This window comes from Pinus tabuliformis, chromosome 3_2 (assembly GCF_031772625.1).
Source record: "Pinus tabuliformis cultivar Carrire ecotype Pingquan chromosome 3_2, CPIR1, whole genome shotgun sequence".
In the NCBI taxonomy this organism is placed as follows: domain Eukaryota; kingdom Viridiplantae; phylum Streptophyta; class Pinopsida; order Pinales; family Pinaceae; genus Pinus; species Pinus tabuliformis.
In genome coordinates, this window is record NC_142302.1 from 769,404,455 (window position 1) to 769,548,633 (window position 144,179).

The following is a 144,179-nucleotide window of genomic DNA, read 5'->3' on the forward strand; positions in this document are numbered from 1 at the left end:
GGTTTATCGCAAATTATGCAAATTCCACCAAAGGTTTTATGTGCTTGTTGAAAAAGGGAGTACATTTCATATGGGATGACCAAGCACAGGGATCTTTTGACACTTTTAAATAGGATTTGTTATCTTCCCTGTTACTCAGTCCTCCTGATTTTAACCACAACGTTTTGTTATACATGGCAGCCTTTGAATCCATGATTGGTATGGTTCTTGTCCAAGAAGACAATATGCACAATAAACACCCTATTTATCATCTTAGAAAAGTCCTTCTTGGTCCCAAGCTTCGTTACTCCCATGTTGAGAAGTTAGATTTGGAATTCATCATTGTTATCCAATGTTTAATGTTGAGATTTGTAGCAAGAAAGTCTCAATTTGACTTTGCCTTGGTCAAATTGAGAGAAAATGAATTTCCATGTCAGTAGACAACTTGGATGTAGTTATCTTGTGTGACATGGCTCTTGTCACTTAGTTAGCTCAATAAATTCGACTTAGAGGGCTTAAAGTTTAGTTAAACATGTGTGATTGATAAATTTTAGTAATCTGGGTTAGTTATATCTAGTTGTGTTTAGTTAAACTAGTTCTAACAGTTGGAGGAACTATTGGAAGGTCAGTCGTGAAATGGGATAGTAGTATAACTCAGTGATCATCTAATTAACTAATTAATCAGCCTAAAGTAACTAGTGCATGCAGATAATTTGTGTTCCAAGATATGGTGGAGATTCCAAGGCAATGTAACAAGAAGTTTTAAATTAGTTTGAGTGTATAGGTGTCGCATGTAGTCAAATAATCAAACCTTGGGAATTGTGCAATCAATTGGAGGAAAATTCCTAAAAAATAGGGACTAATTATCTAGGATTACGTAAGGAAATAGGGGCTCAAGAAGAGGCATAGATTGACTACTTTTGGGTCAGAGCTTCTCATTGAGCAGAGAGATAGGTTATTCACTTGCTAGTTTTGCTCAGTGCGGGAAAGAAATTGTAATACATCTCAATTCATCTAATTAATGTAAGAGGCTTGAGGTGTTTTTCCCAGTTGGGTTACCCTAGAAAAAATATTATAAATGTTTGTTATTTCTTATTGCGTGTTTGAGATTTTTGTTCTAAATTTTGAATTTAATTCTATAGATAAGTAGAGTAGAATTGTGTCGCTTGATTTAGATTAAAATTTCTTGAGCATTTGTGATTCTATCACCATATTTTCTAAATTTATGACATTATATACTCTTGCAAAATACCACTATGATTGTCAACTCCAACCCCATGAAACACAATATTAGCTAACAAATAATTGGGGGTAAACGCTCTGAGTGGTTTGGTATCCTTTAGGAGTTTGATTTGGAGTTTGTGGCTTATAATTCCAAGAAATCATTAGCATTCATTAAGTTTGTACAATTTAACCAAGTTGGTGAAGAAATTGTGGTTGAGGAATCATTCCTAGATGAATCCTTATTCCTCGTTAGCTCTTTTGATCCATGGTATGGAGATATTCTACGATATCTCCAAACTCAACATTTTCAATCCAAACTATCTCATGATGAGTGTCGTCGTATACGCCACAAATATAGGCATTATTTCATTATCACTTATACCCTTTATCGTCATGGAGTTGATGTGGTATTACATAGATGTATTGCTCATGATGAGGCCAAATGAGTTCTAAATCATTGTCATGTTGAAGCCTGTGGCATTCATTTGTTTAGGCACGCCAATGCTCAAAATCTTGGGCGTTAGTTATTTTTGGCCATTGATCTTAAATATTTTATTATTGTTGTCCACAAGCGCCATTCATGTTAAATAATTTCTAGGAAGATGCATGGTCACCTTTCTCCACTTCACCCTTTGGTTGTCGTCGGACCTTTTTCCAAATGGTGCATTGACTTCATGCAATGTAGCCCACCTCAACTTGATGATACCATTACATCATCATGGTTGTAGATCAATTCACTAAGTGGGTTGAGGCTATGCCAACCATCTCAAAGGATAGTGCCATCGCGACATTGATTATGTTCAACCACATCATCACTAGGTTTAGAGTTCCTAAAGTGAATTTCATTGATCATGGTGCACATTTTAAAAATAATTTGATGTAGGATTTAGTAGCCAAGTTGGGTTTTTTTCCATGAAAATTCAACCCCCTATTATCCCCAAGATAACAAAAAATTAGAGGTCGTAAATCGAATCTTGGAAACTTTGCTACGTAGGATGGTTGGGAATCACAAGTCAAATTGGAACTTTATGCTTTTCTCCACACTTGAGGTCTAAAACGGGACTCCTAAGGAAAATTTAAAATAACTATGGAAATAATAAAATAAGATTACAATACATCATCAAATTTTTTATGGAAAAAGGGAAAATTATTTTTCAACTCGTATTTTCAACTTATCTCCTTATGGGTTAACTCAAATTTCGAGCAGCAACACTCATTGGATGAAAAATTTGATTCCTCATCCAAGGAGTACCCATGTTACATACTTTCAATGGACCCTGCTACTCAAAAAATGTGAAATACATGAAAAACATGATTTCAATCACGTTTTTTCATGTATTTCTCATTTTTCGTGTAGAAGGGTCCATCAAAAGTATGCAACATGCATACTCCTTGGATGATGAACTAAATTTTGCATCCAATGAGTATTCTAACTTGAAATTTGAGTAAAATCTTAGGGAGATAAGTTGAAAATTTGAGTTGAAAAAGTAGTTTTATTATTTTATTATTTTTTAATCCTTTTACTTTTTTACTCCAAAACTGGTGAATAATCCCCCATGGTTGACATCATCATCTTGAATCATATTGGTTCTTATAAAGTTCATTTGTGTTGTACATTTTTCTTAGGAGGCCCATTTTAGACCTCAAAATTCCCTTAATGCCTCATTTAAAATCTCGACAGGTTTCTAGTTGGTTTATGGATTGGAGGTTATTCTTCATGTTGAATGCGAAATTGCATCGTTAAAACTAGTTTTTGAATTGTTACTTGACACTTCTACCGAAGAAGAAAGTTTGTTTCACTTAGCCCATCTTGATGAAAAATGTCTTTACATTGCAATGGCTAAAAAAACTCATAAGAATTGGGTCAAGGCTCAATATGATAACTCTATTCAACCTCATGGTTTTGTGGAAGGTGATCTAGTTTTGATCTATGATCAGGATCACAATAACTCAGGGTAGGAAAACTAAAAACTCTTTGTCATGGGCCTTATGTTTTTAAATTATTTCTCAAGAAAGGGTCCTATGAGCGGTTTGATTTTGATGGGAATCCATTGTCAAAGCAACATGATGGGCTCTACCTGAAGTGCAGTCTCTTGTACATAATGTACATAGGATTGGGATATCTTTGTATCCTTTTGTTTTTGGTGTTTTTATGGTTTCCTCTTGTAACTATGTTTGTGTGGTTCTTGATTTGCAGATGTCAATAACCTCTCTCATTTACGTAGGGTTTGCAAATAGTGCTAGCCATAAAACGTAGAACATAACTTCCATCGCTTGGGTCTGTTTTTCATGCATTGATGGGATGGTGAGTTCAGGGGGCATTTGTATTTTCTCATTCACTAATAATATGGTAGAGTATAGTGTCATCATTGAGATCTTGACTAAGGCCATTTCCCTTGGGATCTACCACCTAGTTGTCCAACCTGACTCGCAACTTGTGGTGTCTTAGTTGAACTGTGTTTACTCTATGAATAACACTGCATTAATTCCTCTCTACTTGAGGGTACGTCTCTTGGAATGACATTTTGATTATATCATTTATTCACATATTCCCAGAGATTATAATATACTTGTTGATTCTTTGGCTAACTATGTGTTGAATTGGCATTTGACACATTGAGTGTTAAACCATGCACATAAAAATAAAATCATTGAACACATCATTAAAACAACAACATCGAAACTGCAATATATATATATATATATAGATACCGTCAAACATAGATTTTTAAATCATAAAATATCATGAGAACATACGTCAAAACAAGGCATTTAAGGGCATAGGCTATCAATCCAATACATATGCCGAAAAAAATCTATCCTAGGATTACTACTCTATGGAGATAATCTCTCTTGTGATGATGGTAACGCAACACATCACATACAATCCACCGCGAGAGGCCTCGAAAACAATAACAGTGAATCCCAATGGTGTGCCTTTAGAGGTGAGAAGGTATCTCATTCAAGGGCACCAGCTGAACCCCAAGTGTTAATCCTTCCATGTTGTAGGTGAGCTCCAACAACTCATCATGCTCCTCTCCGTCCTCCTCCTTCGACGCTTCAATGGATTACATGTGAAACTACTCCTCTGTGATGGAGTGGTGATTCGATTAGGGTTTAGGCTAGTCCCACCTCTTCATATCACACATATTCACCATTATTCATCATGTACTCATTAAAAAATAGTGTGTGTTTGTGTGTGTAAGACTCCAAAATACAAAAACATTAAAAAAATTCTAGAAAACAAAAAAAATACTTACCAAGCCCACTCCAATGTGCATCAGGGGAAAGACTAGGTCTAGATCATTTATGAAGTCCACTCCATCATATGCATGGTCACCTATCACAAGGATGGAATTCTTTATCCATTTGAAGAATGTGGAGTTGAACCACTACTCAGGGTGTCCACCCTTTAATATTTCCATTAACTCTATCCAATAATCCAACCAAGGCTATAAGGGCCCTAGCTCATATAGTCAACCCTAGGCCTCATATTAGGAACCCAGTCCAAGAAGAGAGACTAGCATATTACCATACCCAAATTTCTCAGTCATCCTCTTTTGCACTAGGTTAACTATTTTTTCATGTTAGCCAATTCACACTTGCACTAGTTTAAAAGAGTGGGTTCTAAGCATCTTATTTCTAGGTCCATCTAAGCTTTGATAGCTAAATGTGTTGATGTTAACCCAATAACAGAGTTGATTGTGAGGAAAATTTTATTAAAGGCCAAGTTTCTTATATCATGAATAAGAAATTTGCTACGTACCTTTCGAACAATTGGCCAATAGTACTTGGCCACATATTCATCTAGAATTCCCTCTATAGCGCTCCTCACACATACCAATATTGCTAGGGCACCACACCTAGACAACATAATTATAAAGTAGGTATCTTCCACCTCCAACTACAATATTTATTGTTTAACTTGTTGAAGGTGTTGGATGCTACTAAAATTATAAGGGTATCTCGCCAATGTGAAGTCCCAATTAGACTTCACTCTATTTGATGTAGGAGTCCCATCCAGTCATATGGTCCAGCCACTATTGGAAACAGTTCAAAGATATTCCTTGGCTACGATTACGCACAAGAGAATGTAACACCTCTTTGTGGAAGCAAGTATGTGATCTTAGTGAGACACCCAATGTAAGGTGCATAGGGGAACATCCACAGCTAGTAGAGGAAAACAAGCCTCTAGTTAGAAAATTAATAGTACTACCCTAAAAGGAGACCTAGGAAGGAAGAGAAAGACTTGTTGAGTACTTGCAAATTAGTCCACATAATAAACAGCAATCATGAAAGCAAAAAAATACTTATTCAATAATAACCATAGCTAAGAAATGAATTAGTTCATTCACTTAGTATGTAATTAAAGCAACATATACCATAAACATAACAAGAATATTCCTACTATATCTACGATACATGAATGAAGAAATGTCGTCTCATAGAGCTTTTGATTAAGAGTAAAATATCCCAAGTACACTATTACGTAGATGAAACACTATATCCAATAATGGAACATGAAGCCGCAAATTGCTTCTCCAAAGAATGATTGATATCCTATGCACTATAAGAGAAGCCAAGGGAAGACTCCAAGAATCCAAGCCCTTTGCTTGAGTTATGAGGAGCTATTTATAACAAATAACAATAACCTTTGAGCCTCCTCGTGACTCTTCAACTCCTATGACTGTTCATATTCTATCCATGATTTATCACCTTCCATATGTGCCTATTCACATTCTGCATGTGTCCCTTGGACTTCATTACATACCATTTATTAAATAAGACAAATTACATATGATACTATGGCTATATAAGACAAAATTGATAATGGTACAAAGTCTCATCAAATTGATATATAATTGGCTTCCTGATGGAGCTCATTTATAATGTAAGTGTTCCATGCCCTGAACTTTGTTTAGATGGATTTGACATGAACTGGCAAGTCCCATACATATTGCATCTTCACCTCTAGTGCCTCAGTTAATATAGTCTTGGAGCTTGATTGTACATTATTCCATAGCCATGAAAGTTTCAAATGATATTTGACTGGTGCGATGGTGTACTATAGAATAATTCCTTGGTGAACTCCAAGCCTTCATGTATTGTTTCTTTCTTGATATGTTTAATGTATTGCCTAATCTCATAGAAGATTATCTCTCTACCTCTAATTTATTCAAGTGTTCCAATTACGGGCATCCCATGTTTCTGTGTTAGAGACTCGAAACCATTATGCAGTTGATTATAGGCAGCAATAGTACTAATCTACTATTCTCCAAGATGCATGTAGTTATGATGAGGGAGTCTCAATTGATATTTGTATATATATGTAGAAATTCTGTATTTCTTTTCCAAACGTTGCAGAGCATCTGGATACTTGGTAGCCCACTCCTAAAGGTGGTCAACCACTCTATTTGCTACTTTTAGGATTTTTACTACTTCCTGTGCTTTCTTATGAATGGTAATGAGAGGAGTCACCACCTATCATATAAATATCATCTCATCATATAGTCGTGCCATGGTTTCCTCCACTGGCCCCAGTTCCTCCTGCACAGATGATTGTCATTCTATAGTGTTGAAACTTTGTGATGCCAATCATCGATACTCCTCCACAAGATGTTTCTCCTATTGCTTCATTCGAGCAAGTTCTTTCTTCAATATAGCATTATAATTCAGTATATATTTAGAGTTATCTTTTGTTTTTGTGGAAAAATCATCTTTTCTCGCCATGATCACCCTAGGATTCCTTCTGTTTTTCACATTTATCGCCTTCTTTGTAGAAACTGAGACTCGATTTTGACAATCCTTCTGGAAGCATCTTGTCTCTGCCACACGATCCTCTTCTTAAGTTGATCAAATGTGGCACTGCTTACATCCATGACTCTGTCTTTTAGTGCAGGTGTGATTCCCATTTCTCTAAATGGAAGATGACCACTTGTGAGAGGAGGCTCCTCTAGAGAACTTAGTTCCTCATCCATGGGTTGGATGGTATCTTCTTCCTTCGACTCTTCCTCTTATATCTTCCAATTCAATTGTTCTTCTTCCAGCCTCTGTGCTACTTCTTCCTCCTAGGACTTCCTTTATTGTTCTTATTCTATTCTTCTCCTCTCTTCTTCTGCCTATTGCTTCTCCAACAAATCATCTTTGTGTTTTTTGTAGCATCAGATGTGTTCTAGTTAAAAAAAAAATGGTGGAAATGCTAGAATACATGAGATCTCCAAAACGTAAAAATCATTTCTGGAAGTTCCACCTAGAAGTATCTCAATTAGATTATTAGCCATTTTTGAAATATTTCCTAAGTCTAAACTTAGGGAATATGGTTAATTAATTAGTATTAATTGAGATAAGGTGAGAATCATCTAGAAACTCAAACAGATCGATCTAGAAATGATCTGAGCTAGTGATTAGGATTTAATCTTGGTCATTAGAGTCCCGATAGGAAGATATAAGAAAGGATCAATGTGGTGATGGAGAATAAACTAGTGTAGATACTTAATTACCTAGGCAGTTCGATTTTCTCAATCGCAGAGATTCAACACAAAAGATAGAGCCAGAGGGTGAGTATCAAGTGGTAGAGGATTATAACAGCATTCTAGGAGGAAATATTCTAGTCTTGAGCAGAGGAATAAGAGGAAGCCTGAAATCCCTAGAGAATCTGCGCAAGCACTGTGTAAAGGGTGACACAAAAGGTTCAGCGTGTGGCTAGGGAGGAAATTTTGGTTGAAAAAAATAGCTATGGGGAGACAGAAAATTCTCACAATAATTTTTCCAGTAATTTCCTCAGATTAGATTTCCAATAGAGCATCTAAATTATTGTACTCGGAATTTTTGTTGAAGAATACTAATAAAAACCTCATATGTTGCACCAATTTTCCCACATTGGGTTTCTTCGTGGACAATTGTCCAAAAATAATTGTGTCAAAATTATTATGTGTGCTAAAATTTCTCAGTTTCCAGTGTTTTATTTTTCGCGGTATTTTTTATCGTGAAAATTGTAGTTGTGATTTTATTCATTGTTTTTCATAGCAAATAAAATGCATAATTTAATTTATAGCAGAAATTTTGTTGTTCAGAGGGAGCAACAGTAGAAAATTCACATAGGTTGCACAGATTACCTAGCCAGTCAGTACGAATTTCTTTGTAAATTCATATTTTAGCTACAGGAGGTAGAAAAAGATCAATTTCTAGAGATTAGTAATTCCAGCAAGCATAGGGAGAAAAAACAAGGTTATTTTTTAGAGAAAATTATTGATCTGTGGCACAAAGGGATTTGAAATAGTTTACAGTTCATAATCAATGATGAGGGGAAGAGGAATAGCACACAGTATGGCCACGTATTGATTGATATTTAGGGAGCTTTAAATTTGTCTTCCAAATTGGAGGATGAATTTTCTTTCTTATCGGGCTCAGCTTCATAGGGTGTCTGGTATATAGACAGTGGAGCACCAGCTCATATCACAAGGGTTGGAGAATATTTCTCTAGATAATAGGAGGATAAAATGGACTTATAGATTACAATGGGAAACAAAACAAAGTGTACTCTAGTAGGATAGGTACCATCTATTTTTAGAGGGAGTCAAGAGCAAGCACCGGTGCTACAGATGTACTACATGTGCCAGGATTGGATATGAATCTGATTTCAGTATCCCAATTATAGGATAAGGGATATGATATCCACTTCATAGGGAAAAGAGTGTTTATTAATCACTCAAGCTAAAAGAAGGTAAGACATAGTGGATTCTGAAGCAACATATTATATAGGTTGCAACTCGACTTTCCAATGGCCCTGACAGGTAGTAACAATAGCGGTGGGAATGATCTGAATGAGTTATGGCATAGGAGAATGGAGCATCAACACTATGGAGCACTCAAGATACTCAAGGAAATAGTAACATGGGTTCTAAAACTTGGCACGAAACATGATGATGTGTGGAGAGGATGTGTACTTTAGAAGTATGCTAAGGCATCATTCCTAAGAAGTGAAAGCAGAGAAAATGGTGTGTTAGGACTTATACAAATTCAGATATTTGTGGCCCAATGTCAACTAGAGATCTCAATGGTGTCAGATACTTCATCACCATTTTTTATGACCATTCCAGGAAAGCCTGGGTCTACTTCTAGAAGACCAAGGATGAGGTCTTCAATCATTTTAAATAGTTTAAGGCTCTCATGGAGAATGTGACAGGGAATAATATCAAGGTGCTTCGCTCAGATAATGGTGGAGAATATATTGATAAGGACTTCGCATATTTTTGTGCCAAGGCATCAGAAGAGAATGGATAACCCCACATAATCCATTGTAGAATGGGGTAGCAGAGAATAAAAATAGAACCATGGTTGGGGCTGCAAAGGTTGTTATGTGACTAGGATTTTCCCAGGTTTCTATGGGCAGAGGCATGTAACACGACAATGCATATTCAAAATAGGATTCCTCATAGAGAATTGGGGAAGAAAATGCCAGAAGGGGTATTCAAAGGGAAGAAGCTAGAAGTTAGTCACTTTAGGATCTTTAGAGTCGTTGCTTATTGCCACGTTCCAAATGAAAATCATACCAAATTGGATGAGACTACAGAGAATGGGTTTCTCGTTGGGTATAGAAAAACCTCAAAGGCATGCAGGATCTACATTCCTAGTAGTAGGAATATTGTGGTAAGACAAGACATGAAGTTCGTGAGGGACCAAGCTTTCAGGAGATACCTTGAGATGTTTGCAAGTGGCTAAAATCAATCAGTGAAAGCTCCTTTGGTCCAGTAGCAGGGGTAGCCACAGAGGCAATCAGTGGGATCGATAAGAGGACAGTCACATGGATCGAGTATAGTGACTAGTACCAATATTTCCTCAAGTGTGGGAGATCCTAGGAATTCTTAGTAGGTGGAGCAAAAGAGGCAGGATGAGGAGGAGCTGGTTGAACCTCACAGCACTAGTGGTTGAGCCAGTAGATAGGTTTGTCAGATAATGAGAGATGCAAAGGAGTTTATTGGAACTCCTACGATGAACAAAAGGCAGCACAGACAGCCGCATAGGTACCAAGCATTGGTGGTTCAGGTTTCATAACCTTCCATCTTTCAAGAGGCCGCATAGCATCAGGTGTGGGTAAACACCATGGTAGAAGAGTATAGCTCTATCAGGACAAATGTTGTTTGGGAGGTGGTGGAAAGGTTGGCCAGTTGTATGTTCTATAAGGATCTACAAGATAAAATATGTTGTATATGGTAGTGTGGAAGAGTACAAGGCTAGGTTCATTGAAAAGGGGTATGCACATAAATAAGGGATAGATTATGAGGAGACCTTCACCCCAGTTGCTAGATAAACTTGTATCTAGTCAGTTGTATCCATAACATCTCAGATGGGATAGAAGATTCACCAGATGGACTTCAATTAAACATTTTTGAATAGGGTGATAGAGGAAGTGGTATACATAGAACAACCATACAGCTTCAAGACTCATGAGAGGTGCACTCATGTGCGCAAACTAAAGAAATCTCTATACATACTCAAGCAGGCTCCCAAGGCATGGTATGGTTAGATTGACAGCTACTTGCAGTAGATGGGATTCATCAAGAGTGATGTAGATCCAAACCTTTACTATTTGATGGTAGAAGGTGAGCCACTCATCCTAGTTTTGTATGTGGATGATCTCTTCTTGACAAGATCATTAGGGCTCAAAGAGGACTGCAAGAGGAACTTGGCAGCAAAGTTCTATATGAAGGATTTGGGGTTGATGCACTATTTCATAGGATTGTAAGTGTGGCATAAGGATGGGGAGATATTCCTTGGGCAAGGAAGATATGCTACATAGGTTTTGAATGCAATATTGTAGACCCATGTCTATGCCCATGATCACCAACTGAAAGGAGATAGATTCATCAGATGACAAGGATGTTGATCCCACCTTGTATAGACAGCTTATTAGGTCTCTCATGTATCTAGTCAACACTAAGCCATATATATTCTTAACAGTCAATACTCTCAGCAAGATCATGGTAGAGTCAAATAGGGTCCATTGGGAATCAGCAAGGCATGTTCTGGGGTACGTGTGAGGCATAGTCAAGTATGGGTTGAGATATGCCCAAGGGGAGGATTTCAAACTAGGTGGCTTCATATATGTAGACTGGGTAGGTAGTTCAGTAGAAAGTAGAAGTACCTCTGGGTGCTTCTTCAGCATTGGATCAGGGATGGTTCATGGTGCCACATGAATCATAATTCGGTAGCTCTGACCTCTACAGAAGTAGATTATATGGCAGTAAGCATAGCTACGTGCGAATTTATATGGCTCGGAAGCTGTTAATACACTGATTCATGCAGAGAATGGAGGAGACCAGAGTCTACTGTGATAATGAAAGTTGCATCAAGCTCTCTAAGAATATATTTTTTCATGATAGGTCAAAACACATAGATATTCGGTTTCATTTCATCAGAGATTGTGTACAGTGTGGGGCAGTCTAGCTATGGTATGTTCCCATAGAAGAGAATATTGTAGACATACTCACAAAATATCTAAGGAGAGCTAAGTTTGTTTATTTCAAAGAACATGTGAATATGGTGGAGAACTCGTTCTAGTAGCAAGGACAGATTTTTAGTTGAAAATTTTGCAGTTGTACTAGCAATAGACGAGAGGTAGTTGCAATTCATATGCAGAGGTTGCAGTAATATGGCAGTGTCAGTAGCAGCATAGATGCAACATCAGATTTGCACAGTAGTCGGTGGGTAGCAGCAGCTAGACATCAGCAGTGTGACAAGAGATGATACACAGACAGTGTTGTGGCAGAGTATGTATCACTAAAACACATACCTCGCTAAGAAGGAGTGTTAATTTTTGTAGTATCAGATGTGTTCTAGCCACGAAATTTGGTGGAAACGCTAGAATACATGAGATCTCTAAAACCAAAAAATTGTTTTTGTAAATTCCACCTAGAAGTGTCTCAATTAGATTAATAGTCATTTTTTAAATATTTCCTAAGTCTAAACTTAGGGACTATGGTTAATTAATCATTATTAATTGAGATAAGGTGAGAATCATCTAGAAACTCACACGGATCGACCCAGAAATGATTTGAGCCATTAATTAAGATTTAATCGTGGTTGTTAGAGTCCCAACAGGAAGATATAATAAGGGATCGATGTGGTGATGGATAATACACTAGTGCAGATACTCAGTTTCCCATGCAATTCAATTTTCTCAATGGAAGAGAATAAACAGAGAAGATAGAGTTAGAGGGTGAGTAGCATGTTGAGTGTGTGTTATATTCTTTCCATGATTATCCCCATGCACTATTAGGTGGGTGGATCTACCTATAGTTTTTTGCATGGGTTTCACACATCGTTTTGGGCATGATGGTTTTATGCCCACGTTATTTTGTAGATCCAGACAAGGGAAATATGGTTATGTTCTAATCAAGGGTTAACGAATTTGAGTTTATGAATGCTTCATCCTGTATATATATGTGTTGTGAAATTGAAAGGAATATAATGAAAAATCAATCTGGTAGTCACGATTTTGGATCCTGGGGAAAATATTTGTGTATTTGTTTTGTGTTTGTCGCCATTGTATATTTTATGTTTCTAAGAATTCGTTTGGACGTAATTTTTCTATAGGGTTAAAACCTACATTTCATATCGGAACCAAGTTTCAACTTCAAAGGGATGCATTTTCTGGTGAGGGATTTTTCTCGGGCCTATGGTAGATCTTGTTCAATGGGAGATCAATGGGGTCGATTCTTGCGACGAAAGAAGATGACAAGTAGTGGAAAGATAGAGATCAAGAAATTTAATGGTCACAATTTTGAGTTGTGGAAACTTAAGATGGAGGGTATGCTAGTGGATAAAGATCATTGGATTGCAATAGATCTAGGCACGAATTTGGCAAGTTGGATCAGAAAGAAAAGAGCACAATATGGTTGTGTATCTTAGATTCAATATTGTTGAATGTATCAGAGGAAGCTACGATGAAGGATTTGTGGGACAAGTTAGGGACTTTGTACCAATCTATATCTCTAGTGAACAAATAGTTCCTATAGAAAAAGTTGTATAACCTGAGGATGAAGGATGGAGACTTGGTGACAGAGCATCTAAATTCCTTTAATATTATGGTAATTTAGTTTTAATCTATTGATATTAAAAATTTAGATGAATATAAGTGTGTCAGTTTTTTGTAATCTCTACCAAATTTGTGGGATATTCTAGTTATTGCAATAGATAGCAATACAACTACCTTGAAGTTTGATGAAATAGTCTCATCCTTGATTTCAGAGGAGATGAGACGGAAAAATATGGAAGGGTAGAATGGAGATGCCTTGTCTATACGAGGACAGTCCCAGAAAAGAAACAAAAATAAGTCCTCGAGTGGGAGATCTAAATCTCCAAGAAAACCTGTAAAGGTGTAATGGAAATGCGGAAAGGAAGGGAACTTCAAAAAGGACTGTAGATCTAAATCTCCTGAGAAAGTAAAGGGATCTGATGATTCTCCTTCTGTAGAAACGAAAACCACCTCAGATGAAGGGGGTATGTCTACTTGGCATCTTATTTAAGTACACATGTAGATCATGAGGCATAGTTGATTGACTCAGGTGTATCCTTTCACTTCACTCCCCATAAGGAGTGGTTCATGAGTATGATAGATATGATGGTGGTGATGTCTTCTTAGGGGATTACAAGAAGGCTAGAATCTTCAGACACAGAAAAGTCAAGTTGAAGTTGTAAGGTGGAAGGATTAGAACACTTCTAGGTGTTTTGTATATTCTTACATTGGCCAGAAATCTTATTTTGGTAAGCAATATGGATGATTAAGGTGTAAAAACAGTATTTGGGAAAGATAACTACAAGATGGTTTGGGGAGCACTGGTATTGATGTGGGGAGTTCGGACTGGAACTTTGTACAAGCTTCGAGGTAGCACTGCTATTGATGGGTGCAACACTTTTGTGGTTCATGAAAGTGGAGTAGAAAACCTTCTGGTCTCTAGAGAAAAGACCATGTTATGGCATCAAAGGCTTGGACATATTGGAGAGAAGGGCCTTTGAATACTTCATGGTAATGGTATGGTAGAAGGTATGTCTAATTGCTCTTTGGATTTCGATTTCTGTGAACATTGTGTATATGGGAAGTAGAATCGAGTAAGTTTCCCCTCTGGTGCTAAGAGGGAAAAAGGGATATTAGAGCTTGTGCACAGTGATGTGTTTGGACCTGTGTTGGTTCCATCACTGGGTAATTCTGTTATGAAACCAGCTCAAAAAAAGATAGAAAAGATAGATAAACGCCTTAGAAATAAGCCTCTTTGAGGGGGCAACCTCCTTTACATTACAGAAATGAACAATTCTTGGATGATACAAATTACAAGACCTCCTTTCTATATATAGGAGTCTAAGGGTTCATAATATAATCAAAGCCGACATAACAATAATAATGTAAGGGCACAATAATAACAATAGTGGACTTCTAAGGGGCACATTAATAACAATATGGGGACTACATGGGCACAAAAATATAATAAGGGGGTTGTACTATTAACAATAAGGGGTTACACTAGTAGTATAGGGACCTAACAAAGTCTATGTACTATGTATCATTTATAGATGACTTCTCAAGGAATACATGGATATGTTTCCTCAGGAAGAGATAAAGTCTTTGATAGGTTTAAAGAATTTAAGGCTCTGGTGGAAAACCAGACAGAGAAGAAGATAAAGGTGTTGAGGACAGATAATGGTGGAGAGTTATGTAAGAAGGAATTTAAATATTTTTGTAAGAAGTGTGGTATAGCACGATAGGATACTACTCCATACACACCTCAGTAAAATGGAGTTGTAGAAATAATGAACAGGACATTGATGGAAAAGGCAAGAAGCATGCTCAATGGTGTCGGTTTTGGACAGGAATTCTGGGCAAAGGTGGTGCAGAATACATGTTACCTGGTTAATAGATCACCTTCATTAGGGTTGAAGGATAAGTCTCCACATGAGGTATGGAGTGGTAATAAACCCACTCTTTTATATCTGAACCCATTTGGATAGTAAATCTGAAAGGTTCATCTTTATTGGGTATAAGAATGGTTTAAAAGGTTATAAGCTTTGGAACCCGAAAATAAGGAAGGTTGTGTACAGCTGAGATGTGGTATTTCGAGAGGTGAAATATGTTATTAAACATGAATTCCTACCAATCGAAACTGAGAAGATATAGTTTGAGCTAGAGGAAGAATCAGACTCTACATCAAAACATGAATCATAAGATGAAGAGCCACAAAATACAACTGTGAGAAGATTAGTTCGAGAAGAAGGCAGCCAAAAGGGTATAGTCCATCTGTTTTTTATTCAAATTTTGCATTATCTATTATTGATGATGATCCTAGAACTATCAGGGTGGCAGTAGATTCAGTGGATGGTAAACTCTCAAAAGAGGCCATGATTGATGAAATGGCATCTTTGGACAAAAATGAGGCTTGGGATTTGGTGGATTTATCGACTGGAAGGAAACCCATTGGAAGAAAATGGATGTTTTAGAAGAATATGAATGCAGAAAGCAAGGTGGAGAAGTACAAAGCTCGGTTGGTAGAAAAATGCTATTCCCAAGTGCTGAGAATTGATTTTGGTGATATTTTTTCTCCTGTTTCCATGGTAGCTTCAATTATATTAATTTTATATGTTGTTGTTGCTGTTGATTTTGAGGTAGAACAAATGGATGTGAAGACAACATTTCCTCATAAGGATCTCGAAGAAGATATCTACATGAAGCAACCTGAAGGATTTGTTGTGAAGGGTAAGAAAGAACTAGTATGCAAGTTAAACAAATATTTGTATGGGTCAAAAAAGTCACCAATGATGTGATAACAGAAATTTGATACATATATACAGGGACTTGGCTTCACCAGAAGCAAAGTAGATCGTTGTGTGTATTTTAAATTAATTGGTGACCATGTTATTTATTTGGTGTTGTATGTGGATGATATGTTGTTGATTGGCTTATAACAAATAAATTATCCAGGATTTGAAGACCCAATTGTCCTCCAAATTTGACATGAAATAGCTTGGTGTTGCAAAATATATTTTGGGCATGGAAATTAAACAAGATCAGGAAAACAGGAAGCTCTAGTTAAACTAGAGGAAGTATGTCAAGACAATACTACAGAATTTTAATATGCAGGATAGTAAGCCAATGAAGGTTCCTATTCTTGTAGGTGTAAATTTATATGTTGAACAATGTCTAAAGACATAAGAAGAGAAAGGGGACATTTTAGGTGTTCCATATGCAAGTGAAGTCAGTAGCCTGATGTATGCAATGGTTTGTTCTAGACCATACATTGCACATGCAGTGGGAGTATTGAGCAAGTTTACATGAAAACCAAGGAAGGAGCATTGGACAACAGTGAAGCGGGTTCTGACGTATTTGCGTGGCACTATTTATTATGGTCTGTGCTACCAAAGAAGACTTAGATTGAACAAAAAATTTTACATTTTGTGGCTTTCTTGATGTTGACTGGATTGGAGATCTAGATTAGATAAGATCTACAAGTGGGTATCTATTTAATCTATTTGGAGGTGCAGTTAGATGGATGAGCAAGAGATAGTCTATAGTGGAACTTTCAACTACGGAGGAAAAATACATGGCAGCCACTCATGCAAGCAAGGAATAATTTTGGTTGCAGATATTGTGTTCAAGTATGGGGTTATGTTGTGGCCGGAAACAACCCCCCCCTTTTGTTCATTTAAGTGTTGACCAAAATACTAAATGAATGGGGACCCTTAGTTAATTTTTTAGGAAAAACAAGAGTTTCCTTTCCTCAAAATAAGGTTACCATCATAGGCTTAGGTAAGTCTTTTGAATATTTTAAACCTAAGTCTATGATAAGGAGAAAATCTTTAAAGTCGCGTTAAAAAAAGATAGGAAATACCTCCATTTCTCTTTAAATATCGGTATGCGCAAGATCCTCGTGTTAAGAATAACATCGCGTCGCAACAAAGTAATACTCATAAGAAAAAACTTAAAGATTCACCGATCTGCGATAACGCCGATCGCAAGATCGCATATCGCAGAAATAAGCCGACAAGATTTGGCAAGCATCAAACTTCTGCGATCTGCGATGTTGCGATCGCTGCGATATCACATCCTCGTGATCTGCGATGGTGCGATTTGCGATGGCGCGATATGCGAGGTTACGTAAGCAAATCATAAATCACTTCATTACGAATCCTTCGGGCACGCCATTCAAAGAAAAGCCACTTACCATAATCTGACTCGAAATCATGCGCTTTTAATGATAGTAAATGAATTAGTTGCCAGTTATTAAATGAATTAAAGACGCATGCCCTTGTAGAGATTTACTTCACGTAAGGTGGCATATTTGATACATCTGTTGCATTTAAAACTCTCCCATCACCTTTCTGGATCAGTCATTTCCATTTCACTCGTAATCTGCAGGAACGAAGAGCTAAGACAATTCAAACACAAACGCAGGAAGAAATGGGAAAGAAAAATAAAGCTCAAAAGCTCCGAAGCGAAGGAAAAGACGAAGGAGATGGCGCCTTTGTATACAGACACATCCTTTAACAGAGACGCAGGGATATCAACATGGGAAAGCATGTACAGGCTGCTAGAAGAGGAAAATCCTAGAATAATGAAGGTTGTTGCTGTCGCGGGCTCACAACGCTCATTTCTTCACAGGATAGCGGCAAGACCCAAAATTCTACCATATACGGATATGATCAAGTGGATGCTTGATAATGCAGACATGAACAATAGACAATTCAAGGTTCAAGGGCACGGGCTCATCATATCGTTTTCTGCGCAAGGTTTGAAGCTTATGTATCATCTTCCTGAACCGCAGGTGACTTATAACGCACAATTCATTAAGAAATTCGTGGCAGAGAACCCAGACCTATCAGAGACCACCAGAGATTGGTCTAGAAAAGAGGAGCCGCTCAAAAAGGACAAAAACGGTATGTACAGCACTGGTTCCCTCACCTCTCCATATTGTTTTGCTGCGGCCATGCTTTGTAGGTTATTTGGGATGTTGGATATCAATAAGTTTTCATCTGAATGGCTACCATTAATTGATGCTGCCACAAACGCCGATATTATAGATTGGGCCAAGATCCTTTCCGATAATCTATACACGGTTGTTATCAATTACCGGTCTAAAAGATCCTTGTCTCAAAGGATCTATCCTCCTTTTTATATGTCTGCATATGTTATGGATTCTATTTGTTATGTGTCTAAATTTCCCATTATGGGTTGGAAATAGACTACCCAGGACCCATTTCCTATCCATGTTTATCATAAGGTGTTATGGGATTCTCAGTTCATCCCTCACTTCTACCAGATTTTCCACGGGCTTATTTTTCCCTTGTATAGAATAATGTATGATGAAGACCCCCCGAGGTGCTCACCCGAGGCACAAATAGACATCATCCCCATCGCAAGGTTTTTCAAGGAAGAATGGTTTACTTATATTATAGTTTTTGGCAGCACTGTACCTCCACATGTCCTACTTCTATATATCCCTGATAAACTTTTGGCTCGGGAAATTGCTTACCAAACCTGTTCAGAAGGCGGCCTTACCAAAGACCTAAAGGACAAGAAGAAGGCCATATGGCCTCAATTTCCTATAGCTTGTGGGGCCTTCTCATTGTTCGATGTAGGACACGCTTTTGCCGAAGTGGAGAATGTGACGTGTCTTCAATTATTTAAATTCCCAGCTAGGCCATTTGACCCAAATGATGTTGCCCAATATTTCACAACGAACGTCAAAATAAAAGTATTCGTTGGAAAGAAAGATTTGTTTGATGATTTGTTTCAGAGTAGAAGTTCACTCCAAGAAATTTTGCGAGAAGCTCGGTCGAGGTTGTCTCCAGATGACCTCCAAAGGTTCATGTTATACAGGGAGAGAAGGCTGGCCAGTATTCCTCTAGAGAAGCTGCGACTGCCTGCTAGAGAACCAACTCCAAGCATTAGCCTCAGCGAAAACTCTAGCACTTCCAGATCTAAATCCAACGCTGTGCAAGGAGTGCCCGAGCATCCTAAAGAGTCTGGATACGACCAAGGAAAAAATGAAGAAACAACTAAAGATACAGCTCAGTCAAGTGCAATGTCTCAACAGCAAGTTATCGCCTCCCCGCCAAGAGATGTCCCCCTTCCTGTCATCGAAACACCACTCGTCACAACAGAACTCGACAAAGAATGGGAAACCTTCAATGAATTGATCAATCTTGAAGGCCAAACTCCAAAAACACCTGTGAACAATACACAGGTAGTGCAAGAAGTGGTTTCGACCATAGTCAGCAGTGTCACAGAAGCAGAACATGTTTCTATCGCTCCACCTTCTGAGCTTCTACTTAATGTAGAAGAAATTCCCCCATTGGATGTATTCTATAGTCCCCAACACAAAGAAGTTGTAAGGAGACAGAGGAAGAAAAGAAAACTAGAAAATACACTGTCACAAGATGCTGAACATTTGGACGTCTTATGGAAAGACCCCAACAATAACCCGACTGAAAATCTCACTAAGCTATCTCAGATCGCAGGAGCATATGCTTCTGCAACTATTGACAAGGCATCGGAAGTTCAACAATTATTGAAAGAAAAAGAAGATCAGATACAGCTGCTACAACAACAGTTGCAACAAGCCAATGCTAATATTGAAGCTTCCAAACAGCTCGAGAAGCTGCAGGAAGACTTTCAGCAGATGCAGATAAGCTATCAAAGAAGTCTAGACGAGAAAGGAAAACAATTGCAGACTTTACAGGAAATGCATAAAGATGAGCCTAAGCTAGCAGAATTTATTTCAGAATCTATTGGCTTAAATGAGCAACTACTGCAGCAACAGGAAGAGTTGGGACGTAAAATATCACAGTGGAATCACTATTGCGAGCTGAGCGATAAAATCACCAATCAAGTGGTAGACTTGCGGAGTGACTATGATCAAAGTGACAGAAGGGTGACAGAATACTTAACTTGGCAGGATGATGATGAAGGGAAAAGAGCAGGTGCACCCAGGATAAACGAAAATCATAAAGAATTGCTCTTTAATAAATGGGACGATCAAATCAGGTAGGCGGAGCGAGCAGCGGAGACAGCGGCTACACAGGCAAGCATTCTTATCGACTGTGTAAATGAGAATTTACACAGGGCCAATTTAATCGCAGAGACCACCCCGGGGTACCTACCAAATAAGTTACAACTGGAAGCAGAATGGAAGCAGAAAGCGCAGGCAAAGGGGAGAGCAATCCAAGCATTAGACAGGTTGAATTGGGAATGTTACTGGACATACTTGGTCAAGCCGCACAGCCAATGGATGACGGTGAAATGCATCACAAACACGGCCGAAAAAGTAGTGCCAGCTCTCATAGATGTTGTTTTCACAGCCCAGCTCAGCGCAGAAATCAATCAGCCGACTCTCCTCAAGCCCATGATGAACACTTGCAACTTTAAGGACCAAGTTCAGAAGTAGCCTTATTTAGAATGTTGTTTTTCTTTTAACTAGATTAGAAAAAGGATGGTCATTTGAAAACCACATCCTAAATTTTGTAAAAATACTATTATTAGGATTAGGAAGTAGTATTTTAACCCTTCTCATTGCATTTGGAGAAGGTTCCAGAAATTTGTCAAAAACTTGTCCTCGGAACATGCACTTCTGCACCCTTAGAGGAGGTTTTGATGAATGGATGGATCGAGATTTATTAATGTTTGCATTTTAATGTCTGCTACTGATGTTGCACTTTTGTACTCTTAGTAGATGTTAGAACAAGTAGAGATAAGTCGTTTTTGCTTGAAGTTTATGGGTAGGATTAGTCATAAATGGTACTTTTATCTCTTGACCATTTCTGCTCATATTCTTAAAGTGGTATGCAGTTTTCAGTTGTTTATATGTTAATGCATGAATGTGTGGGTTACCACTTGGCACTTCTGTACAGTGGAATCATTTATTTATGTTTGATATATGAATAACTTATTATGTGATATGTTGTTCACAACTGTTTTGCTTAACTTTTTATGCAGAGTGGTTTATCTTAATTGATTTCTATTCTTATGATAGTTGAATGATCTTTATTACCAGTTATTGTTTGAAATCTCTTTAGATCGCATAATAGAAGAAATACACCCTGGGTTAGCGTAGATTAGATGTGTTGTTTCTCATTAGATTACAATAGCATAGAGTTAGTTTAGAAGTTTGAATTAAATCAGCTTTAAATACTCCTAGATCAGCATCATCCAACTCTACACACACACACATTGGGAAACTGGTCCCATTATCCCCAGTCGGACCCGCTATACCAAACGGATAAGGAGCTGCCAACCAAGGTCCAGACCGGGTGGGTATCCCCCTTGTTGTCGACCCGATTTTTGGGGCTTCAACAGGTTAGTACAGTGAGCTATAAGGATAGACTGTGACAGCTAAAGTGCAATTTTCTTGGAAAAGAACCCTGCTTATCATCAAAGACAAAGCACATTGATGTTTAGTATCACTTTGTGAGGGATATGGTTGAGGGAAAAAATATGTTGATGGTAAAGGTGGACACTTTGAAGAATTCTACAGATGTATTGGCGAAGTCTGTGAGAACTGAGAATTTTTCTTGGTGTAGAGAAATAATGGGCATTGCAGGGTTAGACTAATGACTAAGCTCTCTTGTGACCCCCTATGTGGAAAAGAAAACAAAAAGTCGGAGAATGTTGGGTGTGTGTTATATTCTTTCCATGACTAGCCCCATGCACTATTAGGTGGGCGGACCTACCTATGGTTTTGTGCATGGGTTTCGCACATGGTTGGTTTTTTGCCCATGGTTTTTTATAGATATGATCAAGGGAACTATAGTTATGCTCTAATCCAAGGTTAATAGATTGGGGTTTATGAATGCTTTGCCATTTATATATATATATGTGTGTGTGTGTGTGTGTGTGTGTGTGTGTGTGTGTGTGTTGTGTAACATTGAAAGGAATATAATGAAAAATCAATCTGGTAGTCTGGGTTTTTGGATCCAATGCAAAATATTTGTGTATTTTTTGTGTTTCTCGCCATTGTATATTTTCTATTTTTAGGAATTCGTTTGCAGGTAATTTTTGTACATGATTAAACCTAGAAAGAAAGTAGTAGAGGACAGGGAAAATTTTAAGAACCCCCCCCAAATTTATAAATATAATAAATGGGTGAATCTCCATGGTATATAGGAAAAATGGAAGGCGATTTTATCAATAATATAATATGTATATATAATTTTTTGGCGAATCTCTCACTAGGCATGGCAAATATTTTACTCAATTATAAAATCTTGTAAGATCTTGGCGAGTCTTTCACTAAATAATAAGACTTTGTAAAGTCCTAGTGAATCTTAGCATAGGCTACATGCTGGTTTAATTCCCCCATTTAAATAGTTTACATTCGAGGTGAATACCATGGGTCAATACCATGTGCCATTTTGGTGAATACCATGGGTCAATACCATGTGCCATTTTTATTTTTATTAATTCTAATATTAGGGTTAATAATGGTTTTTTGCATGGTATTAATAACAATCTAGTCCATGGTATTTGTCCCATAGTATTTTGGCCATAGGTTTCACCTAAATATAACCCATTTTTTGAGTGTTCGTAAATATAAGGTGACTTATGGAGTAAATATAAAAAAATATTTTATTTGTTTACCATACCTCTCGTTTATTTATATTTTTATTAATTTACCATACCTCTTTTACAAATATGGTATTTGGCCCATAGGATTCACTTAAATAAAACCTCCTTCTTGAGCCTTCATAAATAGAACGAGGGTTATGGACTAAATATAAAAAGAGGTTTTATTTATTTATGATACGTCTAGTTTATTTATATTTTTATTTATTTACCATACCTTTTGAGTAAGTATAAAAAGACTTTTATTTATTTACCATACCTCAAATTTACTTATATTTTTATTTGTTTACACCCTTACATGTATATAAGGTGACTTATGGAGTAAATATAAAAAATGTTTTATTTATTTACCATACCTCTCATTTATTTATATTTTTATTAAGTTACCATACCTCTTTTATAAATATGGTATTTGGCCCATAGGATTCACTTAAATAAAACCTATTCTTGAAAATGGGCGAATGGATTCACTTAAATAAAACCTATTCTTGAAAATGGGCGAATGGAAGGTTGTAAGTCCTAATTTCAAGGGCTAAATTTACCTTTTTTACCCTCTCCCTTAAAATAAGGTGGGCTATTTGAGGTGATTTGTAAAAATGTACTATGATACAAAATATTCGTCCACTAAAAATTTAAAACCCCTTAATTTACATTCGCCCCTAAAATTATCCTTGGTAGAGGAGGTTGACATCATTCTAGGAGGAAATATTCCAACCTTGGGAAGAGGCAGTAAGAGGAAAGTCGAAATCCCCATAGGTTTTGTGCAAGCACTACATAGAGGGTGATGCAAAAGGTTCAGTGTGTGGCTCGAGAGGTAATTTTGGTGGCAGAAATTAGTTGTGGGGTGAGAGAAAATTCTCACAATAATTTTTCCAGTGATTTCCTCATATTAGATTGCTAGTAGAGCATCTAAATTGTTGTACTTAGAATTCTTACTCAAGAATAATAATAAAACCCTCATCTGTTGCATCAGTTTTACCACATTAGGCTTTTCCAAGGATTTGTTGTAGTGGCTACAACCACCCTCCAAAATTTTTCTTTAGCTTCGTTTTGGAGCCTCCCTATCAAAAATCCTCATCACCATGTCTTGCACTATCAAGTACACAAGCTTCCTTTTTAGCAACTTGCCATCCTATGTGTGATAGCTTGCTTCACCCCCCTCACAATTTGTCACTCTAGAGTTGGGCCAGCTGTTGGCTGAGCATATTCCTCAACAAATTGTGTAATTATGGAAGGGAACCAACCTTCCCTCCAAAAATTGTGAAAATCTAACTGGTAGTCTATTGGGCTCATAAATTGCGCAATCCTGTCAAATAGCCTTTCCAGTGAAAATTGCACAATTTGGTCCAGCCGGACAGCTTAGCCTAGAAATTGTGCAATTTTGGGCAACATTCAGCTACTCCTCCCAGAAATTGTGCAATCCCTCTAGACAGCCAGCCCAGCTTTGTCCCATAAATTGCGCAAAATTTCCCCTCAATCAAGTAGGTTGTTACATGTGCCTTCAGGTTGATCAATTCCCTCCGGGACCGGGAAAACTTGACTTGCATACATGGGCTACTTCTTCACAAAATAGGAAAAAGAAACATGCAAAAACCATCCCTCGATTTTAGGGAGATATTTTTAGTAGCTAGAGGTTACATGCAAAGATCATCTTAGAAACCTTCCTCCAAGTGTCGTTTTTTTCTCGATTTGCGACATGCGTGTCATGAACCTAAAAATTATTTATTCGAAACTTCATAAATCATTCTTCACATCGATATTGGAGCTCTAACATCCCACAAAACATCCAAGAGTCCTCAACACATCCGGCTCAGTTATTTTCGGGTAAGTCTGCTTAACTTATCTTTTCCAGCATTTCTGTCACTTTTTGAGTTTTGGCTTGTGTGAGTGTTATCTGCTTGATTTATGTGAACACTTTTTGTCGTTTTCATGCATATTAGCTTGTACAAGCACTATTTCAATTTTCATTAGCATCTCACTGTTGTCGACTGCATGACATTGCTTTGATCGAGCGGTTGTTGATTCAGCGACTTGTTTTACACACATGCATGTTGTTCCATTTTCTGAATCTTACATTCATTGTTTGCATGATCAAACATCCACTCCTTCTTACACTCAGTATCATCATGTATTCACTTCTTCATTTTCTTTCACTTGCCCGTGGGTGGGTTTGGGGAACCTTGGCCTGGACTCTGCCTCACCAAGACAGCATTGTGCAATTCTAAGAAGGAAGGCTCTACCTTCCTCCCAGAAAACGTGCAATTATAGCCGGTGACTTCTCTCTAGTCTTTCCTTGCACAATTCTAAGAGGCAGTGACTACTGGCCCAGGAAATTGTGCAATGCAATCCCAAGGCCTGCATCACTTGCCAATTGAAATTTTTCATTGTGCAATCTCAGCACCCAGAAAGCCAGTCTGGAATGCACATTGTGTAATTCAAGAAATCAGCAAGCCTCCCGAGAGTTTGGACTTCCTTTTGCGCAGTTCTAGTAATCAATCTCCCAACCTCCTGGTGAAAATTACACAATCCTTGCCAGTCAGTCCCCAGGTATGTTGCTTGTCATCCCTCAAGTGTGCTTTGTTTTTAACTGACATATTTCTTGCCATGCATGTCGTCATGTCTCAAGATATAGCAGGCATTCGTCCGTCTCTTAGCAGTTCAAGATTAATGGCCTCTAAGAGAGCAGGATCAAAGGACACCAACGGAAGCACAATTGGAGCAGCAGTTGAGCGAGTGTCTACGAGTTTGCCAATCTATGAAGACACCAAGCTGATCGTAGACAAAGACATCAAGCTAAAATAACAAGAGGTTAATGATGCATTCTCAAGCAAATTTGGGGAAGATCTCGAAGACTGCCAAGTCTATCTGAACATTCACAAGTCTGGCTTGTACCGAATTTCACGCAGGTACCCCGCATTCCCATGTGCGGACATGATACATTAGATCATCTTGCACAATTATCCCAAGTGTACGAGACAATGACATTGAGCAGTGTCATCAGGGAAGAGATTGCTACCTTTAGCTTATAGGATTATTATCATATGTACCATTTGTTGAAGCCAGTGATCACCATGGAGACACCCTTCAGCATACCCAGCAGCAATGCCAACTCAGAGGATATCTTGAAGAACTAGGTAAAGCATCAGGCCAAATTCAAGATGAAACCCAACCAGATTTACAAGATGAAGATATTGTAGAAGTTGAATCAATACTTGGGCATATTTTCATGTCACTTTTATGGCTGAGAGAGCATCGAGAACTTCCCGCAGAGTTGGGTGATTGCGTTGGACAAGCTGGCCAGTGAAGGAAAAGCATGCATTTGGTCCAACAAGTTGGCTCACAGGCTGAAGGAACAAGTAGCAGGAGCTCGATAGCTGCCTAGAGGTTAGCAAGAAGAAATCTACATGTCCACTTACATCTTGGATGCAATCTGTGCCGTCAGTATTTCTTGGGCTTGAAGTGGGCACGGACATCAGCAGAAACCTTTGTGAATACTTAATGTAAAATGTTTTCTGAATGCAGCTTCAGAGGAGTCATCACATAACTGTCAGATCATCTTTTCACCCTAGTGTACAAGATGATATTTGAGAAGGATCCACCTTGCATGTCAAAGGTAGCAATGGAAGCACTGATCGACATAGTGGATTGGTATGCCTCAATGTCTAGCACCTTCATATGGATGTACAACGCGGAGAAGCCTCCGTGGGTTTTGCTGAAGTTTCCCATGGAAAACATCTTCATGCAAGAAGTATAATACCACATCTTGAAAGGACTGTCAGCTAGGTTGCACCGGAAGAAGAAGGCACCTTGGCCCACCATTTCGTTGGAGATCAAGTTGTATGAGATACGAAATATCAAGCATGCGGATGCTGAAACAGAGGAGATCAAGAAATATCCTTTCAACACCCGAAGCTATAATCCGTATGACCCATATTGTTTGGTGAATGATCACTACGTGAGAGTATATTTTATGTGGATCCACAGTGCATGTCATTGGGTGGAGGAAGGCCCATGGAAATATTGTTATAGCTTCTCCATGTCCAACGAACTGGTCAACATTGTTGTGGAATGGTTAGCAAAGCAACATGAAGCAGCATCCAGGAGAGCACCAGTGGCAACAGAGATAAACATATCGGCTTGCAACAAAGGCAAGAAAAATATTGTCAACAGTGTGGAGGTAGAACAAAGCTGCAAGTTTAGAGATGACCCACTTGTGTAGAAATTAGCTTTGGAAATAAAGGCGAAGAGGCAACATCACGACAAGAGGAAAGCATAAAGGCAGAGATAAAAACAAAGGATGAAGGAAATAGTGAAGGAGTTGCATGAGTTAAAGGAGCAACTCTGGAAGGAACGGGAGCTGCGTAGATAGGAGAAGGAAGCACAACAAGGAGAGGAACAGCAAGGGGCACAACATGTACAGACAGACGAAACTGCACCTGTACAGGTAGTAGACTCATTTGAACAACTGGCACAAAGCAAATAGGGTGAGCATTCGCAAGAGCAGGACTTCGCTCAAGATATTGAAAAAGCACTTGAGCAGATGGATACGGATATGGAGTAGCAAGAGTTGGAGTAGGACATCGACCTCATGCCTTACCATCAAGAGGTCAACCCACTAGCTTCACCAGATCCAAAAGCAAAGCAAGTCCCAAGCGACCAAGGAGATACTGAGATCCTTAGAGACAATCTAGAAGGAGAGATGCACAACATATCATTCGATGAGTCGTAGCATAGAGTTGTGCAATCACACAGAGTGTCTACTTTAGATGACCACACAACTCCTGTACAGTTTGAGGAATGAGTGATTGTGTCTGATGTGCGCAAGCATCTGGTAGCATTGTTCGATGCTACCAGAGCATATTCTGAAGCCACTAGCTCGAGTGTTCGCTTCTTGAAAGCAGAGAACGATTGAATGGATAAGTGTTCCAAGCGGCTGAGAAAGGAGGAGAACTGGTTACAACATCCACCTGAGAAGAGTTGAAGAAGGCGATACTTCATGAAGTATTGTCCTGTTATCTGAAAATCAGACCCTGGAAGGCTGCTGATCAGGAAGACTTTGAGTAACTATTTCAAACTAGGTTTTGGCTAAGGCTTAGCCTCCTCAACTTGAGAGGGCTCTCTCAAAGGGTTAATGATATTGATTTAAGATATGGATAGATGGCTAACTCTATGGTTTGGGATTTTGTATGTTTATAGGTTGAAAGATGGAGACTTGCTACCATTGGGCTATGGAGTTAGTGACAAAGATAAGGATAACAAATAGCTCTTCTTATAAAACTGAGGCTTGTATATACTTCAATGAAAGAGTGACACATTCAGGAAAGTCTCAATAACTTGAAGTTCATAGGAGTCAGAGCATGTGGCCATGATTTTTGAGTAATGATATATCAAGGTATTCAAAAGAAAGAACTTAAAGTGATTGATCAGAGTTTAATACCTAAAGGAAGTCAGAGCATGAGTAACCATGAATTCTGAGTAATAAGTATTAAAACATTGAAGAAAAACATCCAAAGATAGGACTCAAGAACTCAATTCACCATAGTTTAACACTTAAAGGAAGTCAGAGCATGTTCCTCCATGAAGTCTGAGTAATAAGCATTACGACTATGGAAGTAAAACATATCAAAGATAAAAGATAAATCTCACTGAAGTACACTAAGAATCTCAGCTTCAGAAAATTCCAACTGCTTCTGTATATATCAGTCCCTGCACAGCATTTATAAAAGTAGTCTTTTTCTATAACATTTTCCAACCCTTTGTACATTAGATCTTCTTCTATATATAGAGCTCTTTACATAACTGACATTCCTCCTCTAGCATGATGGGAATTCGAATTCATCCTATTATGACACCTATTGATACTTAAAACTAACTATTAAATGCAAATGACACCTAACTAGCAGTCCTAGAGACCTAATACAACTAGGAGTGTAACTCATTATCATGATTACAACAACATTATCTAAGAATTTAAATAATTCTTGACAACTTGCAACCTCAATAAGTCAAATTTGATGAAGCCTCCCACGTGGTCATCTGACTGCTGAAGACAAACCCTAGAAATTAGGGAACATGTTTCCCTGTTTTTAGGTTTAGGATCCCTGAAAATGGCACGTGGGACAGAGCCTCTATCTCCTCATCCATGACACATTTCTTGGAACTGAAGGAGGTTTTTGTATTCCATGCTGTCTAGAACAAAAACCTCTCTTGGTTTTTTAAAACACTTCTCCATCTATCCAGAATCTGTCCTTGAAACACACATGTCAAACAAGAAAAATCCGTTCTCTGAATTTTGGGTTTCAAAGAAAGCTTATTATCTCCCAAGTGAAAACATTTATGAAGAAATTGAGATAGATTATTGTATCTGCAGAGTTTATGAAGAGAAACCTCCTTCAGAATTCCAAAATATCTTTTCATGTGACCATAAACGGATCTTGAAAAAGACTGCTAAAACCAGAAGACCAAGCTTGACTTTCAGCAGTTTCGTAACGCAAGTTTAACCATAAATTCCTCCAACCTCAGAACGAATTTGAAGAAACTGAAAGAGGTTTCTGTATTTTGTTATTTTAGGAAGAAAATACTCTTTCAATTTTCAAAATTGAGTTCACAGCTGCTCAGGACCGCTTCTGGAAGTTGACTAGTAAACGCAGAAAGCAAAGTTTTTTATGTTGAAACAGGCTTTTTCAGGGATTTCGTAGTGCACTACAAAAACTCCTAGTTCAATGATTTCGTAGCTAGTTTTCAACATTTCTCCAAAATTATGTGAGATATGACTTCTAAACACCTGGTAACGCTTCTAGAACATGGAATGAGACTGTCAAACATTATTTGGAGAAGAGATATGACCTTAAAATACTTCTAACCTTATGACCTAACCCTTAAAGCATGAAATGACCTAGAGACCCTTTAACACCATGACTAGAAGAAGGGTTTGTAAATGAGAATGACACTAATTTTGATGAGATGACTCAAAACTTATAAGACTAGGACTAGAAACAAGGAAACTTTCCAAAGCTTAGAGACAAAGATTTTAGGGTGATAACAGTGGCTCCACTAGGGATAGTGTGCCCTTGTGGTATACTAAGAACCTGTAGCTCCAGTGCCGCTATCCATCCTCTAGAATAAAACTATAAACCTCTGCCCAATTTTCTCCTCAAGCCTTTAATGATTTCTAAATGAAGAATTCAAACTGCACCTACTGAAACAAATGCTCAGTCAACCTTGAGCTTATTTGCATTTTCCTACCTATCTACTAGCTGCAATTTCCACTTTAGGTCAAGCAACATGATATTTCCAATAAAGCCAATCAATTTTCCTTTCTGATATTGGAGGCTCTTGACTGCATTCAACCTCAAAATAACCATGATAGTGAGATGACCAAATCAACTTATAATGTATATGATCTTCATAATGCAAATGAAAATGAAATATTGATGTGCAAAACTTTGCCATGTATTCATTTATAGGGTCAAAGAAAACATGGTTATTTTGATAATCATCATAACATTCTATCTCTTCAGACAACTGATCCTTAGCCACACAAAATTCCTTTGATGTGTTATCCAACTGCCTTTCTGCATAATTCCCATAGACAACGTAATTTTCTTCATTATAAAGATCATTCTTTGATGCAAGCTGATGCAAGGAATTACAAAAATGAACAACCTTTTCCTCTGCCTAAGGGTTATAAAATCTATCTTCCAGTACTTTTCCTTCGTGTTTGCAATCAATTTCATACTCATTGTGATCAAAATCTTGGCAAGTTTGCTTCATCTTCTCATTTATATCAAAGGATGAAACATGGTTTTCATAAGTAAACCCCTACTAATCTTCATGCTGCATTTCATGAGATTTTATACTTTCTTCTTGGTGTTGAAATGCATTGTTATGAAGAGCCTCTAAAATTTCTTCATCCACAAATTCATCATCATCATAACAATCCTCCAAGTACTGAATAAGACTTAAATAATGTCTACAGCAATCTTTGAGCAACAATAAGGAAGGATGACATTCTTTATACATCTCATAAAATTCATCATGAAAATTAGCAAGCGAATATATTGAACCATTTTCCAAACCTTTATACCAAGACCATGATTTTCCTTCTAAAGTGGTCATAAACATCCTCATGAGACAATCTTCAGGGAACTGAACCTTAAGACTGCATACATGCATATGGAACCTAACCAAATGAAGAGCCACATTGTCTTTCTTTTCATCTTCGAATATTGGTTAGATGATCTTCAAATATTGATTGGTTAGATCATCAATATAGTAGCATCAATAACAATAAAACATCAAGAGCATTCACACATTAACACAGTATGTAACCCGGGGAAAGCATCTCGCTAAAAACCCCAACTATATGTATATTAATGATTGAGACCATGTAACATTACAAAGTACAATGCTTATCACAAGAAATCCAGTACTAGCTCCACCTGTTACACACAATATAGCTAAGATCTGAACTCCAAATCTATTCCACTGCTTGCCTACCTTCACTGCTCAATACCTGCTCAAGAATGAATGAGAATGGTTTATCAAACTCGTATTTCACCTCCAAAGAATCACTCACACTGTGTAATATGTGATAAAAGGCTATAATACTTGTCAAATACATGAGCAAACTCATTGGCATACTCAATCCCTTGATTGTGCAAATCCTCATGCACAATTATAGTCACAACTGATAGCAATCTGATCCTCTAACACCTGCCCCTGTTGAATTGAACATGCATTGACATGCAACTGAGTTAACTGATGTATTCTATAGTTGTATTATGAGTTAATAATTAGTTTAACAACTCATCATTAGTCTATTTGCAGTTAGACTAACTACAACTAGTTTAACCAAGTCAAACTGAACACAACTCCATCAACTCTACAATCAACTCCACCAAACTCAACTGATTGAGTTCTAACTGAAGTCATGCATGCAACAACTCAACTGACTCATAAGAAAAGTGTACTTCCTTCTGACAGCTGCATGTGCCACATCTGTAGCTCAAACTGAAGTGCTCCAAGAGAATAAGATCAAGTTTATAGTCCAAATATTATTATGAGACAATAATATTTGACTTTTCTATTTTGGACAGCCAATCTAAAAATAGACTTTGATCACTCCTGTTGTGATCACTTCTGCTATGGTCACTCCTACTGTGGTCACTCCTACTGTGATCACTCCTGTTGTGGTCACTCCTGCTGTGATCATCCCTGTTGTGGTCACTCCTGCTGTGATCATCCCTGCTGGGATCCAAAAATAGAACTTGCGCCATAATTTGCCTGCAGGCCCACTTAGTGAAGGCGACTCTTTTCACTAAGCTCCATCATCTTGTTGCAATCTCAACACTCCCTCTCGACAAGATATGGATTATCAGCAACCCTTATCCTGCCTCGGTGGTACTCGAATTTACTCCTGGTGAGAGCCTTCATCAGAATATCAGCATCCTGATCCTCCGTTGGAATGTATGAAAGCAACATGATCCTCCGCTGCACACAATCTCTAATATGATGGTACCTGATGTCCTTGCTGCCATATGCGCGGCCTCTTGAGCTCCCTGCCCAATCTGCATCCTCCTGTATGTACCAAGATCCATATCCCGATGTGCCTCTCAAGTAATGCAATACATGCTTGCCCGCCTTCCAAAAGAGCTTGGTAGGCTTAACCATAGCTTGTGAAAGTTGGTTAACTGCATAGCATATATCGGGTTATGTATTAACCAAATACATCAGTGACCCCACCAACTGTCGATAAACAGTGGCATCCACTTCTTCTCCCAAAGTGGCATCCTCCTTCCTCCAACCTCCAGGAAGAGGAGTATCAACAGGCTTGCAGCCATGCATGTTGAACTTCTCCAGTATCTCCCGAGCATACTTGCCCTGAGAAACAAATAGTCCACCACTGCACTGCCATATTTCCAATCCTAGGAAATAGTGAAGGAGGCCCAAGTCCTTCATCTCAAACTCTGTAGCAATATCCTTCTTGCATGACAGTATCAACAGCTCATCACCCGTTAGAATCAAATCATCAACATACAGTACAATGATAAGCAACTTAACCTCCACCACAATCTGGTATAGGTTACGATCCGCCTCGCTCTTGGAGAATCCAAGTCTTGTGAAATAGCTATCTATCCATGTGTACCAAGCACGTGGTGCTTGCTTCAACCCATACAGCGCTCTCTTGAGCCTACACACATGCGACTCGCTGCTGAAGACCTCAATGTACACATCCTCCTCAATGACTCCGTTGAGGAACGCAGTCTTCACATCCATCTAATGAATGTGCCATCCCATCTGCGCTGAGAGAGCAAGAATCGTCCGTATGGAAGAATACCTTGCGACAGGTGCAAAGGTCTCCTCATAATCGATCCCCTCTATCTGTGAAAAGCCTCGGGCAACAAATCTTGCCTTGTACTTCTCTACACCCCTGTCAACTGCCTGCTTAACTTTGTAGATCCATCTCGAACCCACCACTGATTTCCCTTCCAGTCTAGGAACAATCTCCCATGCACTGTTTCTGACAATAGAATCATACTCTTCCACCATGGCGTCTACCCATGCGGGGTCCTCCACAGCTTCCTCGAAAGAGGATGGCTCAGTCACAACGCACTTGCTCATAAGAGCCATGTATCCAATGTACCGATCAGGTGACTGTCTCTGCCTGCATTGGGATGTATGTGGTCCTACAACTTTCTCTGCATCTTGAGCCAGTCACTCAGCTTCTGTCAAGCGCTTTCACCCTCTGATGGTTGGCGCTGCATGAGTGGTCCCTTTCACTCCATGAACCTCGTCCTGCGGCTGATCCACGTCCTGAAGCTCATCCTTGGGAACTAATAGCTCCTCATCTGCATGCAAGTGTAGCTCCCTCTCACGCGAACACTTCATGGCTTTCTCCTCCTGAAATTTTATATCCCGTCGCACAACTGTTTTACCACTGTCTGGAAAATACACACGATAGTTGTGGGGCATATCAGTGTACCCCACAAATATCCCAACCTCTGCGGACGGCTCCAACTTCTTCCTAGAATCCTTCGTCACATGCATGTAAACGTTAGCACCAAAAATCCTCAAATGAGAAAGATCAGGCTTCTTACCAGAATAAGCCTCCTCGGGTGTACTCATGCCAAGTATCCTATGATGACAACGGTTCTGCACATAAACTGTTGTATTGCATGCTTCCGCACACAATTGAAGGGGTAGGCCCTGATCATGCAACATTGCCCGTGCAGCACCCACAATCGTTCTGTTCTTCCGCTCAGCTACCCCGTTCTGTTGTGGGTTATGGGGAGCTATGAGCTATCTATGAATCCCTTCTACCTTGCAGAAATCCTTGAACTCGTCCGAGATGTATTCACCACCATTATCGCTCCTAAGAGCCTTGACCTTCTTCCCCGACTCCTTCTCGACCAGTGCTTTGAATTCACAAAACTTTGAATATGTCTCGCTCTTCTTCTGCATGAAGAAGATCCAACACTTACGAGAAAAATCATCAACAAAAATCACATAATACTTGTGTTTTGTTGTCGAAGCAACTGAGAAAGGTCCACACACGTCTGTGTGAATTCTCTCAAGGATCGTCGTGGCGCGACTATCCTTCTCGTGAAAGGTGGCTTTCACAAACTTCCCTAAAGTACACCCCTTGCACTGATCTGACTGCGCAAGTGTGCCTTTAGGAAACCCTGTAGTTATCTGCTGCAGTATCTTCAATACTCCATGGTGAAGGTGACCCAATCTCCTGTGCCACAACTCGCCATCATCTCGGCTCACCAATCCTTCTGCCTTGCCTACCATTGCTGCACATCCATCTACATGCAACTGATAAAGGTTCCTCACTCAAACCCCTATCTTCGAGGTCTCACCAGTTGTCTTGCTGCGCAAGAAGGCCTTTCCCTCACTGAAAACAACATCATACCCCTTGTCTTCTAACATCGCCACTGAGATAAGATTCTTCTTCAATCCTGGAACATGCATGACTTCCTTCAATACGAAGGGTTTACCAAACTCCCTCTCAAAGGAAATGGTACTGATACCGGTCGCACTGTATCTACCATCATCGCCCATCTCGATGTGCACTCCAAGATCTTTGTCCTCCAGATCAGAGAACAAATCTCTATCTCCTGTCATGTGAAAAGACACACCATTGTCCAAGAACCACACCGATCCCATCACACTTGAAACCAAGCATGCGATCAATGAAAAATCAAGCTCAAATTGTGAGGCTAGAGCCTCTCCTGCTGAAGATCCAGCAACCTGCTTGTTCTTCTTCTTCTACGGACAATTAGTGGCATAATGTCCGTGTTGGTGACAGTGAAAACACTTCACCTTGGACATATCCTGCTTCTTGCCTTTCGCACCAGACTAAGAAGCTTTCTTTCTCTTCCCTTTCTTTGCTTTGGCAGCCAAAGTGCAATTCTCTTCATCGGCTCCCTTTGACAAATATTCGTCCCTGGTACTCCGCCTGATCTCCTCCTGCACAAGATCTTATCATAGTCTTTCCCATCCTGGCAATTTCTCCCAACCATTGATAGAGTCCTGATAGGAATGTCAACTCTTCGGAAGACCAAGGAGAGCCAAGCTCACCAAGTCCTCATCATCGACAGTAACCCCCACACTTCCCAGCTCATCTCGACACTGAGTGAACTTCATGATATACTTGGGCATACTGTCACCCTTCTCGCATTTGATGTTTCTGAGTTTATCTTTGAGCGCCAGCTTCCTCTGATCGCTCTTGCTTTGGAATAATTATGTTAATGATTTCCACATCAAATATGGAGTAGCCTTTCCATGGAGGTTGGACACAATGTGATCCTTCATGCCCTCCAACAGAATCCTTCGACATTTTGCAGTCTTCTTTTGCCAAGCATCAGCTTGAGTAGCATCAGTAGGCTTTGGGACATCCGTATCTATGAACTCCTTCAGCCTGTTATCATCCAATACTCCCTCCATCCTGTCCTTCCATGCAATATAGTTTGAGCTGCCCTCAAGAGCATACTCCAATCGCAATCCGTTGAAAGAAATTGTTGCATTTCCACCAAGAAAACACTGCTGCAAATTCGAATTCCACCAGCAACCAACTCAACCGCCTCAGATATAAGATTCGTGAGAACACAATATTTCTCGTACATAGATTGACTGTATGGGCATTCACTGGATATCTCACCTTCCAAAGGAAGGATGAATCCAGAGGCTACCTGGCCCGATTACAGACTCTGCTTGAAGAAATAGAATGTAAACACTTCCTGAATAGTAGATCTGATGATCAATCCTCGCTTGATATCCTGTAAAATTCTCTTCTACAAATCAAGCAGCTCTGATACCATGTAGAAATTTTGAATAATTTAACACATATTCAACAGAGATTATCCTGATCATGTACTATTGCAGAATACATACACAATACATAAGCTCCTCTACGTTGATCATCAATATAGTAGCATCAATAACAATAAAACATCAATAGCATTCACACATTAACACAGTATGTAACCCGGGGAAAGCATCTCACTAAAAACCACAACTATCTGTATATTAATGATTGAGACCATGTAACATTACAAAGTACAATGCTTATCACAAGCAATCCAGTACCAGCTCCACCTGCTACACACAATATAGCTAAGATCTGATCTCCAAATCTATTCCATTGCTTTCCTGCCTCCACTGCTCAATACCTGCTCAAGAATGAATGACATTCGTTTACCAAACTCGTATTTCACCTCCAAAGAATCACTCACACTGTGTAAGATGTGAGAAAAGGCTATAATAATGGGCAAATACATGAGCAAACTCATTGGCATACTCAATCCCTTGATTGTGCAAATCCTCATGCACAACTATAGTCACAACTGATAGCAATCTGATCCTCTAACACCTGTCCCTGTTGAACTGAACATGCACTGACATGCAACTGAGTTAACTGATGTATTCTATAGTTGTATTATGAGTTAATAATTAGTTTATCAACTCATCATTAGTCTATTTGCAGTTAGACTAACTACAACTAGTTTAACCAAGTCAAACTGAACACAACTCCATCAACTCTACAATCAACTCCACCAAACTCAACTGATTGAGTTCTAACTGAAGTCATGCATGCAACAACTCAACTGACTCATAAGAAAAGTGCACTTCCTTCTGACAGCTACATGTGCCACATCTGTAGCTCAAACTGAAGTGCTCCAAGAGAATAAGATCAAGTTTATAGTCCAAATATTATTATGAGACAATAATATTTGACTTTTCTATTTTGGACAGCCAGTCTAAAAATAGACTTTGATCACTCCTACTGTGATCACTCTTGCTGTGTTCACTCCTACTGTGATCACTCCTGTTGTGGTCACTCCTGCTGTGGTCACTCCTACTGTGATCATCCCTGCTGTGGTCACTCCTGTTGTGATCATCCCTGCTGGGATCCAAAAATAGAACTTGCGCCATAATTTTCCTGCGGGCCCACTTAGTGAAGGCAACTCTTTTCACTAATCTCCATCATCTTGTTGCAATCTCAACAATAAGTATTAAAACATTGAAGAAAAACATCCAAAGATAGGACCCAAGAACTCAATTCACCATAGTTTAACACTTAAAGGAAGTTAGAGCATGTTCCTCCATGAAGTCTGAGTAATAAGCATTAATACTATGGAAGTAAAACATATCAAAGATAAAAGATAAAGCTCACTAAAGTACACTAATAATCTCAGCTTCAGAAAAGTCCAACTGCTTCTGTATATATCAGTCCCTGCACAGTATTTACAAAATTAGTCTTTTTCTATAACATTTTCCAACCCTTTGTACATTAGATATTCTTCTATATATAGAGCTCTTTACATAACTGAGATTCCTCCTCCAGCATGAGGGGAATTCAAATTCATCCTACTATGACACCTACTGATACTTAAAACTAACTATTAAATGCAAATGACACCTAACTAGCAGTCCTAGAGACCTAATACAACTAGGAGTATAACTCCTTATCATGATTACAACAACATTATATAAGCATTTAAAGCATTCTTGACAACTTAAAACCTCAAGAAGTCGAATTTTATGAAGCCTCCCACGTGGTCATCTGACTGCTGAAGACAAACCCTAGAAATTAGGGAACATGTTTCCCGGTTTTTAGGTTTAGGATCCCTGAAAATGGCACATGGGACAGAGCCTCTATCTCCTCATCCATGACACATTTTTTGAAACTGAAGGAGGTTTTTGTATTCCATGTTGTCTAGAACAAAAATTTATCTTGTTTTCTTAAAACACTTCTCCAGCTACCCAGAAATCTGTCCTTGAAACACACGTGTCAAACAGGAAAAATCCGTTCTCTGAATTTTGGGTTTCAAAGAAAGCCTATTATCTCCAAACGGAAAACACTTATGAAGAAATTGAGATAGGTTATTGTAGATGTATAGTTTATGAAGATAAACCTCCTTCAGAATTCAAAAATACCTTTTCATGTGACCATAAACAGATCTTGAAAAATACTGCTAAAACCAGAAGACCATGCTTGAATTTCAGCAGTTTTGTAGCGCAAGTTTAACCATAAATTCCTCCAACCTCAGAGCGAATTTGAAGAAACTGAAAGAGGTTTTTGTATTTTTTTATTTTAGAAAGAAAATTGTGTTTCAGTTTTCAAAATTGAGTTCACAGCTGCTCAGGAACCCTTCTAGAAGTTGACTAGTAAACGGAGAAAGCAGAGTTTTTTATGCTGAAACAGGATTTTTCAGGGATTTCGTAGCGCGCTACGAAAACTCCTACTTCAGTGATTTTGTAGCTAGTTTTCAACATTTCTCCAAAATGATGTGAGATATGACTTCTAAACACCTGGTAAGGCTTCTAGAACATGGAATGAGGCTGTCAAACATTATTTGGAAAAGAGATATGACCTTAAAATACTTCTAACCTTATGACCTAACCCTTAAAGCATGAAATGACCTAGAGACCCTTTAACACCATGACTAGAAGAAGGGTTTGTAAATGAGAATGACACTAATTGTGATGAGATGACTCAAAACTTATAAGACTAGGACTAGAAACAAGGCAACTTTCCAAAGCTTAGAGACAAAGATTTTAGGGTGATAACATGTCCCTTGAGAGATTCATGTGGGTGTTGTATTCCAAGTTTGGTACCGTGCATAAGGCAGTTGTCCATCTCAACTATTGGCAGCAGTGATGTGCTAGGAGAGAATGTATCTTGTCAAACGTGCATACTGTTGTTGAATACATGCAAATATGGACAATGAGATACAAGGGAGCCCCATTACACTTGCCCAAGGTGATGAAGCCCAAATCGGTCGAGCTGAAGGCACGCATCTGAAGTCAGATCCGAAACTATGAAGATCTCCCACAGCTCATCACTAGTCTACAGGCTTCCCATGCATGATTATTCAGGAGTATGGATGTTATTTTACACACACATGCGATCCCAGCTATTGGGACACTCACCGAGGCAAAGACAAAGGAACAAATTTGACTTGAGTTTGACTCATACTTTGATGAATTGATGCGCATAGCCACCAGTGTAAAATTGGTGATCAGTGGAGACACCATGCATCAATATGTTGTTGGTCTAGCCACACTCAATACAATGATGTGCATGTTATCAGATGAGTTGGACAGAGGATCCCGAACAGTGTACCCAGATGCAATAGAGGAAAGAGTTCACTTCCTGAAAGATGTCACCACAGAGTACATGGACACCATCGCAGACTACCAAGCTTAGAATTAGTTTGCCACCATCAACCATCGTGAGGATGTCGAAGAGCTAGTCTTCCCAGATTTGTCCAAGTCATAGTGATGCCTTGCATGGCTTCATCAAGCCTATTTTGTCTCACATGGTACATGTGCAGATTTTATGTAACGTCTTGTCAAGTGGAAGTTCAAGTGTTGATAGTTGGATGTAAAAGTCATAGAGTAGATGAACAGTCATGAGGGTAGATGAACAGTCACAAAGGGGATGTCAAGGGCCACCCCACCCTTTGCTATATATAGTCCCTCATAACTCATTGTTGAGGCTTTTTTGTCAGCCAAGCTTCCAATAGGAGTACCTTAGAGAAACCTTGGAGAGTATTGTAACAAGCCTTGGCTTCTCCACTATGCAGAGCTAGTATATCTCTTTGGAGGAGCAAGCAGAAATGCTTGTAAAATTCTGCTGTCAAACCTAGTGGTTGATCATGGTTGTATTATATGATCGGAACTTTCACTTTTTAATACAACAGAGCCAACATGTTTCATGCATATGTCATATTGTATTTCAGCTATCTAAATGATGTATGTATATGTTTTCTTACGCATGTGTGTATAGACACTTTTTGTATATGTATGTATGAATCTTACTGAAATGTGTTGTTTGTTTAACCATCACTTTGGATTGCTAGCTTACTTTCCTTCGAGTTTGTGATGCATCTTTGCTTGTGTATTCCCATCTTAACTCCGTGCTTTCACAGGTTTTCGAGGGGCGCACTCACCTCACCCTCCATGTATTAGAACCGTTCATGCACCTTCCTTGACTTGCCGCATATGTCACACCCTTGCTACCAGCAAGGACATCTTACTTGCCTCTATGCAAAACTGTGGTCAAGACAATATCATACGACCCATTGTTGGGACTCCTACACCAAACGCACTGAGGTCTAGTTGGGGGTTCTTACCAGGGAGATCCCCTGACATGTTGGTAGGTCCAGCACCGTCAACATTTCTATCTCTAGAAGGAGGGCCATATGACAAGATGTGTCCTCTCATCCTGTTTTGAACCTATTTACATCTATCATGGATTCCATTACACTCATCCCTCCACGATGTCTTTCACATGCTGAGCATCTCAACATCGCAAGGGATTTTTTTGATCTCTTGTTCAAATTCATGTATGATGGTGAAGGTGAAGTAGCCTGGCCTTGGTACTTAGAATACTTCAATGTATTCCTTGAGAATGCAAATAAGTTCTAAGCAGAAGAGGTCAATCTGCTGCTATCGTACACACTTCATGAATCCCCACAATGGTGGTGCTGTAGCCTACCTCTTGGTATCATGCACTCACTTGACCAGTTATGTGATCTCATTGAATCTACTTTCCATCATTTTGATCCAGAACCTCTTGACCAAAAATTGTTACAACAATGGAAGGCCCCGCATGAATCACCTATGGAATTTTGGGAACACTTCCGTGTGTTGCAGTTTCAAGCTCCGAAAAGTCAAATGAAATTTCCATATCTTTGGGACAGATTTGAATATTGTCTTAACAAATCAGTCGATCCCAAGAAGAAGTCCAAGCCCAAGCCCCGCTCAGCATACTTCGGTGATGGAGCTACATAATCACAAACAAACACGGTCACTTTCACAAGTGACTGTCCACTGTCCCCTCATCAAATACCTCCACCACTGCAGAATGATGTGGGAAAATAGACACATACATCCATTCAACTGTGACATCCTCCAAACATCACTTCTCTCAATTTTCGTACAGATTTGGTTGTGAAGCCCATGGGTTGTCACATGACTATTTTACCTCAACCTCTGTCTTCATGTTCCATTGATCCTCCAAATTGGACTATCTTGATTTCTTCCATTCAAGACTCTACACTTATTGTGAACAAGGATCAAGTTATCGATGGAGTTGGTGTTCCACCGCAAACCTACGTTGTCATTCATGAAGAGTATGACTGGGAGCTTGAGCATCAACCCTCGGAGAAGGGTGACTTCCTTCTGTCTGAGCCTCCTCCGTGTTTTCCTGACATCTTTGGTGAGTCTGTCATCCATGATTTCGTATGTGTATCTCCATCTATGGATGCACCCATTGTTGATCATTCACAGAACACATTGGATGTCAATCCATCATCCGACAATAGAGAGGATAAATTATTCATTGAAAATCCACTTGATTTTTCATCTTCCTTTTCCATAAACACAGAGGGTGAATTTTTCCACTTCTCATCTACCCCTCTATTTGATTCATCAGATCATGAGGATGCCAATGAAATCATTGATTTTTTTTATCATAGCTGTCATGATCTATTTACTCCCGTGTTCGACCACAATGATGGTTCTATCGTATTTGATTTTTCGTAGCCACCTGTTTATGATGATCTATATGTCAACAAAGTCGAATCCCCCCAGACTGTCGAGGCACTTCAGCCTGAGATGAGAGTTATTTCAGGCCCTCACTGTCCTGAGGTTGGTTTCAATTCCAATCGGGAAATTTTTGAAACACCCAAGGCTCCTCATCACTCATCTATATGCATTTAAGATCAATTTCACACACTAGAAACGCTTCCTCCACTTATACTACACGATCCCTTCGCTCATGCATTTGAGGAATATTACATAGCAAGCACATGTACACAATGCAAGCTGTCTTTGTTTCTTTCATTTACTTGCATGTCATAGTCAAGAGTATGTGTATGTGTAACAACTGCACGCAGTGTCACACAGCACCGTGATAAGTCCACGGATTGCATGTCATGTACTTTAACTCACTTTTGTTCTATGGACACATTTAAACTTGGAGTGTTATTATCTTCATTGTTATACCTTTCTTGTTTGCTGGTTTGCACAGCTGTGTTGTCTTCGAACCATGCTTTCACCAACATGGGTCAACCAATGCGTCAGTGGCTGCTTTGGAACCATCACTTCACGTGATCAGGCCCATGCACCATTAGCTTAAGAGTAGAAGTAGTGTTTTCTTTTGGTTTTTTTGCTTGCATGTATGTTTGCTTCTTACCTTGCATGCATGTTTTCTTACTTGCTTTGCATGTTTGTTTTCTTGCCTGCTTGTTCGCTTACTCATTTTGCTTTCACATTTACTTCTGCTTTTTCTTTGTTTTGTGTTTGTTTGCTTGTTTACGTTCGTAGGTTTGTTTCACATGAACTGTGTGCGACTCTTGAAACAAGTTGGGTAAAGTACAAGAGGACTTGTACAATTATCAATACTTGGTTATCTATCATCCATTATCTATATGAAGAACTTGTTATCTTCAGTCTATGATACATCAATGGAAAATACGTACTGTTTGAAGTGAACCTTGTTGAAAACACAACATTTGCGCACTAACTAGTGTCACCCACTCTAGTTGATTTTTTTGGGTTAACCCTTCGCAGCTCAGTCAAGTAGAGTAAGGTGAGGGGGAAAACCTCAACAAGAACGCTAGAGGTATATATAAACTACTTCTCTGAAGGAAAAACCTCTTCTACTCTCAATAAGTCGAGATCCCTCTTCCACCTCTGAAATGAATAAGTGTTATGTGCAGTTATGAAAATGAAAAATGAATAAGGCAAAAGAAGAGAAAGGCCTCCTACATAGAGATGTGACACACGTAACTCCACAGGGGTACTGACCAGGCTCGCTGGCAGTGGAGCGATGCTTGTGTTCCTACGTGACTCTGTCAGGGTACTGTCCAAGTCTGCTGGCAGCGGAGCAACACCAAAGATGAAACTAAGACTCTAACGACTATATTGCATGTGCATCAATATACCCCTCATCCCCAATTGAAACAACTTTGTTGGCTTGGCTTGGAATGTGTGTCAACCATCCAAGGGCTTGGCAAATGTTACATCTTACAATCAACAAGTGTGGAAACCAAGATGAATAGATAAATGAAAACTACTTCCGGAGGTGTTAGACTTTCTTTTCCCGAACAAGGTCTATTCAGAGAGCTGGAGTTCTACCAGTGTGTTGCCAAGTGTTGTAGCAGCCACAACCACCCTCCAAAATTTTTCTTTAGCTTTGTTTTGGAGCCTCCCTACTAACCATCCTCAACACCATGTCTTTCACTGTCAAGTACATAAGCTTCATTGGTTTTTCAACATCTTTTCAGCCTATGTGTGATAGCTTGCTTCACTCCCCTCATAGATTTCCACTCCGAACTTGGGCCAGCTGCTAGTTGAGCAACTCCCTCAAGAAATTACGTAATTCTGGAAGGGAACCAGCCTTCCCTCCAAAAATTGTGCAAATCTAACTGGCAGTCTGTTGGGCTCAGAAATTGCGCAATCCTGTCAAACAGTCTTCCTAGTGAAAATTACACAAAATGGCCCAGCAGGACAACTCAGCCCAAAAATTGCTCAATTCTCGGTAGCAGTCAGCTACTCCTCCCAAAAATTGTGCAATCCCTCTGGACAGCCAGCCCAGCGTCCTCCCAGAAATTCCACAAAATTCACCCTCAGCCAAGCAGGTTGTTGCATGTGCCTTCAGGTTGACTGGTTCCCTCTGGGATCAAGAAAGCTTAACTTGCATGCATTGGTTGCTTCTTCCCAAAATATCAAAAAGAAACATGCAAAAAGAATCCCTAAATTTTAGGGAGCTATTTTTAGCAACTGGAGGTCACATGCAAAGATCGTTTTAGAAACCTTCCTCCAAGTGTCCCTTTTTCCTCGATTTCTGGCATGTGTTTCATGAACCTAAAAATTATTTATTCGACGCTTCAAAGCTCATTCTTCACGTCAATCTTGGAGCTCTGACATCCCATAGCGCATCGAGGAGTCTTTGACACATCGAGCTCATCTATTTCCAGGTAAGTCCACTTAACTTGTCTTTTGCAGCATTTATGTCGCTTTTGTGTTTTGGCTTGTGTGATTGTTGTCTGCTTGATTTATGTGAACACTTTCTATTATTTTCATGCATGTTAGCTTGTACAAGCACAGTTTCAGTTTTCATTAGCATCTCACTACTGTCACATGCATGACATTGTTTTGCATGAGCGGTCGCCGATTCAGCGACTCATTTCACACACATGCATGTTGTTCCATTTTATCAATCTTGCATTCACTACTTGCATGCACGATCGTCCATTCTTGCTTACACTCAGTATTTCCATGCATTCACTTCTTCATTTGCTTTCACTTGACCATCGGCAAGTCTAGGAAACCTTGGTCTAGACTCTTCCTCGCCAAGATAGCATTGAAAAATTCTAAGAGGGAAGGCTTTTCCTTCCTCCCAAGAAATGAAGAATTATGGCTAGTGACTGCCCTCCAATCTTACCTTGCAAAATTCTAAGAGGCAGTCACTGTTGGCCCATAAAATTGGACAATGCAGTCCCTAGGCCTGCATCACTTGCCAGCTGAAATTCTACATTATGCAATCTCAGAACCTAACAAGAAAGTCTGGATTACGCATTGCGCAATTCCAATAGTTAACCAGCCTCTTGATAGTATGTGTTGCCTTTTGCATAGTTCTGGCAATTAGTCTCCCGGCCTTCTAGTGAAAATTATGCAATCCTTGCCAGTCAGTCCCCAGGTATGTTGCATGTCATCCCTCAAGTTTTCTTTGGTTTTAACTTATATATTTCTTGCAATGCAAGTTGCCATGTCTCAATATGTAGCAGGTGGTCATCCGTCTCTCAGTAGTTCAGGATCAATGGCCTCCAAGAGAGCAGGATCAAAGGACACCAATGGAAGCACAATTGGAGCAGCAGTTGAGTGAGTGTCTACGAGTTTTCTGATCTATGAAGACACTAAGTTAATCGTAGACAAAAACATCAAGCTAAAATGGAAAGAGGTCATTGATGCATTCTCGGGCACATTTGGAGAAGATCTCGAAGACCGCCAAGTCTATGTGAACATTCACAAGTCTGGATTGTATCGAATTCAATGCAGGTATCCTGCATTCCCATGCGCAGACATGATACATTGGATCACCTCACACATTGATCCCGAGATGATGACATTAAGCAGTTTAAGCGGGGCAAAGATTGCTACCTTCAGGGTATAGGATTATCAGCAGATGTACCATTTGTCAAATCCATTGATCACCATGGAGACACCCTTTAGCATATCCAACAACAATGCCAACTCCAGGGATATCTTGAAGAACTGGGTAAAGGATTCGACCAAATTCAGGATGACACCCTACTAGTTTTACAAGATTAAAATACTACGGAAGGTGTATCAATACTTGGTCATCTTTTCATGTTGCTTGTATGTCCAAGAGAGCACCGAGACCTTCCCACAAAGTTGGGTGATTGCATTGGACCAGATAGCCAGTGAAGGAAAATCATGAAACTGGTCCGGCATGTTGGCTCATAGGCTAAAGGAACAAGTAACAGGAGCTCGACAACCACCCAAAGGTCAGCAAGTAGAAATCTACATGTCCACTTACATCTTGGATGTAATTTGTGCCCGTCAGCATTTCTTGGGCTTGAAGTGGGCATGGACATCAGTGGAAACCTTTTTAAATACTTATTGTAAAATGTTGTTCGAATGGAGCTTCAGAGGAATCATCACACAGTTGTCAGATCATTTTTTCACCCCGGTGTACAAGATGATATTTGAGAAGGATCCACCTTGCATGTAAAAGGCAGTAATGGAAGCACTGATCGACATAGCGTATTGGTATGCCTCACCATTCAACACCTTCATACGGATGTACAGTGCAAAGAAGCCTCTGCATGTTTTATCGAAGTTTCCCATGGATAAGATATTCATGCAAGAAGTATAATACCACATCTTAGAAGGAATGTCAGCTAGACTACACCGAAAGAAGAAGGCATCGTGGCCCACCCTTCCATTGTGGATCAGGTTGTACAAGATACAAAATAACAAGCATGCGGATGCTGAAATAGAGGAGATCAAGAAATATCCTTTTGACACCCGAAGTTATAATCTATATGACCCACACTGTTTTGTGAAGGATCACTGCACAAGAGTACAGTTTCTATGGATCCACGGGGCATGTCATTGGATGGAGGAAGACCCATGGAGATATCTTTACAGCTTCTTTAGGCCCAACAAACTAGTCGGCATCAATGTGGAATGGTTAGCAAAGCAGCGTGAAGTAGCATCCAAGAGAGCACCAGCAGCAACAGAGGTAAACATATCCACTTGTGACAAAGACAAGAGAAAGATTGTCGAAAGCATGGAGGAAGAAAAAAGTTGCAAGTTTAGAGCAGACCCACTTGTGCAGAAAGTAACTTTGGCAATAGAGGCGAAGAGACAACAACGCAATAGGAGGAACGCGAAAAGGCAGAGAGAAAAATAGAGGATAGAGGAAATAGTGAAGGAGTTGCATGAGTTGAAAGAGCAACTCGGGAAGAAACAAGATCCGCACAGACAGGAGAGGAAGCACAACAAGGACAGGAACAGTAGGGGGTGCAACATGTACAGACCGATGAAACTACACTCGTACAGGTAGTAGACTTATTCAAACAGCTAGCACAAAGCAGACAAGGTGAGCAGTCGTAGGAGCAGAAATTCGCTCAACAGATTGAACAAGCACTTGAGCAGATGGATATGGATATCGAGCAGCAAGAGTTAGAGTAGGACATCAAACTCATGCCTTACCATCAATACATTGACTCACCATATTCACTGGATCTGGAAGTAAAGCAAGTCCCAAGTGACCAAGGAGATACTGATATCCTTGGAGACAATTCAGAAGTATAGATACACAACATATCATTCGATGAGTCAGAACATAGAGTTGTGCAATCGCACAAAGTGTCTACTCTAGATGACCACACATCTCCTGAATAGTTTGAGGAACGAGTGATCATGTCTGACGTGTGTCGAAGCCACTAGCTCGAGTGTTCACTTCTGATAGCAGAGAATGATCGAATATCTAAGGAGTTACAGGCAGCCAACCAAGGAGGAGAACTAGTTACAGCATCCGCCTGAGCAGAGTAGAAGAAGGTGATATTGGATAAAGTATTTTCCCTTGAGACAGTCATGCTGGCATTGTATTCCAATTTTTGTACCGTGCATAAGGCAGTTGTCCATCTCAATGGTTGGCAGCAGCGATGTGCTAGGAGAGCACGTATCTTGTCAAATGTGCATACTATTGTTGACTACATGCAAACATGGACAATGAGATACAAGGGAGCCCCATTACATTTGCCCAAGATGATGAAGCCCAAAGTGGTTGCACTGAAGACACACATCCAGAGTCAAATCCAGAACTATGAAGATCTCCTGCAGCTCATCACTAGTTTGTAGGCTTCCCATGCATGGGTATTCAAGAGTATGGATGTTATTGTGCGTGCACATGTGATCCCATCTATTCGGACACTCATCGAGGCAAAGACAAAGGCACAAGTCCGACTTGAGCTTGACTCATCCTTTGATGAGTTGATGTGCATAGCCACCAACACAGACTTGGTGATCAATGCAGACACCATGCATCAGTGTGTTGTTGGTTCGGCCTCACTTAATATAATGATGTGCATGTTATCGGACAACTTGGACAGAGGAGCCCGAGCAATGTACTTGGGTGCAACGGAGGCAAGAGTTCACTTCCAGAAAGATGTCACCACAGAGTACATGGTCACCCTCATAGATTACCAAGATTGGCATCAGTTTGCCACTGTCAACCATTGTGAGGATTTAGAAGAGCTAGTCTTCCCACAGTTGTCTGAGTCATAGTGATGTCTTGAATGGCTTGCTCAAGCCTATTTTGTCTCGCATGGTACATGCACAGATTTTATGTAACATCCTATCAAGTGGAAGTTCAAGTGTCAATAGTTGGATGTAAAAGTCATAGAGTAGATGAACAGTCATGAGGGTAGATGAACGGACACAAAGGGGATATCAAGTGCCACCCCACCCTTTGCTATATATAGTCCCTCATAACTCATTGTTGAGGCTTTTGGTCAACCAGGCTTCCGATAGGAGTATCTTAGAGAAATATTGGAGAGTATTGTAACAAGCCTTGGCTTCTCCACTCTGTAGAGCTAGTAAATCTCTTTGGAGGAGAAGGCAGCAGTGTCTGTAACTCTTCGATGTTAGAACTAGTGATTGGTCATGGTTGTATTGTATGATCAGAACTTTCACTTCTTAAAATAACAAAGCCAGCACATCTCATGCATATGTCGCATTTTATTTCAGCTATCTTGTTTACTCTAAATGATATATGTATATGTTTTCTTACATATGTGTGCATAGAATCTTTTTGTATATGTATGTATGAATATTAAGTAAATATGTTATTGGTTTAACCATCACTTTGGATTGCTAGCTTACTTGCCTTCTAGTTTGTGATGCATCTTTTCTCGTGTGTTCCCTTCTTCACTCTGTGCTTTCACAAGTTTCCAAAGGGCGCACTAACCTTGCCCTCCATGTGTTAGAACCATTCATGCACCTTCCTTGACTTTCCACATATGTCACACCCTTGCTACCAATAGGGACATCTTACTTGCCTATGTGCATAACCACGATCAAGGTGATAATGTATGACCCACTACTGGGACTCCTATAGCAAACGGTCTAAGGTCTAGTTGAGACTTCTTACCAGGGAGATCCCCTGACATGTTGGGAGGTCCAACAACATCAACATGTCCAAAAATAACTATGTCAAAATTCTTATGTGTGTGCTAGAATTTCTCAGTTTCCAATATTTTATTTTTTGTAGTATTTTTCATGGTGAAAATTGCAATTGTGATTTTATTCATTGTTTGTTGTAGCAAATAAACTACTAATTGAATTTAAAATTAGAATAATAATTTCCAGTTGTTGCAATAGATGAAATTTTCATAATCTTGCTTCCTCTTCTCTTCTCTTCTTCTTCTGACCCTCTCTTCTCTTATTCTACATGAATAGCACCTACATTCAAAGAATCGGCATTCCACTTCCTACTTCTCTCGTTTGTCAAGTCATACCTGATCCTCTTCTTAGGAGCTACTTTCCTTGCTTGTTGGGTTATTATTTCTTCCTCCTAGACCTACAAATATTGAGTTGGTGGATGAATGGGTGACCTGGTCTCCATTGTTGGGTGTGTCTTTCTAACTGCATTATATCAGTTCTTCATTTTTTCATCTTTTGTTGTGGACATCGATGAATACCTTGTATTGAAACCGTTCCTTTCACAATGTTTCTTTCACACTCTCCCGGTATCATATCCATGAAATTATTAGTGGCTAAGTGCAAGTGATATATCTCTTGTATTTTTGTTTTTGTCGCCTTGTGGATTTTCAACTCATACAATCTTATCTTCAACAAGAAGGTGGGCCAAGGGGCTTTCTTCCTCCTGTGAAGAAGTCCTGACAATCCCTTGTCAACTGATTTGCTACTTCCTGCATTACCACTTTATTGGTCACATACTATGGCATGAGATGATGGGATATCTGACAACCAAAACATCTAATGTATGTACCCTCAGGAGCTGCAAACTAGTTCACAATATCCCTTAGTGACTCCTTCACCCAATTAATCATGCAAGGAGGATCAATCTCTAATATCATGTGGAATATAAATGAAAAGAAATGCTCAACCAATCTATCATATGTGCCTCTGAATATTGATTCTAATAACACTTTGCAATGAAAGTAAAAAGGGAAATTTTCGTAAGGGGTCTAGTTCTAGTACATTCCTGGGAACGAATATTGTGCATGGATTCCATCTAAAAGAAATGCAGACATGTAGAATTTTGGTGCCTGGTTTTCCCTCAAATATTGTTTTGTCTGTCTCGCATGATGTTGTAACTCAAATGAAAATATATTTTCCCAATTGAATACTTTTCCATGGTTTACCACCATATTGAACATATATATCCAGTTCTCCTCAAACACCTCAGCGTTCTTGCACCCATGCAGCTGATGACACATGGCTATCAGATATTGATATACATCTCTGAGAATATTATTCAAATAAACTGCGAATGGGAAATGGTGAAACATAGTAGGATCTCAACACTATGATTTGATAATTTCACTTGTATCGAGTATAATGCATCTAATGTAGAAGTCATCATTTGCATATTTTGTGGGCCTAAGAATCGTGTAGTACGTCTGCATGTCTTCTCCATAATAAGTGGTAAGTTGATTGCCATTTTCATTATGAAGCACAAGATGGAAATCATTCATATGTGTAATGATCCACTCGATCACTTCTGCATAGGGGATGACTGGTAATATTCATGTGATCCTATCCATCCTAGACTTTTTAATATTAATGTATACTTGCAAGTCCTCCAAGTTCTCAAGAAAAAATTTATGGATGAATGTGTTATTCATATTGCTCCATGTGACCTCAGTGGGATTATAAATGAAGCATTATGTGTCTGCATAAATGGGAATGGTTGGCTTAGTAAATTAATCAGGTTCCTTAGTGCTTGCTTTTGAGACTTCTTTAGAGGTCACTTTAGGGGGAGGCATGGCTCCAACAAATGATGAAAGGGTGACAATACTTGTAGCTCGAACACCTATTTGTGGCAACACACTCATTGATTTGGATTGAATCATTGTATTTTTTTTCATCCATCTCGATGCATTCAAAGTGGAAAAATTGGAGGAATCACCTCATGGGACCATTTCTACCAACATGGCCCAGTTTGGAAAAATAGGGTATGAAACCTTCCGTGAGCATATTGAGGCATCAAATCATGTTTTTTAGGGGTAAAATGTTGTCACTTTATAACAGAACCATTTCATGTTGTTCTTCACATAGAGATATTTCTAACAATGCAAGAAGTGCATCAATCAGAATCCGTATGCAAAATTTATGTCACTCAGAATTTGACCTTCCTATTTTTACACCTATAGTTTGGGAGGATGTCGCACCAACCCCAATTATTCATGGAAAAGAGGATATCCACGTGATTATGATGTAAAATACTCTAGAAAATTATATATTGTAACTCTATTTGTGCATTGTAGCAACCCACAACTCACAAGCATAACTTCTTTGTGCTTGCAGCCATATTTCCAAACAGAGAAAGAGACTGAAGCGACCTCACCTTTTAGTTGGGTTTTCTCTTGGAAGGGTTTACCATAGAGAATATCTTGTGTCTTATGTGTGTGTGAGCTTATTTTTTCATTCTCTAATTTTCTACATAATTTCCATTCGCATGCCTGCATTAATTACAGTTAAATCTATAGATCTTAAAGTTTAATAAAACTGTAATAGTGTAAAATTTTATTAATTTAATATACTATTTTCATATCTGTTGTGACAAGATGTCTAGTGGAATATCCACGATAGTTTATGGATCAATCATGATGAAAACATTAGCTTAATGCAACCTAACTATGCAGCAATATCTCATAAATCGTGTACAAAGAGTCATCAAAGGTAACTAAACATGTAAATCTATCAACGGCAACACAAAATCACTTTCATGCATAAGAGTATAGGCATGCAAACTATGATGGTGCAATTTCAAAGCATGAAGGAATGGGGTCATTTGGGGATTTGCAATGCACTCATGTGCTCAAAAAAGTGAAGGAAAGAATCAAGGGTGCACTACTACACTTTGAAAGGTCAAAGGGGTGATTTGTTGGGCCTTTAGACATTCACAGTGTGCTCATGTGCTCAAGCAGACAAAGAGGGCGCACTCATGCACTCCAAAGGGATGAGGGAACATGTCCTTAAGCCTTCATCCCTTCTAGGTGCACTCATACACTCAAAGGCAATGAGGGCACACTAACGTATGCCAAAAGGAAGAATGAAAATCATTCAAGTCTTCGAGGTGTACTCATGTTCTCAAGGGAAGGCATGGTTCTTCGTGAAGAAGTAGTGCACTCAAGAGGGAAACTTGGTCATTCTGGGTGTAGTTTCAAGTTTTATCAAGCTTCAAGTTGCAGGAGTGGACTTTGCCTAAGGAAAGCTCAAGAACAAATTTGACAGCAAGATTTCATGACAAGAATGAGAAGAAGGATTTGTAGCCTTGTGTGGATCCTGTTGCAATCATGGAATGTGCAGAGTCTTTGCATGTGACAACAAATTAACACTTGTAGAATCAAGATTTAATAGAAACGCCAATAAATAAACTGAGAAAAACAAAACAAAACAAAACAAAAACAAAAACAAACAAACAAACAAAAACAAAAACAAAAAACATAAAACGAAAACAAAAACAAAACAAAAACAAAACAAAAACAAAAAACAAAAACAAAAAACAAAAACAAAAAACAAAAAACAAAAAACAAAAAACAAAAAACAAAAAACAAAAACAAAAACAAAAAAACAAAAAACAAAAAAAAAAAAAACAAAAAACAAAAAACAAAAAGCAAAAACAAAAAACAAAAAACAAAAAACAAAAAAACAAAATACAAAAAACAAAAAACAAAAAAAAAAAAAAAACAAAAACAAAAAAACAAAACAAAAAACAAAAACAAAACAAAACAAAATGCCAGCAAGAAAAACAAGATCGATAGTGAAATAATGAAAGGAAATGAATAGATTCGACATGCAAAACTTACTTGTAATTGTGGGTTGATGAAGAGTTTCTTGATCCACAGTTGTGTGCCCAAACAAGATGAGAAGGATTATGCAAATAGATGATTAATTGGGTTACTTTGAAAGATTTTATATGCAAAATTGTTTCATGTATGATCGTCGCTTGTCGACAAGTGAAAGGATTACTTAAGAAAAGTTAAGTGTGCTCCTATTTTCTAGGAGTGCGCCTAAAAGAAACAAGGAGGCACATGCATGCATCAAGAAAGAGTGCATGTCTTTAGCATGAAGAAGTGTGTTCAAGGAGGGTGCACTTGCTCAACATGAAGGAGTACACCCAAGGAGGACTCACTTCTTCAGCACTAGGGAGTGTGCTCAACTGAAGTGGATGTCTTCGTCAACTGTGAGTGCACTTTTCCCTTAAAGAGTGTGTTTTTTACTTTGTTTTATTTTTTGTGATTTTTTAAGTCTGTGCATGGAGTAAAGGATAGTTTCTAAGTCAATATAAGTCGTGATTTCACCTAACCAAGGACTAAATAACCTAAGTGCTTCTAAGGATTAGGTGATGACACTTAGGAAACAACGACTTAGGAGGACACGACACTAGGAGAAAACAAACAAATAACAAATCAAACAACATGATGACACTAGGGGGCTTGAAAACACGGTTCATGTAGGCTCTAAATTTTACTCAGGAAAGAATTTTGGAGGGTCGTTGTTGCAATGACAACAACACCAAAAAGTGTTCATTCTAGGGATCCCACCAAAGTTGCAGAAACTCTACTTGGCTCTTCATACTTTCTACTTAGAAAAATTTCAACAAGCCATAATCTCTAAGGGCCTTGAGGATTGGAGGATGGGCCATGGATTAGATATCATTTCCTTGGTGTTATCTTTCTCTCCAGTCTATAATAGTGGATTATTGCACAAGATCATAAATCAATAAGTAAAGAAACATTAATGGAAAAAACCTAGGTGAATTTTTTATATATCCTTCAAAAAACAAATCAAACAACGAATACGTGACTTTTGTATGCGGGTGTCATGACCTACCTAGTGAAGACATCTCAGAAAATGATTATATATAGCTCCTAAAATCTCGGTTTAATGTTGAAGGGTAACTTGGTGAATTTATCCTCTTCTCCTATTTCTCACTATGCCAAGGTAGAAAATAGTTATGGGGAGAGTAATTTTCATTTATAACATTGGATTTGTTGGGGTGGGGGGAGAGATTTCACCTTTTTATACCATTTTCTAAAAATTGAGATTATTTTTATTATATCATTATTCTAATCATCATATCTACAAGAGTTTGACACTTTTTTCATTTTTTAACTGGAGTATTTTCATCATTTCATTATTACAATCGATATGAGGATTATTTTCTTTCCCAAGTATATAGGGATAGGTTTCGTATTACAATCATAGGTGCATTATAGCTCGCATGTTGTTATGAAAACGACCCTCTAAAAATTTTTCCTATGCCAATTTTGGAACCTACTATAATTGTTGTTTCAAGCCCCCTTGAGTCATCATGTTGTTTGATTTGTTATTTATGTGTTTTCTCCTACTGTTACATCCTCCTAAGTCAATGTTTCTTAAGCATCATCACTTAATCATTAGAAACATTTGAGTTAGTTATTTTTTGTTTAGGTGAACTCATTCTCTTTCTCGACTTAGAAACTTTCCTTATCGCCATGCACACACCTGAAAAGAAAACAAAAAGAAATAAAAACACTTAGAAAAGAAAAGGCACACTCAAAGTTGATGAAGACGTGCTCAACTCAAGCACACTCCTTTGACCCAAAGGAGTGCGCCCTCATTGAGAACACTCCTTCATGTTGAAAAAATGATCCCTCCACAAGTGTACTTTGTATCAAAGACATGCACCCTATCTGGATGCATGCATGAGCCAACCTTGTTGCATGTGCGTGCACTCCTAGAAAATAGGAGCCCACTTAACTTCTTTAACTAACCCATTCACTCAACAACAATTGGTTCTCATGAATGAATCAATTTTGCATGTTAAATTCTTTAAACCAACTCAGTTAATCATTCTTCTTTTATAAGCATTCCACTTGAGTTGGGCGCATAGCTCGGAATCAAGAATCTCTTCATCAACTAGTGCAGCAAGTAATTTTTTCATGTCAATTTTTTCTATTGCATTTCATGATTTTACTTCCAATTATTCCTTTTCTTGTTGTTGGTCCTTTGTTTTTCAATTTGTTTGTTGGTGCTTATGCTAAATATTCATTTTGCAAGTGTTAATCTATTGTCGCATGCAGAAACTATTCATATTCTTTAAACCTTTCATCTTCCACCATGCATGTGACAAAAACTATAAAGACTTATAGATCTTTCTCTTCTTCATATTAGCGTAAGATATGCTGTTCAAAAAAAATTCTAAGCTTTCAACGGGCAGAGGACACTTCTTTATCCCAAAGATGGGTCAACCCTGAGAATTGTGCCCTGTTTGATCATGTTTTCCTCAAGAGCGCACTTCTTCACCATGAAGGAATGTGCCCTCTCTTGATCACATGAGAAAATCATGAAGGCACAAATCATCTTCATTCATCCCTTCAGCATGCAACAATGTGCCCTCCTTTTCCTTGAGTGCATGGATGCATTTTGAAGGCTAGAAGCTTGTTAACCACCTCCTTTGTTTTCCTTCAGAGTGTAATAGTGCACCCCCCTTGTCTCCTTAAGAGCATGGGATCATAGGGAAGACCTGAAGGTCACTTATTCTATTCCTTCAACCCTTTAAGGTGTGACAATGCGCCCTAGATAATATTTACCCTTGCTTGAGCACATGAACGCACTGTAGAGCCCCAAATGACCATGTATGTCCCCTTCATGCTTTGAAAATGTGCCCTCCTAGTTTGTATGCCTATTTTCTCATGCATGCAAGTTATTTTATGTTTTCATTCATAGTTTTTCATGATCTATCATCTGTGATAGCTCTTTTCACGTGATTTACAAGTATTGTTGCATAGTTAGGTTGTTGTAAGCTAATATTATCACTATGAGTTTGTTGCCCCAAACAAGTGTTCATGCTACAAGTATTACCACTATGTCGTCATTTGTTGGAGACATGCCTCTTCGCAAAGTGACCTCCAAAGAACTTTTAGAAGTGAGCATTGATGAACCTGTGGAAGTTCCAGGGCCCAATATTCCCATATACACAGATACTTAGTGGTTTATTGATAAGCATACATAGGTCACGTGGAGCCAAATATGCAACATATTCATGGACAAAAAGTTTTAAAGGGACTTATATATTTGCATGCATATATCAACATCAAGAAGTCAAGGATGCACAGAATTGCATGCAGATTCCCAGTCATGCCATGTGTAGAAGTAATTAAATGGATCATTATGCATATGGATGACTCTCACATTGTGCTATGTAGTGAGTGGCAGTCAACTTGCCACCTATTCTGGTAAAGACATGCAGACATATCATAAGATGCTCAAGCCCAATGAATATGCAAATTACCACTTCTACATAAGATGGGAAACCTTGATACTACTTATGTTATCAAAACATGGTATCGATATACTACCTAGTTTTTCCATCACCAATCTGTAGTTTATCCGACAAATATTCTCATAAATGTCTATTAGTATTTGATAGCCATGTATTTTTCTGTTATATGGGCTTAAGAATACTGAGGTGTTCCAATTACATGCTCAATATAGTAGTAACTCGTGGGAAAGTTTTCAATTGGGAGGATATCTGATCATTTGAGTTGGATCATTAAGTCAAGCAAGAAAAAGCATCTTTACAGGCAAACCAAGCACCAGAATTCTACATGTCTAAATTTTTCTTAGACGAAATTTGTGCACAGTATGTGTTCCCAAGAATGAACTGGAACTAGAATCCTAAGGAGAAGTTCTTGGTTTACTTCCACTGCAGAATGTTATCAGAAACAAGCTTCAGAGGCATATATGAAAAATTATTTAAACACTTCTTTGTGGTCATCTTTCACCTGATTTTTGAGATCGATCCTCCTTGCATGACCGATCGGGTGAAGGAGTCACTTAGAGATATCATGGATTGGTTCATAGCCCCAGAGGGTACATACATTAGGTGTTTTGGTTTTCAGATATCCCCTCATCTTATGCCACAATATGTGACCAAAAAATTGGTCATGCAAGAAGTTTCCAATTAGATGGACAAGGGATTATCAGAAATTCTCCACATGAGGAAGAAATCCCCTTGGTCCCTTTTTCCACTGAGGATCAGGTTGTATGAATTAAAGAGTCATAAGGAGATGGTAGTAGAGATACATGATTTTGACCATATACATATTGCCACTAAAGGCTTCCATGGATAGGATCCTAGGTGAATTGTCAAGCAACATTGTCAAAGGATCAGTCACAATATGGGGTACTCATCAATGTCTACAGCGGAAGATGATAAAATAAAAAATTGTTACAGTTCCAACATGAATACACATCCATTAATGGAGACCAGTTCACCCCATGATCCACTAGCTCAAGATTTGAAAGTGCAAGAGGAGGAGGAGATAACACCTCAAGTAAGGAAACTAGCTCCCAAGAAAAGGATCAGATATTCTTCAACACGGGAGAACAACAAGAAGTGGAAAGTTTATCCCTTAAACTTATGAGTTATTCAAGCAGAGTAGGATAGAGGATAAGTAGAAGAAGAAGAGAGGAAGAGTGAACAAGATGAGTTGTTTGAGAAGAAAAAAGCAGAAGAAGAAGAAGAAGAGAGGTGAAGGATAGAAGAAGAGCAACAAAGGCAATCCTAGGAGGAAGAAGGAGCGCAGAGATTGGAACAAAGAACAATTGACTCAAGAGTTGGAAGAGGATAAGTTCAAGGAAGAAGATACCATCCAACCAATGGAGGAAGAACCAAATACTCCAAGACAACATCCTCTCACGGGTTGTCATCTTCCATTTGGAGAGATGGGGATCACACCTCCACCAACAGACAGAATCATGGATGTGTGCAGTTTAACATTAGACTTGCTGAAGAAGAGTATCATGCAAGAAAGGCATAGATATTTTTACAAGGATCCTCATAATCGAGTCTTAATGTCTAAAGAGAAGGTGATCATTTCCAACACTAGAATAAATATGAGGGAAATCACAGAAGCCAATGTTGCATTCACTACAGTGGCACAGGATAACTATGAGTACTTGTTGAAAGAGAATACTAGGTTGAGAAGATAAGATTTTGTTGCGAAGCAATAGGAAAAACATCTTGCAGCAGAGAACCAGTGGTTGCCATCACAAAACTTCAACACTACAAAATGGCAATTAGTCATGTAAGAGGAGTCGGGGCCAATGGACGATACCATGGTACGACTATATGATGAGATGATACTTATACTGTTAGTATGAAAATTCTTAGTAAGTGTACCAAACATGATTCACTTAAGTCACTGGTGGCAAGTGACCCTAACAATAGAAAATGGCTACTTCTATGCTTCAGATCTGCAATAAAATGTGAGAAAGCCTTGCAATAAAATATATGATGCAAGCCAAAAAATATAGAAGAAGTAAATGAAAGTATTATAACCCAATGGAGGACTTCAAATGAATAATAATTTTATTAAAACAACTAGTGAGGAATATTTACATCATGGGTTTGTAGATCCCCTTTTGTGGGATGGGTCTTTTTGATGTCCTTGTCCTTCAGCGATCTGATTCTCTCTCTCAAAAACAAATGGAAATAGCTTGAACTCAAATGGGAGCTCAAATGTGATAAGATGATAGTGATGACGATGAGAATGATCACAGTGAAGAATGAATGAATGTTTTGGACTCTGGAGTGTTTCTCATGCTAGCTACGGTCACTCGACCTACGCCCACCTTCGCATCTCCGTTGGAAGTTTATCAATCAACTTTATTATATTTTTTGGAGAGGTAAAATATATTTATTTAGAAAGTATTTGAAGTAATTAACAAAAACAAATGATTTATTAATCACTTTTTTAATATTAGGAAAGAAATAATTATTAAATAATGGTTTAATAATTATCTCATAAGGAAAATATGGAATAAACAAGGAATAATAAATAAATAGTGATTTATTTAAACATTCCAAGGTGATTAAATCACAATTAATTGAGAAATAATTATCAAATAATGATTTAATAACTATTTCTAGAGAAAATTAAATAAATAATGATTTATTCAATTATTCTCATGGTGTTTTTGAATTTTAATGAGAAATAATTTAGGAAAATTGGTTTACTAAATTATTTCCTATGGTGAAAGTGAATTTACTATGGTAAAATTAATCCTACATGGTGTATTTCAATCCACCTAGTAATAAATGGCTAGGTGACCATTTTTTGGGTGATAACAGATTCCCCCCAAAGTAAGAGTGTCAAGAGAAAATCGTATGACCGAAATACGTTGTAGGTTACACTTTCACAAGACACTGAAGGGGATTCATAGAGAGAGAGAGATAGAGGAAGAGAGAAAGAGATATGAATAAATGCAAGGAAGAACTAGAAATGGAGGGGGATAGACCTACTAAATTGATATAAGTCTCCTTTCATTTTGGAGTGCATGATCTCAAGTGAGATGGGGGAGGCATGCCCATACCCACTGAGATAACTAAGTACAAATAATAATGGTGTGCCCAACAATGTGGGTCTAGCAACAAAGTATATGGTACATGATACATGATATACTAGAATAAATGGTCTAGAAAGTGATATAATGATACAATGAGTCCCATATACATAACGTGCCTAGAAAACATAATTTGAGACTGAATACAATAACATTTGTTGATAGGAGTAGATGCGACATAATTCCCCTCAAGATGAAATGGTGAGGGGGGATAAAAACCAAAGAAGCCCTTCTAAACAAGAAAGGGATTTGAAGTTCTAAATGGATCATCTGAATGAGACATGCATTTTGTGGGCATTGCAAGTAGCAGACACTAAACCAGTCAAATCTATGGAACTACCTCTAAGGTTGGATCATAAACTGTGGAAATATGGGCATGTGGGGGGATACCTAAAGGGCCACCCCCTCATGAGGTTTGAAACATCTCACACATGCCTAGAAAATGTTGGTACAAATTGTTAGATCACTGGATTACCAAGTTTAAAAAATTTTACTGTGCAATAATGAGTTGGAGTTTAGCGCGTGGGAATCATTCAAATAAAATGATGGAAACTGGAACAAATATACACTTCCCTCTAAACCACTCTTCTAGAATAAATGTGTTGAAGTCGATAAAAGAGGGTCCGCAAGAGTTGAGGTAATGAGGATTCCTCAACAAAGGCATGAGGATCATATTAATGTTACTGATGTACTAAGACTAGGAATAATCATGGAAAGAGACAAGATGATAGATGGACCTATGACTTCCCTTGTCAAAGAATAATATGCATGGTTTACCTAGAAGTGACTGACTCGATTCCAGAGGGGATGGTCAATTACTTAGACGAAGGATTTTCAAATACAGGTCAGTATAGATGGAGGCCAAATATAAGTGAAATGGGATGAATAAAATGTCATGATTGATGATGTATTGTAACAAGACTCGATGGGACTCTGAACAAACTCCATGGATGCAAAGGTGACTCATATTTTATGCTTTGAACAAGGGTGCCTCAATGATGCTTCTAGATGGGGTAGGTCCAAAGGGGATTGTAAAAATATGAGTAAATAATGGTTACCCATGACAAAACTTGACACATAAGTCAATAAGCACAAAGGAAAAGCAGTACCAGATCACAAGCAAATCAAATGAAGAGAATCAGTTTTGAGAGGCAACAAAGTGAGACCTCATGGAAAAAATGGCTTCCTGGTGAAGTGTCAAATTACCAAAAATAAAGAGAGATCCATCATAGAGCTCAGTGAGAGCTTTCAAACAATGTTGATGGTTCATAAAATCAAGCTACAGTTTCTCATAATGTCCAAGGTAAAAAACTAGTGTCTTTCCTATAAAAGGGCTTCTTGCCCCCAAATCCAATTCATTTGCACGTTGAGTTGTTGGATAATTTGCAGAGGAGGAGAAGGCCCTAAATCTTGGTGAGCTCATAGCAAACCGACCGTCAGAATTCAAATCTACAATTTTTCAAGTAGGTTGCCTTACTTGTATTAAGATGAACTTAATGCTTCTTGGAAGGATGGTTCCTAGTGGATAATTAAGGAAATAAAAATGAGGGAATGAACTACTAGAGAAGGTCTAGGATCATCCACACCCACCAATTCAAACATGAGGACTAGGTGGTAAGTGTGGTATCACATAAAGTAGAATATTTGAATGTAAGGTATCAAGAATCTGTGATATGTGATGTGTATATGGCTCGCTAGAGAGGTTGGTAGCACAAACTATTGAAGGAATGGAAGGATAATCAAAGATACCTAGATCATTAAGGTTTAGGCCAAGACTTGTGTTGATCAAGTGAGAAGGTGGCCAGGGGTACCATCATGCCCCCAATCATGAGATATTCCCCCCCAATATATGATGATGGAGGAGACTTATCAGGTATGAAAAGGTGGGAATGATGCCCCTAACTAGACGAGTGTGTGGAGCACCATTGTGTGCCAAGTGATCAAATAATGGATTCGAGCATTTAGCCCAAGCAAAAGACCCTTCAAAGGATGATGAGTAGATGTAGGGGCATATGTGCCCCTCAGTTTTGTATGTATATTTATAACATGTTATGGACATGCCAGAAGCATTTAGAATATTGGATTCCAAACACTTGTATGGATATGGTACATAATATGTTTATGCAAATTTTGTGATGATGTGGTTCACCATTTATTTATTTATGGATGCCTTCTTGTGGGAAGAATGGATGGATGTATTGGGAGAAAGGAAATGGTGGATTTCCAATCTCATTTGGTACTATATATATGATTCAAATGGAATGAATTTATGGGTTCACGTACTTGGTGTCACTATACCAAAGAGTGGTGTCAAATATAATGAATTGATGCTCACCTAGACAACATAGTAGTTGAACAACAACAATGTCTAAGGGATTGGGTTGTTGATGTAAGATGGAAGAATGATTAAGTGGATCATCCCTAGAGTGATTTGAAGTGATATGAGACTCTAGAGGTTCTTCTAAATGGGGAAGAAGGATGGGAATAGAATCAACACTACCATATACACTAGGAGGGTTGGGGAGAACTGATTCTCCTAGACTCTCAAAAATGGATTCCCCCTTACCTAAACTTTGGGTGTCAACGTAATGGCCAAAAGGTGGATGTGGTTCAAATTCATGAATTCAAAGTAAGGGGGGATGAACCAATCATCATCATGGGAGAAAAGGTTCACATGTGCATCACCACAAGTGTTGGATGGGATGGCTAGTAGATGTGACATCTACTGATGTTGAAAATGAAGTTTCCTGTGAAGAAGGTTTGAAAGAAGCACAATAAAAAACTCCTAAAGATTCTAAATATATAGATCCCATGGATGATGACATGTAGAGTATAGGGGTTGAACTATCCGTCATCTCAACATCAAAAGGGGTAATCACAATGCTGGGTTGAGAAACCTCTTGCCGTGTTGAATCATTAGGTACAGGAACCGTAGGTAGAGTAGAGGTGTAAGCACTATGAGCGGCATCCAACTCGCATAGCACTTGAAGTCTTTCATGAAAATATTCGAGATGGGGACAGTGATGGGATTAATTTCCATAGTTATTACACAAAACACAAGGGTGATTCATGCATAAGGTTTTGTTATTTCTGGATGACTCTAGTAAGGTAACATGGACCTTAAGAATGTTAGAGTCAGGAAAGGTATCAACGATCACATTCTTAATATGCGGGAGCTTAGGATAATTATTGGTGGCATGCCTAATAACATCACACAAAGCACATGGGGGAGAAGGATTTAGCGTTTTAGGAGCATTAGGAGTTACTTGTGATCATTAGAGGAAATTTTAGCCTAAAAGTGGCCTCTTAAGGAAAAATAATAAAATAATAGTTAAAGTAATAAAAAAGAGTTATGAATTTTGGAGGGAAAAGAACAAAACTACTTTTTTTAATTGTATTTTTGGCTTATCTCCTTATAGGTTTACTCAAATTTCAAGTGTAGACACTCATTGGACATACAACTGAATTCCACATCCAACACGTATGTACACTTTAAATTTGAGTAAACATATAAGGAGATAAACCAAAAACATAATTAAAAAAGTAGTTTTTCTTATTTTACCTCCAAAATATTTACATGTACCTATTTTTAAATTTAAAGGATTTTGATTGGTTACATATTATGAGATGGAAATTACATGAAAATTTCATCGCCATTTTCAGGCTAAAAATTCCTCTAATGGCCTTGTCTTCGGTTCCCTTTTTTTGGGCTTACCCCCCTCACCAGCTGCTTTTGGAATAGCAGTGGCTGCCTTTTGAGGTTGTTATGGAACTAAAGAAAAGGAAGGGGTGGTTACAACAGGTTGAACTGGATTCAAAGTTGTATAAGGTTTGAGTTGGTCAAGAGGAGTGTTTGTGGGAGGATTAATGTACCAGACTGGGATCCCTAAGGTGATGTTAGGAAGACTCAATAAAACCATTATAGGGATTGAAAATATTCCTCGCAATGAGAACAAGAAAGGTATTTGACCATAGGGTTAATGACCTAGAGGAACTGATCATGGATGGGAGAGACTTGGGGGAATAGTTCCAGGTGGAAAAGAAATAAGAGAGATACTAGGAAAAGGAAACTGGCCTGGAGGAATTGTACCTGAAGGATGTTGGATCTTGAGTAGGAGGTTGTAGAGGAGATGGTTGCTGAGAAGGAATACCATACCTCTTGCTTGTGGCCCATGACACTAGAAGCATGCAAACACTAGAAAATATAGGCACATAAGGAGTAGTCGGTGGGCCATAGTAATCCCCAAGCAACATGGAATCTTTGTATACTTTATAAGAAACATCGGTTAAGGAAGGGATAGTTTTATTCCAAGCATCAATGAAATGGTGGCCAGAGGAGAGGTCTGAAACTAAGGGTCATAATAAGTCAAGTGATCGATAGTGGAAATATTTCCATTATGAGGGAAGTACATATTGCGAAAGACAATGAATGCGACATCAGACATGGCATAGGTGTAACTACAACCCAAAAAGGTCTTATAATATAATGGAGCATCAATGACTTCTATATCAATCAAGACTATCTTTCTAGCAATAGTGATGGGGAAATTGAAATATAAACAAAGGGGATGCGAGGGGTGATTGTCCCAAACAAAAAGAGTGGTAGTGGATGGTGATAGATCAGGGGAACCAAGTTTCTTTGAAACACTAACGGCCATCACATAGGTGGAGGCACCTTCGTCTATTATACACTACTAGACAGTGGTGTTTTTTATGGATATTGGTATTTGAAAATAAATAAATGAAGGAAGGGGGGGATGTTTCAGTTTATCAACATGAAAGACAATCATATGATCATCAGATGGATCCACATTGCCCAAAGTAGATACTAGAGCCTTCCATTTGGATGGGCAAGTCCAAAGGACTTCCGACATTTACATTGAAGCATGATAATGTGCCAAGTCATCTACTATGTTATAGGTATGGACAGCTTTAGAAGAACCATCATTTCAACATAATTGACCTTTAGGGATCTTGGGGGGGACCTCAACTTTAGGTGAAGGGATATGTAAGGTACCATTTGGTGATGACATAGACTTGTAATATTGGCGCGACTAAGTCTAGAGTTTAACTTGTTCGGTATTGACCTCTTCGTAATTCATCATGAGAAACTGGTAATTGTTTTAACAAGATTGTGAAGGTTGAGGGGTTGCATTACTCTATGTGGGTTGGGCAGCCACATATCCTTGATGAGGAAAAGTATTTGTGAGCAAAACTGGTTGGGATGAAGTGAGAGGAGGAGGAGATGGAGCCATGGGCTGAGATCCTCTAAAAGAAGTTGCTTAAGTTCCCATGCCTGGAACATCTGAGCTAAATGGGGACATTCACGAGTATAATGGCCAAAAAATATGCAACAGACGCAAGGTTTATTGGTTCTAAGGGCCTTGCTTTTCTTAGCTTATGCACCCTATTGTTGGGTTGTAGGATTAGGATGGTCACCCTTATGGGCATTAGGTTGTTGACCTTGGTTTCCCTGGTTACCTTGAGGTTTTTTATTTTGGTTGCCTTTTCACATATTCCTTCTCTTGGGGTAGGGGGATTGGTATTACTCTATTGAGCATACACTTGATTATGTGGAGGTGGTTATTGTTGGGGCTGATGAGGCAGAGGCATGGGAGGTTGAGGCACTGGTGCCAGTGGGGCTGGAGTTTTAAGCGGTGAATAAGGATAGTAAGTATTTGCAACAACATTTTGATAACCATGTTGAGAAACAGTTGGCCTTAGCATCATTTAATGCAGATGGGGATATGCATATGACATACTTGTACCTTGGTAAGGTCTGACACGTTAAGGATTAAGAGGGGGATAGGTGTAAGTGGAACGGGTCCCCCTTTGGGCTTGATCATAACTCATGTGAGGTTGGGGATATGTTGATGGTTGAGGGTGGTAATGAAATACAAAAATGCCATTCAGCAGCATGATATGCCCCTAGCACATTAATAGCACCAACTTGAGGTAGATCGATAAGGATAGTATAAACATAACCTGACTAGGTATATATCATATCATATTTTTGTTATTCAAGGTTGTCATTTATGTCAGTAAGGCATTGTTTGTGATGGAAAATTCTTGTGATCAGTGATGTTTCCTATTGATCATAATGATGAAAGCTATTATGAAGATGCCATAACCTCATGTATATTATGATATCCTTGATGAAGGACTTGATGACATATGAGGACATAGTTGTAGATAATATGATGAGATGTAGGACCATATGGATTGAATATAGCATAAGCATTAAATATATATACAGACAAAATAGAAGCATCATACCCAAGGAACAGTACCAAGGAGCAAGAGGAGGAAAGCCATCGAAAGCCATCAGAGCCATCAGAAGCCATCAAAAAGCTATTAGAAGCCATAAGGATCCAAAGGAAATCCATCAGAAGCCATTGGAACTATTGTAAATCCATTAGAAGCCACTGGAATCCATCGGAAAGCCATCGGAAGTGATCAGGAGCCAAAGAAAATCCATCGAAAGTCAAGAGCAAGAGTGACAAGCCAAGGAGGAGCAAATGCAAGAGAAGGAATTCAAAGAGAATCCATCGGAAGTCAAGAAGAGGAGCAACAAGACAAGGAGGAGTAGATCCAAAGAGAATACCACATATTCCTAAGAGAAACAACCAAAGGGTAGAAACATTGATATCGAAGGAGCAAAGAGAAACAATATTGGTGAAATATCTAGAACCAAATTAGAGAAATCATATTGGTGTTTTGTTATATGTATCCACCTAAAAAATTTCAATCTCCGATATGTGATTTACTCCAACTTCTGATATACATACCCAATGTGATCTAATAAAGAATTTAATTGTTGAATCGCATCTGCCCTTTATCAGAGCTTTTGGAATGGGACCTCCAATAAGATCCTCTGATGAGGCATAATCTCCAATCTTCGATAAGTGGACCCAGATTGTTTTAATAACAATTTAATTACTAAAGCACATCCACCCTTTATCAAAGATTTTGGAATGGGACCTCCAATAAGATCCTCTGATGAGGCCTAATCTCCAATTGTGATATGCTTTGTAGACCCAACTGGCCTGATTATAAAGTTTTAAAATGTAATATCGTGTCCATGCATTGGAACTTTCCTATCACAATTTTGCAGGTCGTTTCATGCTAAAACTTTCGATTATGATATGGTTGTGGAACCGATTTCTCTATCATAACACGTTTTATTTAATTTTGTTTCCATTTGATCAGATGTTAGAGAAAGTAGGGGAAATATGTGTTATAGGAATATCTACATTGTTAACATTGGAACTTTTACATGTGCACAACTTAAAAAATCTTCGATATCTATGTAGTTGCGATATGTAGGAGTAAAGTGATGATGTGGCATGTGGGACCTCTAGAAATCCATTATAATATAGCTATAGCCCCTCCTATGTTTCTATATGGTTTCCATAAACAATAAGACTTTGTTATATTTGGTTGAATTTTAACAAATACCCCTCCGACATCTATTTAACATATTTTAAATGTGCCACCCCATGCACAAGTCGACCTCTCCTCTAATGAACATGTCTTTTCATTATTGGAAAAACTCGTATAAGTACAAGTCAAATACTTCACTTCAAGTATCGATCTCGGTTATCCATCACATAGAGGAAGATATAGTTCACAACTCGTGAACTTAAAAGAGTAAGGGAAAGGAGACTTAGAGGCTGAGAAGGATCACTAGATATTTGAAGTAGATAAGGCTATAAGAGATCAAATTTGTGGGACATTTTAGTTTCGATGAAGCCCATTTCTATGGAAAACCACACTTGGAAGGGTCATACTAAGTGTAACAGACATTTGTGAGAGGCCCAGAGCTACAAAGGATTTGCGAAGACCCATATATTTTGTAGCTTGGTAGAAGTGCAGACCTCGACCTAAAGGACAATCCTGTGGAGGTTCATTTAGTAGCTCATATCATTTCTATATCTCTATCTCAGATTTGTGAAAATATTATATTTTGATAACCTCGGACCAGTGGAGTTAAGCCTCAAGTCGGATACCTGTGGAAGGGAACCTGAGTTCGGATTTTTTTTAAAACACTGGATAGTCTACCTAAACTCGGTTGCAAAATTATTTACCTATGTGAATGCTACTGAAGCTCAGTTTGGAGAATAGGATAAGCAACATGTGGAGAAACTAATACTATCTCATGTGATAGGTACAGTCACTACCTTGGACCTATGAGAAATAAGCTCAAACTAGTGGTATTAGACTCTAGAACATAGGACATTATTCTATGATTAGAACCTCATATTTGAAGAACAAAAAGTTTGGATTTGTGCTTGAAATTGCAGGAAATACTTGAACATAAGACTTGGAGACATTATGCTTTGCTAAAGTCCTCATGGAGTAACCTTGGATATTTTGTTTGGGTACCATGAAGAGTTGCAGAAACAAATTCATGATAAAGCAAGGTTGTCATTGATGAAGTGGCGTGGAGATTAAGTGGAGGTATTGTTGAAGATAAACAGGGCTCGTTGAAGAATACATTGGGAGTTGTGAACAATTACTAAACTTATCTTAACGAAATTGAAGCAAGAGGTTGGAGCCTCATAGAGACAAGGTTGGTACCTTGGAAGATATATGATAGGAGTCCTCAAAAGACTAGGTTGGAGCCTATACCAAAGAGAGCATGGGAGCCCTATAAGATATGAATCCTCAAAAGACTAGGTTGAAGCATGTACCGAAGAGAGGGTTGGAGCCCTAGAGGATAGGATTCCTCAAAAGACTAGGTTGGAGACTCTACCATAGATGGGGTTGGAGCCCAAGAGGTTGGTGCCTCAAATTTAACAGGGTTGGAGCCTTGGAAAGTACAAGTTGGTGCTTGGAAAAAATACAGGTTGGAGCCTGGGAGATTGAAGATTGGTGTCTTCATCGAGGGTTGGAGCCCTACACATTATTATATTGGATTTATTGTAAAGAGGATTGGATTCCTTGCCATTGATTAATAAAATTATTATTTTATCATTGTTCATTTTGTGTTCTAATTATAAATTATCTTTACTAGTAAAAATAATGATTGAAAAAAATATTGATTCACACCCCACTTAGTATTTCCAACAATTGGAATCAGATCCAATACCTTCTCTCAAAACCTAGCAGCTTGAATGTTGATCCTTATAACACAAATGACAAAGCCAAGGATTAAAGCCTTCAATCCTTCTAAAGATGTCTCTTCCTCAATTATTAAAATTTAAGACTATCATATTGGAAAGTTCCATTATTCAATGGAAACTTTGATGTATGGAAGTTAAGAATGAGAATTTTCTTAACGGCTCAAGGTGTTGAAGTATGGGAATCAATAATTAATGACATCGTGATGGAAGGAGAATCCAAGGAATATAATACAAAAGAAATGAAGGTAATCTTGAATGGGCTACTAGATGTTATAAAAACCAAAGTGGAGAAATGTTCATCGGAAAAAGGTACCTGGAACAAACTTCAAGATATTCACTCAAAAGAAGCACTAACCATGAATTCTAGTCAATAAGATGGTGGAAATCAAGAAGAAAATCCATAACCCAATAAGGAAGTTGAAAACAATATTAAATACATCAAGGTCAAGGAAGACCTAGAAGATGAAGGAAATAAAGGTTTCTTTGAAGAAGATCTCATGGCGAAGCTTGTAGTTTCCTTAGAAGAGACAAGAGAATTGAAAAGGGAGAATGAGGAGCTCAAGAAGCAATCACAAGATGGTGACAGTGGCCTTAACAAGATACGGGAGGAAGTTAACCTATTCAAGCTTCAAGTTCAAGAAAGAGATAAGCATATCACCAAGCTCAAGGAGGAATTTAATCAAAAAAGCAAAAGCATCATGAAGAAGTCATATCGATGAAAAATAAATTGGATAAGGCAAAGAAAAGGGAAGAAACTTTGTCAAGACACCTTGAACAAATACACAAGATCTTGGACAAAATTGAAGCAGAAATTGGTCAATACAAGAAAGAGGTATCCTCCTTTAGACATCAACTAGAAGAAACAAAAAAAAACAAGCAAAAGGAGGTGAGAAGGTGATGGAAGTTTTGGCACTCATAGAAGGACAAGTTGATGATGAAAAAAAGGAAAGAAACACCATGATATGCCAACTAGAAGAAAAGGATAAAGAGATCTTCAAATTGAAATCAGATATCAACTTTATCAAGGCTCAAATATGTGAAGCACCAAGGATGAATGAAGAAATGGAGATCAGTCTAGCTAAGGAGAATGAAGAAATATTCAAGATCAGATATCATCTCCCTTAATGTAGAAGATAATGAAGCAACACGAGTCAAGGAAGAAATTGAGAAACAACAAGTTAAGAAAAATGATGATTGTGGAAAATTGGAAGAAGAGATTGTTTCACTAAGGAAAGAAGTTGAATTGATGAGCAAAATGTTAAAAATTTCTCAAGCCTTGGATGACTTTCTCATCCATCAGAGATATCCATTTGATAAAATAGGTCTCAGTTATACAGGTGAATCCTCAAACAGAAGTGAAGCAACTCGTATTGCTTCAAACAGTAGAGATGTAGAGAAACGTAGAAAGGGAGAGGGAGAGGAGAGGACCTTTAGGTGCTCGACTGTTAAGGACCCTTTAGGGGGCTCGACTGATAAGGAGAGGAGAGGGAGAGGAGAGGAGAGGGAGAGGAGAGGACCCTCACCATATGAATAGTGAGTGACTCCGTCCCTTTAGGGGGCTCGACTAATAAGGATGAGTAAGCAGGCTCGACTGTTAAGGAGAGGACCTCTGTAATTGCTCTTATCACCTATTGATTAAGATGTTAACCCTCCAAGATCAATAAATTAGCCGCCCGTACCTGTCCTTACTTGTTGTTGAGGAGCTGAAGGGACTGGGGATACATGAACTATTCTTTTTTCATATTCCATGTGAAGGGCGGGTAGCGGGGATCGAACCCGCATCTTCTCCTTGGCAAAGAGAAATTTTACCATTCAACCATACCCGCATTTGAGGAACATTGATGTCCTCGGTTCCGGCAAAGGAAAAGAGAAGAGTCAACATGATATTTGAAGAAACCCTACTCCAAGAAGATGTGAAGATCATGTCAAGACTACAAGAGGCAACAAATCTAATCAAAGGCTTCTGGGACAGAATAACTTTAGAAGTACATCGAGAGAAAGCTATGCAGATAGTGTCAAGTATATAAGAGGAAATGGATATCATCAAAGAATTCTGAGGCAAAATACTTTCAGAATTGCATCAAGGTAATCATCATTTCCAAGATACCAAAATTTATTTCATGGTTATTGTTATTCCTGCTCAAATTTTGGACACATGGCTAAGCACTGCAAAGCATATGAAGATCCCTATCAGTTCTCCAGAACAAGATTTACAAAAGGAAACTATACTCTCTCTTTCAAGTTTAAGACTTAGCGCTTCAAATGTCATAATAGTGGACATGTGCCTCGTGATTGTAACTTATCTAGGGTTCCTAAACAAGCTCAAAGCATGACTACCAATCCAGAAAAGAAAGTTACACAAGTATGGAGAAGGAAGAAAATTGGATCCAAAAGTCTCTTGAACACTCCAGCCAACAACACATGTTGATTTAATGAAGACATCCTAGAAGATGTGATATTCCAAGTATTTGATGATAAGACTCTGCCAAAAAAAAGGAGACCATGCATACTGTTGGGTGTGGAGCCTAATTATCTTCTTTATTCAGAGGTATCACTGGATTGGACCCCATTTCGTAATGTGGTGGTAATGCCGCCCATAAAATGTACATCGCTAAGGGGGTACAAGGGGGGGCAATGGTGATTATTTGGAGCCCCCCTTGGCAGAGGATCGAGGACAGCATGCCCGAAGCTAAAAATAGAGGTAAAATTGCCTTGTAAAATGTTGTAATTTCGTAGTCAATCTAGGTCGTTCATGAGGCGGAGATCTAACGGTAGAAGTTATGTTTAATTTAGGGTTTTTTTGCCCTAGAAGGAAACCCCTCACTATGTTTGAGGGAATTGTATTATGTCTATGTAGATTTGTATTCTGAGTGAGAAAGAGAGAGGAGATTGTGTGAGAGTGAAGAGGGAATTACATTGAATCTGTTTTAGGTTGTATCTCTTTAGTTTGTTGGATAATATAAAAGGAAGGACTAGATGCTTCTCTATGGATGTAGTCCAAATTGGGTGAACCACGTATATCTTTGTCTCTCTTGTTTTATGTGTTTTCTATGTTTATATTTCTGCAATATTTTATGTGTTCCATTTCTCTGTAATATATAATTTACTAACAACTGGTATCAGAGCCGAAGGTCTATTTCGCTGATAAACTCGCGAGAGAGAAGGGTTCCTAGTTCGAGTGGGAGCAATGGCGAAAGATGGTAGGTTTAGGGTCAAAAAATTTAACGACCAAAACTACCAGCGGTGGAAGATGTAGATGGAAGATTATCTGTATCAGAAAGATTTGTACCTACCATTGATAGGAAAGACAAAGAATCTGACAAGTATGACAAACATAGAATGGGATATTCTCGACAAAAAGGCACTTGGAACAATACGGCTGTGCCTAGAGGCGTCGGTAGCCTTTAATATTTCAAAGGAAACGACAACAAAGGGTTTAATGTTGGCATTGGCCAAATTATATGAAAAACCCTTAGCCTCAAATAAGGTATTTCTTATGAATCATTTATTTAATATGAAGATATCAGAAGGTGGATCTATTGCTGATTGTTTAAATGAATTTAATACAGTTACCAGTCTGTTAAGTTCTATAGGGGTAAATTTTGATGATGAAGTTAGGGATCTGTTATTTTTGTGCTCATTGCCAAAAATTTGGAATGGTTTAGTTATGGCCATTAGTAACTTTGTCTCTAGATCTAGTACTTTAAAGTTTGATGATATTGTCTGTGTAATCCTTAGCGAGGAAATGCAACAGAAAAGCTTTGGTGAGACATTAGGTAATGCTTTGACTGTAGAGACTAGGGGAAGAAAAATGGAAAGAGGAAAGAGCTCAGGATATCGTAGTAAGTCAAGGAAAGGTAGATCCAAGTCCAGATCAGTGATACTATGTTAGAAATGCAGGAAGAAAGGATGCCTGAAGAAAGAATACAAGTCTTAGAAGGGAAAAGAAGGATACACACAACAAGAAAACAATCATGAAGCGAATGTGATAAGTGATGTGTTGCAAGATGCTTTGATTATTTCATTAGAAAATATTATTGATGCTTTGGTGGTAGATTCAGGGGCTTCATTCCATGCCACACCTGATAGGAAACATTTTCATGATTATGTTCAAGGAGATTTTGGACAAGTTCGATTAGGTGATGATAAACTGTGTAAAATCATTAGAATGGGTACAGTTTTCATAAAACAATAGAATGGAAATCAATGGTTGTTGAAGGAGGTAAGGCATGTTCCAGATCTAAAGAAAAATCTAATTTCAACAGGGCAGTTGGGAGGTGAAGGTTGTGTAACTACTTTTATAGATAAAACCTAGGAGGTCACTAAGCCCTCGTAATAGAAAAGGGAGAAAAGGTTGGTACATTGTATTTATGCAATGGTATCTCTAATTATGTTAATGCTTTAACCTCTACAGGAGAAGATATGACATTGTGTCATCATAGGCTTGGGCACATGAGTGAGAAGGGGATGCAGATTCTTCACTCAAGAAATTTGTTGCTAGGTTTGAAGCATGTTGATTTAAAATTCTGTGAGAATTGTGTTTATGGAAAACAGAAGAGAGTCAGATTCCTTAGAGTTGGGAAAGAAAAGAAGAGAGAAAAATTAGAGCTTGTGCATACAGATGTATGGGGACCTGCCTAGGTATCACCTCTCGGTGGTTATCATTATTATGTTACTTTTATTGATGATGCAACTATAAAAACCTAGATTTATTGTATTCGAAATAAATCGGATGTATTTGATACTTTCAAGAAATGGAAAGCTTTGGTTGAGAATAAGACAGGAAAAAGGTTGAAATGTCTCAGATCAAACAATGGAGGTGAATATTGCAGCAAATAGTTTGATAGGTACTATTAAGAGAATGGAATGCGCAAAGAAAAGACAGTTCCAGGAACACCACAAGAAATTGGTGTGTCAGAAAGGATGAACAAGACAATCATGGAGCATGCAAGGCGAACGAGATTGCGTGGAGGATTGCCTTTACAATTTTGAGCAGATGTTGTAGATATTGTTGCTTATCTAATAAACAGAGGGCCTTCAAGTTCCTTGGATGGTGGTATTCCAGAGGAGGAATGGACAAGTAAAAAGGTAAATTACTCATTTTTAAAGACTTTTGGTTGTGAAGCCTTTGTCCACATTAATAAAGAAAATAGAACAAAGCTTGAGGCAAAATCAAAGAAATGTAACTTTATTGGATATAGTGTTAATGATTTTGGTTATCGCTTTTATGATTATGAAAAACACAAAATCATTAGAAGCAGAGATTTCATATTCAGCGAAATTTTTTTGTATAAGTATCAGATGCAGGAAAAGAAACAGAAAAAAAAAAAAAAAAAAAAAAAAACAGAGAATACACAGTGCTTGATGAGATCACAGAAAAAGTGAAGGTGCCTGAAAATCATAATGATCAACAGCCAGAACAACAACAACAACCACAACAACATCAAGCACCTCAAACGCCTGAAAGTGGTGTTATAAGATCTACCAGGATAAGTAGACCCTCTGAACGATACTCTCCATTATATTATGTATTGTTGACTGATTTTAGTGAACCAGAATGTTATGAAGAAGCAGTGCAGGTAGAAACCAGGAAGAAGTGGGAGCAAGTCATGAAAGAAGAAATGGACTCCTTAACACATAACCAGACTTGGGACTTAGTCAGGTTGCCTGCAAGCAAAACAACATTACAAAATAAATGGGTTTACAAGTTGAAGGAAGAAGATGGAGGTAGAAAAAGGTATAAAGCTAGACTTGTCGTGAAGGGGTTTGCACAGAAAAAGGGTATAGACTTTGATGAGATATTTTCTCTTGTTGTTAAAATGACTTCAATCAGAACTATTTTAAGTCGAGTAGTAGCTGAAGATTTGCATCTTGAGCAGTTAGATGTAAAGACAAACTTTCTCCATGGGGATTTGGAGGAAGAGATATATATGCAGCAACCACAAGGATATCAGGTAAAAGGGAAGGAGAAACTAGTGTGCAGGTTGAAGAAGGGCTTGTATGGCTTAAAATAGGCTCCAAGGAAGTGGTATCTAAAATTTGACAGGTTTATATCTAAACAAGGTTATACTAGATGTCACTCTGATCATTGTGTTTATCTCAAAAGGCAAAATGATGGCAACTATATTATATTGTTATTGTATGTAGATGACATGCTTGTTGCAAGTTCTAACATGCGAGAAATGAATGTGCTCAAAATGAAATTGGCGAACTCATTTGCAATGAAGGATTTTGGTGCTGCAAAACAAATCCTTGGTATGAGAATAACTAGAGATAGGAAGAATCGAAAATTAACATTGTCTCGGAGTGAGTACATAGAAAATGTGTTGAAAAGATTTAATATGCAGAATGGAAAACAAGTTAGTATACCTTTGGCTAGCCATTTCAAACTAAGTAAGGAGGTGTTTCCCAAGACTCGGGAAGAAATGGCTTATATGTCTAAATTTCCATATGCATCAACAATTGGAAGCTTAATGTATGCAATGGTCTGCACAAGGCCTGATATTGCACATGCAGTGGGAGTTGTAAGTAGGTACATGAACAATCCAGGAAAAGAACACTGGATGGCGATGAAGTGGATTCTCGGGTATTTGAGAGGTACCACAAATCAAGCATTATGCTTTGGTGGTTCAAACATTTCTCTACGGGGATATGTTGATATAGATATGGCAGGTGATAGAGATAACAAGAGGAGCACAACAGGGTATGTGTTTACTGTAGGTGGAACAACTGTCAATTGGGTTTCAAAACTGCAAAGTGTTGTTGCACTCTCAACGACAAAAGTAGAGTATGTTGTTGCTACAGAGGCTAGTAAAGAAATGATTTGGTTACAAAGGTTTATGGATGAATTGGGTAAGAAGCAGGAGTTGGGAAGGTTATACAGTGACATCCAGAGTGCCTTACATCTTGCAAAGAACTCTGCATTTCATTATAAGACTAAACATATACATCTCAAGTACCATTTCATATGGTTAGTGTTGGAAGATGGATAGTTGAAGCTGGAGAAGATACACACTAGCCAAAATCCTGCAGATATGTTAACAAAAGTTGTAACCAGGGAGAAACTGAGATTCTGCTCAGTTTCAGTTGGCTTTCAAGTATGATGAAGAAGATGAGAAGCAACTAATTCCAAAGTGGAGTCATTTTCCAGCAAATGAAGTAGCATTGGAGGTTATATAATCAGTCTCCAAGTGGGAGATTGTTGGGTGTGGAGCCTGATTATCTTATTTATTCATAGGTATCACCAGATTGGACCCCATTTTGTAATGTGGTGGCAACGCCGCTCCTAAAATGTACATCGCCAAGGGGGTCCAAGGGGGGTGACAGCAATTATTTGGAGCACCCCCCCCCCCCCCCCCCCCGGGTGGGGGATCGGGGGAAGTGCCCCTGAAACTAAAAATAGATGTAAAATTTCCTTGTAAAATGTTGTAATTTCATAGTCAATCTAGGTCATTCATTAGGTGGAGATCTGACGGTAGAATTTATGTTTAATTTAGGGTTTTTTTTCCCTAGAAGGCAACCCCTCGCTATATATGAGGGAATTGTATTACGTCTATGTAGATATGTATTCTGAGTGAGAAAGGGAGAGGATATTGTGTGAAAGAGAAGAGGGAATTACAGCGGATCTACTGTAGGTTGTATCTCTTAAGTTTGTTGGATAATATAAAAGGAAGGACTAGTGTTATCAGGAAATCTAGTTTCCACTCGGATCTGCTAGTCCCACTAATACTGGTAGCTATCTTAGAAACAAACAAACTAGAACCACTTTCATTTTCCTTTATGAGAAGTAGATAAGAGTGGAATGAAGGACACCAACCTCAGTCTTGCACTTGGTTCCTTGCTTGATTCCTCTCCTTTCTAACAGATCCTTGCCACTTCTCCTTCATCTACCCAGCTTCAAAGAGCACCTGTGGGATCAAAGCAGCATAATACTATCGAAGAACAGAGATCTACAATCATAAACAATATAGGACCAGATATATATTGACCACACAAATGCATATCATCAAACATACAAGAATGTGGAGGAAAACTTGAATAGCTTTATTAATAATCAAGAATAGGAAAGAGGATTAAAACCAATTGTTCTGACCCAACGTCATCCTCCAGCATGAAAGCCCTTCTTTCACCTCATGAAAAGCTTAGATCACCCAACACTATGATATTCCAACAAGAAACCAACAGCACTTCCTTACAAGATACAAAATTCCAGCCTCTGGATCTCTGGGATGAGGGATCCATATATAGATGATTGCAGGGGGGTGAGTCAGCTTCTGGGATTCTAATTAGTGTCCTCTCTCTAATAGTTCTTGATTCCACTTGGATATTAATTATCTCTTACTCATCCCTGGGCGAATTCAGAGAGGCAAGTGTCACAGGAGAAGTTTCTGGAAGATTCCATGATCATCCACCTCGCAAATTGCCTCTGCCATTTGTCCACTCTCACCCATTGCACCCCATAGAAGGGATTTTCAGTATGCATCGCACCTCCCATGTGCATTAGGTGGGATGCATCGCACTTTGACCATGGAGCAAGTGAGATGGTCCAGTTTTGACCAGTTCTGAGCAATCTTTCATGGAGAACTTCTAGGAGATGATGTAATCAATTGACCTTGTTCTTTTAGGGTATGGAACAACACTTTTAGGGACTTAGGAGCCCTTGGTTTATGGACATGTTTGATTGGGGTTGTAGTGCCCAAAAATGTCTACAGTTTCACCCTAAAGCATTAGGTCATTAATCTTTTGATGTCGGGTGAAATGCTTTATCATGAGGATCTGAAGTTTTTTCAAGCTGGAAGGCGACCTGTAATAAGATACAATACAATACATTATCTTCAGAATATTTTTCATGATCTAGCTGAGTCGGGCATTCCCATGCTCAGCTTTATAAATTCATTTTCATGTACATAGGACAGACAACTGTCTGTGCGGGAGACTGATGATTCTGATAGAGCCATCATCCTTTTATTCGGATGATCATCTGTTCCGAAACAATGTACATTTGATGTCTTTATTTTCCTAAATATATCGCAGCCCGTATGGATGAAACTAGATTCGGGGTCTTCAAACTCATTCAATCTTCACTCGGAGTACAAGTCAATCCATGTGAAATATGTTCTGGAGTCGAACATGGAAAGACATCGCCTAATTACCAGCCAATGATGTAAGCTGTTAACAGGCGCGAGAGGAATCACCGATAATGATGATGACCCTCAAGGTACTAAAGTACAATTCGCGTGGTGTGAATAAGGGACTTGGCGTTGAAAATCTTTCAGTCGAAGGCCATTGATGTAAACCTGTTGCCGGAAGTGAGAAACTTGCCATTGAGGCATGCAAGCTTCAAAGTACTGAAAGGGTTGTTCCTAAGTCGACTTCTTGGATACTGAGCTGATGTCGACAAGAAGCGGCTCGCCATAGGAGGGCCTTAATGAATCCCACATCTACAACACGGAATGGAGTAAATGATTTTGGAGGTGAAAATGATCTGATGATACAGGGTTCAGGGTGGCGGTCATGAAATAATGGAGCGTGAATGTATTGCAGCGGATGAGACACAGGTGAATTCTCTGAGCAACTTCTCTTGAACATACCAGCGACACTGACATGATGGATTGGTAGCGTTAACCCCAAATGTGGATGGTGTGATGGACCAATGGTGATATGACCAGTGAATAGAACAACCCAACCCGACTCGGATGCGGAGTGAAAGTGTCATGTTCAAGAGCGACTTGCTACCAATAAAGTTTCTTCAAGTTTTCTTCCCAATTGTTCCCTAGTAATTTCTGACCAGTACCTCTTTATTTTGTCAAGCTTGAGGAGGATAACATATGCTTGTTCTATAATTTTCCCTTTGGGCAAACCCGTTGCTATATTTTAATGAGCCTAGCGACAATGAAACTTGTTCTTGTCTGTATGGACAAGTTTGTTGTTATTCTGTTTTAACGAGTTTAACGACAAAGATAACTCGGTCCTTTTCAATTTTAGAGAGTCTGAAAGGGACGTAAAATAAACTCCAATAATCCTTTTTCGTCATATAATCCCTTAAGTCCGAAAAAGTATAAAATAATATGAAAGGGATGAATTTTCGGTAATTTTAACGAGCCGAACAAGACAAGCGCTCGATCTTTTTGTGTAATAATCCCTCAGGTCCAAAAAGATTAAAATCTAGAGGATGGATAGCACTTCTAGTCACTTTAACGATCTAGAAAGGCCAATCGCAGCAATCTTTTCATGTTTTACGAGTCAGGTGAAAAGAGCTTAAAGGAGACTTGTTTTTGAGGAACGGGTGATAATTTTGGGTAGCAGCTGATTCCAGGTAAGGTTTGGAATTTTCCAGTCACGGCAGTGTCACAAGGATGGCTAACAGGATCACTCTTCGTAGTTGTTCCTCAAAAGGGGTAAACAATCAAATGGAGGTGAATGATCTGCTAAAACAGAGTGGAGGTGATAATGAGAACACGACCAAGGCTCAAAAGTTGATGATAATGCATTCGCAATGGTTATTTACCGGAAATTGGTTCATTTTTTAATGAGCTTAAACTCTGGGGGAACATTTTCTCATTGCTTATGTTTAATTTTTAACGAGCTTGAACTCCAAGTAAAAACTGCTCGTGGCAGGTTTATTTTTTAACGAGCTTTAACCCTGTGGTAACACTGCTCATGATAAGTTTGCATGCCCCCAACATAATGACGCAAATCGAGGTGCATGCCCCCCAAGCTTCATTGCATTCAACATAGTGGTTGGAATGAAGGTTTACCTCCGAGATCTTTGAAAGTCTCGACTTGGATTTTACGAGATCATAATCAAAGACTCGATTTGGAAAGGGAGATGTTTCATTTTTTTTAATGAGGTTGGCACAGTAAAAGAACTATCCTCATGACTCCTTGTTTAATTTTTTAACAAGGTCGACACGAGATAAGAACTATCCTTGTAATCCATCGTATTTACAATATTTGATAGAAAATCAAAAACTGAAGGATGATTAAGGTATTTGGAATTATCTTCGTGGTAATCTGGAAGACGGGAACGATAGTGGTGATCTTCCCATGGTGCCTCTCCTATCATCATTGACTAAATGATTCCTTTGTCTGTAGAATGTACATGCGACCAAGGATCTGAAGAGGTACCATATTCCTTAGACCTATCTATCCAAACACTCGATGAGCATTGATTTGGGCTTGCCCCCCAGGCCAAGAAAAATGATTGCTATAATATTTCTAAAATGGCGATGATCCATGCTATCAAAATGTTCAGAAATCTTCCGAATCTAGAAGATATCATATTGCAGGTTCCCACCATGGCTACTTTTGCCAGATTGTTTGGAGGCGGTAGGGAAAAAGTAACCATCATTGTAGGGTCTTTTAGTAGGCCTACTCTGATATTTTGAAGCGAATGAGGGCTTCCGTGGATCATCGGAATGCTTCCCGTAACTTGTGAACTGTTGGGGAGGAAGGTTTGTTGGTCAACGATTGTAATTCCTCCTTGGAAAGGAAATGTAATCATTCTAAAGTATGTTGACACAACAGTGGCCATAGCATATATCCAAGGCCTTCCCAGTAGGATGTGGTAATCGAGGTTTCCGTCAATTACTTCAACATCTATTTCTACTGTTTTGTCCCCCAGTTCGACTTGCAAGTTACTTAAAATCCTGTATGGGGTGTATGTTCATCCATCAAATGCTTTTAATGTCATCAAAGATCGCGACAAGGGTGGAGATCCTAAATTTTGCCAGCGACTCATCGACATAATACATGTAGATGCCCCCTCATCAATAATTGTTCGATGAACAGTTTTTTTGAGGGCTTTCACTTGAATGAGGAAATCTAGTTGAGATGGTAACTGAGGGTCATATCCTTTGTGATTAAAGGACACAAGAATGGAATCTGTTGGGTCAATCCCACCTATTGCTAATAATAAATCCTACTTTTGGGAGGGGCAATTTTGCAGTACCTCAAGTGTCGACATAGCGGATGGTGATTGGGCCAAATCCTCCACTATATTATAATGGTGTGTTGCTCTGGCACGAGGATTAAATGTCAATTTTTGTACTACTCCCTTTGGCGGCTTTATCGTTAGTTCAGGAATGATGGGTGGCACAACTTCGGTCGAAGTTGTTGTCGAACTACTGGGTTGATCATTGGCCTTATTGTCCGACAGTTGTGGATTCCTGTAATCTTTATTCCTTGTCGATATCAAAGCATCATTTTGCTGCTTTAAAACCGACAACATTAGCACTTGGGACGGGGAAGCATTGTCACTAGCAACCAGATTTGTTCCTGGATTTGGAAATGGATTAGTCAATACTGCCGAGGTTTTTGAATTCTTGAAGAATTTTCTAAGCTCAGCTTTATACGAACACTCTCTTGTCCAATGATCCTCATCACATATTAGGCATGGACTTTTTGGTTTCCTATCTCCAGAAGGGTTTGCAGAAGATTTTTCAGGGGACGACTCTTCCTGTTTCTTCTTCTTCCCTTTATTTTTCTTCTTGCCTCCTGGTTGCTTGGTTTCTTTGCCTTTATCAGTCGACACGACATTTACTTCTGAGGCGAGAAGTTCTTCATTTGCATTTTAACCTGAAACTATACGGGTTTTCTTTGACAGCCTTTACGGTTTTTGTGCTGGTCGTTCCTATCACGCCGTCCCAGCATGAGAGTCTTTGTTTGATTTAGGAGATGGAGGAACGGAAAATTCTGGTCTAGGTGCATCAGGGATTTTATTGTAGAGCGTGCCAGACTGAGTATAGATCAAGTCTAGATATTGCGCACAAGCAATTACTTGCTCTTCAGTGACGACTCCTCCCTTTGCCACATATTCCGTAATAGAAGGTAACAATGACTTAATAAACCATTCAGCCAACATCTTATCAGGAACATATGTTTTTACCATTCTACGATGACATCGCCACTCATGAATATGATCGGATATGTGAGTGGCCGTCGTTTGCTTGAAACTAGTAAGAAGTTCTGTTCCCATTTCGTACCTTATGGTTAACTGAAAATGGGTTAAAAAGGTTGTGGCTTGGGCGTGAAAGTTATCAAACGAAGCTCTAGGCAATTCGATATACCATTTTGTTTCCGGACCAGTTAACGTTCGCTGAAAAAGGTGAAGCCTGATCGAATCATCATTTAGAGTGTTAGATGAACACCACAGGTGAGGGGTCATCACATGATTCGACAGGTCTTCACCCAGATTTCCATTAAATTTATGAATATCTGATGGAAGTTTGTAAGGAATCGTTGGCCACCAAGGGGCATAAGCGATTGGATTGTTTGTTAGCCGATTTAGATCTGGTAACTCTAAAGTTGCCACGAAGGGCAACTGTTGATTCAGGTTCGGCGAAGCATACCCAAGATAAGATGGGATCGCCTGAGCAATGGGTCTTTGCATACCAGTATAGTGCATCTGATGATGATAACTTTGATAAGTTTGATGGGCGTGACCATTATGACATGGTTGATGTTGTCCATTTTGAATATACGGCTGCCCATTACTCGCAAAGACTTGGTGCTCAGATCCTTGGTAAACTTGTTGGAATTGTGGTTGTTGATATTGCACTAGTCATGGTTGTGAGACCATGTGTTGTTGCCCAATACTGGCTGTTTGACCGAGATGAGGGGTAATGGTACCCGTTTGAGCCTGGGTCACTCCAGTTAAAGAGCCACTAACTGATGATTGTGGTGGCATCGCAGGGACAAGGGGCTATTGGATTGCAACCTGAGAGACTTGAGGTTGGCATACAACAAGTAATGATTGTACTTGTGACACCTTCAAAATAGTTGGTGTAGTGGGAATATTTGACATGGGCATACTTTGTTGCATTGAGTATACAACTCTTGGTTGTTGAGGCAGTATTGGCATCCAACCACTGGATGTAATTCCAGCATAACCTGAATTTTGTTGGGAACTCTCGTATGTTTGACCTCCTGAAGGAGACAATGAAAGGGCATATTGCCCCCCATACACCGGTAATCTGGTGCTTAAGGGAATTATTTTCCTTTGAGGACCGAACTGCCCAAATTGACATTGCGAAGGATCAATTTGCTGAGACTCAACATAAGAGATTCCAGATATTATTCCGAACGAACAAACGGGAACAGACCATACCGTCGAAACAGCCCCTGGATGGATCCCATCAAGTGATTGTGAGCTATTTGTGAAAAATGGTACGCCGGCGAACATTGACGGAGTAGCAGCAGGAAGTTTTGTTGCTGCCGTGTCAGATGACATAGTCCTAGATGTCGATGTTGTTTAGACATATCTAGTCTATCCAAAAGGTTTCCTAGTGATTCTACAGGAACTTCCAATAACGGTAGACTAATTTCTGATGAAGAAGGATATAGAGTGACCCCTGCTCCAAATTTCAATGGAGTAGTAGATGGTGGATCCTCTACAATCTCTTCTATAGCAATCAAACCGGGTGGAAGAGGTAGACCGTCAGGTCCGTAAAATATTTCCGGTGCCGAAGAAGGTATAGATTCTATAGTGACTGATGTTTGGGGAACAACAACTTCCGAAGCAGCTATGGATTGAGTCGGTTCAGGTATAGAGGTATTTACCTTCACACTGGGATCAGTTCTACTGTCCTCTTGTGGCTGTGGAACTTCTTCTGTAAAGGCAGGGGTACCAGAAATGTTTGGAGTAACCAGAGTCTCCGAGGGTGTCGGAATACTTGTTCCAACCCGACCAGGGGACTTTGAGCCAGTTAAACGAGTTCTCTTTGTCCGGAATAGTTTTGATTCTGGGGACAAAGACGATTGACTCGTAAGTCTCCTTGAACGATGGGGTTTCAATTTACTTTCTTCCACGATTGCGGATTACTAGATCAACTAAAAATAAAGGGGAAAATGTTTTCTGAATTAAATGAATTTTAGACGCTTTGACACAACTTGTTTTTTCAATTTTTAAGAGTCGAGAAAAAACAAAATATGACTCTAGTCGCCTTCGATTTTTAATGAGCCTAAAATGACAAGTGCTCAGATGGACCTTTTCCTTTAAGGAGTCTGAAAAGGAACGAAAGAGACTACTCTGGAAATCTAGACAAAGGGATTACCAAACCAATCGCAAAACTGCAGAATACTTTTTACGGTACGGCAGTTAATCTTCCCGAATCCTGTGTTCAGTGCATTGCGATCGATAGGGCGGTAGACATGGCTTCCTATGGATAAAGGATATAGCCTATTGTGGTCTCCCAATATATACTCGACGGTACGTGAGAGCACAAGTTCATATGGGCACTTGTCGTCTCAAAGAGGAGGAATCACCCAACCAACAGTGAAAGCGACAGTTACCATGCTTTACGACACCAGAATACGTCTCTAGCCTAGACTTCTAGATGTTGTGCGTTAAATTCCAAAGCATTTTTAGGTTCATTAAATTTATTTTACAATTGATCTTTCTTAAGAAATTTTCCTCTCAGGTTCACCGCGTGATGTATATGTACAATTCCTAAAATGCAATCTAAGATGATAAACAATCGTTTAATCTTCTTTTTGCAATGAAAATCCTAGCTACTAAAGAAAGGGAGACGGTATTCTTTCAACATAGAGCAGAGAGCACACACTAGATGCATTGTCCTAAATCAAACCAACAAGCAGTCTAAATGCAAATGCACATGCATGTATTTGTTTTCAGCTTTCTTAATGTGTGAATGAAAAGAAGAATGCTAAGTACAAATCTGAATTATTTTTTCAAAGCGACAGTACTAACAAATTTCTCTTCAAAACGAAAGGAAGATAATGACGACACTTTACTATTTTGAATTGAAAACTGCTTTCGACACTTAAAAACTACTAATTCAAATAAAATACAAGAGTAACTGTATAATCGACCATCAAGAACACTGGAATTCTTCTCTTTGACTGAAAACGACAATTGCGACATTTTCAAATCAAAAGAAGACAGTTCGACTATGCTACCACTTTGTAAAAGAGAACTAAAAATGGCGGAAAATACATAAAAACATTCAAAGTTCTTTGCACAATGGAGGCGGAATGATGGAAAGGAAGGGGGTTTCCATAGTGGTATACTGATCACAGATAGCAAAACTCCATAATAGAGTTGAAAAGAGTGAAGAAAAACCAAGACCTGGAGGCAAAATTAGCCTTTTCTGGTCATCGCACTTGTAACACAGGGAAAAAGGGATGCATCCCAACTACTACACATGGGAGGTGCGATGCATACTAGTTTCCTTGAAGAGAGGGTGCGATGGTACCAGGACGAGACTTTACTTGGCTCTTGGTCATAGTTTGCAACCAGTTCAGGGATTTAGGCCGAGAAAATGATGTACAATAAATAGAAATCACAGGGGTTGATCTAATGAGGTTACTAGACCCACCACTGGGGCAATTAGAAGGTTTTCAAATCAATCGTTCATTTTATAAACAAAACCCAGAGATAGACTGAAGCAACGTTGATCTACTTTGCACTTGCATAGCAAATGCAGTTCGAAGGCTAGCTGGCTTGACTTTAGGCTCCGTCTGTAAGTTTATAAAACAAACAAATATATACAAACAAACAATCTATTCGCTCCCCAGTGGAGTCGCCATTTTGTTATCAGGAAAGCTACTATGCACTCGGATCTGCTAGTCCCACTAAGACTAGTAGCTATCTTAGAAACAAACAAACTAAAACCACTTTCGTTTTTCTTTATGAGAAGTAGATAAGAGTGGAATGAAGTACACCAGCCTCATTCTTGTGCTTGGTTCCTTTCTTGATTCCTCTCCTTTCTAACAGATCCTTTCTGCTTCTCCTTCGTCTACCCAACTTCAAAGAGCACCTGTGGGATCAAAGCAGCATAATACTATCAAAGAACAGAGATCTACAATCATAAACAATATAGGACCAGATATATATTGACCACACAAATACATATATCATCAAACATACAAGAATGTGGAGGAAAACTTGAATAGCTTTATTAATAATCAACAATAGCAAAGAGGATTACAACCAATTGTTTTGACCCAGCATCATCCTCCAGCATGAAAGCCCTTCTTTCACCTCATGAAAAGCTTAGATCACCCAACACTATGATATTCCAACAAGAAACCAACAGTGCTTCCTTACAAGATACAAAATTCCAGCCTCTGGATCTCTGGGATGAGGGATCCATATATAGATTATTGTAGGGGGGTGAGTTAGCTTTTGGAATTCTGATTAGTGTCCTCTCTCTGATAATTCTTGATTCCACTTGGATATTGATGATCTCTTAATCATCCCTGGGCGAATTCAGAGAGGCAAGTGTCACAGGAGAAGTTTCTCGAAGATTCCATGATCATCCACCTTGCAAATTGCCTCTGCCATTTGTATACTCTCGCCCATTGCACCCCATAGAAGGGCTTTTCAGTATGCATTGCACCTCCCGTGTGCATTAGGTGGGATGCATCGCACTTTGACCATGGAGTAGGTGAGATGGTCCAGTTTTGACCAGTTCCGAGCAGTTTTTCATGGAGAACTTCTGGGAGATGATGTAATCAGCTGACCTTGTTCTTTTAGGGTATGGAACAACATTTTTAGGGACTTAGGAGCCCTTGGTTTATGCACATGTTTGATTGGGGTTGCAGTGCCCAAAAATGTCTATAACAACTGGTTGCTTCTCCGTGGACATACCCCAAATTGGGTGAACCACATATATCTGTGTCTCTCTTGTTTTATGTGTTTTATGTGTTTATATTTTTGCAGTGTTCTATGTGTTCCATTTCTCTATAATATATAATTTACTAGCACATACAGCTAGGTGGAGCTTGTGATTCTTGCAAAATCTATTTGTGAAGATCCCTATGAGTCACATATGGAAAATTCTACTATTAGGCATATCTCCCGATAGATCATCTTCTAGAACTAACCCCATTGAAGCAAATCATCCATTGATTGAAGATACCTTCCACTTACAACAATTTATCATGTCTGAAGAAAACAAAAGACTAGAGGACTTTATGCAGGAAGATGGATCTGATTGATCATCTACAATTGAATTGTAGATAATCACTAAAATTTGTGGAAGCAGGCAATAGTTGAATCAAAGAAGAATATACAAACAAATATTATAATACTTGACGGATGGAGTAAAACAGACCCAGATTAGTATAGAACCATTGGAGAACTATAGAATAGAATGACAGAGGTGGCTGAGCAGTATGATGGTGACAGAAAATGGAGCACAGGTTCAGGGAGAGTTTTACAAGATAATATCTAAGTAACATCAAAAGAAGAAACACGATAAGAAAGAGTAGCATGACAGGGGGGGAAGCATGACAAGAAACATCTTGATATGGGGAGTACTTTGGCACCCCATTTTCCATTCATGTCAAAGGGGGAGAGAATGTTGTAAGGGAAAGAATATTTCCATCAATGATAAAGGGGGAGATTGTTAGTCAAGGTTTCCATTGATGTCAATATGGAATTTTTTGTGATGGAAAATTCTTGTGATTCGTGATGTTGCCCATTAATCAAAATGATGAAAGTTCTTACGAAGATTCCATAATCTCGTGTATATTATGATATCCTTGATGAAGGACTTGATGACATATGATGTCATGGTTGGAGATCATATGATGAGATGGAGGACCATATGGATTGAATATAGCATAAGAATTGAATATATATACAAATAGAATAAAAGCATCGGACCCAGGGAGCAATCCCAAGGATCAAGAGGAGTAAATCCATCGGAGCCCTCGGAAAGCCATCAGAAGCCATCAGAAATCCATCAGAAGCCAACTGCAGCCAAAGGAAAGCCATCAGAATCCATCAGAAAGCCATTGGAAATCCATCAAAAGTCATCGGGAGCCAAAGGAAAGCCATCAAAAGTCAAGAGCAGGAGTGACAAGCCAATGAGGAGAAAATCCATGAGAAGAAGTTCAAAGAGAAGCCATCGGAAGTCAAGAACAAGAGCGACAAGCCAAGGAGGATCAGATCCAAAGAGAAGATCACATATGCCCAAGAGAAAGAGCCAAAGGGTAGGAATAGTGATAACAGAGGATCAAAGAGGAATTATATCAGTGAAATATCTAGAACCAAATTGGAGAAATCATATTGATTTTTTGTTATGTGTATCCACCCAAAAAACTTCAATCTCTAATATGTGATTTTCTCTAACTTCCGATATTCAGACCCGATCTGATCTAGTAACGAATTTAATTGTTCAATTGCATCCACCATTTATTGGAGCTTTTGGAATGGGACCTCCAATGAGGCCTAATCTCCGATCTCCGATATGCAGACCTGACTTGTTTTAATAACGATTTACTTACTAAATTGCATCCACCCTTTATTAGAGCTTTTGGAATGGAACCTCTCATAATATCCTCCGATGAGGCCTAATATCTGATTTTTATATTCTTTGTGGACACGAGTGGCCTTATTATAACATTTTAAAACATAATATTGTGTCTATCCATCAGAAATTTCCTATCACAAGTTTTGCAAGTCACGTCATGTTAAAACCTATGATTGTGATATGGTTGTGGACCCGATTTCTCTATCATAACACAATTAATGTAATATTGCTTCCATTGCATTGGAGGTCAGATAAAGTAGGGGCAATATTGTTAACATCAGAACTTTAGCATGTGTACAACTTAAAAATCTCTGATATTTGTGTAGTTGCGATATGCGGGAGTATAATGATGATGTGGAATTTGGGACCTCCAAAGATCTATTGTAATATGGCTATAGCCCCTCCTATGTTTCTATATGGTTTCCATAAACAATAAGACTATGTTATATTTGGTTGAATTTTAACAAAGACCCCTCTGACAACTATTTAATATATTTTTAAAGTGCCACTTCACACACAAGTCGGCCTCTCCTCTAATGAACATGTATTTTCGTTATTGGCGAAACTCGTATAAATACACTTTAAGTATTGATATCAGTTATCCATCACAGAGAGGAAGATATAGTTCAAAACTCGTGAACTTAAAAGATAAGGGAAAGGAGACTTAGAGGCTGAGAAGGATCACTAGATATATGAAGTAGATAAGGTCGTAAGAGCTCAAATCTGTGGGACATTTCAGTTTTGGTGAAGCCTAATTCTATGGAAAATCACATTTGGAAGGGTTAGACTAAGTGGAACAGACCTTTGTGAGAGGCTCAGAGTTATAATGAATTTGTGATGGCCCGGATCTTTTGTAGCTCGGCAGAAGTGCAGACCTTGACTTGAAGGACAATCCTATGGAGGTTCATTTAGTAGCTCAGATCAGTTCTATACATTTGTCTTGGATCTGTGAAAAGTTCGAATTTTGATAACCTCAGAATAGTGGAGTTAAACCTAAATTCGAATACCTATGGAAGGGAACCTGAGTTTGAATATGTGTTTGGAAACAATGGATAATCTACCTAAACTCGGTTGCAACAACCTTTACCTGTGTGAAGGCTATTGAAGCTCAGTTTGGAAAATAGGATCAACCACCTGTGGAGAAACTTAAACTATCTCCTGTGATAGGTATAGTCACTACCTTGGACCTGTGAGAAATGAGCTCGGACCAGTGATATTACTGTCATGAATATAGGATAGTAGTCTATGATTAGAACCTCGGATATCAAGAAAATAAAGTTCAGATTTGTGCTTGAATTTGCAGGAAATACTTGAAGAACATAAGACTTGGAGACATTATGATTTACTGAAGTCCTCATGGAGTAACCTTGGATATTTTGTTTGGGTACCATGAAGAGCTACGAAGACACCTTCATGATAAATCAAGTTGTCATTAATGAAGTGACATGGAGATTAAGTGGAGGCATTTCTAAAGATAAACAGGGCTCGTAGAAGAAGACATTGGGAGTTGTGAACAATTATTAAACTTATCTTGACGAATTGAAGTAGTAGGTTGGAGCCTCATCGAGAAAAGTTTGGTGCCTTGGAATATAGAGGATAGGAGTCCTCAAAATACCAGGTTGGAACTTATACCAAAGAGAGGGTTGGATCCCTAGAGGATAGGAGTCCTCAAAAGATCAGGTTGGAGCTTGTACCGAAGAGAGGGTTGGAGCCCTAGAGGATAGGAGTCATCAAAATACCATGTTGGAGCTTGTACCAGAGATAGGGTTGGAGCCATAGAGGTTGGTGCCTCAAAGTTGACAAGGTTAGAGCCTTGGAAAGTCCAAGTCGGTGCTTGGAAAAAATACAAGTTGGAGCCTCGGAGATTGAAGATTGTTGTCTTCATCTAGGGTTAGATCCCTACAAATTATTGTATTGGATTTATTGTAAAGAGGATTGTATTCCTTATCATTGATTAATAAAATTATTATTATATCATTTTTCATTTTGTGTTCTAATTATAAATGATCTTAACAAGTAAAAATAACAATTGAAAATAAATATTGATTCGCCCCCCTCTCTATATTTCCAAAAAAAAATTAGGCTATATGAAGAGATTCTTCTTCAGTCTGAGGAAAGTCGGAGGTGACATATTTACCTATGGGGGCTAAAATCATTCTTAGAAACCAATCCATATATACATGGTCTTCAAACTCAAGGGCTCTACACGTGCTCCTCCTTTTGCGCCATTCTTAAACATGGTAAGAAAGGCGAGTGGAAAAAGTTTGATGAAAAGAGGTCAGGAATTCAGTACTTGTGTCATATCAGAGAGGTAGCTGTAAATATGAAATAAAATATTTGGCGAGAGTAGCAAAGGTGGAATGGGAGGCATGCAGTTTGTCCACATACTATTTGGCAACAGTTCCAGTTAGGGTGCATTGGAAAAGATGAATATGAATGGAGTCTTCGGTAATGGAATTTGATGAACACCACATGTGAAAAGAACAAACATGATTTTTGGGGTCTTCTCCAGGATTACCATCAAACATGGGAATGTCATAAGGAATATTTGTAGGCATAGGAGATGAATTTGGGTTATGGAGAAGAGGGTCATTGATGAGTTGGTTGAAATCGGTGAGGCTCAAACTAGCCATATAAGGAAGCAAGGGAGGGTTAGTGGCCATACCAGTAGAGGTTCCACCTGTGGGGTTACCTTGGTTACCACCTAGGTTTTCACTGCCCACATTGGTGCCTGACATGGTGGCTTTACGAGGTTGGGAAGATATGGAATCAGAGAAAGAACTGGAAGAATCAGAAGAATTAGAGTCAGTATGGGGACACAATGGAGGACTAGGAAGAGGGGTTCGAACTCGACAAGAGGGAGTAATGGTGTCAAGACAAATATGACTCAATAGGCTAAAGGGTGATGATAAGAGAAAATAGAAATAAACAACAAGCAAACACCTAGTGCAGTGGTGCCAAGTGTAAACTAACTATAATGATATGCTACTCTAATTCAAGCAAACACGTCCTATCAAAATAAAAAATGACCTCTAACCTAAAGGTGATCTAAATCCTCAAACAAGTCCTAGATCTATTATTTTAGATGGCCTTCCAAGATACTTCTTACTTGACATAATCTGGTCCTCGCAAGAAGAGTTGTCTAGAGAAATGTGGGGTAAAGGACCAACTGCTTGCCCACAACTAGTCCTATAGGGTGTTTTCCTAAGATTGGACACTAAGGTTATCTTCATCCCAAGAGGTTGGTCGATTATTTATATTCTTAGTGATCAACCATGGCACGAAATTCCCTACCATTGGTTGGGTATCCCTGAGGATAACTGCTTGCACTGTGATCTAGCCTAACCCCCTCTGTATCAGGTTTATGACGCACTCTGGCTTTGGACCATGGGTTGGAGAAGGATTTTAACCTCCCTAGTATGTCAAATTTCTATGTCTCAATGTAAGTGATCAATGGGTGTTATTGAAAACCTATCCTATGTAGGTTTTAACCCCTTACAGAAATTACCTGCATACGAATTCTAAAACACAGAAAATAAACAATGCGAGAGCATAACACATAAAACACATATATACAGATATTTTCCCCTGGATCCCAAAACCGGGACTACCAGCTTGATTTTTCATTATATTCCTTTCAATGTTGCAATACATATTTATACATGCTGAAGCATCCAATACCATGGACCGAATACCATCATGTCCAAAACCATGGACCGAAAACCATCGCATCCAAAACCATGGACTAAAAATCATGCACAAAACCATAGGTAGGTCCACCCAACCTAATATAGGGTCCAAAAACAAAATTTTCTAGGGCGTTGCCCCAGAACCCATAGAGTGGGGTTACCTGCACCCCTCAAACCCCCTGTGACTCCCCCCACTAGGCAATCGGCGCAACGAAGGGGGGGATCTGCCCCCCTTCTAACCCCCCGGTTAACTACGTGGGCTAGTCGTGGAAAGAATATAACATAACCCAACATCCCACTAATACTACACCTAACTACAAAGATTTTTTTGTCCCTAGTGCCCAAGTGGGCTTAATCTATGTGAGTTGAATTATTAAGGTGTAGTGTTTCAAGTCTTGGCTTGGTGATGTTAACCAACCTCTCGTTCTCTTAGGGTATGTGTGTATGTGTGACAAATTTTTTAAGTGGATGAGTTAATTGAACATGTTTTGATGATGTCAATGCTATTGAAAATAAAAGTGCATAAATTGTAAATAATACTGAAAATGAACAATAAATAAACAATAAATTGAAGCACACAACCCCCCACCCAAGAAGGAAATCAAGAAACAAGAGAAAAGATGGAAAATAAAAAATTCAAGGACACACACAAAGGCAAAAATATCTAATGTCTAAGGGACTGCGATCTAGAGGAAGCAATATAATGAAAATGGTGAAGAAAACCAACAAAAACTAGAGGTGAAAATGTTGGAAAAGGAAAGGAAAGAAGCTCCAAAAACCATGATACACAAGGGGATCCTAAGGCAGAAGGCAACACCAGACTCTAAAGGGAGTAAAATTTTGAAGAAACCTATACAAAAGGGCTGCAAAATAGTGGAAAAAAACCTAAAAAATAGTGGTTGAATATGTTGCACACTAGACTCCTCAGCTCAACAATTCTCTTCCTAAATGGTGGAGGTGCAATCTAAACCCTAGGGGGATTTTTCCTCCCTCAATGAGAAACTTGCAACAATCTTGGAAAAACTGGAAAAATTGATTTTTTTTCTGAAAACTCATAGAGTGCAGAAACCAGCCATAAAAGTTCAATGGCACAGGCTTTGGGAAGAAAATTGTGTTCTGGGCGTAGTTATGGGGCCAAAAAGTGTGCTCTACTCCTACTTCTCTCGCTTGGCGGGTCAGACCCAAATGGTTTCGTCTCCTTCTCGGCTTGTACCTATTACCTGTGGAAAAATGCAAAACCCCAACATAGTGGAAAATTTTCCAGAAAGTAGACTAGATCTAAAAACAGAAATTGAGAGGGCTAAAAATAGCTAGAAAAACACTAAAGAAAGTTGAAATAGTAGTCACCAAGGTTTTGAATTACTAAACCAATAGATTCTCCATTTGTTAGTATGAAAATTCTTAGTAAGTGTACCAAAAATGCTTCACTTAAGTCACTGGTGACTAGTGACCCTAACAATAGAAAATGGTTGCTTCTATGCTTCAAATTTGCAATAAAATGTGAGAAAACCCTGCAAGAAAATATATGATGCAAGCCGAAAACATATAGAAACAGTAAATGAAAGTGCAATAACCCAATGGAGGACTTCAAATGAATAATAATTTTATTAAAAAACTTGGTGAGGAAGATTTACAACATGGGTATATAAATCCCCACAATGGGATGGGTCCTTTTGATGTCCTTGTGCTTCAGCGATCTTTTTCCCTCTCAAAAACAAATGGAAATAGCTTGAACTCAAGTGGGAACTCAAATGTGATAAGACGATAACAGTGATGATGAGAATGCTCAAGGTGAAGAATGAATGGAAAACCCCTTTATTTATAACAAAGTATTGAGCTAAATTACAAATTAGAAAATAATAAAATATTAGTGACCATATCAAATTCTAGTCGTTGGAAATACTTTATTATATTTTTTGAAGAGGGGAAAGATATTCAAAATAGTCAAATATCTTTATTTAGAAAGTGTTTGAAGTAATTAACAAATAAAAAATTAGTTATTAATCACTTTGTGAGAATTAAGAAAGAAATAATTATTAAATAGTGGTTTAATAATTATCTCATAAGGAAAATATGGAATAAAAAACGAATAATAAATAAATAGTGATTTATTTAAATATTCCAAGATGACTAGTTCAAAATTAATTATCAAATAATGATTTGATCATTATTTCAAGAGAAAATTAAATAAATAATTATTTATTCAATTGTTCTCATGGGGTTTTTGAATTTTAATGAGAAATAATTTAGGAAAAAAAAATTGCTAATTTTTTTCCTATGGTGAAAGTGAATTTAATATGGTCAAATCAATCCTACATGGCGTATTTTGATCCACCTAGTAATAAATGGATAGGTGATCATTTTTTGGGTCGTAACATATACAAAAAGTCATGGCTCCTCTCCTTGGTGTTCAAAAGAACGCATAGGAAGTGGTGAAACTCTTGAAGATAGCAATAGACGAGTTGACCAGATGCAGGAGTGGACTGCCAAATATCCAAATGCTTTGCCACATTTGGAAAAGAGCCCGATAAAGTTATCGTAGAAATAGACAGACTTCAGTTGAGACTCCACCTATAGAATTACTCACATCTTAAAGCACATTCGGTTAGTACTATGGTTGTGTACAACTGACTACATAATGGGTTTAAGTCTCTAACATAGAAGCATGGGATGCCTGCCATTGGATGTCTTGAAGCAATTAGAGGCAGAAAAGTCATCTTCTAGGAAATCGGGTAATATATTGAACAAATCATGCAGGAAACGGAACAGGAAGGCTTGGAGGTAACCAAAGACATTATTCTGCAATACGCCTTTGAACCAATCAAAGCACACATGAGGCTCTCATGGTTGTGAAATAATGTAAATTCAAGCTCCAAGAACATATTGAAAAAGGCAATAAAGGTAAAGATGTGCTACAAAGGGGACTTGCGAATTCAGGTCGAACCCATCGCAAAGGAGTTCAGAGCATGGCACACTTACATTACAAGTGAACTCCATGAGGAAGCAAATGATTTATCCATTTGATGAGTTGTGTCCTATTGTTAGTTTTGTCTTATTTGGCCACCGTCTCATATGTAAATTGCCTTATGTAATAAATTTTATGTAATGAAGTCCAATGGACACATGTGGAATATGAAAAGCCACACATTGGAATGTAATGAGTCATGTATAGAATATGAATAGTCAAAGAGTCATGAGGAAGCTCAAAGGTCATTGTCTATTCTTATAAATAGCCCCTCATAACTCAAAATGGATTTTGGAAGGCTTTGGATTCTAGAGGTCTCGCCTTGGTTTCTCTTGTAAGACATAGAAGATAGATGGCTTCATGTTATTTAAAAATGCAGCAATAAATTCTCAATTTTATTTTGCCTTGATTAAATTGAGAAAAACCAAATTTCCTTATCAACAGATAACTTGGATGCAGTTAACTTGTATGACATGGCTTGTGTCACCCAATTTACTCAGTAAATTCGAGTTGGAGGAGTTAGATTTCAGTTAAGCATATGTGATAGCTAATTTGTAGCAATAAAGGTCATTTAGCTCAAATTGTTTTTAGTTAAACAAGCTCAACCTATTGGAGGAACTAGTGGAGGGTCAGTTGTGCAGTGGGACTTCATTCAAACTCAGTGATTATCCAGTTAATTGATAAATCAACCCAAAATAGCTAGTGCATGTAGAGAATTCGGGTTCCCTAGTTGTTGTGAAGATTCCAAGGCAGTGTAACATTAGTTGTAGACTGGTATTGAGTGTACGAGTGTTGCATGCAGTCTGATGATAAACCTTGAGAAATTGTGCAATCATTTTGAAGAAATTCCTAAATAATATGGGCCTAACTTCTTAAGGAAATGCACAAGGAAATAGGGGCTCAAGCAGAGGAAGAAATTGGCTAAGTCTGGGTCAGAGCTTCTCAGTGAGAAGAGAGATAGGTTATGCACTTGCAAGTTGTGCTCAATTGAGCAAAGCAATTGTAATACATAATTATTCATTAGATTAATGCAAGCAGGCATTGGGGTTTTTTTGTAGATTTCTTCTCCTAGAAAAATACTATTTGCATGTGTATGATTTATTATTGCATATCTGATATTTTTGTTCTAAATTGTGAATTAATGTTCGCAGAGTAGTAGATTAGGTTTGTGTCTTGTGATTTTGATTAAAACTTCATAAGCATTTGAAAATCTACACTTAATTTCTTCATGGTATCAGAGTTAGATTCACATTAGAGAAGTAATTCAAATTTATTTCTCAGGAGGTTCGAATTTGGAGTTCAGTGCAGTAGGACCTCTTTAGAGCTAAGAAGATGGCTTCAAGGGACTAAGGTTAGAGTATGCCTTGGAAGGCACCTCTAACTTTGTTGCATGGAAGGATCACATGGAGGTGGTATTGGATGACAATGAATTTCTAGAATACATCAAGACAGATATTGCATAACCAACGAAATTTGATGCCCAGAACCTTGCTTGGTGGAAGAAAGATATATCCAAGGCGAGGAGAATAATATTAGTGGGAGTGTGGGACCACATTGTCACCAATATCCACGAGTAATAAAATCCTTATGCAATGTGGTAGGCACTGATAGATTTGTTCCAAAATAATAGTGACCACAGGAAGTTGGCGCTCAACGATAAACTTCAAAATATCAAGATGCAGAAGAATGACACTATCCCATAGTATTTGAGTAGGTTCACACAAGTTCGTGATGAGCTTGCAGGAGTTGGTGTTACTATCTCAAATGATGATTCAGTAAGCCTAGCCCTTATGGGTCTTCCTAAGAGATTCATAGTTACCAAGATTTGGTGAATGAAAGGGAGAAATCACCAAATTGGGAATGCTTATGGTCTGGTTTGATACAAGAGGAAATAAGGGGGAATACCATAGATGGAATTTTGTCCAAGGGAGAGGATGAAGAAAAATTTGCATTGGATGGAAAGGAAAAGAAAGGAAAAGGGAAGAAATCGTAAATAAAACTAGAATCCAATCAAGGGGCAAGGAGAAATACTTGTCCAAAATTAAATGCTTCCATTGTCATGAATTTGGACACTATGCCACAAAGTGTCCACACAAAAAGGCAAGAAATAATAACTCAGGAGGAGAAGAAAGTAAAGCCTTGGCTTCACAATTCGAGCTTGACTTTATCCTTATTGCATGCATGTCCAACATAGTGATGGGGAGTTTGTGGTACTTGGACTCAAGTGCCTTGTTCCACATGATAGGGTGTAGAGACTTTATTAGTGACCTAGAAGATAAATATTTGTAGATGCACATCGAGATGGGGGACGAAGGAAGGTATAGCACGACTAGGGTTGGTACAGTCACCTTTTAGAGGGAATCAAGTTCCCCCCTTAGGTTCAAGGATGTCATGTTCATTTTGGACCTAAAGAGAAATCTCATCTATGTTATAGTTTTGGAAGATCGTGGTTATGATGTGATCTTCAACAAAATAAAAGCATTCTTGAGACACAGCCACAAGACAAGTGAAACATATCAGGGTTCATGTGAAGAACCTATATAATCTATATGTGGAAGACTATGTTGCATTAAGCACTAAGGCAGAGAAAGTGTAGGGCCAAAATATCAGTGATATTTGGCACAGATGACATGGCCATTTTCATCATGGTGCCTTGAAGATTATGCAGCAAATAACCACTAGCCTCCCTAAAGGAGAACTTAAGAAGCGTGATGTATGCAAAGGATGTACCTTTGAGAAGTACACAAAATCTACATTCCATGATTGGGATAGAAAAACATATGCAGTACAAGAAAGGATCCACTCTAATGTATATCAACCTTCCTCGACAGCCTCCACTGCTAGACACAAATATTTTGTCAAATTTATAAATGAATTCTCATAGAAGTGTTGGATCTTCTTCATGTGGAAAAAAGATGAGACATTCTACAAGTTCGTAGAATTCAAGGCACTTGTTGAGAAATAAATCAACAAGAAGGTGAATTCTCTTAAGAGAAATAATGGAGGTGAGTAAGTGTTAAATGAATTTTTTTTAAATGTGTAAAAGAATGCATTTGATGAGAGTTGACAACACCATACAACCCACAGCAGAATGGGGTGGCTGAGAGAAAGAACCATAGTATTGTGGGAGCACTAACATGTTGCATGACCAAAGCCTACCTCTACATTTTTGGGTTGAAGCATGCAACACAATAGTGTATTTGCATAATCAGAGTCCTCATCAGACTCTTGGCATGATTATACCAGAGGAGGCTTTCTCGAGGAGAAAGTCAGTTGTGTCACACTTCAATATTTTTGGAGCCTCAGTTTATTGCCATGTCTCCAAAGAATCAAGGAAGAAGTTTGAGTCGACCACATAACTAGGGGTATTTTTGGGTTACACAAAAACTCCCCACAACTACCATGTGTACTTTCCATCCCTCCAAATGACAATTGTGTGAAGGGATGTTAAATTTGATGAGGATAAAGTGATGCGGTGCTCTCTTGAGAGGGAGCTTCATATCCCACCAGAAGAGGAGATTTTAGCTCCAACGAAGGAGCCTCAAGAAGTTGTAGAGCATCCACAAGTTGAGGAGAATAGAGTGGAGACATCCGCTCAAATAGAACCACCTATAGAAGGTAGGAAAAGGACCAGGGACGTTGATAGACTTGTGTAGGATCCAAGGGTGAGATCTCCTTCAAATTTGCACAGACAGAGAAGCTCACCCAGTCAGTACACTAGTTACATAGCTATAATGATTGAGCTTATAGAGACTGAGCCATCCTATTTCGAGGAAGAAATAAAGAAACCTATATGGGTTGATGCAATGATGAAGGAATACAAATCCATTGTAAATAAAAATGTTTGGGAAGTGGTCCCAAGACTGACAGATAAATCATTTGTGAGTTCAAGATGGATTTTCAAGGTTAAGAATGTGGTAGATGGAAGCATGGAGAATTACAAGGCCATATTTGAGACCAAGGTGCACTCTTAAGCTGAGGGAATTCATTATGAGGAGACCTTTTCTCCTATATCAATGTACTCATCCTTTAGATCAGTTATTTCTTTGGATGTGCAGATGGGGTGGAAGATCCACCAAATGATGTAAAAACAACATTCCACAATGGATTTATTGAGGAGGTGTACATCGAGCAACCAAAAGGTTTTAAGACTCTTGATCAAGAGACTCAAGTAAGCGTTGTATGGTCTCAAACAAGCACCCCGTGCTTGGTACAATAGGATCGATAGTTATCTCACGAGTTAGGGATTTACAAAAAGTGAAGTGGATGTGAACCTCTATCATATCTTGGTAGAATTTAAATTGCTTATTGTTTTCTTATATGCTAATGATTTGATTTTAACTAGTGATGAGAAGTTGATCAGATCTTGTAAGGAGAACCTTGCAAGAGAATTTGAAATGAAGGACATGGGTCTCATGCCCTACTTCCTCAGATTGGAAGTATGGCAAGGCGATGGGGAATTGTTTGTCTCTCAAGGCAAGTATGTAAATGAGATACTACAGAAGTTTCGCATGGAGAGTTGTAAACCCATGGAGATACCTCTAGTGACCAACTAGAGGGAGTAGGATGTCACTTCAAGTGAGGAAGTGGATGCTACCATTTATTGAAAGCTAGTGAATTCACTAATGTATCTTGTGAACACAAGACCAGATATGTTTTATGCATTCAACTAGTTGAGACAAGCTATGGTTAGGCCAACCAACTTATTTTGGAAGGAAACAAAGCATGTTTTATGATACCTCAGAGGAACTACCTAGTTTGGACTATGGTACAGAGAAATAGAGGGAGTGAAGTTGTGTGGCTTCACAAATTCAAATTAGGTGGGGAGTCCATTAGACCAAAAGAGTACATCGGGTGGAATTTTTAGTGTTGGGTCAGCAATTGTTTCCTAGTATCACATGAAGCAAATATCTGTGATGCTCAGCTCAGCAAAAGTATAATACATGGTTGCAATTCAAATAGCTTGTGAGGTGATTTGGATGAGAAAGATACTTGTGGGACTGTTTGGTCAGATGATGGATCCAACTGTGATATACTCTAATAATCAGAGTTGCATCAAGCTCTTTGAGAATGTTGTTTTTCACGATCGATGCAAGCATATAGATATCTAGTATCACCATTTACAGGACTGTGTGCAGAGGCAGATAATATTCATTCAATACATTTCGACAAAGGAACAAGCTACTGACATTTTTATAAAGGCCTTGTCAAGAGGGAAGTTCCATTTCCATGGGTGCAGGATAGGGGTGGTAGATAATCCTTTTCTTTCTGAGAGGGAATGTTGAAAAATGCAACAAGAAATTCTCAATTTGATTTTGCCTTGATTAAATTGAGAAAATTTGAATTTCCACATCAGCAGACAACTTGGATGCAGTTAACTTATGTGATATGGCTTGTGTCACCTATTTTACTTTGTAAATTCAAGTTGGAGGAGTTAGAGTTAATTTAAGCATGTGTGGTTGCTAATTTGTAGCAATCAAGGTCAGTTATCTCAAGTTTTTTTAGTTAAACTAGTTCCAACTGTTGGAGGAACTAGTGGAGGGTAAGTTTTGCAATGGGACTTCAATAAAACTCAGTGACCATCCAGTTAACTGATCAATCAAGCCAAAATATCTAATGCATGCAGAGAATTAGAATTCCCTAGTTGTGGTGGAGATTCCAACACAATATAACATCAGTTGCAGAATAGTTTTGAGTGTATAGGTGTTGCATGAAGTTCGATGATCAACCCTAAGGAATTACACAATCATTTTGAAGAAATCTATAAACAATAGGGTCCTAATTTCTCAAGGAATTGTGCAAGGAAATAAGGCTCAAGCAAAAGCATAAATTGGCTAAGTCTGGGTTAGAGCTTCTCAGTGAGAAGAGAGATAGGTTATGCACTTGCAGGTTATGCTCAGTTGAACAAAGAAATTTTAATACATCTCTATTCATCAAATTCATGTAAGCAGAGATTGGGGTTTTTTAGTAGATTACTTTCCCTAGGAAAATTGTTATTTGCATGTGTGTGATTTCTTATTGCATGTCTAATATTTTTGTTCTAAATTGTAAATTAATGTTCACGGAGCAGTAGAGTAGGTTTGTGTCTTGTGATTTTGATTAAAACTTCATAAGCGGTTTCAAATATACACCAAAATTTCTACACATGTTCCACAATTGGATATCATGTTTCAGTCATGTAACAGTGTACTTGGGATCTTACACTTTTAATCAAAATTTCAATGAGCCGACATTCCTTCATACATTTATCATAGATGTAGTTAGACTATTTTGGTTATTTTTATGGTATATATTTCTTTATTTACATACTAAGTTCATGAACTAATTCGTTTCTTAGTTATGGCTATTATTGAATGAATGTTATTATGCTTTAATGGTTGTTTTTTATCATGTGGACTAATCTATAGGTACTCAACAAGTCTTTCTCTTTACTCTCAGGTCCCCATTTAGGATAATATTATTACTTTTCTAACTAGTGGCTCGTTTCTGTCACCAGCTATGGAAGTCTCCCTTGTATACATTACAATGGATGTATCACAAAGCTCACATTCTTTATGCCCCAAAGTAGTCTGTGTTCTCTTATGTTGGTTGGTACCCAAGACATATCTTTAAATCATTCCAACGATGTTTGGACCATATGACTGGATGGGACTCCTGCACTAAACAGTGTGAATTCTAATTGGGACTTCACATCGGGGAGATCCCCTTACAATGTTGGTAGCATCCAGCGTCGTCAACACCACCTTATACATTTTTTTTAAAATGTCTTAGGTTTGATCCTATAAAGTTTTGATATCAACCCGTATCTTTTGCACATCATTACCTGGCAGTAGAGCTTACCTATACATGGATGCCCTATATTAGCACCTATGTTCTGTGTTGGTTTCCATGTAGCATTTTTTCCCATCATGGAATCCTTCCTTTCATCCCACCATGAATTAGAGAATAAGCCTCATTACTCTTCTTCATCATATTTTGGTTTTACCCTAGGAAGATTCCACCCCTTTTGTACCTTGTGATTGCTGCTAAATTTTAGCCTCATTTATACATGTTGATAAGTGTCGGTCTCATTTCACAATCACCAACACATTATGCTTGACCCATTGCTTTCTTTCTCTTGGTGTTCTTACCTTTCCTGGAGGGGCCATGGTGATGATTGGTTTCACTTGCCAACCTCTATGCTTCTTTTGCTTATGGTGGTTTTGTCAACTCAAAAATAATTTCTACCCTTTATACCAATCATTCCTCTAGGAAAATCTTCCTTTATGTCCTTCATATGCTCTTTAAAAATTGAAAGGTGGTTAGCATCATTTTATCTCTTTTTCAAGCTCGCTAAAACTGAATAAAAAAGGAACCATTGAGCTTACTTGTCTTCTCTTCCATGCTCATTAAACTATGAAGGGTACTAAAAAAAGAAAAGTGAAGGGATCTCATGTTTTTATTTATAGTCAAAATGGTAGTTTCAGTCACATTTCCCTTGAATATGGCACCTACTTGCATCATTTCCTCATAGCTAGGTTTTAGCTTGCCTAGGAGTTGTACCATACATATGATTTTGTCTACTCCTCTAACTGGTTACTCTTCCATTCACCATGAAGAATGCCTCAATGCCTCTTGTGTTGTTACATGATATCATTTGGTTCTCATTGGTCAATGTTTCCATTTCTCTTTTTGTGTCATGCCATTATATGTTCAAGAGAAGCCTCAACTTCAGTTGGCCATCTGTAGTCCTTGTTGAGATTTTTTTGTTAGCCATCCTTGTGTCAATTGTACTTCATGACTTCATTCATTCACATCATCTATATATTTGTTTCATGTCACTTGATGGGGCATACATTAAGTCCCTCCTTCTACAAATCTTCTCTTGTTGCCTTCAACTCATTATCCAAGAGTTTGATCTAAGAACTAGTAGTACCTTGGAGCTTCCAAAACTCAATGGAAGGTTTCCACATAATCAACAGTTGGTTTGCCTCATTGACTCCTAGTAATTTGAGTCCACAATTTTTTTATTCCAAATCATTTATTCACACTTAGTGGATTTTTCTAGGTACCTTGGCATCCATTTTCATAATTGACGGATCCCCTTGTGTTTATTAATGAAATACTTCAATGATTGATAATTAGGCAGTTTCTACCATGCTTGACATCAACGCATGTATTTGACGCGGTTGTGCAAAAGACATTGGGTTAGGGACATTTCACTCTTATATTGAACCCTTCTTAAGTTTCATTGGATTTATGTATCATTTTATGTCCTTTGAGGACTATCTAGGGCCCCTTTCTTTTGTGTTTCCATAGTCCTATTGATGTATATTGTGACATAGATCCACATTGTATTTGTTGGTCCATATGATGTTTTGGTTTTTCACATGGATCCATTATGTATTCCCCGTGTCCATGTCCTAGCATTTCATGTCATGGATCTGTATTGTATATTTGGTGGCCATGTTCAGTTTCTCTTTATGACCAAGAATGGGTATGCTCGCCTCGAGGTTGACATCATCATGGTTGAAACTTTAATATCTGAGTTGCTCCAATTCAACTCTTTAGTCTTGGCTCCTCCATTCCATTTTGAGATATATATTTTTGTAATGCATTTCATCCATTATTTTTTCTTCTAACCTCATCCATTAGGGGACATCTGATATAGCCTATTTTACCCACCTTGAATTAGTGAGAAAGAACTTTGATTTCTTGATCTTGATGCATAGATTTTCCTCCTAGTTTTCCTCTTTAGCAGTAGATATGCTCTGAAAACAATGACATGTTGCATCCAAACTATGTCATATATTGTACGACCTAGGTCTTTAGATGCAGGCTTACCTTTTACTCACCATGTCTTTATTGAAAACTTTATATTTTGTCATTCCCACAGAGATCAACTTGATCTACTTGTCCATGAGTTGGATAGGGGTCAATTATTGTAGAAGTTTCCTAAATTCTCGACCCCCTATATGTTTAGATACATCCTCTCAGATAGTGCAAAAGTCCTATATAATTTGACCTTATCAAGAGGAAATGGGTTAGTCAGAATTAGTGAGAGAGCTCTTTTATATTTTTGTGTACCTAGAGACTATCCCTGATCTAGGAGGAGACCGGGATTGCAAGTTGAGGAGGAATGCTCTTATGCTGACGGTATATTGCATCATTTCAGATTTGAGACTTCTACGAGATGATTTATGTTAAAAAGTCATTTATGGATCCATTTCATTGGTTTTATTTTTAATAGACATTATGAACCAACATATGTGGCTCATCATCAAGATGAACGATGAGAAACATATGTTGGTTTGAAACATCTATTAAAAAAACCAATGTGATGGATATAGAAATAAATTTCAAACATATTGTATCATTTTGGCTTATCAATGACAAGTTTATTCCTTTCCCATCATATTGATCTTTCTTGTCTCTTACATGTCATACATCAAATTTCAATTGCATTCATGTTAATGGATTTTGGAGGATATGTGGTTCAGTAGATTTGTTGTTTTAATGTGTGTAGATTATTGGAATTTTAAGGCAAGGAATGAATACTTCTGGTGGATCCCTCAAGATGGTTGCACCAAATAATGACCTCTTTAGCTATAAGGTACACTCCATTTCCACACTTCTCAATTTCCATGTTTGTATGCATGTATTTGGGATTGGTTTGAATGCACTTTCTTCACACATGGTCTAGCGGATTCAAGGAAAAATCCACGGATCAATAGCTCCTTGTATCAAATATATTTTTTGCATAACATGGACACATACTACGCTCTATAATTGAGTAATAGAGCAGGTCAAGGTGTAGTGGAAGCACTTTGGACCCGTTGAAGCTACATGAGAATTTATAGACCAAATGCAAGAGTTCTACCCATTTTTGTTTAATGTATAAATTGATGTAGGACTTGTTAATTATAAAGCTCATATTTCATTTCCAGTTTATGGAACCCCGAGGACATTGTTCCTTTAAGGGTGTGGAGTTTGTGACAAACCTCGAATTTACCCCATTTTTTTTAATGTGACTATAATGACATCATGGGCATAGGAGCCACAAAAAGTTGATACAATGTGTTTAAAACATTTAAATTTAATTCTCATGATTTCCAATTGAAGGAGAGGGAAATATTTCAGAAACCCAATGTATGATGGAGTTTTCTTACTTACGAAGCCATGAAATCAACCGTAAACTTAAATGCTAAATTTAATGAGCTATCACTTGTGTACCACACCGATCCACCTACTGACATTTACTTTATGAGTTGTTATTGGAGGTGGTGGAGGAAAATATTTTATCCCTTTCCCTAGCGCATTGAAGATATATGTCTGCGACCTCTCAAAAGCATAAAAAAAACATTGAAAAGAATTATAAAAATAAATCTAATAAGAACGCAAGGGAGAGAGGGTTGGCTCTTTCTAGTTTGTTTTTTGGTTTTTGAGCTCTTTCTTACTGATTAAAGTTCACCTAATTTCTCTCCTAGATAAAGTACTTCTCCCTTCCAAGTGTGCTCAGTTGATCATTGGAGTATGTGGGAGTTGTTGGGAATTAGATGTAGAAAATAGAGTGGTGTTTGAGTGGTATGTAGAGCCTTATGCATGAGTTAAATCCTCGTGAATTTTGGGTTAACCCCTTGTGAACTGTGTACGAGGTCGTCAGACCATATTGTATAAGCCTATGTGGATCAGTGGGAGCCTCAGTGGAATATTAAATCACTATTGTGTTTGTTGTATAGCTAACAAACCACTTTGGTAGTGGATTCCAACTCCTGAGACTAAACAATACCCCTTTTGAACCATGGGTTAAATCCTTGTGAATTGTAGGTGAATCCCCTATGAATTGTGTGTAAGGCCACTAAACAACATTTATGAACTCATGTGGGTCACTAGGAGCCCATTGGAAGACTAAATCACCATGGTTCTTGTTGTAGGCCTGATAAACTACATAGACAAGGAATTTTAGGTCATCGTGGTGCTTGCTGAGTAGTTAATAAACCACCTAGACGATGGAAATCAAACCCTTCTAGTGTTTGCTATGAAAATACAGTTGATAAACCACCTAGATAGTGGATTCCACTTCCTGAGACTGAGCAATACCCAATTTGAATATTGGGTGAACCCCTGTGAATGAACTCATAGGAATGAGTGAGTCATTATGGTGCTTATTGCTATGAAACAACTGATAAACCACCCCAGTTCATGCCATAGGTATAGTTGATAAACCACATTGGTGCTTGTTGTTAGAGGTCATTTGATAAACCACTAGGATAGTGTGATCCATATTTTAAGTGTTTAACCAAGCCTTTGGTGTGAATTCCCTGAACAAGAATTTCCTCATACAATGGATCCAGCTCAGGGGCGGTCAACTACAAGAAAGTTGTTGTGTAGTTGGCCTATGGTTGGGTGGAGAGTGGGAGCCCCTCCTTCAGTTGTCATCCAGTTTAAGTAAGTATATTATAGTTGCATATTTGAATCATGAACCGTGATATTTAATGTTATTCTTATGACTAGTATGAGATCTTGTGTTTCCATGATTTTGAATGAATGTTTGGACTATATTGTTCGACGTTGAATTCATGGTTGATATGAGAAACTGTGTGTTTATGCTCTCTTATTTAACAACAATGGCTTATGAATATAATAGCTCAGTTTGTTTAAAGGATTAACAGTGTCTCATAGATGGACAAAAAATATTTTTGTATAGTTATGAGAACTTGTGTGTTTATTCTTAATTAATTGATAATAGTAGTCCTCTAATCAAGTTTAACCAAATTGAAAGTTATGCAAAGAGTTGACGGTTGTTTATTAAAAGTTCCATTGAATTTATGGAATGACCAAAGTAATTGAAGTAACATGTTTTCTACGTACAATCTGGTGAATTGTATGCATGGGAATAAATGATAATCCTTTTGTTAAGTCATGACTATCTTAATTAAAACTTACTTAAATAAAGTAGATGACTTTAATCATTTTTTTTTAAATATCAACTCTGAGAATGTAGTACTGATGGAAATAAAACATATTGTCTTGGGGGAATGAAATAATGGGGAAAATGGTACTAGGGAATGTGATCTTGGGGAACATGGTATCGGGCAAGTCATCCCAAGGAATATGGTACTTGGGAAATTATCATAGGGAGCATGGCACTAGGGGAATTTATACTAGGGAACATGGTACTAGGGGAAAATGTTAGAATACTGACCCTAGGGGTAGGCATGATATTGGGGAAACCAAAAGTTAAATTGTGTGTTGGTACTGATAGATATTTTTGCCATATGGACCCCAATGTGGTGGTGGTGTGGCAACACGTGGTCCAAGAGTGACCACATGGGTCCCACATATATTCCTCTAGATGACATTGTCTCATTGATGGGCTAAAGTCTAAGGGGCATAAATTTATCCCCGAGATTCAAATTAGGGTAAAATTTATATCATCGGAAAGCTCTTGACAAGCTGAATGAAAATGGTGGAATTAGTTTCATGATTTGAAAAAAAATGAGTAAAATGGGTTTTTTTAACCCCATATTCATAACAAACCTTGGATATTGGGTCAAAAAGGTAGCACTCCCACAACTTGAGATAATTTAAAGGGGTGCAAGGTGTTACAATGATTTTGCATACTCTTCAAATTAGATTTCTGATCAAATATTAGGATATGATTCAAAATTCCATTATCATTCCATTATAGGTATAGGTCACTAGATATAAGAGAAAATAATATTTTACAAGTAGCTTGTGAGTTAGTGGGAGAAATTGCCAAGTCATAGAAAACCAATTTTTATTTTTTGGTACTCCAAGGGCTCTCATTTCTATTACTAGCAAGTACAGGGCCCAACCAATAGAAAAAGGATTTTCCTATAATGATATATGACATATCTAAGAACAATCATGACAGTATTGATCAGTAGTACCATCCCTTTTCATAACAATTACATTGATTACATAGTATGTATTGTATTTTTTAGGGGTGGGGGAGGGGGGTGGTTCTTCCCTCTTTGCCTTGCTTTTGTCATATTGTGTATTGCATAGTTCATTTCATGAGAATATTAAATCACTAAAAAAATTTAGACTCATCAAATTTTTTACATATTTGTTGTACATGAGTACCTAACATGGCTCTAAATTATCAAGACTCATTCACTATCATACTCCTCAATTTGCTACAAGGGGGTGTTGGGGTACATTGCACTCAAGAGTTTGTTAGGACATTTTTAGGACCTCACTTAGGTCCCTCTTATACTCATCATTAATGGCACATATTAACTCTTCTCATTCACTACTAGACCTTCACTACCATCATCACCTATTTTTAGCATTTTTTTATTTGTAGTAAGTCTATTTTTAACAGGGGTGACACATAGGATGAAATGTGATGGTGACTGGGCTATGATATGGTGATTTTCTCTCCATTACTGTGCATTAACTTATCTTGGAGGTCCCTAATATAAATTCCTCTCTTATTTCTAGAGATAACCTACCTAAACACCTCATCCACTCACCTACCTACCTTATTTGTTGATTTTCAGTTTTATTTTTGGAGTTTGCATGGGTAGATATTGCATGTTACATTGGTTATAAATTATTTTTAACTACACTCACTTTAATTTAAAACTATCATTATATATTTTTCTACTCGCACTTTTTTTTCTTACTTACTAGCTATTTTAGGAAATGATAACTAGTTAACTAAGTGTATGCATGAGGGAATCCTAACCTAATTTGAATTGATTTTATCTCATGGAGAGATTATTTATTGTATTCATGTTTAGTAATAATATTATGTCAAATTTTCATGAGTAATTTGAATTGTCTCCTTGTTTACTTATGTAGAAATTCCTTGTAGATTCAAATTGCTAATTGTAATATGTTAAAACAATAGACTTGAATCTAATCTATTCATCAGTGGAAACAATTAAACGATCGAAATCGCAAAGAAAACAAGAGAAAGAATTCAATCAACGCATTAAACAATGATTTCATAGGGAAAGCCAAAGCTAAAAACCCATGCTATATGTATATTGCATTAGTCAAAGAATCTAGATGAATATAATATGCTCTACTCAACCTTGAGCTCAATCTACACAAGTATTTTCTATCCTCTCCCTGACTGACTGCCTTTGGCCAATACTTAGCCAAATTCCTAGCCTTACAAGCTCCTACTTCCTTGCCTTCACAAGCTCCATGCACAAACTTGTGCTTCCTATTGCTTGGACTCATGAACTCGTGCTCACCAAAATAATAATTAAACGTGTGCCTTCATTCCTCCTTTTAAAGGAAATTTGAATGGCTAAAATTAGTGATTTTTTCTAATTAAGGAATGATTTATTTTAGGCCTTCTTCTAATTCCATGCACCGTCTATTTAATTGAGATTATTTTACAACTGATATTACATTGTCCTAGAACTCCATTCTCAACTGGGTCTTTCTCTTATCTGACATGAATGAGTTAATTATGAGTGAATCTTCAGTTTACTGGTTGATCACTGTAGGTTACACCCCACTACTGGATCTCCCACTAATTCCACCATCAGTTGGAACTAGTTAAATTAAATTTAACTCAGTTAAATTGAATTAAATAATTATAACTCAAAAGAACTCAACCTGGGCCCCTAAAATTTAGGAACCACTCTACATGACTCTAGATAGACTCCCAACTCGAATTAACTAAGCCAACTAAGTCAAATTAAATTAGTTAACTATTACAAGTTGCTATGAGAATTAGAATTATAATTTAATTTCCAATTTAATTCAAGGACAAACTAAATCAGGATTTTATTTCTTGATGTTATTTTTAACATTTCTTGTTGTTATTTTCAACACTCCTCAACAAGAAATAAATTCAACTCTATCCTAATCTAGTACCTTTAGAATGTTCTACATGCAACTCTTGTCATTGTTGTTTTTTCTACTGCAACATATGCAACTAAAAAGCATCCAAACAAAATAAACTTAACCAATTGTGTCTGCAACTGTCTACTGGGAAAAACTACGTTGTTGTTGATTCTGCTACTAAGCCTCATGCTTTATTGCCAACATTACTTTTCACTCCTCAGTATGTTATTAGCACTGATCTTCCTACTACCGAATATTGTGGGCCCCCATAGCAAGGTAATGATCCATGAGACAAAAAAATCACTTCAATGGATCCTGCCCAATTTCTGAAACTCTTGGACTAAAGTTTCATATTTCCCCACCTCGCACCTAGAGGTATGGTTGCATGTCTTTCTACCCACTTGGATTGAAATTTCCCTTTACTGGAGGTCTCTTCTTGAGTGGATGTCTCCACTTAGTCTCATCTCCACTTATCCAATTGTGGTTGCTCCACAACTTGCCGAGGCTGCTTCTAAGGTTTCATGTTGAGAGGTAATTCATGCTCACTCTCAACCACCAAGTCTCTAACCTTTGCCTTTCTCCTCAAGGCTTTGCATGCATCTTGTACCTCAAGTGCATGCAGGTTCTTGACTCACACAATGATTTATTTCACATGTCCCATGGTGATGTGTCTAAGGAAAACCTTTCTTTTCCTTAAAATCACATTGTAGCCACAACTTTCCAATACCGCGACGAAAACAAGATTCTTCTTTAGTCCTAGAACACAAATCACATCTGTGAGTCTTAGAGGGGAGCCATACTCCCTCTGAAAATTAATAGTACCGATGTCGGTCGTGTTATACCTCCGATCATCTCCAAACTCTATGTTCTTCCTGAGGTCTTTCTCGTCCAAGTCAATGAAGAGATCTCTATTCCCCTTCATATGGAACGATGCATCGCTATCAGATACCACATGCTTCCCATTACAGTGCTTGTCATGCATGCAATGAGAGTGAAATCATGTTCGAATTGTGAAGCTAGAGCTTCACCTATTTATGCTACTACAGGTTCCTTCTTGTTTGCTTTATTCTATGGGATTTTCATGGCATAGTGCTTGAAATCGTGACAATGAAAACACTTGATGTTTGACAAGTCCTTCTTCTTGTCATCCTCATCACCTTGGGACTTCTTTCCCTTGGCTTTCTTTTCTTTCCAGACTAATGCAAAGTCCTCTTCCACTTCTTTGGATGAGGTCCCATCTCTAGTGTTCTGTTGAATCTCTTCTTGTACCAAGTCAAACCACAACCGCTCCCACTCTGGTATCTTCTCCCTCCTATTAACTGAGTCCTAGTAGTTGTGCTAGCTCTTAGGAAGTCCTAGAAGTGCTAGGCTCACCATATCATCTTTAGCAACTATAACACCAACACTTCCAAGCTCATCCCAACATTAGGTGACCTTTATCAAGTACTTCGGTATTGTGTCGCCCCTCTCCATATTCATCTTTCTGAGCTTGTTCTTCAGTGCCAACTTCCTTTGGTCACTATTGTTTTGAAACAGGCTTGTTAAGGCCTTCCACATTGCAAATGTAATTTCCTTACCGTGGAGGTTTGAGACAATATGATCTTGAACCCCTTCTAGGATAATCCTTCTCACCTTTTCCACACACTTTCTCCACTTTGCCAGATCCTGAGCATCAACTGGCTTAGGAATATCTTTTTCTATGAAATCTTTAAGCGTGTTTTCTTCCAACATTGCCTCCATCATGTCCTTCCAAGCAATATAGTTCGAACTACCCTTAAGGGCATATTTGAGTCTCAATCCATAGAACGACATCTTGTTGGATCTGAAGTATGATACTGCAAATTTGATTCATCTTGCAAAAGACAAACTCGTATTCTCCTCTTCTATAGTGATTTCAACTCTGATACCATTTAGAAATTTCTACAAATCTAACTCTGATACCATGTAGAAATTTCTACAAAACTAGTTTTGATACCATGTAGAAATTTCTACAAATCTAGATATGATACCATGTAGAAATTCCTTGTAGATTCAAACTGTTGATTGTAATATGCTAACACAATAGACTTGAATCTACTCTACCCATTAGTGGAAACAATTAAATGGTTGCAAAATCACAAAGCAAACAAGAGAAAGAATTCAATTAGAAAATTACACAATCATTTTCTAGGGAAAGCCGCAACTAAAATCCCCTTCTATCTGTATATTGCATTAGTCAAAGAATCTAGATGAATACAATATGTTGTGCTCAACCTTGAGCTCAACCTACACAAGTATTTTCTATCCTCTACTTGATTGAATACCTTTGGCCAATACTTAGCCAGATTCTTATCATTCCAATGTCCTACTTCATTTCCCTCACAAGCTCCACACCACAAACTTATGCTTCCTATTGCTTGGTCTCACCAACTCGTGTTCACCAAAACAATAATTAAACGTGTGCCTTCATTCCTCCTTTTAATGGCAATTTGAATGACTAAAGTTAGTGGGTTTTGAAATTAAGGAATGATTTATTTTAGGCCTTCTTCTAATTGCATGCACCATTTGTTTAATTGAGATGATTTTAAAACTAATAGTACATTGTCCCAAAACTCCAATCTCAACTGGGTCTTTCTCTAATCTGACATGCATGAGCTAATTATGAGTGAATCTTCAGCTCACTGGTTGATGAGTGCACATTACACCCCACTACTAGATCTCCCACTAATTCCTCCATCAGTTGGAACTAGTTTAACTGAATTAAATAATTACAACTCAAAAGAAATCAACTTGGGCCCCTAAAATTTAAGAACCACTCTACATGACTCTAGATAAACTGCCAACTCTAAATTTAGGAACCATTCTACATGACTCTAGATAAACTGCCAACTCTAAATTTAGGAACCACTCTACATGACTCTAGATAAACTCCCAACTCGAATTAACTTAGCCAACTATGTGAAATTAACTTAGTTAACTATTACAAGTAGCTATGATTTTCTTTCTTGATGCTATTTTTAACATTTCTTGTTGCTATTTTCAACAACTTAGACAATTTTATCGGTAATTTTATTTTCTCCTCTCTTGTTTTGCAGCAACCCATCTAGTATTTTTTCACACTTAAATTCCATGCTTATACTTAAAATCGAAATGATATAGATTAGACTTATAATTAGAAGCTAGCTTACTTAATTGAATCTAAAAATAAAAATTGACTTTAAAATCAACATTTAACCAATGCTTAAAACTAAAATCTTACCTACACTCAATATCAAGGATTTTTTTTTCCTAAATAACAAATTTAATGTATATCTCTTAATAAAATCTAGACATAAATTTTTATATAATTAGTAACATATGTGTATTAAATTTAAATAACAAATGATTCTTTTAACCATATCTGTAATGTCAATTTTCACATTTTTTTTTATCTAAAAATATTGTAATGAACAAACTTGATCGTGATTATGACCCTTCTTTGACCTAATATAGTTCAACCATGTTTTATGACCTATGTTGAAAATATTGATAAAAAATTAAATTACATGGCAAGTTAAAAAATGGTCGAAAACAACTTTCAAGAAACTTTTCCATAGGGAATTTAAGCCTATATTTGAGTCATAAAAATAGCCATTTTCATTCAAATTGGGATAAAAAATAAGGCGGGTGGTTGTACTGCAATTACCCCATATTAACATATAATTATTCCTATTTAATCACTTATTTAGCTTAAATAACTCATAATTACTCTTAATTAACCTTTCATTAATTATTAATAAACTTAAAATTAATCTTAATTTTCACTAATTAATTATAATTATTTCTAATTAACCATGAAGTACTCCCAAATGATCCATAAGTACCATTAATTACTCCTAACTATGTATGTGGACATATCGTCTATGTATTGGGTTTGTTATTACATTAGATTGTTTTATTGTAATGATGTTAATGTGGCTTTTAAGTTTTTTTATTAATGAGAAATGTTGTTTTTTTTATAATAATTTTATGAACAAAGAATATTAATTAATAATTTTTTTCAAAATAGAAGTAATGACAAAATTTTTGCTCTAATTTGTCATAGGTTCCAGGTCTATAAACCTCACTAACATAATTAAGGTTGTAAAAGAGTTTATCTATATTATCAAATTATAAATCATTCTCTCAATACAAAGGTTATCAAGTTTTTGTTGGTCTTTACTTACTAATTATATCTACATTCTCATATTTGGAACTAAAGAAATAATGTTAGGTCGAATATACCATCCTTTGTCATAACTAGGTTTCTATCTAAAATTAATTTATAAAATTCCTTTGGAAGAGATCTCGAAACCAAATTATTTTCACATCAAATGGTTTTTTGTTCCAAAACAATTTTGATATTATATTGTTTATAACTTTATAAAAGATGATATGTCTCTAGTTAAAAATCCTAACAATTAGATATGTATTCGTCTCCATGTTTTTTTAGTTCTTGTTGAGCTCATTATTGTTATGGATTAAGAAATGAAGATTTTGGCCTAATATTCTTTAAAAATAAAAATATTTCTTATGCTTCTCGTAAAATTTTCAATTCAAATTTTTTAACTCACTACTTTATCACTTACCATTTTACCATTTATTAATAACTCATGTCCACTGTATTTGAAATTTATTGTTTTCAAAGGTTGTTTATCTTATCTTATTTTTTATTGAATCACTCTCTTACATTGGGTAGACTCTCCTGTAAACCCTTGCGTCAACGCTCTCCAACTACAATTTGTCACAATCACCCCCCTGAATCATCAAACACCTAAAGCCTCTGAGCTATATCCAAAATATGCAAACATTCACAATGGGAGATGTTTTTAAGTTAGTATTCTAGTTGGACTTAATGTTGTTTCTTTCCATGCTCGATCATTATCATATATTGAATTCCATGTATTGTTCTCCCATAATAGATATGCATGCAACAACCTAGCTTGTAGGCTATAAGGAAATGAGCTCTTTGGCCTGGCCATTAGACCTGTAGCATTTTTGGGTATGTTCTTTGATTTGGCATTGTTTATTTAATTTAACTATCTTTTCTCTTTGGTTAAGGTTTTCTTCAGTTGTGGGGTTGGGACTTTCCTCACACCATCTTCTTCCTCACTCTCTTCTATTTTTTGTTTATCCCTCCAGTTTTCCTTTCTGGTTTCTTTGTAGCTTCATCTATTCACTCTTATGGGTTCCTTGGGCTTTCCCCAAAGCTTTAAGAATCCTCCCTCGCCTTTGGCTCTATTCCTCCTCCTACTCCTTACCCTAACTTCTCAGAATGCCTTGCTCTATTGATGGTTCTAGTTAAGGCCAAAGTCACAATGGACGTGAGTGTTATGGCTAGTTTGCATCATGCTACTAGAGCAATGTTGAGGCTACAAAATCTTGATATTGGTAGTACACTCCTCTACCTAATCATGTGGAGATTAGTATTATAGAGCTAAGGTTCGTGCGAACCACAACTTTACTCATGACAATGATATCAATGAGGAGATGGCACACTAGGTCCCAAATATATGAAATACTCACATTAGTGCCACAAAGATCATCGTACTATCAACCTTTACTAGAAAATCAAGACCATCATGGTGAAGGTGCTCATGGAACACAATGAAGCACAATAGGACATCTTACTTTGAATTGATGCTCTATGTTATGAAACCAGCTCAAGAAAAGATAGAAAAGATAGATCAACGCCTTAGAATTCAGCCTCTTCGAGGGGGCAACCTCCTTTACATTACATAAATGAACAATTCTTGGATGATACAAATGACAAAACCTCCTTTCTATATATAGGAGTCTAAGGAGTCACAATATAACCCAGCCGACCTAACAATAATAATATAAAGCCACAAAAATAACAATAGAGGGTTTCTATGGGGCACAATAATAACAATATGGGGACAATAGGGGCACAACAATATTAATAAGGGATACAACTACAATAGTAATGGGGTAATCACTAGTATTATAGGGATCTAACATGCCCCTCTCCTTCAAAAAAGTGTTGTCCTCAATGCTTGAGTAGTTCTGGATGCTTCTGTATAAAATTCTCATCCTCCCATGTGGAATCTTCAGCGGATAAGTTCTTCCACTTGATGAGATACTCTGAAATTGATCGATTTCGTAGCTGTCTAGTTCTTATCTCTGTGACTGCTTCTGGTTCCAATATAATTTTTCCTTCCTCGTCAAGTTCTGGCAATATTGTTTGAACTGGGAGCTTGTCGCCTATAACCTTCTTTAAACATGAAACATGGAAAACTGGGTGCACTCGAGAAGCTGCAGGAAGCTCCAATTTGTATGCCATAGTACGAATCTTTTGCAACACCTTGTACGGACCATAATACTTTGGTGATAATTTGTTATCCTTCCTAGCTTGCTTCAGGGACATTTGTTTATATGGTTGTAGCCGTAGGAATACCCAATCACCTACATCAAAACTTCTTTCACTGCGATGTTGATATGTATGTTGTTTCATTCTATTTTGTGCCAACACGAGGTTATCCTTTAAGAGTTGGAGCACTTGTTGTTGATGTTCGATGTGATGTTCCACTGCTTGAACCTTAGAATTTTCTCTTAAATATGATGTGATGGATGGTGGCTGATATCCATAAAGTGCCATAAATGGGGTCATTTTTGTTGTTGTATGGAAGGATGTGTTATACCACCATTCAGCTAGAGGAAACCATTTGACCCATTGTGTTTATTTATTAGAGACAAAGCAACGAAGATATCCTTCCAGACATTTGTTTACTATCTCAGTTTGCCCATCAAATTGAGGATGATAAGATGAGCTATGAGCTAATTGAGTACCAAGACAAGAAAATAATTCTGTCCAAAAATTTCTAGTGAAGATGGGATCTCTGTCACTTACAATAATCTTTGGATTTCCATGTAGCTTTTGAATTGTTTCCATAAATGCAGTAGAAACTGTACTGGCTTTAAATGGATGTGATAATGCACAAAAGTGTGCATACTTGGTAAGTCTGTCAACTACCACCATGATGACATTCTTTCCCTCAGACTTGGGTAAACCTGTGATAAAATCCATTAAAGCCTCCTCCTAACGTTGGCTTGGAATGGATAAAGGTTGTAATAGACTTGGAGTCTTAATTGTTTCAACTTTATTTTGTTGGGAAACCAAACATTCCGCCACAAACTTTTGAATATCTGATTTAAGGCCATCCCAAAAAAAATCCTTCTTAACCCTGTGGTAAGTTTTTAAAAATCCTGAGTGCCCTCCTAAGGGAGAAGTGTGCAATTCCATAAGAATCTTTTTTTTGAGTTGGGAATTCTTACAGAGGTATAAGCGATCTTTGTACCATAACGAATCATTTTGCTAGCTAAATGTATCAGATGTACTGGAATCTTGTTGTAAATTTCGAATAAGTGCCCACACTTCTTCATCATTCTTCCATTCCTCCCTTGCTTCATTTATCCAATCTGGTTGGATAATAGAAATGGCGCACAACAATGCTTCCACATCCTCATCCTTTCTTGAGAGTGCATATGCCACCACATTTTGCTTCCCTTTTTTGTAGATGATTTCAAAGTCATAACCCAACATCTTTGTGACCCACTTTTGTTGCTCTTCAGAGGATAATCTTTGTTCTAAAAAGTATTTAAGGCTATCATGATCCGTTTTAACCTTGAAGTGTCTTCCCATTAGGTAGGGTCACCATTTCTTAAGTGCATGTAGTATTGCCAACATTTCCTTCTCATAAATAGCTTTGTGTAAAAACTTTCCCTTGATTGGACGACTTTCAAAAGCAATGGGTCTTTCATCTTGCATTAAAACAGTACCAATTCCATTTCCTGAAGCATCACATTCCACAATAAAGGTTTTTGTGAAGTCCGGTGTAGCTAAGACCGGTGCTTGGCACATTGCCTCTTTAAGATGTTCGAAGGCCTTTGTTGCTTCTGGAGTCCATGAAAATGATCTTTCTTCAATAATGTTGTTAGAGGTGCTGCTATTCTCCCATAATTCTTAACAAACTTGCGATAATACCCTGTCAACCCAAGAAATCCTCGCAGATGCTTTATGGATGTGGGGATTTTCCATTCCTTAATGGCTTTAATTTTGCTAGGGTCTACCTTAACTCCTTCATGAGATACAATATGACCCAAATATTCCACCTCTTGTACTCCAAAGAAACATTTGGATCTTTTTGCATATAATTGTTTCTCCTCCAATAGTTGTAGCACCCTGTCAACATGTTCAACATGATCCTTCCAAGACTTGTTGTAGATTAGTATATCATCAAAAAATACTAACACAAATTTTCTAAGGAAGGGTTTGAAAATGGAATTCATCAAACCTTGAAATGTAGAAGGTGCATTGGTAAGGCCAAAAGGCATGACCAAAAATTCATAATGACCCTCATGAGTTCTAAATGCTGTTTTCGGAATGTCTTCAGTCTTCATTCTGATTTGATGATATCCTGAATGAAGATCCAACTTGGTGAAGTAAATTGATCCATGCAATTCATCAATGACAGGAATGGGAAACTTATCTTTAATAGTGAGCTTGTTGAGCTCCCTATAATCCGGACACATGCACCATGATCCATCCTTCTTGTGCACCAATACTACTGGAGCAGAGAAAGAACTTTGACTAGGTTGAATTATACCAGCCTCTAGCATTTCTGCAACCATACGTTCAATTTCACTCTTTTGGGCATAGGGATATCTGTACGGCCTGATGTTTGGAGGAACACTTCCTGGAATCAGATGAATAGCATGATCATGATCACGAATAGGTGGGAGACCTTTGGGAGTCTCAAATACCTGGAATGATTGTCCAAGGCTTTTTGGAGATCTGGAGAAATATATGATTCCGATGTGGAAACATCTAGCGAACATAATTGTGCAATTACACCTCTTTGTTCCTTTTTTAGAAGCTTTGTCATACCGTTAGAGCTGATTATCTTTCCTGGTTTCCCTGCAATACCCCTTAATTCAACTTCCTTTCCTTCCGCATAAAATTTCATGAAAATTTCTTGAAAATTAAAAGCTATTGTACCCAAGGATTGTAGCCATTGGACTCCTAGTACAACATCAACACCTCCCATTGGAATGGAAAGCATTGGGCTAGTCAATACATATTCTCCCATGGATAGCTTGATATTATGGCACTTTCCAGAGAAATTTATTGTTCCTCCATTTGCAACCATCACTTGACACTCTGGTGCTGGATATAAGAAGCAATTCAATTCTTTTGCTACCTTACAATGAATAAAATTGTGGGTACTTCCTGAATCAATCAACACTATTACCTTTTTCTTCTTGATTTGTCCTTCTATCTTGATGTTTTGAGGAGTGGTAATTCCCACCAATGCATTACAAGATATGGTCGGATTCATTTCTTCTTTATCTAGGCTTTGTTCCTGGAGTATATCCTCTTCTTTTGACCTTTCTTGCTCCTTTTCTTCTTCCTCTTCACAATCTATGTAGAATAATTTCTTCTCAGCACACTTATGACCTTTAGTGTATTTGCTATCACAACTGTAACAAAACCCTTTTGCTCTTTTTTCTTCCAATTGTTGTGGTGTCAACCTTATAGGTTATGGAAGACTAGGGGCAACAACACTTCCATCTTTATAGTTGTGAGTGGTATGCTTCCTGGTTGCCATAATTTTGCTTTCCATTTTTCTTGCTAACCTGAATGCCTTCTCTAATGAATCAGGTTCCCAAAGGCGAACATCATGTTGGATATTACCCTTTAAAGTCCCTATGAACACATCAATCCTATGCTCCTCTGGAATATCTTTTACCCTTATGTTCAATTTTTGGAACTCCTCAATGTGCTCCATTATTGAACCCTTTTGTTTGAGACTTATCAATTGGCTTAAAAAAGTGTTGCTTTTTGTATCCTCATAATGTGTTGTCAATTCTTCCGTAAAAATTGCCCAAGTGATAATTTTTTTACGAGAGCAAAGCCATTGATACCATACAAACTGATTTGGTTCCAAATATAAAGTTGTAATACGTACCTTTTGTGTGTTTTGCACATTATTGAGATCGAAAAATTGCTCCATCTGTAATATCCATGTTGCGGGATCCTTGCCATCAAAATTCCTCATATCGATTTTTGGAATATGGTGGGTCTTATATCCAACATTAGAGTCTATGAAATCATGATTAACATTTCTTTTTTTCTCATCATGAGTTTCCTTTACTACCCTTTCACCATTAGTAAGCATTTCTTGTAGAAACTTTGTCAAATCTATCTTCAAATCTTCCATGCTTGTCTTTAAACAATCCATCTTAGCTTCTACGCCTTTCTTTAAACCATCCATCTTAGCTTCTACATCTTTCTTTAGACCATCCACCTTAGATTCTGTTGTTTTTTTTGCAAGTGACACTTGTTGCACTTGGTCTCATCATTTTGGTATATCATGTTGCATTTCTTCCTCTTCTTCATGAGTCATGCTAGAGCTTTCAGGTTTCCTACTAGGTGTTTTCATTTTATTCCCTCGGGTCATCAATTAGCGACAATAATGCTTTACTATGCCCTTTGAATTCCTTCAAACTAATTTTTCAGACCAAGCTTATGCAAAAATTTAAAAAAAAACTACACACATTTTTTCACTTTGTAGGAGCTTGATATTGAATCTGATGTATCTCTGTAATTTCGAATCATCTAGTTCTGAAATTGAAACTTGCAATAGCCCTCTGCGTTCTCTTTCCAATGCCACCAGTCTCATCCAAATTGGATTCTCCAAGGAAGAGTTATGCCAAATCTCCCACAATGACCTGAATATAGACTGGTTCAGTAGAGCGAGCTTGTACGACGTGCCACGAGTCACTATTTCAACCTTTGGCTCTGAAAAATATATACAAGAAAACTACAGTCCGTCCTCTTTCTATGCCTTCTTACGAAATTTCAATCCGATGCTCAGAGAGAAAGTTATGACGGTTTTCCCCAGGTCACCTGTTTGGAATGCAATTCAGGAGTCTGCAAAAAGACCAACTTCCTCAGATCATATCTCCACAAATATAGCACGAAAAGCTCTGAAATTTGGAACCGAGATTCAGCGTGATGTCTTCTCAAATGGGTTTTTTTTAGCTTCTGAAACATCGCAGAAAACAAGTTATAGCGAAAATTCCACGATGACCTGTTTGGAGCAGCGAAACCCTAGAATCCAAAGCTTTGATACCAAATGTTATGAAACCAGCTCAAGAAAAGATAGAAAAGATAGATCAACTCCTTAGAATTCAGCCTCTTCGAGGGGGCAACCTCCTTTACATTACATAAATGAACAATTCTTGGATGAATCAAATGACAAAACCTCCTTTCTATATATAAGAGTCTAAGGAGTCATAATATAACCCAGCCGACCTAACAATAATAATATAAAGCCACAAAAATAACAATAGAGGGTTTCTATGGGGCATAATAATAACAATATGGGGACAATAGGGGCACAAAGATATTAATAAGGGATACAACTACAATAGTAATGGGGTAATCACTAGTATTATAGGGATCTAACACTCTACAACTTCAGGTCAAGAAGTTTAACAATAATTTCACACTCCTAGTAAAAAAAATTGTAGGCCTATAGTTTCCTCCCTCAAATAAAGAGGGAGACAAACAAGGTCCCATCCCTATGGACTCTCCTACCACCTAATAATTTTGTTTGTTTTTCTATGAAAATCCTCTCTACTCCTATGTCTAGGCATAGCAATAGGAAAGTAAGTGTTTTTCCAGAAAGTTTAAGCCTTTTTTTGCTACATTATGCCTCTATGGAAACTCATATTATCATTGTGACTAAAAACTCTTTATTTGTGCCACTATTTTGGTTTCCATTGTGGTAGTTCACCAACTACAATCATATATATACTTTTTGATAGTTAATATATAGTGACTGCCTAGTTTACAACCAAACAAAAAACCCTTAATTGAATCACAAAATTTGTTGACAATTCCTTATTCATTTTTTTTATTTTTTTAAGGTAGAAGGAGTTAAACGGTCCTATAATATTTTCAACTCTCAAGGTCAAATATGGCCGGAATTATTAGTGACAAATATATATATATATATATATATATATATATATATATATATATATATATATAAAAACTAATGTTCCCCCAACAAGTACCTCAAAAAAGCGCTTTATTCTTGTAAAATATTCATCACTGGGAGAACAAAAAATTCCATCCTCTCTTCTTTAAACAAAGAGGTGAGGGGCAATGCTTAGACATTTGGGAGGACAAATGGAGAGGAGCACATAAAGGCCTTTAAATAAATAATTAGGCATGAATATTGAGAAACTTGTTATAAGGCTAGGGCTTCACAAACCTCTCTTCCTTTTAAGAGTCAATTAAATAGGATAGCTAGATCTTACAACCTTCTTCCTTTTTGATGAAGAGGACATGGTGCCAAATGCCTCTTAGGACACTATTGAAATGAGTGACAACTTGTATTTGTCCCTACATTAGGATAAATACCTTCCTTATGCTCCAAAGATGGTCTAAGGTGGATGATTCTAATATCATTACCTTCATGTCTATTCTGAATATACCTTCACATGGCTCTTGCTTCAACCTTCATATTTCACCATGAATTAGAAGAAAATATGGAGGAAACATGATAGGAGCAAGCAAATGTATCACATTGAGGGCTCCAAAGGAAAGCTCATTATTGTATCAAGATATAACCCAAAGATGGAGGGATTAAAAACAAATATTGTGCCATCTTTGTGGGGATCATAGATATAGTGTTCAACATATATCTTTCGAGAGTCATTAGGTCCAAATGCCATGCAATAGGTTTGTTGAGGTACATGCACACTCAAGACCTCATTAGACATCATATGATCCTCTTCCATACATTATTAGGGCCCTATAGATGACCACTTTTCTTTCACTACCTAGCATTCCCTACCATTTGGGGATCGTCTTCTATTTTTAGCATTTTTTGTATTTTTAGTAAATCTATTTTTAGAAGGGGTGAGACCGAAGATGGCACAAGGTAGTGACTAGGCACTACTTGGATCATGACATAGTGATTTCCTGTCAATTATAGCACATTACCTTATTGCTAAGGTCCCTAATTACTAATGAGCATTACCTTTCTTATTTTGGTATACTACCTTGTTGACTTTCAATCTTATTTTGGAGGTTTCTTACTATTTTTGAGTTAAGAGTTGCATGAGGGAGTCTAAGCTTCAATGCTAACTTGCTTTTTACTCCACTTATATTTGATCAATCCCATTGTAACCTTTTACTCTCTTTTAGAAGGCCTACTAACTAATCAAGGAAATTATTTTTCTATTTTTTAGTGTCCATACACTATGGAACCCCAACCTAGTGTGCATTGATTTCCTCTCAAGGAATGTTATAAATACATACAAGAGTTTATGAGTAATTCAAGCTGGTTTTGAGCTACTTAAGTCTTTTTTAATGCAATTCATTCTCTTCTTTCTTGTCTATAATTACTAGTGTAGTATTTTTTACACAACTAGATCTTGCACTTGTGTTTAAAATCCAACAAAATCATTTGCATATTTCAATATAGAATATTTGATAATATCAACTTTCCAAAAAAAATACAGATTATAGTTACATCTTATACTCTTAAAATCATTCAAAGATAAAAACCAAAATGTAAAAAATCTAACACATCAAAAACATAATCTATATGAACTGCAAAAATGTATGTAACTTTAATCAATAAAAACAAAACATTTTCTAATCCATTAGTCATACCAAATTTAAGAGCAAATAAACTATAAGATTGTTTAAAGTGACATTTGAATCTTAATTCTTTTATTTCCAACTCAATTTCCAGATAACTTTATTTAAACCATCAATCCTCCCCATACTAATTTACACTAACCATGAAATAATACAAAAACAATATTAATAAGTTATTTTTTATAATTTCAAAGTTAACCCAAATTCTAACCATGAAATAATACAAAACAATATTAATAAGTTATTTTTTATAATTTCAAAGTTAACCCAAATTCTAAATTTATATGTTGTTAACTTTAATTCAAATTTTGAAAAACATAAATATCTATCATTAATTTTTACCTAATAGAACGTACTTCGCTCATGTTAATGAATGTAACATTAAAAGAAATATTTTCCACTTTTAATATTGTCTTGTTGTTAGGTTTCTCAATTCAAAACATAGAAGTTATTAGTGCACGTCTTAACATTAAGTCTAAACATGATGTTTTGTACTTTGGATACCGAAGAAAACTAGATAATGATAAGAGAGGGATGTGATTGAAATTACTCTATATAAACCATTTAGATAATTTATTTCAGGGCCATTGGGACCTTCCACGTATAAACCTCTTCCACATTAAAATATATTAGAATTTAGAGGCCATATACATAAAGTTAAAAAAGATTAAAGGTCATATGATAAATATATTTATTTATAAAAATATTATAAAGTGTTTTTTAAATAAATGTATAATTATAGTAATATGTGATTTTGTGTAAGATTAAAATTAAAGTTGAATATTATTTAAAATATATGATTCATGATAATAGCTATAGTGATGATAATATTGACAATATTATTTAACAAGATCGGGTACTTATATATTATAAAAACTACGAGGAGCCAAGTCCTGTTACATATGTAAGGAGAAATGGAGAAGGAGAAGTCCAAAAAGGGTTCGCAGACCCTGACTTCTTGTAGGAAAATTTGAGAAGAACATATTGAAAAAGAAAACGGCTATAAAGTCGTACAAACAGACCTGCAAGAAGACAAAATTTACAAGTCATAAGGCAGATTGCTAAAGCTGGTTAACAGAGTCATCAATCTGAGGTTCTTTCTTTACACTAGCTCTGGTTGAGGTCTCAGCTTGCATACTCTGAGTGATAGATTTGATGTGAGCAATTGCTTCCTCCATGTGGTTACATTTTTCCTTTAGACTTTCTATCTCTGCTTTTTGTTTTTCCAACTTCTTTCTCTTTGATCTGCTATCTGCTTGATATTCCTCTTTGAGCTCATTGAAATGCTTGACGAACCTTGCTATCATAAAGCAATGGGCTTTACATAACGTGCAGTTGCTATTTGCAATCACTCTGTCCAGAGGATTCTCAGCTTGCTCTCTGTTTTCCGGATTCGCAGCCATATCAGGAGTGCTTTTGGGGGAGGGGATGCAATACAGGAACAGGGAGAAGGATCTGGGGGAGAAAAGAAGAAGAGGGAGACCGGAAGAAAAAGAGGAGAATGACAGGAGGCGGGCACAGACCAGAGAAGAAACCACGCAGATGAAGAACGACCGAGCACTGTGATTTACCGAACGACCGAGCAGATGAAGAGCGACCGAGCAGATGAAGAACGACCGAGCCTGGAGATTGCCGAAGATACCCCTGGAAGCTTTTGGAGGCGGTCTCACGACTGTGCTGGACTGATGGCGGCCACGCTTGCTGCAGAACTTCTGGTGCTGAATACCAAAGACAGGACCTTTACTCTCCTGCGAGTATAAGAGTGAGATTCTGATATGCGCATAGAGGGAGAGGCTCAGGGATATATAAAGCGAAGAGGAAGGCTGAGCAAGCAGAGAGGACGAAGTATACTCAATGATCTGGCCGGGCTTGGGATCATACTTAGGATCTTTGTAGCAGTCTATGGGGATTTTGAAAAGACTCCTACCTAAATTCTGCGTGAGAGAGTCACGAGAGATCTGGGGGGTCAAGATCCTGTAATCAATCCAGATTGACTGAGTGGCAAGCGAGGAGAAGGAAGGATCAAAGTCCGAGATGTGGCAGACTCTTGTGCTTTGGCCAGAGAGCACAAGAGGATATATGGAGAATGAGAGACTTGAGATCAGAGACATACTGATATGACTAGTCAGAGGAGTTAAAAGGCAGCTAAGCCAACTACGGGATTGATTTTTTATAGATGGAGTCATTTTCCCAAACTTGACCGATCTGTCTGTTGGAGGCCCTGGTGGCATAGTAGTCTGCTTTTGTGTTGTTTTCTCTTAGGACATGTTTGAATGTCGTGTCCCCCATATTTCTGATGTTGTCCGCAATCCTGAGCTTTACATTATTGAGGGCCGCTTTTTTGAATTTTGTCCCTGCCACCATAGCTGCAATAACGATGGCCGAGTCTCCCAGTATGATTGGATTCCTAATTCTCAACCAATTCAGGATGATGGTGCCTAGGTAAAGGTTGTAAGCTTCTGCCATATTATTGGACATTTGGCCCAATCCCCATTCATAGCTTACAAGAATTTTGCCTTGATTGTCCTTTATAATGCCCCCTGCTCCAGCTTCCCCCGGGTTGTTTTTAGAGGCTCCGTCAAAATGCAGAGTGGGGCGATTCTAGTCTAGAATCCATTGACTTACTTCTTCCTTGGTGCCTCTGAGCTTCCAGTGAATTCTTCTCGTGCATGCTTTGGGTTGAGCTAGATGGTTATTGCTATAACTGATGCAGAATTTGTTGTACCAATCAATCTCTTCTTTGTGCCAACTTGATTGATCTGGGGGAGCAACGGAGTTAGCACTTATTGTTTCAGAGATGAGCGTTGTAGTTTTTGCCAGAATGCGGGCTGGGTTAGGCTTCTTGTTATTGAAAATACAGTTATTCCTAGCTAGCCAGATTTGCCAACTGAGAGTAGCTGGGATGCATTTCCACAAATGGATGATGTTGTTTTTGCCTTTCTTAGGAAAAGGATAACATTTCGCCCAGTTTTTTTGGAGAGAGGAGAGCTGGTCAAAAGTCTCTCCAATTTCCATTGGTCTGATAATCTGAGTCCAGCAGCTTTGGGCGAGAGGACAGTGGAAGAAAAGATGATGACTACTCTCCTCCTCAGCACGACAGAAGCAGCATATTGAGGGGCCCGAGATCCCTCTTTTCCTGAGGTTCTCAGCTGTGAGAATCTTACCTTTAAGGAGAGTCCAATTGAAGTGTTTGATCTTTGGTATGCACTCTGATTTCCAAACAGTTGTGTAGAGGTTCCATTTGGCTGTTGAAGTGGGTGCCTGAAGAAATTTGTAACCCTCTTTGACAGTGAATTTTCCTCCGATAGACTCCCAGCTGTACCTATCTTCAGCCTCTATGTTGATGGGGCGGAGCCTGTGAGAGAGACCTTAAGATTGGACCAATGATCTCTGAGTTCATTGGGAATTTGGAGGTCCTTCCAATCCTGCCAGATGTTGTGGTCCCATGTTGAGATATCATACAAGGAGATTAAATTTTTAGCTTCCATCCAAATTTGCAAAGGTCTGAGGTCTTGGAGGAGGTTTCTTGGTTTGGCACCCATGATTCTATCAGTCCAAATGTTAACCTCCTTACCGTTTCCAGGCACTTTGGAAATGTTCTCTCTGAATTGAGGGAGAACTTTTTTAATGAGCTTCCAAACAGGGGTGCAAGGTCTTTCAGCTATTGTTTCGAAGAGGAGATTAGAGTTCGGTCCATTAAGATATTTCCTTTTCAAGACCTCCACCCACCAAGAGCCTTTGCCAATGAGAATTCTCCAGATCAGCTTAAAGCCCATAGCACGGTTGGAGAGGCTCGGGATTTTAATGGCTAGGCCTCCCTTTTCGTAAGGAAGAATTACTTGATCCCATTTGACAAGGCTGAATTTTTTAGACTCTTGCTTTCCTCCCTGCCAGAGGAAGCTTCTCATTATTAGTTCCATATGCTTATGAATACTGGCGGGAGCCAAGGTGACCGCATACTGATAGATGGGGAGAGCAGAGAGGATAGCCTTTATAAGGGTCGATCTACCAGCCAAATTTAGCCAAGATACTCCCCAGCTTTGAAGGAGACCTCTCATCTTTTCTATATGTTTGGCCCAAATCTCAGCCTTGACTGTTTCTTTGGCTAAAGGCAGACCTAGATAAGAGAAGTAACTCCAATTCCTTTGCACTGGGATGTCCAGTATCAAGGAGATTCTTTGCCTGATTTGATCAGAGACATTCCAGGTATAAATCTTGCATTTTTTGTTATTCAGCATCCCTCCTGAGGCTGCTAGGAAGGCATCCAAGACTTTCTTGAATCTTTTGCCATTAGACTTGAGGCTCCCCCAATGAGTAGGGTGTCATCCGCAAAGAGCGAATGATTAATTTCTTTAGTCCCTCTTTCTATACCAATTCCAGTGATCTCTTTTTGCTTGCGAAGATTTTCTAAGTGAATGCTCAAAGTTTCCGCCATAATGATGTATAAGAAGGGAGAGAGAGGGCAGCCTTGCCTCAGTCCCCTGGTGCTTCTAAAGTACCTACTTGGTCGGCCATTAATCAAGGGGGCATTCCAGGGATTGGAGATACATCCTATGATGATGCTTATAAATTTTTTTGAGATCCCGAATTTTTTGAGGACTGTTGTTAGGAAGTGGAGATCAACTCTGTCAAAAGCGTTTGCCATGTCTAGTTTGATTATCATGCCTCGTTCCTTCCTGTTGATGCTGTTGTGGATTGCTTCTTGTATCAGGATGACGTTATCTGTGATTTTCCTGTGAGGAACAAATCCCCCTTGGTTCTCTGAGATTAGATGAGGAAAGAGCTTTTTAAGCCTATTGGCTAATATTTTGGTGACGATCTTGTAAGAGACATTACAAAGGGAGATTGGCCGGAAGCGATCAAAGGAAAGGGGGTTAACGTCCTTAGGGATGAGAGCGAGGTGTGAGGATTTGGTGTTTTCTCCCATCTTGTGATTTTTGAAGACATTTTTAACCATCCGCACAAAGTCTTTTTTGATTGTATCCCAATGATTTCGGTAGAAGGCAACCGTGAAACCATCAGGGCCCGGGGCCTTATCCTGCTGCATACTGAAAGTTGCCAATCTGATTTCCTCTTCTGAGATATCCTGGTCCAGATCTCTATTTTGAGAGTCTGAGATTTTACTCTCGACAGCGCTGAGAAAATCAGAGCTATCCGACTGCTGGGGGGCTGCAGTAAGAAGAGACTTAAAATGATTGAAAGCTGCCTCTTTAATTCCTTCTTGGTCACTGATCTCTTTCCCTTCTGCCACTATTTTATCTATCTGATTTCCGGCGCGCCTGAGCTTTATGTTGTTATGGAAGAAAGAGGTATTTTTGTCTCCCGCTCTCAACCACAGGCACCTTGATTTCTGCCTTTGTTCCTCTTCCTCAACTCTATTTTGTCTATATAGTTCCCGGTACATTTCATTTTCATGGATTATATCTTCATTTATGTATTGGCTGTTCTCCTTTTCCTGATTCCACTGCTCCATCTGCGTATAAATATCTGCTTTTTTCCTCTTTTCCGTAGCTGCATTTTCCTTTGCCCATTGTTTGATGGCTGCCCTTAGAGATTTTAATTTGGTTTCCCAGATGTAATGAGGCGATCCTAATACTTCCTTGGCCCACTGTTTTTGTATGAGGGTGCGGAAATCTTCTTTAAAATCCCAGATTTTATTGTATTTGAAGGGGAGAGGCCCCAAGTTTCTCCCTTTATCCAAATTCATCACCACCGGTTTGTGATCAGAAGCCGAAGCTTGAATAATTTTGCTCTTAATTGATGAGAAGCTTGCTGCGATTCTTTCCTGCACGAGAAATCTATCTAACCTCTCTTTGATATTGTGGCAGCCGGTTCTTTTGTTACTCCATGTATATTTCCCGTTGAAGGGGGGAATGTCAATAAGATTATAGGTCTGGATTATGGCCTCCAGCGAGTCTCTTGAAGGATCCGCGTGAAAGTTTCCTCCAAGCTTTTCATCCACATTTCTTATTAGATTCAAGTCTCCTCCCAGAATTATGCTCCTGTCATGTGAGGACTGTAAATCTAAGGATAAAGAGTCCCAGCAGAGTGCTTTATCCCGATAATGGTTTGGAGCGTAGATGTTGTATATGGTGAAGACTTCTTGAGAGACTTTGTTTTTGAGTTCTGTTCTTATCCACCAATTACAAGATTGGAGGTTGATATGATCCCATTTATTCTTGTTCCAAAGTGTTCCTATACCTCCTGAGGCACCTTCTGAACCTGTTGAGTATCCTTCAAAATTTTTGAATCTTTTGGCTTGTTTTTGAAAATCTTGTTCTGAGATTTTGGTCTCCTGGATAAGGAAAAAGTCTGGCTGCTCCTGATTTATTAAGTCACGGACTGCATTTGTTTTTGAGGAGGAGCCCAACCCCCTACAGTTCCAAGAGACCAGAATCATCATTTACCAATTTTTGGATGAGTCCCGCTCCTCTCCTTTGTTTTTTCCCCGCTTCCTTTTTGCCTGTCTAGATAGGAGTCCATAGGTTGTTGTGCTCCAGTAGCCATCTCTTTCGCTGCTGCTTCATCTCTGAGTTCTTTATTTGACTTTCTACCTGCCTTTCTCGGGGGATCTGAGGGGAGGCTGGTTTCTTTCAATTTATTTCTGGTGAGGATTCTCTCTATAGTTGGGGGAGGAGAGGGCAAAGGGATCGAGGGGGAGGAGATGACAGCTAATGAGTTGTCACGGGGGGAAGGGGGAGGGGAAGAGGGGTCTTCAACTTCCAGAGATTCAAAGGGGTTGGAGGAGGAGGGAAAGGAGGGAGCTGAGCTAGTGGGAGGAGGAGGGGGAGGAGGGGGGATTTCCGGGGGGGGCTTAGAGCTAGGCCCTTGAGAGGAGGAAGGTTTTTTCTTTTTTACTTGTTCCCAGGGGCCATCCAGAGATTCTTCATTTTCAATGGGTTCGTTTAATTTTGACTTGCTACATCTATTTGCAAAATGTCCATATTCGTGACATACCTTGCATTTGAAGGGTAGTTGCTCGTAGTCCAGCTTTTGGATGTGCGTCCATTGATCGACCTTGATCTTGATAGCTTCCGGCAGGCCTTTCCCGAGATCTACTTCTATGCAAATCCTGGCACACGCATGCATGTTCTCCCTTGGCTCAGATCTGTCGATGTATTTGCCTACTGCGTTCCCTATTGCATTTACTGATTCATCTCCCCAACAATGGAGCGGCAGATGTGGAAGATGGACCCAAACCGGAACTGCATTTGGGATGTCCATTTCCGGGTCGAAGTCTGGTGTCCATCTGTTCAGATAGAGGCCTCTTGAATCCATAAAATAAGGGTCGTTTCTGAATATGAGGTTCCTGTCCTCTTTTGTTTCAAAAAGAAATGTGTAATAGCCCCTTCCACAGAATCTGATGGCTATTTTCCCTTGTGTCATTGCGTTCCACCCATTTTTGGACTGATCTTGGAGAGGGCCAAAGACCAGTGAATTGTCCTACGAGACCTCTTTCAGCAAGGGTGATTGCTGATTTCCTTGGCAGGGATGGAGGGAGAGAAACCTCGGGGATTTCATCCAGTTTCTTGACAAACTTTGACACTAAAGGACGGGTTCTTGATGTAGCATTTTCAAGGATTAAAGAAGCAAATAGTTCCTCATAGTTCTCTGGATCTAGAGAGGGGGGTCGTTCCCAGCCATTCAAGACTGAGAAGCCAGCGCAAAGAGTCGAAGGGACAAGAGCAGAGGCTATAGGCCCCAATGCGGGGCCGGGCAGGAGGCCCGAGGGGATGAGATGCGCGCGGGAGAGAGAGGGGCACAGGGCTGGCGGCAGCCTTGCCAGGCAGGGCCTGGAGCGCAGAACCAGACAAGCGCGGGAGAAATTTTTGAAATCGCCTCCAGAGCTCCGTTCAGCAACCTTCTTCCAGGTGGAACAACTATCAGTTGGGTTTCAAAAATCCAAAGTGTTTTTGCACTTTCAACAACAGAAGCATATAAGTTGAAATATTTTGTAAAAGTAAAGTAATAAGAATTTGTTTGAAATAGGTTAATGGCTCAAAATCTAAAGGTATTTGGTCTGAGTAGAAGTCTCTCTCATAGGAATTGCTGCTCTATACAAATAATTAGTAGGTCATTTTAGGTAGCATGGTTTCCTTGAATTATAGTGTTAAATTATACCATATCTATGAAGAGCAACTAGTGATGTTTGTCCTTACCATTAGTGGACAATTGAGTTATCATTGGTTTTGTCCTCTTTGAAAAAGCCATCGAAATAAAAGAAATAAAAAATATGAATTGTGAATCTCTCTTAAGTGAGAGGTTGAAAGTTTAAATTGCAAACGAAGGTGGTATCTCATCTCATGTATGGGACTAAGTCTGAGACGTTACTAAAAAAAACATGACCCCATTGGAGGTAACCTTGGAAATGACTACAAGGGAAACTAGCTTTCTTGTCAATGCTATGGAGTTTGAAACCACCTTTATGGTACTAGAGTAAGATATAAAGCAATTTGTTTTTCCACGACACTGGTGTATAGGATAGAATCTTAAATCACTGACTCTACCAAACCAAGTATCACAAAAAGTCTACTTTGCACAATGGAATATAAACAACAATAAATCTACGAGTGCACAAAATATACACAACTTTTTACAAATTCATACAACAAACTAACTTCGTTATATTAATCAATTTGATAATACAATTGTCTAGGGTTGTCGTACCAGGAATAATGGCCCTCACACATCCACTAATACAAGATATACAACAACTAGGGCTTGGTTTTTGTCGTGATGACCACCAATCTACCTTGATTAGGATGCTCTGACCATTTGGTTGTAGCACGCTCTATCATCTCCTCTTGGTTGTACCCTGAACACACATGCCTGGTCATTTGGCTCTTGATTTGCAACACCTACCTCTATCAATGCACCAAGTCCATTTGGCCACCGAATTTCTGCTCCAATCTTCTCTCTAGTCGACCATTCGTCCTTCAACGCATCAACACCTCAAGACTCTTGTCGAGTTGTTCACAACTTCATTTGTGAACAACTCTCATATGCCCACTGTTGCTCCTCAGCTACTTAGGGACTTCAACCCACTATAGTCTTCCTACATTACTCCAATGAAGACTAACATAGGGCACAGAGGGCTACCACCTAACACTGGTAGAGTCCTCCAACAATGAACACGAGCTAGGAGGGTTGCCCTTCTTCGGTTGTAGATGTCCTTCTCCACAAGGCAAGTCTAGGGCTACGCGAACTACTCATGGCTGATCAGACCTATGAGCTCTTCTTCTGCCACATCTAACAATCTCTCAATCCTCCCAAGTTGTTCTTTAGGTTGCTCCAACTCTGCCATATCTAGGCCCACACTTGGTCCTCTCATGTTTCCCTCCAACAAACCTCAAGTGTCCAATACAATGTTGTAGCATCTGCTCATTGGTTGGGGTGTCCAATCACTTTGATTACCCTTCCTCTTGGCTGCTAACATACTTCACAAATTGTCCTCTTCTAGGACTACATCCACCTCATGAGCTAATGCATCTCTATTACAAAATCTTTCAATCTGGTTAGGAATAATATCAGTCCACGTCAACCCTAGATGCTTGCCTCTATATAGTTGTGGTTCTCTTCACATTGTAATTTTCTCCCTTCACTGCCACCTGGAGACAATTTTGTGGTGGTTCTAGGCCTATTGGCCCCTCTAAAAAACCAATACAAACTTTGGGCTTCTCTGCAATGATACCAGTGATCTACTGCACACAGTCTTGAGACATAAACATGCCAAGAACTCACTCACACCAACCCAAAATTGTCCTACACTAGGACCTCAACCTCTAGTAAAACATCAGCACAAGAGAACAAGCATACCTTTATAACCTGTTGCCCTACTTGTCTTGGAGTTTTGTCCCTTTTCTACAATTCGACCCTCTAGTTAGGGCTAATAGTAACCATTATTACAACCCTTATCTTAGGTCACCTATGCTTCCAAACTCTGCGACTCCCTTCCCTTCAACAAGGCAGTCTCTACGTTGGTTCAAAAGGCACCCTTTAACCCACTTTTACACCTTCTCGACCCTCAAGAAGGCTACTAAAGGAGCTCGGATCCCAATAGAGAATTTCAGCCTATTTTCAAGATGTTTATCCACGGAATTTGTAATAGAACTTCTCCTTCTCCCTTGTTGGATAATGATGCTCTAACTCGGCCAATCATCAAGATAAAATAGACCCAAACATGCTCCTTTTCTCACCTTCTCTAGGCCTCTAGAATCTGTGGCTGCCCCAAAGGTATTTCTAGTGATGTTTCACACTTTGGATGTGAGAAATAGCCTCACACTCCCCTCTTATTTGTATGCTTCATGGGTGGCACAACTAGCCCTCTTCTAAGGCTGTCCTAAACCAAGGCCAATTTGATTTCGTGCCACTTTGCCCACACATAATCTTCAAAAATTCACATTTCAACTTCTAGACATCGGAATTCGATGATTTTCGTTGGCCCTAGTTGCTCTAGAAGTCCTCTATCATCTCCATTGATAAAACCAACAATCCTCATCACAGTTTCACACCCACATGCTTGGGTGAAAATCCCACTGGCTTGGGTTCTTAGCCCACAAGTCACGTTTGTGTGACAATTCCTCCACAACCCTCTAGCCTAAGGGTTGGAGTACCTCCCAAGCTACAAATCTCAACATACCTATCATTAATGAAGAGATCATCTTCTTAGGATTTAAGGAAATGGGTTTAATAGCCTAAGACTTAGGGCCATTTGGTGGGGGGTCTACAACCTTATTGACCACCAACACATGATTTCAGGTGGCATGGCTTTTCTTAAATAATGGTGATGAGTTAGCCCACATTCATAGATAGTAAATAGTGATGATTGTCTTCACTACCCATTGAAAAGCTAATTGTAATATGTTTTTCAACCTAAAATAAATATATAAATAACACATTATAAAGATAAAATTGATTTTTTTTTAATGGTGGAGAGGTATGATGTGGCTCTTGTTCTTATTTGTCTATTCTAACCAAATAACATAGTTTAAAATGAATAAATTTAAATAACGTTATTTTTTATTTTTTCAAAGCAACAAGTAAGGCTTTGGTATTATAACAAAAATATGGAGTCCGAACAAGAAACCTTACGAAAGGCTTCATGTTCCAAAACTACCAAAAGATAGAGTATTTATGCTTATAGAAAAATTTTCCAACCATTATAAACAGTAGCCTACTATAGAGCCTACAAAAAAAACTCCTAACAACAGTGTGTATCTTCATAACATCAAAGACTTCAAAATTTAATAGATTATCTCACATGGAGTAGCCATTCATCACCAGCGTATCTATGTAGTTGCATCGCCATCCTCGGCTTGCTATTCCTGTCCATCAAGCATTCCTGGCCTTTTTCGCATTTGATCCTCACTGGTCCCAGCCACTTCCAAATTGGACTTAGCTCCACCGCTAGAGTTTTCCGCTATCTCTACCACCCTAATATTCATTACTGCCAACTTAGTACGCATATCTGATTGGAACTTTTCCAACTTGCTTTGCAATAATTCATATTCAGTATTCATTAGCAACTGGAATTGCATCTGTTCCGTTTCCTCCACCACTCCCCTGTGAATCAAAGTTTTCAAAATCCCTTCAATCGACTCCAGTAATCTATCCAGGGGACAGTTCAATTTTTCCAATTCGCCTTCATGGGATGATTCCCCTTGTGTTGCCATAGCTAGGCTTTGCAGCTCCTCGCCACTGAAGCCAAGAAATGATGGCCACCTCTACTAACGGATTTGTTTACACAACATAGATTTGGATCAAGATGAGCTGCAATACGCCGTCTATAACCAAGTCTCCCTCTGATCCACCACCTTGTAGCATTAAATCGCAAGGGCTCTAAATCCATGTTTAGATCACAATGAATTCTTTGGAATGACAGCCAACTGATACGGAGAAGGAGCGAGATTAACTCCATGTCATTGAGGATTAAATGCAACTGCAAAGTTGAGGCTCCCCTCTCCTATGTAAGCTCCAACCCACCTTGATAGGCTAAACTCAGTTGCCCCTTGCGCCCGCATGGAGCTAGATCCAATCGCCATATGGAATAATGATAAAGACAAGGGTACTCCATCATAATGCACCAAGGCTGGGGAGTTAATGCAAGCTGGAAATCCACTCTTAACCTCAAAGTGCTGACCGAAATCCAATTACAGGGGGAATGTATATGGTCGGCTTCCTCTCTGGAAACCAATTCGTTTATTTGACTACATGAGTCATTTTTGGTGGAACTTAGGAGTTCATTTCTACAGTTAGAAATCATGGGATATATGAGATTGTTATCACTCTTTGATCCACTTCTAAGGTCCCCTGTTCCAAAGTGGTACCTTTGTTTGCCAATGAGTCAGCCTTTGTGTTCAATTGTCTAAGCACATGAAAAAATTCAATTTGTGCAGATTGCAGAGAGAGTGCAACAATCTTTTGTAAAATAGTAGTGTAGAGTCTCCACTTTACACTTGGTTATCCATCATTTTCCACAGTTTTCCCTCATTCATCTCTCCCTTTTTGCTCCATTTTGCTGCATAAACTCACCCAGATCATTACATATGATGGCATTAAGCATGATTTAGGGATTTTGCTAATGTGTGACTGTTTTGTTTAGATTTTGATGTGTTTACAGGCATTCCGCAGCCATCTGCTGATTCCGCAGCCATCTGCTGATTCCGCAGCCATCTGATGATCCCGCAGCCTTTTTGTTAAACTAAAGGTTCCACGTGTCATTTTGCCAAATGAGCCACATGGGCACTTAGGAATCAAGGTGTTCGAGGTTCCTGTGCTATCCGTTCAGCCATCCACGTCATTTGTACCTCCGGTCAACGAGGGTCAAGTTACGGTCAATAAAGGCAGCTCAACGGTGATACATAAGCTGCTAGGTCACGTCAGTTTAAAAGGTGACTTGTCCGTCTTATGCAGGCCGTGGGGGACATAATCCAACTTTGGATTCAATGCCCATATCGACCAGAACCTCCAGCTCATCCACGCAGCCTTATGACGTGTTTTGTTCCTTAATTACGCATGACAGTTAGTTAGTTTTCCAGTTTTAGCTGTACGCATTAGGTCGTCTTCCAGATGCCTATAAAACTAGCGTTTGCATACGCTGAACTTTACTTTTTAGTTGCTGCATTTTTATAAACTTGTTGTTATTTTAGAGCATTTGAAGACTCTGTTCTTATAGTGCTGTTCTAGCACTCTGGACTGTATTTTTCTGCACATGGAGTAATAGAAACAGTGCTGTTTTGAAGTTTCCAATTCCTTGAGTCTCTTTTGGATGATATGAATGGAGGGTCCCTGTTCATGTTAGCCTTGTAAAGTATTTTATGTATTTTATATGCAGCATTTCCTTATTTCTATTCAGCATTTCTCTTATTTGAAACATGTACAGCGTAATTTCCTTTCTTGTTATTTCATTTCCAGCCTTTCTTTTTAGCTGATCAGCATTGTTCTTTTGCAGGTTTTTAAGCCCAGGATTGATTTTGTGTTTGTGTATTTGCTTAAATATCTAGTGGTAGTTTTAGTTGACAGATTCAAGTTGCTGCCTTTACTTTATTTTCATAGCTGATTTTTTTAGTTTTATTTCTCAAAGTGGTTTGCTAACATATGAATGATCTCTTTTATCATAAATTGTCTATCTCTTAGAGATCAGAATACTAATAACTTGCAGCTGGCTTTGGGTGCTTTTTAGACTAATCTTTAACTACTCTCTAATCGTGTCTTACACAGTACTATGTGTTAGAGGCAGAGAGTTAGAGAGAGCTGAACATCATAACTAGTCTTTAAAGTAGATTTTTCTCATTTTTATCATTTCTTAGACTTATCTTTAGCTACTTCCTAATCGTGTCTTACACAGTACTATGTGTTAGAGGCAGAGAGTTAGGAAGAGATAAACTTTATCATTGGTCTTTTAAGTGATTTTCTTACCTTTTATTTGCAGCAGCATGAATGGTGTCTAATGCCATTAGAAAGTGGTTCTTTGCTTTCAAGTTATTTCAAATCATTTATTTCATTCAAGCTTTTCCTTTTCAGCAAGTAGTTAGAAATCACTAATCACACACTCTCACTCATCTAGAATTCACTTTACACACACCATCACTCATCTGTTTATAAATCACCACTCCATTTTAGGAATATAAATCAATCACAAACAACACCCCCAAACGACAAAAACTCTAAGAGGTTGCTTAAGTACATATAGTACACCCTCACTTCATCAGCTTACGAGCCCCGGGTTGACCATTAATGACATCAATTTAGGAACACTAAATTGACTAAACATTTTGGCGCCGTTGCCGGGGAAGTGAAATTAAGTAGCCATATTCTTAAAAAAAAAACATAAAAAAAAGATTTCAAGGAAAGAAGTTGATAACCTATCAAAGTATGCTCTCCTCTTGCACTGCAAGGTGATCTGGAGGATCAGAAAAGAGAAAGTTATTGATTTGATAGTTTCTTGAGTATGCTCTCTTCTTGCACCTAGAGTGAACTGGAAGATCAGAAAAAGAACTATTAACTTGACTTGAAGAAAAAATAAAAAATGACATGCATAGAGCTAGAGATTCTAGAGGAAGGTTTTTAGCTAGAGCTCGAAGTTCAATTTTTACAAGTCCATCTGCTTCAAGGGATAGACAAGAGACACCCCTTATCTCCAACCGAAACTCCTAGTCCTGGAATTCCTGGAATTCAAGAGCCAAGAGTTGACTCTCCTACACCTTCTATTGAGTTTGAACCAGGAAGAGACTCTTCTCTTTCTCCTACAGGAAGACCAATTGTAATTGAGGAATTGGAATCATCTGAAGAAGAGGGAGAAATCTCTTCTCGTTCACCTTTTGTAGAGGAACCAGAAGATTTTGAAATCCCTAGGAGAATCATCATGGCAGAGGAAGAAGGAGGAGGTAGAGGTAGAGGTAGAGGAGGAGGAGGAAACAACAATAACAATAATGGAGGTAGAGGTCCCATTGGAGGAGGAAATAGAAATGGGGATAATTCATTTGGGTTTCCCATTGTTAATGAGGATTCCCGAGCCACCATGAAAAACATATCACCATCTGTCCTCCCTAACTTCCATGGGTTAAGGACTGAGGACCCTGAAACATTCTTATTTGATTTTGAAGTGGTGTGTCGAACTTATGACTACCTGGATGACTCTCAGAAACTCAAGTTGTTCCCTTCAACACTGAAGGATCAAGCCTTGAAATGGTTCATGGGGTTACTCACTCAATCCATTAGGACTTGGGATGAGATGAAACAGACATTTTTGGATAGGTATTTAGACTATTGCATGCCTACTAATCACAAGGACGAGGTTTTTAAAATGATACAGAAAGAAGATGAGAGCTTAGAAGATTTACTTGAAAGATTTCAATATAACTTGAAAAGAGCAAAAATGAATACCTTGGATGAAGAGACCTTAAAAGCCCTCTTATTAAAAGCCATTAGGGATGAATGGATAGACATCTTAAACATGATGGGGAAAGGGGATATTTCTCAACTTTCTCTCAATGACATAGCAGAACTTTGTATCCATCTCTCAAGGGGCAAATCAAAAACGCAAAAAGGGCCTAGAGATCCTTCTCTCCTTAGGGCAAATAAATCTGCAACAGGATCAGTGAGTAGGGCTGAAATCGGCAGTATGCTTGATGAATTTAAAACTGACATCTTAGGGAGTCTTAGTGAACAACTTGATACCCTTAAGATTCACAATAAACAAAAAGCAGAAGCTGAGGCTTTGGCTATCTTTTGCCCGAAATGTAGAAAGAAACATGCTTTAAGGGAATGTCCCTTAGATGCACACGTTGTAGAAACATGTGTAATTTGCTCAGAAACTCATGAGACCAAGGATTGTCCTTCAATTCTTGGCCTCAAAGCAGTCTTTCAAGAGGATCCAGATACACTTGAATCTCTCTGTTTTATTGCAAGGAGACCTTGGCAAGGACAACAGAATCAAGGGTTTAACAACTCTATGAATTCTCAATCCCAACCAAATTGGAATCCTTGGCAACAACCTTGGCCTCAACCTCAAAATGCTTTCCAAGCATGGATGCAAAGCATGCAAAATCCTTATGGGAGATTTGCTCAATTCTATCAATATCCTCCATCATTTCAGAATCAGCAAGCTCCACAACTTCCAAACCAAGGTCAACAACTATCATTGCCATACCCTCAACAACAACAACCTCCTCCACAAAATCAAAATTCTCAACTAGCACTTCAATTCCAGCAGAAATCAAATCAACTTCCCTCTCAGCCATTACCAAATCCAAATAATAGGAACCCTCAAAATGCTTACATGATGGAAGGTCAACCATTCCCTACCTATATGGTTGTTCCTCTCAATGAAGTACAACTTAGATCAGGTAGAATCTTAGATCAACCTTCTACAAGTGTTCAACAACCAAGCATTTCTGAGGAGGAATCTCTCAGAGTCAGTAAAGGTTCTGAAGTATCACTTCAAAACCAAAATATCCAAAAAGAAAAAGAAAAAGAATCAACCTCTACAAATCCCATAGTTGAGCAACCTACACCTTTAGCTACACCCCCTTTTCCTGAAAGATTACAAATTGATAAAGGGGTGGAAAAGCAGATATGGGTGCCTGACTATAGTTTCCTAGATGAATTGAAGAATGTCTGTATCAAGATCCCCTTGTTACAAGCCATTAAAGAAATTCCCATTTTAGCGAAGACAATAAAGGAGTTGAGTTTGAAGAAAACAGGAAAAAGAACCAGAGATACTAAAAGGATACATCTAGTTGGAAAAATTGCAGACATAATGATGGGTAAGATTACCATGCAAAAATATGTAGATCCCGGTAGCCCTATTGTCAAAACTCATATTAATGGGGTTGAAATCCCAAATACTCTGATTGACTTAGGAGCCACGATCAACATCATGAGTAGACAGACCATGGATCAGTTAAAGCTTCCTAACCTTCTCTTTACACCTACTTTGCTGCAGCATGCAGATAGATCAATCATTAAACCTGATGGTGTATTGGAAGATATTCCAGTCTCTCTAGATTCTTAGGAATATCCAGTTGATTTTATGATTTTAACTCCCAAGAACAATCTGGGAGGACATCCTCTTATATTAGGAAGACCTTGGCTGGCCACAGCTGATGCTTTCATAAGCTGTAGGTCTGGAGACATGTATATATCAGATGGTAATTCCACCAAGAAGTTCAACTTGTATCCACCAGCAAAAGCTATAACAGAAATAGGAGAAGATGAATGGGTAGAGGATGAAGATACTATTCAACCTGTTCTAACCATCTCTGAGATTAGTGAAGATAGTCAAATTCTAAATACATTAGAAAATTTTGAAGTATCTCTAGAATATGACTCTACACATTTTCAGATAGATGCAGATATTGAATATCTCTCCTCTAGACAGATGTCTCTCTTCTCAATGGAAGAGTTTGGTAGTTCTACAGTTGAAATCCTTCCAGGAAAAACATTGAACATTAACAAGAACTTGGAAAGACCACAACAAGAAGAATTAACTAAACTGTTGCAAAAACATTCCACTGCCTTTGCATGGGAATGCACTGACATGAAAGGAATCGATCCTAAGACTTGTATTCATCACATCTACATTGAAGAAAATAGCAGACCTATTAGGCAACCACAAAGAAGGATGAATCCAAACCTTAGGAAATCGTGAAAGAAGAACTCCAGAAATTGCTCAAGGTAAACTTCATTTACCCCATTTCAGATAGCCAATGGGTTTCTCCCTTGGTTATAGTGCCCAAAAAGAATGGTAAATGGAGAGTTTGCATTGATTATCGAGAATTGAACAAGGCAACCTTAAAAGATCATTTTCCTTTACCTTTTATTGATCAGGTACTAGACACTTTAGCAGGTAAAAAGTATTTCTCATTCTTGGATGGTTTTAGTGGATACAATCAAATTCAGGTAGCACCTGAAGATCAAGACAAAACCACATTCACTTGTCCTTGGGGAACTTTTGCCTACCGAGTACTCCCTTTTGGATTGTGCAATGCACCCGCTACATTTCAAAGGGCTGTATTAGGAATCTTTTCAGATCTGATTCATGATTGTGTAGAGGTATACATGGACGATTTCACAGTTTATGGTAATACATTTGAAGAAGCTTTGGAAAATTTGGAAAAAGTACTGGTAAGATGTAAGGAAACAAATCTTTCTTTAAGTCATGAAAAGTGTTTTATGATGTTTACTGAAGGGATTGTTTTAGGACATCATATTTCAGGAGATGGAATTAAGGTTGATAGATCCAAAGTTGAAGTCATCTCTAAGTTACCTATTCCAAATTGCCAGAAGGATGTTATAAGTTTTCTTGGGTTTACTGGGTATTACAGAAGATTTATTGAAAACTTCACTAGGATAGCATCTCCTCTTTTTAAATTGCTTACCAAAGACTGTGAGTTTAAATGGGATCCTGAGTGTCAATCTGCCTTTGAAGCTTTAAAGTCTAGAATATCTGAAGCACCCATCTTAAGGGGGCCAAATTGGAAACTCCCTTTCCACATCTCTACTGATGCTTCAGATACAGCTCTAGGAGCTGTTTTGGGACAAAAGGATTTGATCCCTTATGCCATTTATTACACAAGTAAGAATTTGACTCCCACTGAGTTAAATTATATTGTTACAGAAAAAGAGTTCTTAGCTGTGGTACATGCGATCAACAAGTTTAGACACTACATAACCGGCTATGAAACCTTTGTCCATACTGATCACTCTGCCATAAGATATTTAATGAACAAACCTGTCACTAATGGTAGAGTTACAAGATGGCTTTTACTCTTGCAAGAATTCAACATTACTGTGTTAGATAGACCTGGAAAACAAAACACAGTAGCTGATTTCTTGTCTAGAATCCAAAACATTAATGAGGATTCTCCAGTAGAAGATAAGTTTCCAGATGAATACTTGTTTGCAGTTACTACCAAGACTCCTTGGTATGCAGATATGGCTAATTATCTTGTTACAGGGAAGCTTCCTCTACACTTATTTCCTAATGAGAAAAGGAAAATCATTCAGGAGAGTGCACATTATTCTTGGATTTCTAATGAATTGTTCAAAACAGGGCCAGATTGTATAATCAGAAGGTGTGTTCGGGAAGATGAAATGCCTGACATCCTTAAGGCATGTCATGATGAACCATGCGGCGGGCACTTTGCTGACAAGAGGACAGCATATAAAATCCTTTCTCTAGGATATTATTGGCCTTCTCTCTTTAAGGATGCAAAGCAGTATGTTAGAAGGTGTGACAGCTGCCAAAGAGTTGGGAAACCAACTCCTTCAAATGAAATGCCTCTACAGCCTCAGGTATGCATCGAACCCTTTGAGAAATGGGCTCTAGATTTCGTTGGACCAATTAATCCACCATCAAAGCAAAAAAGGTATATACTGGTTTGTACTGATTATGTTACTAAGTGGGTAGAAGCAAAAGCATTGCCTTCTGCCACTGAAAATTCAGTTGTTCAATTTCTTTTTGAGGATATTTTCACTCGTTTTGGTGTCCCAAGGGAAATTGTGACAGATCAGGGCAGCCAGTTTACATCTAAATTGATGGAGAAGCTGATGGAGGAATATAAGATCAAGCACAGAACATCCACTCCCTACCATCCGCAATCCAATGGCCAAGTGGAATCTACCAATAAAGTTCTTGAAGGCATTATCACCAAGACTGTTCATCTTCATAGAAGAGATTGGGCGGAAAGGCTCCCTGAAGCCTTATGGGCCTATAGGACTACATGGAAGAACACAACAGGACATTCTCCCTATGAACTTGTTTATGGGAAGGAAGTCCTGCTCCCCATTGAGTTCCAAATCAAGACCTTCAAGATGGCAGTCCAATTGGGAATGAGCCTCTCAGAAGCTCAAAGACACAGAATGGACCAGCTAAATGAGCTAGATGAAATAAGACAAGATGCAATTCTAAGGACCGATCTAGTTCAGCACCAAAGATCTAAATGGCATGATCGTCATATCAAAGAAAGAAAGTTTCAGAGAAGAGATTGGGCTCTATTGTTTGATTCAAAATTCAAAGACTTCAAAGGAAAGTTTCAAACTCATTGGCTTGGGCCATATGAGATTGATGAAGTCTTTAGCAATGGAGCAGTTCGAGTAAAAACTATTGATGAATTTCATACTCCTCTTATTGTGAATGGCCACCGCTTGAAAATCTACCAGAAGCCATTCTCAAAAGAAGAGTTTGTCAAATTGTTCAAAGAAGATTCTGCAATCAGGTTGGTGGAGAAGGATTCTTCTCCTCCATCAGCCTAATCTTTGGTTTTTGAAAAAAAAATAAAATAAATAAATAAATAAATGTATGAGCCTGAAAACCAATCTCTGATTGGCAGTCTCATGCAGAAAACCTGAGGTGAAAATCAGGGTCACCTGACACCTCATGTTTCCCAAAAAAAAAAAAAAAAAAAAAATCTCTCTCTTCCATCTCATTTCGCCATTTCATTCACCACATTCACCATCTCATCACTTTCACTTCACCTCATTTCTTTCTATCCATCCATCCATTCATTCATTAATCCATTCATTACATTCCACCCCATCAATAAAGTCATTTTTTTAGACAACTAAAGTTATTTTGTGCAGCCGGAGGGTACTACTGCAGATTCCGCAGCCATCTGAAGATTCTGCAGCCATCTAACGATTCCGCCCATTTAACTGGAGACTCTGTATGCAGGCCGTGGGGGACATAATCCAACTTTGGATTCAATGCCCATATCGACCAGAACCTCCAGCTCATCCACGCAGCCTTATGACTGCTTCAGTGATTGGACTTGTTCAATTGTCTAAGCACATGAAAAAATTCAATTTGTGCAGATTGCAGAGAGAGTGCAACAATCTTTTGTAAAATAGTAGCGAGGTCTAAGTTTGACGTTTCTCTAGCTTTCCTCACCTCGTGAATTACTCTCATTGAGTCTCCAAACACTAAGACATTGGTGATTTTCTTTTCAATTGCCAATTCTAGCCCTTGCCAAAGTGCAAGATATTCAGCTTGGTTGTTGGTTGCTACCTCAAGCCCCAAGCAAATAGAGTCTCTATTTGTTCATTGAAGTCACTGATAACCCCCCTCCCACTCCTGCCACCCCTAAATTTAAATAACATTA

General features: G+C 38.3%; 1 non-coding gene across 1 annotated transcript; it reads right to left on the reverse strand.

The window, feature by feature from the left end:
• Positions 1–70,386: 70,386 nt before the first annotated feature.
• TRNAG-GCC (transfer RNA glycine (anticodon GCC)) lies at positions 70,387–70,457 on the reverse strand. The gene has a single exon. It is a non-coding gene; the product is annotated as a tRNA-Gly (tRNA).
• Positions 70,458–144,179: the final 73,722 nt, after the last annotated feature.